The following is a 143,085-nucleotide window of genomic DNA, read 5'->3' as shown; positions in this document are numbered from 1 at the left end:
CTCCCGGCTCCTCTCTCCTATCCTCTCATCTCTCTCCTCTCCTATTCTCTCACAACTGTATCCTCTCCTCTCTTCTCCACTCTACTCTCCTCCACTATTGTTATGGTGAAACTTGTCTTTGTCTTTGTATGTTTCAGACATTATTGTTATGGTCAAACATGTCTTTGTCTACGTATGTGACTCTGCTGTAGCTGCTCCTGTGGTCCTATCGTCTCTCCTCTCTCCTCTCTCTCACCGTTCTCCTCTTTCTCACCATTCTCATCTCTCTCCTCTCTCCTCTCTCCTATCCTCTCTCTCCTCTCCTCTCCTTTATCTCACCGTTCTCCTATCTCTCACTGTTTTCCTCTCTCTCTTACCATTCTCCTCTCTCTCCTCTCTCCTATCCTCTCTCCTCTCTCTCACCGTTCTCCTCTCTCTCTCACCGTTCTCCTCTCTTTCACCATTCTCCTCTCTCTCCTCTCTCTCCTCTCTCCTATTCTCTCGTCTCTCTCCTCTCTCCTCTCTCTCACCGCTCTCTTATCCTTTCTCTCCTCTCTCCTATTCTCTCATCTCTCCCCTCACCTATTCTCTCACCTCTCACCTCTATCCTTTCCTCTCTCCTATCCTCTCATCTCTCTCTCCTCTCATATCCTCTCACCTCTCACCTCTCCTCTCTCCTATCCTCTCATCTCTCTCCTCTCCTATTCTCTAACCTCTATCCTCTCCTATCATCTCTCCTCTCCTCTCTCCCCTCTCCTCTCTCCTATCCTCTCATCTCTCTCCTCTCCTATTCTCTCACCTCTCATCTCTCTCCTCTCTCCTATCCTCTCTCCTCTCTCTCACCGTTCTCCTCTTTCTCACCATTCTCATCTCTCTCCTCTCTCCAATCCTCTCTCTCCTCTCCTCTACATCCTCTCACTGTTCTCCTTTCTCCTTTCCTCTCATCTCTCTCCTCTCCTATTCTCTCACCTCTACCCTCTCCTATCATCTCTCCTCTCCTCTCTCCCCTCTCCTCTCTCCTATCCTCTCTCTCCTCTCCTCTACATCCTCTCACTGTTCTCCTTTCTCCTTTCCTCTCATCTCTCTCCTCTCCTATTCTCTCACCTCTACCCTCTCCTATCATCTCTCCTCTCCTCTCTCCCCTCTCCTCTCTCCTATCCTCTCATCTCTCTCCTCTCTCAATCCTCTCGTCTCTCTCCTCTCTCCTATCCTCTCTCCTCTCTCTCACCGCTCTCTTATCCTTTCTCTCCTCTCTCCTCTCCTCTTCTCTCTCCTCTCTCTCACCGTTCTCCGCTCTCTTACCATTCTCCTCTCTCTCCTCTCTCCTCTCTCCTATCCTCTCTCCTCTCTCTCACCGTTCTCCGCTCTCTTACCATTCTCCTCTCTCTCCTCTCTCCTCTCTCTCACCGTTCTCCTCTCTCTCACCGTTCTCCTCTATCTTAGCATTCTCCTCTCTCCTCTCCTCTCTCCTCTCTCTCACCGTTCTCCTCTCTCTCCCCTCTCCTCTCTCCTATCCTCTCATCTCTCTCCTCTCTCCTATTCTCTCATCTCTCTCCTCTCCTATTCTCTCACCTCTCATCTCTCCTATTCTCTCACCTCTCATCTCTCTCCTCTCTCCTATCCTCTCTCCTCTCTCACCGTTCTCCTCTTTCTCACCATTCTCATCTCTCTCCTCTCTCCAATCCTCTCTCTCCTCTCCTCTACATCCTCTCACCGTTCTCCTTTCTCCTTTCCTCTCATCTCTCTCCTCTCCTATTCTCTTACCTCTATCCTCTCCTATCATCTCTCCTCTCCTCTCTCTCCTATCCTCTCATCTCTCTCCTCTCTCGATCCTCTCGTCTCTCTCCTCTCTCCTATCCTCTCTCCTCTCTCTCACCGCTCTCTTATCCTTTCTCTCCTCTCTCCTATTCTCTCATCTCTCTCCTCTCCTATTCTCTCACCTCTCACCTCTATCCTTTCCTCTCTCCTATCCTCTCATCTCTCTCTCCTCTTATATTCTCTCACCTCTCCTCTCTCCTATCCTCTCATCTCTCTCCTCTCCTATTCTCTCACCTCTATCCTCTCCTCTCGTCTCTCTCCTCTCTCCTATCCTCTCTCCTCTCTCTCAGCTCTCTCCTCTCTCTCCTCTCTCCTATCCTCTCTCTCACCTCTCTCTGACCTCTCTCCTCTCTCCTATCCTCTCTCTCCTCTCTCCTATCCTCTCTCTCACCGTTCTCTTCTCTCTCACCGTTCTCCTCTTTCTCACCATTCTCATCTCTCTCCTCTCTCCTATCCTCTCTCTCCTCTCTCTCCTCTCTCCTATCCTCTCTCCTCTCTCTCCTCTCTCCTATTCTCTCATCTCTCCTATCCTCTCTCCTCTCTCTCACCTCTCTCCTCTCTCTCCTCTCTCCTATCCTCTCTCTCACCTCTCCTCTCTCCTATCCTGTCATATCTCTCCTCTCATATTCTCTCACCTCTCACCTCTATCCTCTCCTATCTTCTCTCCACTCCTCTCTCCCCTCTCCTCTCATCTCTCTCCTCTCCTATTCTCTCACCTCTCCTCTCTCCTATCCTCTCATATCTCTCCTCTCCTATTCTCTCATCTCTCACCTGTATCCTCTCCTCTCTTCTCTACTCTCTTCTCTCCTCTCCTCCACAATCTCTCTCCTCTCCTCCAAAATCTCTCTCCTCTCCTCCTCTATTGTTATGGTGAAACATGTCTTTGTCTACGTATGTTTCAGAGAGTATGGTGAAACACGTCTTTCCATCCCAGTATATTAAGTGTCAATACAATGCAGGTAGGAGCAGCTAATGAACTACAGTCCACAGTCCTCTATCTAAGCTCTGAGAATAGCTTGATCATTGGATGATACTATAATGGCAAGTCTTCCATGCTCAGTGGTTTTAGTACATTTTAAAGACAAGCCATTATTAGTTGATGAACCTCAGTTAGCTGGTACTAACCTCCATCAGGGCCTCAGCTTGATGGAGATGAATACAGTGGTCTGTTAAACACTGCTGTGAGACAGCCTGTATCACTGGGCCTGTTCCTCTCTGAGCTGCGCTGGGATTGGCTGCCTCAGTCTGCTGCATCCAGACTGTCTGTCTCAGTCATTCCATCACTTACTGAGGAGAGGCCTTTCACAGTCAATGATGAAGAACTGTCCCTCTCCATCACTCTGTAGCAGGGAAATGAGTTCTCTCACATGGCGTCTATGATGGGGCTGAAAAGAGTTTCTCAAACAAAACCTGTCTTCAGAAACAAATTATGTTCAACCTGTTTCATTCTCTCAGCTCTCCGCCATTTTACGTTTCCTTACTGTTGACAAAGCTATCAATCATTGTCACTTTTGGCAAAAGGGTTGGAGCCTATGTGCACATTTTATGTATATATACACTACTGTTCAAAAGTTTGGGGTCACTTAGAAATGTTCTTGTTTTTGAAAGATTTTTTTTTTTTTTGTCCATTAAAATAACATCAAATTGGTCAGAAATACAGTGTAGACATTGTTAATGCTGTAAATTGCTATTGTAGCTGGAAATGGCTGAATTTTTAAGGGAATATATACATAGCTGTACAGAGGCCCATTATCAGCAACAATCAGTCCTGTGTTCAAATGGCATGTTGTGTTAGCTAATCCAAGTTTATCATTTTAAAAGGATAATTGATCATTAGAAAACCCTTTTGCAATTATGTTAGCACAGCTGAAAACTCTTGTTCTGATTAAAGAACCAATAAAACTGGCCTTCTTTAGACTAGTTGAGTATCAGGAGCATCAGCATTTGTGGGTTCGATTACATGCTCAAAATGGCTAGAAACAAAGACCTTTCTTCTGAAACTCGTCAGTCTATTTGTGTTCTGAGAAACGATGACTATTCCAAGCGAGATATTGCCAAGAAACTGAAGAGCTGTCATGTATTGTATACTCCCTCTCCGGCCTTTAGGTCATCAGGCTGCTGATGATCGCGCACACCTGTCACCATCGTCTCACGCACCTGCACCTCATGACACACACCTGGACTCCATCACCTCCTTGATTATCTTCCATATATCTGTCACTCCCCTTGGTTCTTTCCTCAGGTGTTATTGACTGTTTTCATGTCGGTGGGTTGTTTGTGTTTCGTGTTTATTGTTTATTTTATTTATTAAAACGCTCACTCCCTGAACTTGCTACCCAACTCTCAGCACACTCGTTACAATCTCGCCGTGTACTAGTCCATTCACAGAACAGGGCAAACTGGCTCTAACCAGAATAGAAAGAGGAGTGGGAGGCCCCGGTGCACAATTGAGCAAGAGGACAAGTACATTAGAGTGTCTAGTTTGAGAAAGAGACGCTTCATAAGTCCTCAACTGGCAGCTTCATTAAATAGTACCCGCAAAACACCAGTCTCAACGTCAACAGTGAAGAGGCAACTCCGGGATGCTGGCCTTCTAGGCAGAGTTGCTATGAATAAGCCATATCTCAGACTGGCCAATAAAAGTAAAGATTAAGATGGGCAAAAGAACACAGACACTGGACAGAGGAAGATTGGAAAAAGTGTTATGGACAGACAAATCTAAGTTTGAGGTGTCCGGATCACAAAGAAGAACATTCGTGAGACGCAGAAAAAAATGAAAAGATGCTGGAGGAAAGCTTGACACCATCTGTCAAGCATGGTGGAGGCAATGTGATGGTCTGGAGGTGCTTTGGTGGTGGTAAAGTGGGAGATTTGTACAGGGTAAAAGGGATCTTGAAGAAGGAAGGCCATCACTCCATTTTGCAACGCCATGCCATACCCTGTGGACAGAGCTTAAAATTGGAGCCAATTTCCTCCTACAACAGGACAATGACCCAAAGCACAGCTCCAAACTATGCAAGAACTACCAGATCTCAACCCTATTGAGTTGTTGTGTGAGCAGCTTGACAGTATGATACGTAAGAAGTGCCCATCAAGACAATCCAACTTGTGGGAGGTGCTTCAGGAAGAATGGGGTGAAATCTCTTCAGATTACCTCAACAAATTGAAAACTAGAATGCCAAAGGTCTGCAAGGCTGTAATTGCTGTAAATGGAGGATTCTTTGACGAAAGCAAAGTTTGAAGGACATAATTATTATTTCAATTAAAAATAATTATTTATAACCTTGTCAACGTCTTGACTATATTTCCTATTCATCTTGCAACTCATTTCATAAATGCTTTCATGGAAAACAAGAACATTTCTAAGTGACCCCAAACTTTTGAACGGTAGTATATAAACATATACATATAGGAATATATGTATTTATATATGCAGTACCAGTCAAAAGTTTGGACACAACGACTCATTCAAGGGTTTTTCTTTATTTTTTACTATTCTCTACATTGTAGAATAATAGTGAATACATCAAAACTATGAAATAACACATATGGAATAAAGTAGTAACTAAAAAAGTATATTTTATTTTTGAGATTCTTCAAAGTAGCCACCCTTTGCCTTGATGACAGCTTTGCACAATCTTGGCATTCTCTCAACCAGCTTCACCTGGAATGCTTTTCCAACAGTCTTGAAGGAATTCCCACATATGCTGAGCACTTGTTTGCAGCTTTTCCTGCAGTCTGCGGTCCAACTCATCCCAAACCATTTCAATTGGGTTGAGGTCGGGTGATTGGGGAGGCCAGGTCATCTGATGCAGCAGTCCATCTATCTCTTTCTTGGTCAAATAGCCCTTTCACAGCCTGGAGGTGTGTTTGGGGTCCTTGTCATGTTGAAAAACGAATGATAGTGTAAGAACCAATGCTGGAGATGAGAAGCAGGTACAGAGAGTGATCATTTAATATTGCACAGACATGGAACAGGCCAGGAACAGCGTCAGAACCGGGTTACACAACGACATATGACAATTAATGCTGAAGCGGGAAACAGAGCTGGGGAACAGACAGATATTGTGGAGGTAATGACACAGGTGATTGAGTCCAGGTGAGTGCAATGAGTCGCTGATGTGCGTGACGAGGGAAGCAGGGATGCGTAATGTCACCAAAGCCCCATACACTACCCACCATTGCGACCTGTACGCTCTCGTTGGCTGGCCCTCGCTTCATACCCGTCGCCAAACCCACTGGCTCCATGTCATCTACAAGACCCTGCTAGGTAAAGTCCCCCCTTATCTCAGCTCGCTGGTCACCATAGCATCTCCCACCTGTAGCACACGCTCCAGCAGGTATATCTCTCTAGTCACCCCCAAAACCAATTCTTTCTTTGGCCGCCTCTCTTTCCAGTTCTCTGCTGCCAATGACTGGAACGAACTACAAAAATCTCTGAAACTGGAAACACTTATCTCCCTCACTAGCTTTAAGCACCAACTGTCAGAGCAGCTCACAGATTACTGCACCTGTACATAGCCCACATATAATTTAGCCCTATCAACTACCTCTTTCCCAACTGTATTTAATTAATTTATTTATTTTGCTCCTTTGCACCCCATTATTTTTATTTCTACTTTGCACATTCTTCCATTGCAAATCTACCATTCCAGTGTTTTACTTGCTATATTGTATTTACCTTGCCACCAAGGCCTTTTTTTGCCTTTACCTCCCTTCTCACCTCATTTGCTCACATTGTATATAGACTTGTTTATACTTTATTATTGACTGTATATTTGTTTTACTCCATGTGTAACTCTGTGTTGTTGTATCTGTCGAACTGCTTTGCTTTATCTTGGCCAGGTCGCAATTGTAAATGAGAACTTGTTCTCAACTTGCCTACCTGGTTAAATAAAGGTAAAATAAAATAAATAAATAAATAAATGATGGTGGCAGGAGTGAGTAGTGTTGGGCAGCCTGGCGACTTTGTGCGCCAGGGAGTGAGAGCGGGAGCAGATAGTCCTACTAAGCACAAACCAGATGGGAGGGCGTATCGCTGCAGAATGCTGTGGTAACCATGCTGGTTAAGTGTGCCTTGAATTCTAAATAAATCACTGAGAGTGTCACCAGCAAAGCACCCCCACATCATCACACCTCCTCGTCCATGCTTCGCAGTGGGCAGCACACAAGTGGAAATTATCCATTCACTTACTCTGTGTCTCCCAAAGACACAGTGGTTAGAACCAAAGGACAGATTTCCACCGGTCTAAAGTCCATCGCTGGTGTGTTTCTTGGCCGGTTGAGAGAATGCAAAGACTGTGCAAAGCTGTCCACAAGGCAAACGGGTAGCTACTTTGAAGAATCTCAAATCTCAAATATATTTGATTTTTTAACACTTTTTGGGTTACTACATGATTATATATATTCATCAAAACTAATTTTTCAACCACTCCACAGATGTCATGTTAACAAAATATAGTTTTGGCAAGTCAGTTAGGACATCTACTTCGTGCATGACACAAGTCATTTATCCAGCAATTGTTTACAGACAGATTATTTCACTTATAATTCACTGTATCACAATTCCAGTGGGTCAGAAGTTTACATACACTAAGTTGACTGTGCCTTTAAACAGCTTGGAAAATTCCAGAAAATTATGTCATGGCTTTGGAAGCTTCTGGTTGGCTAATTGACATCATTTGAGTCAATTGGAGGTGTACCCGTGGATGTATTTCAAGGCCTGCCTTCAAACTCAGTGCCTCTTTGCTTGACATTGTGAGAAAATCAAAAGAAATCAGCCCTCAGTCCTCAGAAAAAAAATTGTAGACCTCCACAAGTCTGGTTCATTCTTGGGAGCAATTTCCAAACGCCTGAAGGTACCACGTTCATCTGTACAAACAATAGTAAGCACCATGGGACCACGCAGCCGTCATACCGCTCAGGAAGGAGACGCGTTCTGTCTCCTAGAAATGAGCGTACTTTGGCGTGAAAAGTGCAAATCAATCCCAGAACAACAGTAAAGGACTTGTGAAGATGCTGGAGGAAACAGGTACAAAAGTATCTATAGCCACAGTAAAACGAGTCCTATATCGACATAACCTGAAAGGCCGCTCAGCAAGGAAGAAGCCACTGCTCCAAAACCACCATAAAAAAATCCAGACTACGGTTTGCAACTGCACATGGGGACAAAGATCGTACTTTTTGGAGAAATGTCCTCTGGTCTGATGAAACAAAAATAGAACTGTTTGGCCATAATGACCATCATTATGTTTAGAGAAAAAAGGGGGAGGCTTGCAAGCCTGAAGAACACCATCCCAACAGTGAAGCACGGGGGTGGCAGCATTATGTTGTGGGGGTGCTTTATTAGGATTAAATGTCAGGAATTGTGAAAATTTTTGTTTTATTCTACCATTGAATGAGTAAGTGTGTCCAAACTTTTGACTGGTGCTGTACATAATCCCGATTCAAGTGATAGTGTGAACTGCAATAATACCTTTGTTGCTGACGCAGCTGAATCATGGACACAAGATTCATAAAAGACGACACCAACTTCCCTCAAGTTGACCATAATGTAAGTTAAAACTTTTTACATGAGACAGGAGAACTTTCTCCCCACCATTAGTATCCCAATCCTGTTTGGAACACAACATTCTATCCCTTCCATATGCCACTGGTGTCCAGTGGTTGGTAATTACAGTCGTTATCCATTCCACTGCCTTTGACGCCAGCTGGCCGGTAGAAAGCAAACCCTGTTTCTTTCCCAGAAAAGATCTTATCAGGAAACGGTCAATGAGATGAAGCCATTTCTGGCTTCACCACTGACACGCAAACAAGATTACCTAGCTACTAATTCTGCAGCTGCTCCTCTCCCTGCTGATGATGATCAACAAGCTGGTTAACAATACTTGTGGACACAAGTGGATGGTGTTTACTAAGTTGTGTCTGACCGCTGTTTGTCTAGCACAAGCTGATCGTCTAGCACCTTGAAGAAAGAGCGATGGAACGAGGAGGTGAGACGCTGCTGAAAAGGAAAGTACACAATTAGCTCTGCGATCAATTTGCCAGGGTGATGGGCTAAACATCAATGGTCTGATTATGCACGTCATCTGCTTGAAATGAGATCAAATAATCGATGAGCTCAGCTAAGGCATGAGAGATCCATGGATGGGTGATCCATACCGCCTGTTGGCCAGGAGTGAGAGGTTCGCGGGGCAAGAAATGTATACAGCATTATACAGCATACATGTTTGACTCCGTACCATTAATTCCATTCCAGCCATTATAATGAGCCCATCCTCCTATATCTCCTCCCACCAGCCTCCTCTGATATACAGATGGACGTGTACAGAGGGGTAACTTAAAGAAGAGAGTGAAAATGAAAAACATAATGTCTGTAAAACCAAAATTATATATTTTATATTACTTGACAAGTCAGTTAAGAACAAAATCTTATTTACAATGACTGCCTACCGCAGACAACGCTGGGCCAATTGTGTACTGCCCTATGGAACTTCCCATCACAGCCAGATGTGATACAGCCTGGATTCGAACTAGGGACTGCAGTGATGCCTCTTGCACTGAGACGCAGTGCCTTAAACTGCTGCGCCACACGGGAGCCCAAAGAATAGAGAATCCCTGGAATTCAAATCCCAGCTTCCTTGCATTCCACGTCACCCAGATGAGAGGTAGGGTGAGAAAGTATTGAACCAGAACACAGACATTTATACAAAGTGGAGTATAATATGCCACCATGTAAATGGAGACAAATCATCTTTCCCCAGGAGTCCATTAGATTATTTTCACTTTCATGATCTAATTAGTAATCAATACAGTTGAAACCCTCTGTGGATGCACTTACAGGTCTCTGTGGATGCACTTACAGGTCTCTGTGGATGCACTTACAGGTCTCTGTGGATGCACTTACAGGTCTCTGTGGATGCACTTAGAAGTCTCTGTGGATGCACTTACAGGTCTCTGTAGATGCACATACAGGTCTCTGTGGATACACTTACAGGTCTCTGTGGATGCACTTACAGGTCTCTGTGGATGCACTTACAGGTCTCTGTGGATGCACTTACAGGTCTCTGTGGATGCACTTACAGGTCTCTGTGGATGCACTGACAGGTCTCTGTGGATGCACTTACAGTTCTCTGTGGGGAGTTGGATAAATGTTTAAAAAGAGGATGGAGAATGAAGAGAAAGGTCTGGATATTCAACATCATACTTTACTATTTTCCAAAGACATTCATTAATTAGGACCCTGACATAAACACAACTAAAAGATAAATCAGGAGAAAATGTGACAAACTTGACACAGAAATATAGATGCTTGGTTCATACTGACATACAGTATCAGACAGTGTTTGTCTTTGAGTGACAGAAGGTTGGTTCATACTGATATATCAGACAGTGTTTGTCTTTGAGTGACATAGGGTTGACTCATACTGACATATCAGACAGTGTTTGTCTTTGAGTGACAGAGGGTTGGTTCATACTGATATATCAGACAGTGTTTGTCTTTGAGTGACAGAAGGTTGGTTCATACTGATATATCAGACCGTGTTTGTCTTTGAGTGACAGAGGTTTGACTCATACTGATATATCAGACAGTGTTTGTCTTTGAGTGACAGAAGATTGGTTCATACTGATATATCAGACTGTGTTTGTCTTTGAGTGACAGAGGGGACTCTAATTTAATACAGGAAACCCTGGCCCTCACACTTGATGTTAGAAAAGAGTCTAGGATACGAGCAAAGAAAAGGAACCACAGATTTGATATTGATGACATTTCAGGGGCCATATTCTTTTTTCTCTCCACACAGGTCAAAAGGTTATGACCTTCACTTTGTTCTCTGTGTAGGATTCAACATCAGATGACTCTTTGTATCTACTGACTTGCAGGTTGCCTCTGCCACTCACACGTGGTTAATGATGATTCAGCAACTGAACTATATCCAGTGATCCTAAAACTGATGGTGACATTTCTATTCCCATTATCGTATATACAGTTGAAGTCAGAAGTTTACATACATCTTAGCCAAATACATTTAAACTCAGATTTTCACAATTCCTGACATTTAATCCTAATAAAATCCCCTGTTTTAGGTCAGTTAGGATCACCACTTTATTTTAAGAATGTGAAATGTCAGAATAATAGATATAATGATATATTTCAGCTTTTATTTCTTTCATCACATTCCCAGTGGGTCAGAAGTTCACATACACACAATTAGTATTTGGTAGCATTGCCTTTAAATTGTTTAACTTGGGTCAAACATTTCAGGTAGCCATCCACAAGCTTCCCACAATAAGTTGGGTGAATTTTGGCCCATTCCTCCTGGCAGAGCTGGTCTACTGAGTCAGGTTTGTAGGCCTCCTTGCTCGCACACACTTTTTCAGTTCTGCCCACAAATGTTCTATAGGATTGAGGTCAGGGCTTTGTGAAGGCCCATCCAATACCTTGACTTTGTTGTCCTTCAAGCCATTTTGCCACAACTTCGGAAGAATGCTTGGGGTCATTGTCCATTTGGTAGACCCATTTGCGACCAAGCTTTAACTTCCTGACTGGTGTATTAAGATGTTGCTTCAATATATCCACATAATTCTCCTTTCTCATGATGCCATCTATTTTGTGAAGTTCACCAGTCCCTCCTGCAGCAAAGCAACCCCACAACATGATGCTGCCACCCCCGTGCTTCACGGTTGGGATGGTGTTCTTCAGCTTGCAAGCCACCCCCTTTTTCCTCCACACATAACGATGGTCATTATGGCCAAACAGTTCTATTTTTGTTTCTCCAAAAGGTACTATCTTTGTCCCCATGTGCAGTTGCAAACCCTAGTCTGGATTTTTTATGGCGGTTTTGGAGCATCGGCTTCTTCCTTGCTGAGCAGCCTTTCAGGTTATGTCGATATAGGACTCATTTTACTGTGGATATAGATACTTTTGTACTTGTTTCCTCCAGCATCTTCACAAGGTCCTTTTCTGTTGTTCTGGGATTGATTTGCACTTTTTGCACCAAAGCACGTTCATCTCTAGGAGACAGAATGCGTCGCTTTCCTGAGCGGTATGACGGCTGTGTGGTCCCATGGTGTTTATGCTTGCGTACTATTGTTTGTACAGATGAACCTTTAGGCGTTTGGAAATTGCTCCCAAGGATGAACCAGACTTGTGGAGGTCTATCATTTTTTCTGAGGTCTTGGTTGATTTCTTTTGATTTTCCCATGATGTCAAGCAAAGAGGCACTGAGATTGAAGGTAAGCCTTGAAATACATCCACAGGTACACCTCCAATTGACTCAAATTATGTCAATTAGCCTATCAGATGCTTCCAAAGCCATGAAATCATTTTCTGGAATTTTCCAAGCTGATAAAAGGCACAGTCAACTTAGTGTATGTAAACGTCTGACCCACTGGACTTGTGATACAGTGAATTATAAGTGAAATAATCTGTCTGTAAACAATTGTTGGAAAAAATACTTGTGTCATGCACAAAGTAGATGTCCTAACTGACTTGCCTAAACTATATTTTGTGAACAAGAAATGTGTGAAGTGGTTGAAAAACGAGTTTAATGACTCCAACCTAAGTGTATGTATATGTCTGACTTCAACTGTACATCATCAGCTACATCAAGATGTCTTCCGTCCTGCAGGCTTGATCAACAAGGAGGTCCAGTCTTTTGAGGTTGGGATGGAAAGATCGACTGGGTTTGAAAGGATGAGTATAGCAGTGTTCTGGCCTCCTAAAGAGGGGGGCAACAAGGGACCACTAGTCAGGGTGTGCCAGATTCTTCAGAGATGAAAGCAGAGTGCACCTGGCAGAGTTGCGCTCGGTAACATCTTTGATCCACTGTGACGAACATCAAAGCCTCTGTTGGGGCTTTGTGAGGAGACCAGCCTGCAAAACACTTCTCCGCCAAGTGCCAATCTACAGTATAAAGAGTCCCACTCTACAAGGGGGTAAAGTAGACCTTGGATACAGTCCATAAAGGGAAATTATAGCAATTCTGCTGTCTCTAAAGGCAATGGAACTCTGAATTGATCCATCAATAATGATAGCAGGGAAATTCACTGCAATTACCCTGAGAGTTAGCTGTTATTTGTGGACATAGAAAAGACACTACAGGGTGTAGTGTGAGGGGTGTTTACAGGTTGCTAGGGCCATACAAACCAAGAGACTCTTGTATAGATTGTTATTACTGTGTACAACGGTCCTCTAAAAACACTCCACACCACTGCTTCTAAAACCCTACAATCACAAGCACTATCATTACTTCTTGCATGCATGTTTTTTCCTTGAATTGTACCGTACGTCAAATTCTGCTAGTTTCATTACATGTGCCTGTATAGTGGGAAGCATACAGACTATACACTCTTGCACTTGTCAATTAATTAGCTTCGTATGTGTCCTGTTCCTCTCATTGATAATGACTGGTATGGAGACTGGTGATGCACAGAACATACTGCATGGAACTTGTAACACTACCAGATCAAATCCTTTGAGAACAGCAGTAAAATTAAGAAAAAAATACCAGATTAGATCATTTCTAGTGTTTTTCTCCCTTTTTTGAAAGACCAGAGTTTTTTCTCCCTGCCTAGTAGGTACTGTTTGTCCCCGTTAGTAAAGATGCTTGTGATTTTCTCATGATAACGGTCCATATTCTTTTCTTTTGATGATAAGTAGCCAGCGGAGCCCTTTGTGATCAACACCCTCAGCTAGAGTAGAAGAGATTATACTGTAGAGCAGACCTGCTACAAACCCATTACTCCTCCATTCTACACTAAGCCATGTTTGGTAAAGTTATATTCTACATAACAAGATGAATAATGAGATGTAAAACACAGACCCAAGGCATAGATTGAGCTGTTGGTGAATAAAGAACAGGTAAATAATATATAATTATTGAACATGCCGTAAAAAATAAAGACATTTTAATTATATGAAGAGTAGTTTGGTCCACCCTGTTTTTTTATGGTAAATAATGTACTCTACAATCGTAGACCCTGGCCTAGCAGACTGTGATTTATATCATTTTGCTTGTAAAAGTAATTGGTCCCCTGGTAACTTGCAGGCCAGAGTGGATACTCCATTAAACAGTTTTATTTACATTATATAACCTTAACCAGGGGGAATCCAGAGGTCTTTCCAGCATGTTCCCTGCCCCTTGGGGAAATAATACATTAGTGTCTTCGGAGAGTATTCAGAGCCCTTGACTTTTTCCACATTTTGTTACGTTACAGCCTTATACTAAAATGGATGAAATAAAATAAAAACCTCATCAATCTACACACAATATCCCACAATGACAAAGTGCAAACAGGTTTGTTGAAATGTTTGCAAATTTCTTAAATATAAAAAACAGAAATACCTTATTTACATACTGTAAGTATTCAGCCTCTTTGCTATGAGACTCGAAATTGAGCTCAGGTGCATCCTGTTTCCATTGATCATCCTTGAGATGTTCTACAACTTGGAGTCCACCTGTGGTAAATTCAATTGATTAGACATGGTTTGGAAAGGCACACACCTGTCTATATAAGGTCAGTTGACAGTGCATGTCAAAGCAAAAACCAAGCCATGAGGTTGAAGGAATTGTCTGTAGAGCTCCGAGACAGGATTGTGTCGAGGCACAGATCTGAGGAAGGGTACTAAAAAATGTCTGCAGCTTTGCAGGTCCCCAAGAACACAGTGGCCTCCATCATTCTTAAATGTAAGAAGTTTGAATGATGGTCAACTGACAGAGCTCTAGAGTTCCTCTGTGGAGATGGGAGAACCTTCCAGAAGGACAACCACCTCTGCAGCACTCCACCAATCAGGCCTTTATGGTAGAGTGGCCAGGCAGAAGCCGCTCCTCAGTAAAAGCAATTGACAGCCTGCTTGGAGTTTGCCAAAAGGCATCTAAAGACTCTCAGACCATGAGAAACAAGATTCTCTGGTCTGATGAAACAAAGATTGAACTCTTTGGCCTGAATGCCAATCATCACGTCTGGAGGAAACCTGGCACCATCCCTACGGTAAAGCATGGTGGTGGCAGCATCATGTTTTTCAGTCGAAGGGACTGGGAGACTAGTCAAGATCGAGGGAAAGATGAACATAGAAAAGTACAGAGAGATCCTTGATGAAAACCTGCTCCAGCGCGCTCAGGACCTCAGACTGGGTCGAAGGTTCACCTTCCAACAGGACAACGACCATAAGCACACAACCAACACAACGCAGAGTGGCTCAGTCAGAGCCCGGACTTGAACCCGATCGAACATCTCTAGAGAGACCTGAAAATAGTTGTGCAGCGACTCTCCCCCTCCAACCTGACAGAGCTTGAGAGGATCTGCAGAGAACAATGGGAGAAACTCCCCAAATACAGGTGTGCCAAGCTTGTAGTGTCATACTCAAGAAGACTCAATGCTGTAATCACTGCCAACGGTGCTTCAACAAAGTATTGAGTAAATGGTCTTTAAATGGTTTTTATGTAAATGTGATATTTCCATATATTTTTTATTAGCAAAAACCTGTTATTGCTTTGTCGTTATGGGGTATTGTGTGTAGATTGATGAGGGAAAAAACTATTTAATACATTTTAGAATAAGGCCGTAGCGTAACAAAATGTGGAATAAGTCAAGGGGTCTGAATACTTTCTGAATGCAATGTATATTAGTTACACACAACTTGTATTTTTAGTTTAGCTTACGGGGGAGTGGGGGGTTGAATTATGTTATATCCTCGAGAAGTATCTTCAGTCTCTCCGGTAACCAACTGTACATCAACTGTACATGCATTTCCAATATCTACCATATAACTCAAGGGGGCATTATAATTAATGTTCCCGACCAAGATCAGAGAAATGAATGTGGAAAGTGGATTGTTCCTGAGACTCATCCTGTGGTGTGTCACATGTACAAAGGGGTGTCTACTGTCTAATTGGACTCATACAAATGAATCAATGACATCAATAGCAAATTACACCGTTTAAAATTGATCCTTGGAATAAGTGTAGCATGCAGTGCCTTGCGAAAGTATTCGGCCCCCTTGAACTTTGCGACCTTTTGCCACATTTCAGGCTTCAAACATAAAGATATAAAACTGTATTTTTTTGTGAAGAATCAACAACAAGTGGGACACAATCATGAAGTGGAACAACATTTATTGGATATTTCAAACTTTTTTAACAAATCAAAAACTGAAAAATTGGGCGTGCAAAATTATTCAGCCCCTTTACTTTCAGTGCAGCAAACTCTCTCCAGAAGTTCAGTGAGGATCTCTGAATGATCCAATGTTGACCTAAATGACTAATGATGATAAATACAATCCACCTGTGCGTAATCAAGTCTCTGTATAAATGCACCTGAACTGTGATAGTCTCAGAGGTCCGTTAAAAGCGCAGAGAGCATCATGAAGAACAAGGAACACACCAGGCAGGTCCGAGATACTGTTGTGAAGAAGTTTAAAGCCGGATTTGGATACAAAAAGATTTCCCAAGCTTTAAACATCCCAAGGAGCACTGTGCAAGCGATAATATTGAAATGGAAGGAGTATCAGACCACTGCAAATCTACCAAGACCTGGCCGTCCCTCTAAACTTTCAGCTCATACAAGGAGAAGACTGATCAGAGATGCAGCCAAGAGGCCCATGATCACTCTGGATGAACTGCAGAGATCTACAGCTGAGGTGGGAGACTCTGTGCATAGGACAACAATCAGTCGTATATTGCACAAATCTGGCCTTTATGGAAGAGTGGCAAGAAGAAAGAAAGTCTTCCAACAAGACAATGATCCAAAACATAAAGCAAAATCTACAATGGAATGGTTCAAAAATAAACATATCCAGGTGTTAGAATGGCCAAGTCAAAGTCCAGACCTGAATCCAATCAAGAATCTGTGGAAAGAACTGAAAACTGCTGTTTTGCAAGGAGGAATGGGAAAAAAATTCCGTCTCTCGATGTGCAAAACTGATAGAGACATACCCCAAGCGACTTACAGCTGTAATCGCAGCAAAAGGTGGCGCTACAAAGTATTAACTTAAGGGGGCTGAATAATTTTGCACGCCCAATTTTTCAGTTTTTGATTTGTTAAAAAAGTTTGAAATATCCAATAAATGTCGTTCCACTTCATGATTGAGTCCCACTTGTTGTTGATTCTTCACAAAAAAATACAGTTTTATATCTTTGTTTGAAGCCTGAAATGTGGCAAAAGGTTGCAAAGTTCAAGGGGGCCGAATACTTTCGCAAGGCACTGTAGATAATTTCAATCTTTGATGACTTTACCACAATATTTATGTTACACTGAGCATATTTAGGAACTAATTCAATTTCAATGGAGATAATCAATGTTTGAAGCTGAATGAGAACTCTATTGATCTTCAGTTACTAGTGGATGTCTGTCTGGTGAGAGTCAAGGCATGAGAGTCAATAAGGTCAATAAGGCCCACTTCAACATGTATTGTAGAACGCTGCGCTATCTGTTCAGCACCACAACAGCTTTTGACAAATCAGGACCATGGATAGTGCATATCTTGACAAAACCTTTCATAAGTACTTGCGTTGTGAAATTGTTTGTTTTAATAAGTGTCAGGATGATTTAGATTTTTCATAAAAGTGTCAGAAGTTACATTTGAAATATATCTACATAAAAAAATCCACGAGCATGAAAATTATTTTTATACAAATAGGTATTTTTAAAATACTGCCACTGCCTTCTAAATGTCATGGCCTATAACAACCAACAGAAGAGAATTCCCTTTCCTCTGCAGGCAAACAAAGCAGTAGCGGTCAGCAGTAGATTGTCTATTGCTAGCTGTCAGTTTCTGGCATTCAATCATCATCTAGAACTGGGCCTGTTTAGAGCAATGAGAAAAATAGTATGTTTATGAAAGAGCTTTAATAGTATTGATTTATTCATAGATTTTTAGCAAGTGATTGTGCATTAAGCGTTAATATAGAATAATATAGAAGCATTAATATAAACCACATCACCTGAATTAATTATATTAGCCATCTCTCCCAGTTACATCAACCTATAAGGGGAGAGAGGAGGATATAGAGGAGGGCGATAGAGGAGGGAGATAAAAGAGGGGAGAGAGGATGGAAGAAAGGAGGGGAGAGAAGAGGGAAATATAAGAGGGAAGAGAGGAGGAGATAGAGGAGGGTGATAGAAGAGGGAGAAGGGGAGAAAGGAGGGGAGAAAGGAAGGAGATAGGAGGGGAGAGGGGAGGGTGATAGAGGAGGGAAGAGAGGAGGAGGGAGATGGAGGAGTGGAGAAAGGAGGGGAGAGAGGAAGGAGATAGGAGGGGAGAGAGGAGTAGAGAGAGGAGGGGAGAGAGGAGGGGAAAGGGGAGGGAATAAAGGAGAGGAGAGAGAAGGGGAAAGAGGAGGGGAGAGAGGAGAGATGAGAGAGAAGGGCGTGAGGAGTAGAGAGAGGAGGGGAGAGGAGAGAGAAGGGGCGAGAGGAGTAGAGAGGGGAGGGGAGAGAGGAGAGGAGAGAGGAGATAGGAGGGGAGAGAGGAGGGGAGAGAGGAGGGGAGAGAGGAGAGGAGAGAAGGGGCGAGAGGAGGGTAACAAAGAGGCTGAGGCACCACTGTTCCATCAGGGGACCTGGATCAGTCTGAGGCTCCTGGGACACATACAGTATGTCTGCACTAATTAAAGACCTTTCACTTTCACTATTTTAAACATATACCGTTACATTCACACATTCACATGTCATTATTATATTAATATTTCCTTGGTAAGAGCAAACTATAGTCTACAATTACATGGCTGTTTGGTGTATCTGCTGTGTTTCCGTCTAGTCATATAGAGGCAGTAGAGAGATAATCTGATGAGAATGGGGTAGGAGAGTAGAATAATTGAAATTGGAGGTTTGGGATGGCTTGAGTGTAAAAGCCAAATGCAATTAAAAGTTAACGGGAACCCGGTGTGTAAACGGTAGCATGCGTTTCATTAGCAGGACAAGCTCTGCTCTCCCTGGATGCCCTGAGACCCTGCCAGCATGCATAATATCAGGCCCTTTGTGCCAAATGCTGGGGGGCACAGCCAAGACCCCCTCCCCTAATATAGACCACCCATTTCCTCCTTTCAACAACAGCAAACGCCAAGCACCAGTCCCAGTAGGAGCCGCCATCTCTCCTCCTCCATCTCCAAACCCCTTCTCCCTTCCCCTCTCCTGTCGTTTCTCCATCATCCCCTGGTTTCTCTGAGTCAGGAAGTGTTGTGTGTTATTGTAATCAGGCACACATCTACAAACAGGGAGAAAAGAGCTGGGGCTAAGGCGGGGCAGGGAATGGAGCTGGGGTTATCTAGAACCTAAAAGAGTTCCTTCCTTGTCCCCATAGGAAAACTCTTTGAAGGACCAGGTTGAACCCTTTTGGGTTCCATGTAGAACTCTTTCCTCAGTGGGTTATACATGGAACCCAAAATAGTTCTACCTGGAACCAAAAAGGGTTCTCCTATGGGGAAGCTGAAGAACCATTTTGGAACCCTTTTTTCTAAGTGTAGGGTTGGGGCCTGGGAGCTGGGAGTTGGGGGCTGGGGTCTGGGAGCTGGGGTCTGGGAGCTGGGGACTGGGAGCTGGAGGATGGGAACTGGAGGATGGGGGCTGGGCACTGGAAGCTGGAGGATGGGAGCTGGGGAGTGGGGGCTGGGAACTGGAGGATGGGGGCTGGGGACTGGGAGCTGGGAGCTGGAGGATGGGAGCTGGGAGCTAGAGGATGGGAGCTAGAAGATGGGAGCTGGGGGCTGGGAGCTGGGGGCTGGAGCTGGGAGCTGGATGATGAAGGCTGGATGATGGGGGCTAGGAGCTGGGGGCTGGAGGATGGGGGCTGGGAGCTGGGGTATGGAGGATGAGGGCTAGAGGATGGGGGCTGGGAGCTGGGGACTGGAGGAAGGGGCTGGAAAATGGGAGCTGGGGGCTGGAGGATGGTGGCTGGGAGCTGGAGACTGGAGGATGGGGCTGGAAGATGGGGGCTGGGAGCTGGGGACTGGAGGATGGGGGCTGGATGATGGGGGCTGGGAGCTGGGATCTGGAGACTGGAGGATGGGGCTGGAAGATAGGGGCTGGGAGCTGGGGACTGGAGGATGGGAGCTGGGGACTGGAGGATGGGGCTGGAACATAATGGCTGGGAGCTGGGATCTGGAGACTGGAGGATGGTGGCTGAGAGCTGGGATCTGGGGACTGGAGGATGGTGGCTGAGAGCTGGGATCTGGGGACTGGAGGATGGTGGCTGAGAGCTGGGATCTGGGGACTGGAGGATGGTGGCTGAGAGCTGGGATCTGGGGACTGGAGGATGGTGGCTGAGAGCTGGGATTTCGGGACTGGAGGATGGTGGCTGGAAGATGGGGGCTGGGAGCTGGGATCTGGAGACTGGAGGATGGGGCTGGAAGATGGGGGCTGGGAGCTGAGGACTGGAGGATGGGGGCTGGAGGATGGGAGCTGGGGACTGGACGATGGGGGCTGGGGAGTGGGGGTTGGGAGCTGGATGATGTGGGCTGGGAGCTGGAGGATGGGGGCTGGGGGCTGGAGCTGGGAGCTGGATGATGAGGGCTGGATGATGGGGGCTAGGAGCCGGGGGCTGGAGGATGGGGGCTGGGAGCTGGGGTATGGAGGATGGGGGCTAGAGGATGGGGGCTGGGGACTGGGAGCTGGGGACTGGAGGATGGGGCTGGAAGATGGTGGCTGGGAGCTGGGATCTGGAGACTGGAGGATGGTGAATGAGAGCTGGGATCTGGGGACTGGAGGATGGTGGCTGAGAGCTGGGATCTGGGGACTGGAGGATGAATGAGGGGGGGGGCTGGATGATGAGGGCTGGAGGATGGGGGCTGGTAGCTGGGGTATGGAGGATGGGGGCTAGAGGATGGGGGCTGGGGACTGGGAGCTGGGAGCTGGGAACTGGAGGATGGGGCTGGAAGATGGGAGCTGGGGGCTGGAGGATGGTGGCTGAGAGCTGGGAGCTGGAGACTGGAGGATGGGGCTGGAAGATGGGGGCTGGAGGATGGGGGCTGGAGGATGGGGGCTGGGGGCTGGGGACTGGAGGATGGGGCTGGAAGATGGGGGCTGGGGACTGGACGATGGGGGCTGGGGAGTGGGGGTTGGGAGCTGGATGATGGGGGCTGGGAGCTGGAGGATGGGGGCTGGGGGCTGGAGCTGGGAGCTGGATGATGAGGGCTGGATGATGGGGGCTAGAGGATGGGGGCTGGAAGATGGGGGCTAGAGGATGGGGGCAGGGGGCTGGGGGCTGGGAGCTGTAGCCTGGGGGTTTTGTTAACCATACAACCTGAAACCAAACAGCCAGGGCTGAGAGCCAGGGAAAGGCGGTGTAATCTCTCTGTCAATCATTTCAATGTATGCATGTTACTTAAATGACTTTAATTGTTTTAATGAAAGATAGGGAACAGGAGGAAGGTGGGGGATGTGTGTGGAATATATTAGAAGAGTATCTGAGCACAGCACAGGCATGAGTGAAGGCCACTATCTCCATATTCATAGGCCCCCCCCCCTCCTACGTGACCTTCCACTGTAAACAAAGAATATTAAACACTAGAACACAGAACTAGACTAATGAACACATATTACTATGCTGAGTAATGAATTGACAAAACATCTTCCTTCATCAAATATTTATTGAAGAAATATTTGAGCTGGCTAAATTAAAAGGGTATGTTGGACTGAGGTTATTGTGTGTGTGTGTGTGTGTGTGTGGCGCGGGGGGCTTGGGTGGTAAAAAGATCAGATGTTGTTCCTGATTGGTTCAATGTGTGTGTGTGTGTGTGTGTGTGTGTGTGTGTGTGTGTGTGTGTGTGTGTGTGTGTGTGTGTGTGTGTGTGTGTGTGTGTGTGTGTGTGTGTGTGTGTGTGACGGTGTGTGCGTGTGACGGGGTGTGTGTGACGGCTTGTCTGTGTCTGTGGCGGAATTCCACATAACACATGGCTTAACGCACAAAGCCAAGGACACCAGCGGAGAGTGACGGAATAGTGAGATAACTAACGCTGAGGCTGAGGTGGTTATGAGCACAGCCATAATAGAAGACCTCTGTGGTCCTCCGAGAGCTGTCCTGTGGGAGCCTCCACTACCCAGGACCCCTGCAGACAGCTGACAGCCTCAGACTAGGACCCTGCCTGCCTGTCTGTATGCCGAGGATTGGGGCTGTGACCCTCTGGAAGCTGAAAGTCCTTGAAGCAGGCATGTGGGTGAGCGACCACATCCCTGTGCCAAGCCAATGCCTCAGACTATCTCCCCCAGCATCGCTGGGCATCTGCTGGGACAGCTGTCTGCACAAGTCTCTCTTTCTCTCTCTCTTTTTTCTCTCTCTTCCTCTATCTGTCTGTCACGACTTCTGCCGAAGCCGAAGGAGGTGCAGCCGTTTCTAGGGTTTGCCAATTACTACTGGAGGTTTATCCTGGGTTTTGGTCACGTAGCGGTTCCCACTACCTCACTGCTGAAGGGGGGACCGTTACGTTTGCAGTGGTCGGCTAAGGCGGACAGGACCTTTGGTCACCTGAGGGCACCTGAGGGTTTACCTCGGCTCCCATGCTGGCATATACGGATTCCTCTTTGGCTTTCATAGTGGAGGTGGACGCATCCGAGGCTGGGGTTTTCACCCCGAGAGTAACGGGAGAGTAAGAGAGTAAACCAGGATGTGGGTAGGTTTCTGAGGTCTTATTGCCAGGACCGGCCGGGGGAGTGGGCAGCGTCCGTGCCCTGGGCAGAGATGGCCCACAACTCGTTCCGCCACTCCTCCACTAACCTCTCCCCCTTTCAGTGCGTACTGGGGTACCAGTCGTTCTGGCTCCTTGGTATCAGAATCAGACCAGGCTCCTGCGGTGGACGACTGGTTCCGGGGCACGGAGGAAACATGAGATGCCGCCCATGACGCCGTCTGCGCCAGAAAGCCAGTGCAGACCGTCACCGCAGTGAGGCCCCGGTGTTTGCACCGGGCTCTCAACCTGAAACCTGCCCCTCTGCCTGCCCAGCCGGGAGATGGGTCTGCGGTTTATGGGGCCATTTAAAGTCCTGAGCAGACTGAACGAGGTGAGTTACAGGTTACAGCTTCCCCCCAATTACCGACATGGTGGCTGGCCCGCTCCAGGAGTCTGAGGTGCGGGAGGTTCCTCCGCCCCCTCTGGACATCGAGGGGGCCCCGGCGTACTCCGTTCGTTCCATACTGGATTCGAGGCGTCGGGCGAGGGGCCTTCAGTACCTCGTGGACTGGGAGGGGTATGGTCCGGAGGAGAGATGCTGGGTTCCGGTGGAGGACATATTGAACCCTTCAATGCTGTGGGAGTTCCACCGTCTCCGTCCGGATCGCCCTGCGCCTCGCCCTCCGGGTCGTCCGCGAGGTTGGTGTCGGCGCGCTGCTGGAGCCACGCGTCAAGAGGGGGATACTGTCACGACTTCTGCCAAAGTCAGTTCCTCTCCTTGTTCGGGTTTTGTACCCAAGTTGTTATTTTCTTGATACCGTTGGTGTTGTGTTAAACTGCTCTGGCTATTACCCAGTTCTGCTCTCCTGCGTCTGACTTCCCTGCCACCAGTTACGCACCCCTTACACTGTCTCTATCTGTCTCTCTCTTTCTCTCTCTTTCTCTCTCTCATTATTTATCTTATTTTGAGTCTTTCCACTAAGAAACCTCACCGCCAACTAAATCCACCACAATGAGTGAATAACCGAAACAATCAAGACCACACATCTTCAGTGACCCTCTCATGGATGCCAGCCAGTCGTTTTCTACAGAAATATCCCCCATAGAAAGGAACACACCGGGTCCTTGAGTCATCTTCTGTAGAAACTAAATGGAAAACTTACTGCACAGAACTAAAATGATCACTGTGAATCATTGTTATGTTTGTTTATTAGTCTGTGTAGAGTCATTAGTCTGTGTAGAGTCATTAGCCTGTGTAAAGTCATTAGTCTGTGTAGAGTCATTAGTCTGTGTAGAGTCATTCTGCATATGAAGTGAGTGATGTTCTATAGTTGCCCTGTCTGTCTCTGGGTGAAGAAAGGTGGCTATTGGGCTCCCTCTGTTGGTTCTCAATCCCCCCATCTGTTTCCCCTTGTCCACTGGCTGGCTAATGTCTCAAGCGAAGGAGGCATGTGGGTAAAGGCTATGTCTCCATTATTGTATTATATACCATGTGGGTAAAGGCTATGTCTCCATTATTTTATTTTATACCATGTGGGTAAAGGCTATGTCTCCATTATTTTATTATATGTTATGTCTTATGTCTCCATTATTTTATTATATGTTATGTCTTATGTCTCCAGATGGCAAAACTATAAAAACAAATTAGTACAAAAAAGACTTGCTGAAATTTAAGATACTATCATTGTGTTTCTTTCCACGGGTGTCAATTGTCTTATTTTCACATCTCTCTCAGGCAGGTAACATTAACATTGTACTCAATTAATGTACAACATCAGTTCACCTCAAATGATTGTGGTGACCTGCTGTGATTAGATGGGACCAATCCTAACAATTCCCTAATCATGGTGCCAGTCCAACAGTCAACTTCTCAAACACATTTCCCTGTGATGAATAATACATGGCCCAAAGCAGCACAACCCGAGCTCATCCATCAGCATCACAAATGATTAAACATATAAACAACCAGGTTCAGAAATAGCTTAGCCTTGAATTCCAGTTAAATCACTCACTATCCATTGGAGAGTTAAAGAGAGGTCCAGCTTGTATTAAATCACCCATTATATTTCCCTCATTTATAGTATACCGTGGGTCTGCTGAGCTGAATTTGATCAATTTGGCCAAAGTCAACAACATGCGTATTATAACGTACACAAATTGAATGTCAACAGGCTAGATAATATGCTCAAATGTGCTGGATGAAGAATGATATGTTTCGCAACCTCACAACAATAATTAAAAGTGTCTTGCCTTCTTACCCTGTTGGTAAAGTCACTTAATTTTCTCTAAATTAAAGCAGTCCATCCTCAAAGGAGACTTCAAAGCTGTTGCTTTTTGCTTAAGCAGCAGGACCTCATGAAAGTTTCAATGGTGTAAAAGTCCTAAGCAATAGTTCTACAATCAACACTGCTTGAAATGTATACATTCAGTAGAGACCTATCCCAGAGAGAGAGGTCCTCACATTGAAACGTATACATTCAGTAGAGACCTATCCCAGAGAGAGAGGTCCTCACATTGAAACGTATACATTCAGTAGAGACCTATCCCAGAGAGAGAGGTCCTCACATTGAAACGTATACATTCAGTAGAGACCTATCCCAGGGAGAGAGGTCCTCACATTGAAATGTATACATTCAGTAGAGACCTATCCCAGAGAGAGAGGTCCTCACATTGAAACGTATACATTCAGTAGAGACCTATCCCAGAGAGAGAGGTCCTCACATTGAAACGTATACATTCAGTAGAGACCTATCCCAGGGAGAGAGGTCCTCACATTGAAATGTATACATTCAGTAGAGACCTATCCCAGAGAGAGAGGTCCTCACATTGAAACGCATACATTCAGTAGAGACCTATCCCAGAGAGAGAGGTCCTCACATTGAAACGCATACATTCAGTAGAGACCTATCCCAGAGAGAGAGGTCCTCACATTGCAGAAGTCTTGGATTTGTTCATATAGTGTGTAAATAAACCAACACAAAACATACTATCCTATCCCATAGTTCTGTTAAGTCACCTATTTTTCACACTGTCACTCTACAAGTATAGGATTACTACGATCCCCTCGGGGCCAACAGGTAACAGGAAACCAACGCTTTCTGAACATGACACAAAATCTGTAGCTAGGAGTTTGAAGTTTTATTTGTCATATGCAGAGTGAAAAGTACAGTGAAATGCTTAGTTTGCAAGCCCTACCCAACAGAATATCACATAGCATAACCAATAGAAAGACATGTTTAAACATGAGAAAATAGAAATAAGAGTGGGTGAATGGATGGTAAGACAGGGTTGGTAGTGGGGTCCTGTGGCATGTTGCAGCAGAACCTCAGATAACAGGGTTGGTAGTGGGGTACTGTGGCATGTTGCAGCACTACCTCAGACAACAGGGCTGGTAGTGGGGTCCTGTGGCGTGTTGCAGCAGAACCTCAGATAACAGGGTTGGTAGTGGGGTACTGTGGCATGTTGCAGCACTACCTCAGACAACAGGGCTGGTAGTGGGGTCCTGTGGCATGTTGCAGCAGAACCTCAGATAACAGGGTTGGTAGTGGGGTACTGTGGCATGTTGCAGCACTACCTCAGACAACAGGGCTGGTAGTGGGGTCCTGTGGTATGTTGCAGCAGAACCTCAGACAACAGGGTTGGTAGTGGGGTACTGTGGCATGTTGCAGCACTACCTCAGACAACAGGGTTGGTAGTGGGGTCCTGTGGCATGTTGCAGCACTACCTCAGACAACAGGGTTGGTAGTGGGGTCCTGTGGCATGTTGCAGCAGTACCTCAGACAACAGGGCTGGTAGTGGAGTCCTGTGGCATGTTGCAGCAGAACCTCAGACAACAGGGCTGGTAGTGGGGTACTGTGGCATGTTGCAGCACTACCTCAGACAACAGGGTTGGTAGTGGGGTCCTGTGGCAAGTTGCAGCAGTACCTCAGACAACAGGGTTGGTAGTGGGGTCCTGTGGCATGTTGCAGGAGTACCTCAGACAACAGGGTTGGTAGTGGAGTCCTGTGGCATGTTGCAGCACTACCTCAGACAACAGGGTTGGTAGTGGGGTCCTGTGGCATGTTGCAGCACTACCTCAGACAACAGGGTTGGTAGTGGGGTACTGTGGCATGTTGCAGCACTACCTCAGACAACAGGGTTGGTAGTGGAGTCCTGTGGCATGTTGCAGCAGTATCTCAGACAACAGGGTTGGTAGTGGGGTCCTGTGGCATGTTGCAGCACTACCTCAGACAACAGGGTTGGTAGTGGGGTACTGTGGCATGTTGCAGCACTACCTCAGATAACAGGGTTGGTAGTGGGGTCCTGTGGCATGTTGCAGCACTACCTCAGACAACAGGGCTGGTAGTGGAGTCCTGTGGCATGTTGCAGCACTACCTCAGACAACAGGGTTGGTAGTGGAGTCCTGTGGCATGTTGCAGCAGAACCTCAGACAACAGGGCTGGTAGTGGAGTCCTGTGGCATGTTGCAGCAGAACCGCAGACAACAGGGCTGGTAGTGGAGTCCTGTGGCATGTTGCAGCAGAACCTCAGACAACAGGGCTGGTAGTGGAGTCCTGTGGCATGTTGCAGCAGAACCTCAGATAACAGGGTTGGTAGTGGGGTCCTGTGGCATGTTGCAGCAGTACCTCAGACAACAGGGCTGGTAGTGGAGTCCTGTGGCATGTTGCAGCAGAACCTCAGACAACAGGGCTGGTAGTGGGGTCCTGTGGCATGTTGCAGCAGTACCTCAGACAACAGGGTTGGTAGTGGGGTCCTGTGGCATGTTGCAGCAGTACCTCAGACAACAGGGTTGGTAGTGGAGTCCTGTGGCATGTTGCAGCAGAACCTCAGACAACAGGGCTGGTAGTGGAGTCCTGTGGCATGTTGCAGCAGAACCTCAGACAACAGGGCTGGTAGTGGAGTCCTGTGGCATGTTGCAGCAGTATCTCAGACAACAGGGTTGGTAGTGGGGTCCTGTGGCATGTTGCAGCACTACCTCAGACAACAGGGTTGGTAGTGGAGTCCTGTGGCATGTTGCAGCACTACCTCAGACAACAGGGTTGGTAGTGGAGTCCTGTGGCATGTTGCAGCAGTATCTCAGACAACAGGGTTGGTAGTGGGGTCCTGTGGCATGTTGCAGCACTACCTCAGACAACAGGGTTGGCAGTGGGGTCCTGTGGCATGTTGCAGCAGAACCGCAGACAACAGGGCTGGTAGTGGAGTCCTGTGGCATGTTGCAGCAGAACCTCAGACAACAGGGCTGGTAGTGGGGTCCTGTGGCATGTTGCAGCAGTATCTCAGACAACAGGGTTGGTAGTGGGGTCCTGTGGCATGTTGCAGCACTACCTCAGACAACAGGGTTGGTAGTGGGGTACTGTGGCATGTTGCAGCACTACCTCAGATAACAGGGTTGGTAGTGGGGTCCTGTGGCATGTTGCAGCACTACCTCAGACAACAGGGCTGGTAGTGGAGTCCTGTGGCATGTTGCAGCACTACCTCAGACAACAGGGTTGGTAGTGGAGTCCTGTGGCATGTTGCAGCAGAACCTCAGACAACAGGGCTGGTAGTGGAGTCCTGTGGCATGTTGCAGCAGAACCGCAGACAACAGGGCTGGTAGTGGAGTCCTGTGGCATGTTGCAGCAGAACCTCAGACAACAGGGCTGGTAGTGGAGTCCTGTGGCATGTTGCAGCAGAACCTCAGATAACAGGGTTGGTAGTGGGGTCCTGTGGCATGTTGCAGCAGTACCTCAGACAACAGGGCTGGTAGTGGAGTCCTGTGGCATGTTGCAGCAGAACCTCAGACAACAGGGCTGGTAGTGGGGTCCTGTGGCATGTTGCAGCAGTACCTCAGACAACAGGGTTGGTAGTGGGGTCCTGTGGCATGTTGCAGCAGTACCTCAGACAACAGGGTTGGTAGTGGAGTCCTGTGGCATGTTGCAGCAGAACCTCAGACAACAGGGCTGGTAGTGGAGTCCTGTGGCATGTTGCAGCAGAACCTCAGACAACAGGGCTGGTAGTGGAGTCCTGTGGCATGTTGCAGCAGTATCTCAGACAACAGGGTTGGTAGTGGGGTCCTGTGGCATGTTGCAGCACTACCTCAGACAACAGGGTTGGTAGTGGAGTCCTGTGGCATGTTGCAGCACTACCTCAGACAACAGGGTTGGTAGTGGAGTCCTGTGGCATGTTGCAGCAGTATCTCAGACAACAGGGTTGGTAGTGGGGTCCTGTGGCATGTTGCAGCACTACCTCAGACAACAGGGTTGGCAGTGGGGTCCTGTGGCATGTTGCAGCACTACCTCAGACAACAGGGCTGGTAGTGGGGTCCTGTGGCATGTTGCAGCACTACCTCAGACAACAGGGTTGGTAGTGGGGTCCTGTGGCATGTTGCAGCACTACCTCAGACAACAGGGTTGGTAGTGGGGTACTGTGGCATGTTGCAGCACTACCTCAGACAACAGGGCTGGTAGTGGGGTCCTGTGGCATGTTGCAGCAGTACCTCAGACAACAGGGTTGGAAATGGGGTCCTGTCACATGTTGCAGCAGTACCTCAGACAACAGGGTTGGTAGTGGGGTCCTGTGGCATGTTGCAGCACTACCTCAGATAACAGGGTTGGTAGTGGGGTACTGTGGCATGTTGCAGCACTACCTCAGACAACAGGGTTGGTAGTGGGGTCCTGTGGCATGTTGCAGCAGTACCTCAGACAACAGGGTTGGAAGTGGGGTCCTGTCGCATGTTGCAGCAGTACCTCAGACAACAGGGTTGGTAGTGGAGTCCTGTGGCATGTTGCAGCAGAACCTCAGACAACAGGGTTGGTAGTGGGGTCCTGTGGCATGTTGCAGCAGTACCTCAGACAACAGGGTTGGTAGTGGGGTCCTGTGGCATGTTGCAGCAGTACCTCAGACAACAGGGTTGGTAGTGGGGTACTGTGGCATGTTGAAGGCAGAGTGGGTGAGTGGATGGGAAAACAATGTTGGTCATGGAGTCCTGTGGCACTTTGATAGCAAAGTCAATGAGTGGATGGGACATGGTTGGTGGTGGAGTCCTGTAGCATGTTGAAGGCACGGTGGGTGATTCGATGGGTCGAAAAGGGTTGGAGGTAGAGTTCTGTGCTATTTTGATAACAGAGAGTGTGAGTAGATGGGACAACAGGGTTGGTAGTGGAGTCCTGTGGCATGTTGAAGGCAGCACCTCACATCATAAAGCATCACAATCACATTCTTTATATCCAGTAGATACCCAGTACATATTCACTACATATCCAATTTACATCCACTACACATCCACTACATATCCAATTCACATCCACTACACATTCACTACACATCCACTACATATCCAACTCACTTCCACTACACATCCACTACATATCCAATTCACATCCACTACACATCCACTACATATCCAATTCACATCCACTACACATTCACTACACATCCACTACACATCCAATTCACATCCACTACACATCCACTGCACATCCACTACATATCCACTACACATCCACTACATAACTATGGCACCTGTGATCATGTAGGACTGGGAGATTAAGAAGGCAGATTTAATGGAGCCTGGCATCCCAGACATAGAGGTGGTGTTGGGCTCTCTGTTAACCAGGGGTAGACTGGGACCAGAAATCGGCCCTGGCATTTCTAACACAACAGCCCATTTTTTTCCCCCTCTAGGCCCCTATTATTAGCCAGATCTCCCATCATTTAAAACAAAAAAGTCAGACAGGCCCACTGGGCTAAAAATGGACCAGCCATCTGGCATTTTCCCAAAATGCTAGATGTCCAGTCTGCCCCTTCAAACTGTGTTAACCCCTTGTCTCTGACACAAAGCCATCCATCTGCTGAAATATTCATGATGTATGTGTGTGTGTGTGCGTCTGTGTGTGTGTCAGTGGAGGCTCCTCAGAGGAGGAAGGGGAGGACCATCCTCCTCAGTGAATTTCAGAAAAAAATACGAAACATGAACAAAGCAATCTTTTTTAGATAAAACTATACTAAATATGTTCATGTGACCAAATAATTGATTAAAACACACTGTTTTGCAAAGAAGATCTACAGTAGCCTCAACAGCACTCTGTAGGGTAGTACCATGGTGTAGCCGGAGGACAGCTAGTTTCCGTCCTCCTCTGGGTACATTGACTTCATTACAAAATCTAGAAGGCTTGCAGTTCTCACCCCCTTCCGTAGACTTACACAGTAATTATGACAATTATTACAACTTCCGGAGGACGTCTTCCAACCTATCAAAGCTCTTGCAGCATTAACTGACATGTTGTCCACCCAATCAAAAGATAAGAAAATTAATCTAGTACTGAAAGTAAAGCTAAAGATGTGGTGAGTAGTTGAAAGACAGAGAACATCAATAGTTGAACTGTTTTGAGTAAATTAATTTATTCAAAAATTAAGGAGAAGCGAGAGAGAGAAAGCTATATTTAGCATTTGTTTGACATACTTAGGTAGCTAGCTCGCCTACTCAAACAGACGTAAACTGTTCAAATCAAATCAAATGTATTAATATAGCCCTTCTTACATCAGCTGATATCTCAAAGTGCTGTAAAGAAATTCTAGCAGCCGTATTAAGCACTAACTGAAGTTAATTTAGTGCTTTATCCGGGTAGCCGGAAAGTAGAGCATTGCAGTAGTCTAACCTAGAAGTAACAAAAGCATGGATACATTTTTCTGCATAATGTTTGGACAGAAAGTTTCTGATTTTTGCAATGTTACATATATGTTCTTCAAAAGAGAGATCAGGGTCCAGAGTAACGCCAAAGTCCTTCACAGTTCTATTTGAGACGACTGTACAACCATCAAGATTAATTGTCAGATTCAACAGAAGATCTCTTTGTTTCTTGTGACCTAGAACAAGTATCTCTGTGTTGTCCGAGTTTAAAAGTAGAACGTTTGCAGCCATCCACTTCCTTTTGTCTGAAAAACAGGCTTCTAGCGAGGGCAATTTTGGGGCTTCACCATGTTTCATTGAAATGTCCAGCTGTGTGTCATCCGCATAGCAGTAAAAGTTAATATTATGTTTTCAAATGACATCCCCAAGAGGTAAAATATATAGTGAAAAAAATAGTGGTCCTAAAACGGAACCTTGAGGAACACAGAAATTTACAGTTGATTTGATAAGAAGAAAAACCATTCACAGAGACAAACTGATATCCTTCCGACAGATAAGATCTAAACCAGGCCAGAACTTGTCCGTGTAGACCAATTTGGGTTTCCAATCTCTTCAAAAGAATCTGGTGATCGATGGTATCAAAAGCAGCACTAAGGTCTAGGAGCACGAGGACAGATGCAGAGCCTCGGTCTGACGCCATTAAAAGGTCATTTACCACCTTCACAAGTGCAGTGATGGGGTCTGAAAACAGACTGAAGTATTTCGTATACATTGCTAGCTTTGCGACAGTATTAAAAATACATTTTGGATTGTTCTTATTTTCCTCAATTAAGTTGGAAAAATAGGATGATTGAGCAGCAGTGAGGGCTCTTCAATATTGCACGGTACTGTCTTTCCAAGCTAGTCGGAAGACTTCCAGTTTGGTGTGGCGCCATTTCCGTTCCAATTTTCTGGAAGCTTGCTTCAGAGCTCGGGTATTTTCTGTATACCAGGGAGCTAGTTCTTTATGACAAATGTTTTTAGTTTTTAGGGGTGCAACTGCATCTAGGGTATTGCGCAAGGTTAAATTGAGTTCCTCAGTTACGTGGTTAACTGATTTTTGTCCTCTGACGTCTTTGGGTAGGCAGCAGGAGTCTGGAAGGGCATCAAGGAATCTTTGGGTTGTCTGAGAATTTATAGCACGACTTTTGATGCTCCTTGGTTGGGGTCTGAGCAGATTATTTGTTGTGATTGCAAACGTAATAAAATGGTGGTCCGATAGTCCAGGATTATGAGGAAAAACATTAAGATGCCACAGGGACACGCCAGTGTAACTGCTAAACTGCTTGCAAACTGTACACTGTACTGCATGATTGTAGCGGGTTTACTAAAGCATTAGTTTTAGTAGATACAATTGAAGTCGGAAGTTTACATACACCTAGGTTGGAGTCATTTAAACTTGTTTTTCAACCACTTCACAAATTTCTTGTTAACAAAATATAGTTTTGGCAATCTACTTTGTGCAGGACACAAGTAATTTTTCCAACAATTGTTTACAGACAGATTATTTCACTTATAATTCACTGTATCACAATTCCAGTGGGTCAGAAGTTTACATGCACTAAGTTGACTGTGCCTTAAACAGCTTGTAAAATTCCAGAAAATTATGTCATGGCTTTGGAAGCTTCTGATAGGCTAATTGACATCATTTGAGTCATTCAGTGGTGTACCTGTGGATGTATTTCAAGGCTTACCTTCAAACTCAGTGCCTTTTTGCTTGACATCATGGGAAAATCAAAAGAAATCAGCCAAGACCTCAGACAACAAAATTGTAGACCTCCACAAGTCTGGTTCATCCTTGGGAGCAATTTCCAAATGCCTGAAGGTACCACGTTCATCTGTACAAACAATAGTATGCAAGTATAAACACCATGGGACCATGTAGCCGTCATACCGCTCAGGAAGGAGACACGTTCGGTCTCCTAGAGATGAACGTGCTTTGGTTCGAAAAGTGCAAATCAATCCTAAAACAACAGCAAAGGACCTTGTGAAGATGCTGGAGGAAACAGGTACAAAAGTATCTACATCCACAGTAAAATGAGTCCTATATCAGCATAACCTGAAAGGCTTCTTAGCAAGGAAGAAGCCACTGCTCCAAAACCGCCATAAAAAAATCCAGACTACGGTTTGCAAGTGCACATGGGGACAAAGAAGGTACTTTTTGAAGAAATGTCCTCTGGTCTGATGAAAGAAAAATAGAACTGTTTGGCCATAATGACCATCGTTAGGTTTGGAGGAAAAAGTGGGACGGTTGCAAGACAAAGAACACCATCCCAACCGTGAAGCACGGGGGTGGCAGCATCATGTTGTGGGGGTGCTTTGCTGCAGGAGGGACTAGTGCACATCACAAAATAGATGGCATAATGAGGTAAGAAAATGATGTGGATATGTTGAAGCAACATCTCAAGACATCAGTCAGGAAGTTAAAGCTTGGTGCAAATGGGTCTTCCAAATGGACAATGACCCCAAGCATTCTTCCAAAGTTGTGGCAAAATTGCTTAAGGACAACAAAGTCAAGGTATTGGAGTGGCCATCACAAAGCCCTGACCTCAAGCCAATAGAAAAGTTGTGGGCAGAACTGAAAAAGTGTCTGCGAGCAAGGAGGCCTACACACCTGACTTAGTTACACCAACTTTTTACTAGGATTAAATGTCAGAGATTGTGAAAAACTGAATTTAAATCTATTTGGCTAAGGTGTATGTAAACTTCAGACTTCAACTGTATGTTGTTACCATTAGCTAATATGGTGACAACGATGTAGGCTGTGTGTGGCGTTTAGCGTTTATGAAATGCAGCTGATGTGTTGTGCACTGAAGTCTGACGGAAAAAGGTGAGAGAGTGCGTAGATGCGAGAAGGAATAACACAACAGTCTTGCTGTTATGAAAGTGAACTGTGTTTACGTGCATTCAGGGGTGTATTCATTCGAGCAATTCTGTTGAAAAACGTTTCTTAAACGAAAGCAAACGGGGACAAACATACCTGAATTTGTCCAATAGAAATGATTGTTTGCAACTGTTGGACTAATGATTACACCCTAGATCAGCTAGATGCAAGTGTGTGCAAGGTAGTATTGAATGTGTCTTTCACCGTGATTACTCAAATGTCTCCTGACCTGTAAACTTTTATTCATAGGGTAGGTTGTAGCAACCTCATTAATAAAGGGAACATTTTAGTATCTGTGTGGTAAGTAGCCTAAGTAGCCAAACCTATCCATGATACATTGAGCTGGGTGAATCAATTATGAATGACAGTCATCCAATATTCTGTAATAGAAATAAGGCCATAGTCATAAAAATAAAAAAAATCCTTAAACGGCACCAACTGCCGTGTGTGTGTGTGTGTGTGTGTGTGTGTGTGTGTGTGTGTGTGTGTGTGTGTGTGTGTACGCGTCCGTGTGTGTAGACGGGAGAAGAGAGGCGGTGGGAAGAGGTGTATGTGTTCCCCATAAATAACTTGACTTTGAAAGGTCAAGCAGAATCAATCAGCGGAGGCTATCAGACAGAATTGTGATGTTTAGATGCACTGTGGCTGTAGGTGACGTCCTACAATATCTGCACTGAAGGAATCTTCAGGAGACTAGGCCTTTCAGTTTCTGTTCCTTCTCAAATAAACAGACAACTGAGATACTATACTGCTTATAATCACCATGGCGACATGGAAAGTGACTCCAACACTGCCAAGGACATGTTAGTAAGCCACTGGGAGAATCAGCAGCTGCACCTTCAGTCTGTGTTTGACCTTTCCTGCCAGGATGGGGGGAGTCTTTTAGAGGAGGCTGCCCTGTGTGGCAGGAGCTGATGGAGCGCTGTCTTTAATGAAGTACGCTGGGAATGGGGCCGCAGTCTCTCTCTCCACTTAATTAGACAATTATGCACCCTCCTGGGGGAGCGGGCCATCTGGGGTCACCAGGGAGGGAGCAGGCGCTGGCTGCCATGGTGCCACCCCGCCTGTCACATAGGTAACGAGATTAAATCACAGGTGAGTCCCTCTGGAGAGGGGAGAGGAGGCCCATCTACTCCCTGTCCTATTGGGAGCCATTATGAGATCATCCCATTGCTATACAGGTTTAACTGCCTTTGTCTGTCTGGTGGCAGTATAAATGTAATGAGATGGGTATAAAACTAATCTGAAGGTACAATAACACCGGTAGAATTATGTTGTTCTATGGATTTTATTTACCCTTCAGCGACTGACAATAAAGGACATTTCTCCATAGAAGATACAGTATCTTATTGGTCAACCTTTGGCCAGATAAACAAAGACTTTTGAGCGGGTGCCATTTGACGAGGAGACAAGACTGCATTCCACCAGTCCTCTATTTTCTCACCAGATAATTGTGATTACAGATTCATTGTCATCTGCGCAGCAACTCACTGCCTTCCTGAAGACAAACAATGTATACGAAAAGCATCAGTCTGGTTTTAGACCCCATCATAGCACTGAGACTGCTCTTGTGAAGATGGTAAAGAGGCTCTGCACTCCTCGTGCTCGTAGACCTTAGTGCTGCTTTTGATACCATCGATCACCATTCTTTTTGAGAGATTGGAAACCCTACTTGGTTTACACGGACAAGTTCTGGCCTGGTTTAGATCTTATCTGTCGGAAAGATATCAGTTTGTCTCTGTGGATGTTTTGTCCTCTGACAAATCAATTGTATATTTCGATGTTCCTCAAGGTTCCGTTTTAGGACCACTATTGTTTTCACTATATATTTTACCTCTTGGTGATATCATTCGGAAACATAATGTTAACTTTCACTGCTATGCGGATGACACACAGTCGTACATTTTGATGAAACATGGTGAAGCCCCAAAATTGCCCTCGCTGGAAGCCTGTGTTTCAGACATAAGGAAGTGGATGGCTGCAAATGTTCTACATTTAAACTTGGATAAAACAGAGACGCTTGTTTTAGGTCCCAAGAAACAAAGAGATCTTCTGTTGAATCTGACAATTAATCTTGATGGTTGTACAGTCGTCTCAAATAAAACTGTGAAGGACCTTGGCGTTACTCTGGACCCTTTTGACGAACATATCAAGACTGTTTCAAGGACAGATTTTTTCCATCTACGTAACATTTCAAAAATCAGAAACTTTCTGTCCAAAAATGATGCAGAAAAATGTATTCATGCTTTTGTCAATTCTAGGTTAGACTACTGCAATTATTCTGCCCTTGAGTTGCGTTCTCATGCAAAACTAGACAGATAGCTAACAACTAAGTCTTCAATAAAACTCCCAAGGCGTGACTTTTCTTGAATTAATATATTGAAAACGTTTATGTTGTGAAACTGCAAAATACAGAAAAGAATATACTTTAGTATTCAATTCAAATCGACCTTGTAGCTGAACATTATACCTTTCAAGTTGAAGTTGCATGAAAATACAAAGCACGTGCCAAGGTACCATGCATCTGGCATGATGCCAAACCATGTAGCTAATTGTTACTCATATGGTAATTGGCTAACTCCTTTCATTACTCTAATAATGTACAACCATCTATGTAGAATAACAAAGCATATTGCACTAGAAACAGTAACAAAACTACAGTATGGTATATTTTACAATTTGTTTGCATGACGCACGAGCAAAGTAATACAGCTAATGACATACATGAAAGGCATTGCAATTTGTGTGAGTAAATGCAACCAACCAACGTTGATTTGTAAGCAACTCTATCAATAACAAGATTATCATCATTAGCTAAATGCTTGAATCGAACTTACAAACAAATATTTTCCAAGGCTGAAGCGTGACAAGAAATAACTACACTGAAAGACCTGCACCGTAGCGTTGTTTGTAGCTGCTTCTATGCGTGCAGAATGAATTCTCTACTTCCTGTTTGCGTAGTCTTTCAAAGTACCAGAAAGCTCCACTAGGGGGCGAATAACACCATGGAACACAATGAAAATACATTTTAACCATTGTAATAAAATAATATGTTACCTTCTAACAGGATGGCAGCACAGCAATGCTCTACTTTCCAGATATCCAGATAAAGCACTAAATAAACTTCAGTTAGTGCTCAACACGGCTGCTAGAATCTTGACGAGAACCAAAAAATTTGATAATATTACTCCAGTGCTAGCTTCCCTACACTGGCTTCCTGTTAAGGCAAGGGCTGATTTCAAGGTTTTACTGCTAAACTACAAAGCATTACATAGGCTTGCTCCTACCTATCTTTCCGATTTGGTCCTGCCGTACATACCTACACGTACGCAATGGTCACAAGACGCAGGCCTCCTAATTGTCCCTAGAATTTCTAAGCAAACAGCTGGAGGCAGGGCTCTCTCCTATAGAGCTCCATGTTTATGGAATGGTCTGCCTACCCATGTGAGAGACACAGACCCGGTCTCAACCTTTAAGTCTTTACTGAAGACTCATCTCTTCAGTAGGTCCTATGATTGAGTGTAGTCTGGCCCAGGAGTGTGAAGGTGAACGGAAAGGCTGGGTTTCTGTACAGCACTTTGAGATATCAGCTGATGTAAGAAGGGCTTTATCAATAAATTTGATTTGAAATGTGACTTGATAGACTACACATGCTTGTCTCTGCCCATTTCTCACTGGTCCCAAAGCAGGGGACAAATTCTTCCACACTGCATTACTTTGACCTCGTGCCTGGTTTCCCTATGGGTGTGTACAGTACATGTTCACTAAGCAAGCCGAGAAGAACAGTACGTAAGAGATGTGCAATTATACTGAGGCTGGAGGCTGAGACAATACAGGTAGATAACACAGCTGGCATGATTCTCTTCTTAAGAGCAACCATAACTCAAATAGATGAATTGACTGAAATCTAAAGCAACTGATGAAACCAAATTCATTTCAGTGATATATAGAACCTCCCTCTAAACAACATTGTGTGTGTGTCAGAACGATTGGATGCCCTCCATTTCCTTAGTCTGTATTTTCTTTAGCCTTCAGGTGATGTGGTAAGGCAGGAGACTAGGTCCGTGTCCAACACAGATGCAGTGTGTGTCACATAGCCTGATCACAAACAGCTAAGAGTAATGGACAGTGTCCAGCTACAAGACACAATGTAAAATGCCATTTTTGGACCAGTGATGACACAGTAATGACCACTTAACTTTACATTTGTGAAATTACCCACATCTGAGTGGAGATCATGAAAAAACGTGTATGCCTTCAATATTTCATTTTTTTTGTTACAAGACCAGATTCACAGGTAAGGTCGAAATAAGTCCACCATGAAATCCTGTAGGAGTAGGTGACTGTAGCGATGCAATCCGTCATTCTCTCCCTACCTTTTATGTGGAGATCACTATATTGGCTCTTGTTGGTTATCACTATAATGTTTAACAGCCGTTATGGGAATGTGAGTGAAATGTCCTCTTCTCCACACATCACCATGCAGCATCCTCCTAGTGAACCATAAATCATCATCAGACTCCAATCTTTCCTGCACATATTCAAATGCAATCCTGAAAATGAGCAACATGTCCCAGGGAAGCGGTTGCCCAGCAGAGAGCTGTGTATAATCTCTCACCCTTGTCTGCCTGCCAGTGAGTGGTTATAGCTAGGGAGAGACACACAGGGCCAAGAGCACTGAATCACTCAATCCCCGTGCATGAAAACATACTTGTCCCCATGACTGAGGGAGGGACACATCCTGGTATATAGAACCCATCTATCCTTACTCCTCTTCCATTCTTAAGACTGACATCAGGGTGAAATGGGGACAGATCCACTCCAAGACTGAACATACATGTGGGAGAAAACAGGGGAATCCTCAGCATTTGATAGAGTCAGCTGCCGGGAAAGATACATATTTAAATAGATCCATCAGTGGGGCATGATGGGGGCTGTGGAGAGAAAGAGGAGTCTTCAGTAGGCTGCCCTTCTTCTCCACAACACCACAGAGATACAACAATATAAATCCAATCACATTTTATTGGTCACATACACGTGTTTAGCAGATGTTATTGCAGGTGTAGTGAAATTCACCTGCAGTACTGCTCTCTGACTCACACACTAACATGCTGTTCACAGTTTACAGAGGCCAACCTGGTATAGCTCTCTCTGTTAGCATGCAGGAGAGATAGAGAGGAGAGGTAGAGGGATGGTAGAGGTACTGAATTGCAAACTATATATATTGTCTAAAACTACATGTTTGTAAGTTCAATACAGTTGCACTTCCTTCTGTATAAGGGGGAAAGGTAGCCCAGTGGTTAAAAGCATTGGGCCAGTAACCGAAAGGTCTCTGGTTTGAATCCCTGAGCCGACTAGGTGAAAATTCTGTTGATGTGCCCTTGAGCAAGGCACTTAACCCTCATTGCTCCTGTAAGTCGCTCCGGAGAAGAGCTTCTGCTAAATGGCTTTAATGTAAAATAATGGTTAGGACACTATTGTGCAGCTACAGTATACTCTCTTACCTCAGTTAGCTCAGGGGGTAATGTAAACATCCCAAACAACCTCAGCTGCTTTGGAGCAGAACATCTGGACAGAAACCCTTTAATAAAACAAAGCTGAAAGCTCCTTTTTGCACAAAAGCCTCATCCATGAACGGTCCGTAAACAAATATACCATGAAACTCATATAATGAATGATGCCTCTCTCTCTCTCTGATCCTGTCGAGTACGGAGTTAAACACAGCCCTGAGAGAAATGTGTCATGTCTGCAGACATAAAGGCAGAGGTTTTTTTGTGGGCAGATGGTTGAAATAAACAAACACAACAGGGAGAGAACCTCGTCCCGCGTCCCTACAGAGAGCTTTCTAATCCCGGTGTCTGGGAGCACCCCTGTGCTATGTGTTTTACATATAAAAGCCCCACAGACAAACCACCACTGGTCCCATTGATAGGGAGGGCTGCAGGGCAAAATAATTCATGTTGATCCTAATTCAGTCAAATGGGCCCAACCAAACATTTATTTAAATACACACACCACAGGAGGCTGGTGAGGGGAAGACGGCTCATAATCATTTCTGGAATGGAACACCATTCCATTTATTCCCTTCCATCCATTACTATGAGCCGTCCTTCCCAAATAAGGTGCCACCGGCCGGCCGCCTGTGGCACACACACGCACACACACACGCACACACACACGCACTCACACACAGACACACTCACAGACACACTCACACCCACCCTCACACAGACAGACAGACACACTGAGCAGTCAGTCGCCCATTGATTAACAATCTAAATCTAAATCTTTTCACTGCACAACACCCTTTGTGGCATATAAGTTACTGCATTCATGAATATCAATTAGGGAAGGATATGAAAAAAATCACTAATTTGTTTATCGCTTCTCTCAATGCTGCAGCACAATATCCTGGGCATTCACAATAATTCATGAGGGGCTGAATTTAATCCAGTTTGAGCAAAACACCATATGCCATTCAGTGAACACGTACCCTGGGCAGACGGGCCTGGGAGCCCACCTCCACAGTGGGATATGTATTTGAAATGCATTTCTTCTGCTCACGGCTCAAGGTCGTGGTTCTCTCTGTCCTCAGTATTGGTGCTGCACTCTGTTCTGTTCCTGTCTGGCCTCGTTATTAGTGCTGCACACTGTTCTGTTCCTGTCTGTCCTCGGTATTGGTGCTGCACACTCTGTTCTGCTCTGTCTGTCCTCAGTATTGGTGCTGCACACTGTTCTGTTCCTGTCTGGCCTCGTTATTGGTGCTGCACACTGTTCTGTTCCTGTCTGGCCTCGGTATTGGTGCTGCACACTCTTCTGTTCCTGTCTGGCCTCGGTATTGGTGCTGCACACTGGTCTGTTCCTGTCTGGCCTCGGTAATATTGCTGCACACTGTTCTGTTCCTGTCTGGGCTTGGTATTGGTGCTGCACACAGTGGTCTCAGACAGGGCCTTGCTGTCTCAGCTTTCTGTCTCCAAGTCTGCATACGCTGCCCTTACGACCTCCCAGAGCTCAGCCTGTCAACACACACACCTCAGTGACCCAACACTCTGCAGCACTGGGGAATGGAGGGAGAGAGAGGAGGAATAAAAAAAGAAAGGATAAGGAGAAAGGAGGCGGTAGAGAGAGAGATTGAAAGGTCTGCTCCTCTCATTTTCTCCATATACATCAGCTCAGAGGGCAGCCGGCCTCCCATCCCTTTCCATTCACTTCTTCACCATTGGCTGCAGGTGAAAGGAAAAAGGCAATTTCCCCTCAGCCACCTGAACACGCTGCTCCATTCCCCATTGATAAAGTGTACTTTTAAAAGGTGTGGAAGCTACGGCATTCATCACCAAGGACTCTGGGCTCGTCTGCCTCTCCCCTCTCTGCAGACCAGTACAAGCTGGGAGATGCAAGCACCTCTGATGAATGGTTTTCTCCTTGTGCAGTTAAAGTGTGTGTGGCAGGGCTACTGTACGTCAGAAAGAGCCAGTGTTGGGCACAGTGCCCACCTAATTTGCTTACTGAGCACCGGGCAGTGTGCCCACCACCCACGGAAGACACAGAGCAGACTGTCTCAGCCTGTCTGACTTTTATCTCTGAGATCCTCCATGCTGGGAATGTTAATGAAGACACCAGGGGTCTGTTCTAAGTCCAACCCACTCCCACTCCCACTCCCACTCTCTCTCTCAGAAGTTTAGCCAGAGATGCTGAGGTAAGAGATGGAGTGTGGGAGTCATAGGATGTGAAAGAACGAAAACAAAGTAAGCTGAGGTGTTAGGGTAGTTGTCGATCCAGAAGTGGATGCCTGGATTTAGAATGAAAGGCCAAACTAGCGTAGCTTCATTATTGTATCAATAATACCTAGAAGCTGGAACAGGAATAACTACATGATCCCCGTCAAGGTAGTAATACCAAGCCTGCCAACATGCACAGACAAAATATGCATGCTCACACACACGTACACACATTTATTTCTCTCTCTCTCCCTCTACTTCTCTCACACACATATTTCCTCTTTCAAACAACACTTCCACTTTAGAGAGATGGAGAGTAGAGAAGGGTCTGGAAGTACAGATGGAGAATTATTCAGGTCCTCTCTCTTCTTCCCATTGATCCCATCAGAGGAGTTATAAATATTCATACCAGGGCTTTGTTTTAGAACCCTGTGTGAAGATCAGACAGCAGAACGATAGAAATATCTGGACATGTATTTTCTGTTGGAGAACCTGCAGAGGATCACTGGGGGAGGGGAGCATTGAGGGGGCCCATCCCCAGCCCCCCGTCTCAGGCTCAGTGTGTTAGAGTGAAGGACACCTCAAGGAGACCAGATTCAAATGAGTCACTCACTGGGCTAGCAGACAGACGTGTAGTGAATATACCCCCGCATCACACCATGCACCAAACAACACAAGCTTACGCAAACATTACACATAGGTGAGTGCACACACAGTACACACTGTATGAATACACACTTGTACCAAAACAAACACACAGATAGGCAAACATTTGCTCTCTGAACCTTGCACAATAACAAAAAGGGAGAAAAAGGAGAGAAAAATCAGCACTCAAATTAAAATTGCAATTCTTAGAATAATTGCAATGTGGGTAATAAACCTACATGCACCTTGAGACCAAACTCAATAAGAAGCTAAACACAGCGAGCTGGAAGAGGTCAGAGGTGAGTCCCAGTGGACCTAACCTCCCATTCATCCTGGTGTCATTTAGTCCACAAGCGGTAAAGTGTGTGGCCTCCATTTTCTCCTCATGACCCGGCAAATAAAGTCCTGGGTCAAGGTCTGAGGGTGAGGAGCCCTCGGGTCGGCTAAATGATTGAATTCAGCATCTCGCCAGAGATCACACACTAACCACCCTGCCTAGGGTGGAGCCTCTTCACACCACTGAACCAGACCATAATGATAGAGGGTCTGGCCCACTGAGGTTAGGGACAACCAAAGAGAATAGCCTACTAAGACAAAGGCTTTCCAAAGCAGCCATTCTATCAAAACACACATGATTTACTGCAGGAGTTTCCTCAACCCCTTCTACACTCTAAGAAATAAGGGTGCCAAACGGGTTGTTCGGCTGTCCCAATAGGCTAACCCTTTTCGATTCCAGGTAGAACCCTTTTTGGTTCCCTTTTGGATTCCAAGAGTTAAACCTGGAACCAAAAAGTTGTTCTTCAAAGGATTCTCAAATGGAGACAGCCGAAGGATCCATTTAGGTTCTAGATAGCACCTTTTTCCAAGAGTGTAGAAACAATAAGTATGACATGGGGGTGGTTTCTAGAATGGAACAGATCGATGATACAGTAGGGTCCGTGGGATGTTATGCTTGCTCAGCTGTAGAGCATGATTGTTAGGAGTCACATCCACAGGAGCACAGAACCTGTCTGTATGATGTATAGGGGCAGTGGGGGGGGACGGGCGATAGGGAGAGGAGAACAGCTCACAGGAAGGCAATGCTACAGTCAGACAACCTTCTCTGACTTCGACTCTCTGACTGAATGACACACTGCAGTGCTCCACATCCCTGTGGATATCTGGCCAATGCAAGGTGTGGCTGAGGGTCCTAAAATAGACAAATGTACTGTATGTGTTGTCTATAAGTTTGTTGTAACATTCAGCAGTAATTGTACAGTGACACCATGATTTAGAAATATGCATCAGTCATCATAAATCTGTCATTATAAAGTGCACCTCCTTTGATTTTAAACATGCAATTACTGAATGAAATATGTATAAGAGATTGATGATATTGTAAGAGAAAATCATCACATTTCACATTTAAAGAGCAAGAGAATAGAACTCCTAAACAGGAATGCATATGGCCTCCCCTCTACTCCACTGTACAGACTGGCAGGTCACGACAAACTGTGATGATTGCCAGAAGGAGATTGACTATGTGGCGATGCATATACACTCCACTGCTCTGACTATATGAGAGGGCTTTTTGGCTGGCTCTGGCTTAAAGGATCAACCCCATTGGGAGAGCCAGGCAGGGTGTGCCACTTGAGAACCCCCAGATAGACCTAAAAACAAGGTTCCCCGCTCCACATCCAGCCCAGGAGTGGGCCAGGCCAACCATGGCAGCTTGTGACAGTGCCGCGCGGAGCAGAGTGTCACCCATGTCATGCTCCGATAGCTCAATTTAAATGGAAATTGGATGAACTGTTGGAAGTGATCCAGCCATCCAGAACAATTAACCCATATTACTGGCAGAGCCAGTTCTATTTAACACTGGAGGAAACACAATAGCCTGCAGTGCAGAGATTATCTTATTTTCTACTGTCTGCTACAGTTTGCTAAACGCATGCTAACTTTGTTTCTACATACTCTAAACCTCTCTTTTCAAATTATTTTATCATTTAGTCCATGTATTGCTACATACCCAACAATATGTATACATGCAGGTACTATTTGTAATGGACTATGTAATGGATGTACACATTCAATCATCCACTTTGAACCAGACCCAGTACACACATAAACAAACTTGGTATATTAAGTACACATATGTGTTTCTACACCTGCAGGTGCTTCTACACCTGCATTGCTTGCTGTTTGGGGTTTTAGGCTGGGTTTCTGTACAGCACTTTGAGATATCAGCTGATGTACGAAGGGCTATTTAAATACATTTGATTTGATTTTGATTTGATTTGCTATATATCAAGCTCCATCTCAATTTCAGAATCGATAGACATGGTGTAATACGCTCGACAGGCGGCAATTCAGAGAGAAGCCTAATATCACAGAGGTTACAGTGGAGGGCACCCAGACAGACACTGGTCATGTTTTAGAGATGTGAGGAATGAAACATGACATGGAGTCTCACATCAACTCTCTCCATAACAAGAAAAGAACTGATAGTTGGTGGCTTGGTGCTCAACCTCTGAACAAAGGAGGCATTTCAAGAACCAAAGACATAAGGGGCCAAATAAAAACAGGATGGACATTGTTCCATCAAAATTGAGTTCGGTGACATTTGTAAAGATCTACAGTAAACATTAAAGATACAAGCACCAACCAAAACAGACACTACACTGTAACTTGCATAAACCACAAACTTGCCAGAAATTAAAGATTGGGGAACTTGGTTAGTGCACTAATAGTGTATTCTTTATAGGAAAACTATAAGGGTTTAACATAAGCAACAAAATAATGATTAAATAATCAACAAATGAATAATCCTGTCAGAGCCAACAGTCCAAAGAGAAAATCCAGGGAAGAAATCAAAGGCTTAGACCTACAAGAACCTCTGGTTTGAGTCCTTACATCCAAATCCAAGGAAGTGTATTGTTTATAATCCAAGGGAATAGATACAATCCAATGATGGCTCTGAACTATTCAATGTCACATTTTTACAGAGTTAGTTAGAGGACTCATCATGGATATAACCAATTTTTGCATGGACATTGCCATTGAAGGCTTCCACCATTTTAAAGTAGTCAACTGGGTGGCTTGTTTGCCATCAGCCAATCGCCGTTCTCAATGAGTTCAAAGCAAGCGAATGCACTGATCTCATTGGTCCCCGTTTATAAAGTATTATGTTCAAGTTTTTACACTTCTGAACGCAGCATACTGTTAAGGCCCACTGCTCATTACTTCACAAACAATGTTCACTGACCAAGTACATACACTAGCATATTATTTTCATAGTCTCATCATTATATTTATTTTGGGGAATATTTTCTGTTTATGCTTTCATGGTAACGCATGTTACTACACTATCACACACACCCCAATACATAATCTCTATTATTTCTGAAAGAGAATCAACACTGTGCTCACAGTCTGTTAAGTCAAAAATTTCAAATCAGAGCAGGACTGGATCTGCAGGGAGGAGATTGTCATTCTGTGGTGTGGACGAGGGAGAAGAAGGGAGGATAGTGGGAAAGAGTGAGAAAGGGAAACGGGAAGAGAGGGTCGGAGAGTCTGTCTGCAGTGGACTCTGTGTAGACCTGTGGGCCTTGTGAACCCAGTCAGGTAATGGGTAAATTCTGTCCGCTGCACAGCTTATAAATCACAGTGCTGGCAGTATTTATCTCTGTCTCAGACATCCTTACTGGGACATGAGGACAGGTGGTGAAATGAGAATCAACAGCCTGGGCCCCCTCCTCTCCAACTTCCCATCAGGTCATTTCATATCCATCTGCTACGCCTGACTCTGTAGTCCAAAGCCCTTCCTCAGGTAAATGTAATGTATTTGGTTTAAACCCAAATAGACCCGGGCTAATGCAGTCTGTTGGTGCATTTACATGGAAAGACTTGATTTAAAGGTTTTAGTGGATCTTTAGAAAAGTCCCCGCCATGCTCCGACCGCAGCCACACGCTCCACCCGCTCCGTCCTCAGCCACACTCCATCCAATCCATCCACAGACACACGCTCCGTCCGCAGCCACACGCTCCGTCCGCGCTCCGTCCTCAGCCACACTCCATCCAATCCATCCACAGACACACGCTCCGTCCGCAGCCACACGCTCCGTCCGCAGCCACGCCTTCCATCCGCTCCGTCCGCAGCCACACGCTCCGTCCGCAGCCACGCCTTCCATCCGCTCCGTCCGCAGCCACACGCTCCGTCCGCAGCCACGCAGCCATCCGCTCCGTCCGCAGCCACGCGCTCCGTCCGCAGCCACGCAGCCATCCGCTCCGTCCGCAGCCACGCGGCCATCCGCTCCGTCCGCAGCCACGCGCTCCGTCCGCAGCCACGCAGCCATCCGCTCCGTCCGCAGCCACGCGCTCCGCCCGCAGCCACGCAGCCATCCGCTCCGTCCGCAGCCACACGCTCCGTCCGCGCTCCGTCCACAGCCACGCCTTCCATCCGCTCCGTCCGCAGCCACGCAGCCACACGCTCCGTCCGCAGCCACGCACTCCATCCGCAGCCACGCTCTCCGTCCGCAGCCACGCAGCCACACGCTCCGTCCGCAGCCACGCACTCCATCCGCAGCCACGCGCTCCGTCCGCAGCCACACGCTCCGTCCGCAGCCACGCGCTCCGTCCGCAGCCACGCAGCCACACGCTCCGTCCGCAGCCACGCACTCCATCCGCAGCCACGCAGCCACACGCTCCGTCCGCAGCCACGCAGCCATCCGCTCCGTCCGCAGCCACACGCTCTGTCCGCAGCCACGCAGCCACGCGCTCCGTCCGCAGCCACACGCTCCGTCCGCAGCCACGCGCTCCGTCCGCAGCCACGCAGCCACACGCTCCGTCCGCAGCCACACACTCCATCCGCAGCCACGCAGCCACACGCTCCGTCCGCAGCCACGCAGCCATCCGCTCCGTCCGCAGCCACACGCTCTGTCCGCAGCCACGCAGCCACGCGCTCCGTCCGCAGCCACACGCTCCGTCCGCAGCCACACGCTCCGTCCGCAGCCACGCAGCCACACGCTCCGTCCGCAGCCACGCACTCCATCCGCAGCCACACTAAGGGGCACTCGTCATCAGTTCTAATCCATAGCCACTGTTTTGACTCAGACTTTGCATAGGCCTTATCCTCATTCCCAAACATCACAGATGTCCCTTTCTGCCCATGGCAGGTCTTTACTTGAACAGACCACTGCTATGCTCAGTCCCCCAGATCAAAAAAGATTACATGCAAGACTGCTTTACTAACACAAAGACCCGATCACAGTAGTGCCTGTCAAAATGGTGGTAGTTTGGCTGTGCTAAGACATTGAAATGGAGCAGCATTGGTCTGGTCCTGGGCTGAGGAAGGATGGAGAAAATAGGGAAAGGTGGAAATATAATAAACAATTTCAAGCTTCATTGTCATTCTCCTGTCATTCCTCTCCCCGGAGACAGCCAGTGAGCCGCCCAGGATTATAATCATGCCTGTTGTCAGATTGGTACCCCAAGCGAGATTGAGTTGATTGCTTGAACAAATTTGCAAAGTAACGATGCAATTTGCTGCTGTGTGCCACGAGAGGATTGGGGTCTATGAAACTAGGAGTATCTCTGGAGCAAGATACACCAGAGAATGGGATTGAGAAGTCATCTCTTTCTCAAAGAGCCTCATGTTTTACTAGATTAATCTCACTCTTAATGAGTACACCTGTAAACCAATCAACAAGTTAATTTAGGGATGAGCTGAGCTTCACTAGGACTGGAAAGAGATGTGAGGAATCCTGATTTAAATGAAGTATGTGATCTGCAGTTCGTCAGTTCTTTGAGCTCACAGACAAGGGGTGTTCCCAGGATCCTGTTGTATTTAGAAACATTTCAGATACCGTTTTGAGTGTTTCCTTCAAACTAATTAGATGTGTAATTTCTATGAATATAATCCCTGACCATAACAGACTGACAGTGCTCTCGGAACAGGTTTGATATGGGAATAGGAATTGGTCTGTCATCTTAGTTTAACGATGGAACATTCCAGGGACACAGTGGAGCACTAAAGAATGAACCACCACTCACTCATGAACATAAATTCCTGTTCTCTAAAGTAATTACTCTGCAATAGATTTGGACCCGTTTTAATACAGAAGAGGGGCAGGAGGGGAGGACCAAGGTGAGGAAGAGAAGAATATATTAGTCTAGAAACAAAAGGGCAATGTCTGTTGTGAAAGACTTGCCAAAGGTTCAGAGGCTGTGTGCGCATACTGGTAGTGGAAAGTAAATGACTATTCATGCATTCTACAGTCGCTGTCGTTCACAGCTCATATATATAGGCTGTCTGAGGCAATACAAGCTGGGTTTTAAGGTAAGTGGTATAGAAATCTACATCAGAGGGCACATGTCAATTTGTGGTGTGTTTTTCAAAATGCATCTTGATTTTCTTCCCTGTCTCCACCCTTTTCCTCTGACAAAGGATTCAAGGATACATTCAATAAGGAGAATTACAGTGCATGCTGGAGAGATATTTTACGTGTCCAGAAAGCATATGCTGCCATTTTGATTAATTCATGTCCATAATGAACACTCTGTGATTGAAGAAAACATTCAGCCTCCCTATTACCGACAACAAATTAAAGTCAGCTTCCTGCAAAGCAGAAGAAAACCAAGGGGGATGTTGATAGTAGGGAAATAATATATCTACTTAATGGTATGTCACACCCACTAAAGTGAATACCAGAGAGGGTTCAGGAATATGCCCTTTGAACCTTTCACTCAATGCACATGGGACAGGAAACAAAAGACTAAAACCACCGGAGGAACCTTCCACTAATAGAACCAGACACATGCATTTGCATATATTCCCCACAAACATCCCCAAAATCAAACTGAATCAATCAACCATTTTCAGTCACATTGCATTTTATGTGCTCTGAATATTTGTGACAAAAAAAAAAATTCAACCAATGTTATGGGACACATGAGAAAGGAAACGTTGACATAAACCCATCAGCCCTGAAGAGAGCATTTGATAGAAACTCTGCCATTATATGTAGCCTACATTTATCTTGATTATGTATAGTGCTACCTCAAAATACTAAAAAGCTTTTGACACATAGAACGTCATAAGATAGAAATAACATTTTCATTTTGTCATGAAAGGGTAGAAATGTAAACAAAACATCTGAAAGCCAACATCAATACGCCCACATGATGAATTCCTACAACGCAACAGCTTCTTATCCCTTTTTCCATCTCTCTCACTGCCTGGCGCAGTCCATCCTTTGTTACCTTCCCTCTCTTTCTCTCTCTCCCTCCTGACTCTGTGAAGTTGATCCACCTCTGTGTTGTGCAAATTCCTCTCCTGTGGTTGTGATTGATTCACTGTGACCTGACTGACACTCAGAGCCCAACAGCGTCTTTCCTGACTACCACAAACTCAAAAAAAGAGGAAAAACAAAAGTAACCTTCTTAATAAACGCACATTTCCACCGGAAAGCTTCTCAGGGATTTGAGAATCCTCATTCAGTGAAGTGGATCTATTCACACCATGAGAACCAAGAGGAGGATGTATCCTACAGGGACTTCAATCATCTCTGTCAGACCTTGATACCAGGTTTAAGATGAAGCTGCTGTTCACTTCCTTTATTCACAATGTTCTACTGTAGATGTGTGATTAAAATGCCCAGCAGTGAAGATATGAGCCCACTCCATAACTCTGAGAGGAGAAGCAATGTTCCACAAGACTACACATTCATTACTCAAAATTAATCTCCATTACACAAATACTGCATGCATAATTATAAAAAATAATTATAATTGTGATTATTTCTCCGTGAGCCGAACTTCTTTAAATTGTGATTGACACAGTGTAAAAGACTACCACAGGCACATGTGTAAGTAAATGAAGTCAGACACTCACACACATTGAAATAGTCATCAGAAATGTGTTTCAGCGTGATGGCAAACAGAATAAAGACACAGAACAATGGGATTTAGGCAAGGACGGTGAAAAACATACCACCACACATTCATAATCATATGGAACAATATGATTACATTTGGGAATATAGGAAAATCAAAAGAGACAGAAATAATTATATTTTGTTGCTTTCGAAGAGCACATTTTCAGGTAAGGACTAAATAAATATTATTTTCTAACACAGTACTTAATAATAACCTAGATCAAATCTATAGCATGTTGTTTGAGCATACAGATGTATAGGCTAAAATAACCTCCGTTCTGAGTGGAGGTAGCAAAGGGTAGAAGGTCTTTGATATGGGTCACCTCCATCAACAAGACACTGAACTCAGACACCCACCCACTGTCAGCCAGCACGCCACAAATTAATTAAACCACACCGGAAACTTGTGGGACGAGGGAACACAAGCAAAACCCCAAACACACAACCAATCCTCAGCGTAGATGGGGCGGGGAGCTGGCCAATCCCTTAAAAAGGACCCGATTACCACCAAGCCCTTGATGTGTCCCACAGCAGTGCAGTCCAGCTGGCAGGGAATAGGAGAAATATCCTCGTATCGACAAAGAGTCCATTACCCGTCTGGGCCTGAACCACTTGACGTGCACCTTTCATCCCCCAAATCATCTCCTGCGGAAACAATAACCAGCCTATATCTAGCCTCTGTCCCTGGGCATTTTGAACACACCAGTAGGGGGCAGCATACAGTCATGAATAAACAGATGACATGGGGTGACCTCTGCATGGTATTCATGCATGGTAATTGCACCCACAGAGAATGATAGAGGCCTTTATTGGCCAAAAAGTCCGTATTAGCATAGGCAGCGCCATTGAGGGCTTCCGTAATTTTAATGTAGTCAACTGGGTGGGACTTCCAACTTCATTAACCAAACCATCCTGGTGACCCGTTGGAGTCATGTCCAACTGAGTCATCAGTAGGGATCAGCCAATCGTGAAGAAAATGGACTACCTCAAAATGGAGATCGCATGGTCAGCGCCCTTGAGGCTGTCACAGAAGCTATAATGGCACAGATACAATGAGTCCTCAATCTATCTCTATTCTTGCGCCTCTCACAATACATATGGTAAAACCAATGTCAGCAGGTTTCATACATATGAAAAGGACTTGACAGCCTGCCTGGCTTCTCTTCCATTTTAATGGGATTGCCAGGAATTGTCAGATAAAATCCATTGATTGAAAAATGAGGATTTCTGTGGTTCTGCCACCAGTTACGAAAGGAGACATAATTTACAGACAGATCTAATCTAATAACTGCTCTTTGGAATACAATCTCTCCAATCCACATGGCTTCACTCAGTCACATCACACCAAAACCATGCAAATTGTGCAAAAAAATATGCAACACCAAAAATAAGATATGTTCACATTTATTTATTGTGCAGGGACTTTTATATACAGATACATTTTATACACCTAATTTACATAAATTGTGAAATAAATTAATAAGCTAGTGTTCCAACACTCATCTTGTTTTTAATGTTGACCTTGGAAGTACTAACGTAACTGAATTAGAAAAAGGAGCACAATGATAAGTGAGCGGTGACAAAAGATGCACTATAGTATTATACAATCTATAGTATTATACAATACAATCTATAGTATTATACAATACAATCTATAGTATTATACAATACACTCTATAGTATTATACAATACACTATATAGTATTATACAATACACTATAGTATTATACAATACACTATAGTATTAATCTAGTCTATTAATCTAGACAATCTAGTCTAATTTCAGATAGTGTTTCTATATTTTACAAGTTTTACTTTGTTATAGGTCAAATAACTATTGCACTAAATACTTCTGACAAACACAATTCATTTGTTTTTTTAAACATAAAAACCACAACTATTCTCGGACTTGTGTTCTCAAATACAATCAATAATCAAAAATGCGCAACTGCTCCTCAGTAGTGTCCATGATAGTGTATACAAACAATACTTAAGAGTGTCCAGGGCCAAACAGAGCAAAAAGTGGAAGAACAGAATCCTAAAACACTGGAGTCATCCTCTCAATGTTATCCCTGTCCCAGGGCGGTGACTAAGGGAGACAGATACTGACCTGCTCTCGGCTACTCAGTGGAAAGGACCTGACAGTGACAACTAATCTACTACTAGCTAGCATATATATTGATAGACACGGATACAGGCTAGTGACATGCCTTACAAACACTTAACAGGTACAGAATTCAGCCCTCTTTACCATGAAGTAGCACACATCTAGTATGTTACAATAACTAAGAGTTCAGCACTAAACCGCTGCAGGCAGATATGATCCTGGTTATTCCTCTGAGCTATTAAAACATGCAGTGTGTGGTGAGGTCCTACACTACTATTCAGTGGAGGTGGTTAAAAACTGTGGTTGACTAACAGATGGAAAACCGAGGCCTTGAGATGCTGTATTTTATAGGTCACTTTTCCATGACCAGAAGTCTATTTTCACCATTGGCTCTTTTTGTTGGCCAAGCACTAGTCAGATATAGCCAGGCCCCTACATTAAAGAAAACACAGCACATTGTGTGCTGCTATATAAGCCTATGGAAGCCATTCTACCAATACCACATACAGGAAAGTTTGATTATTGCACACAAGCACTGAACTTGCAAATGTTCATGAAAATGTATGGGAAACAACTCCAGCATACCCTGAAATCAGTGGTTGTTCACTACGACGTGGCACATGATCCTAACCTTATTTAGCGGAAGACTACAACTCACTCTACCTGGGCTCTAAGATGGCTAGTGTCAAGAAGCTCATTTGGGCAGGAGTAGAAAGGCTGAGGAGTGTACAGGGTATTGACATGGTAGAAAACAAACATCAGGAGACTACTATACTAGGTTCCCGACCGTGATTGCAAGACCTTCTTTAGACACCAGTAGAAAGAGGTGTTACTGTTCGGAGAAGCATGGCCCCATGACTCAACCATAATTGCACTGAGGAAGAAATGAGATGTATTTCTGTGTGGAATCGTCCTAAATACGTCCTAACCTCCTACTGTGAAGAAACATGTACTTACATCCCGTCATACGAACACTTCCTGCCAGACATGGTTTCTGCTAAAACACAAAAATAGTGACAAACAGATGACATCCCAGCAACAGAACAAACAACGGGTAGTTGTCAGGGCTCATTCGGTTTGAGTACAAAGCTAAAGGAGAGTTATACAGTAGATGTATAGAAAAACGTACTTTGCAATCACTAGTAAGTAAGCCTTTCCTCAGTTACATATAACGCCATACACTAATGACAAGACATTCTCTAAGGAAGGCCAAAAAGAGTGCAAGTCCGATAGGAAAGGGAGAATGAGAGTTAGAGAGAGTAAGCTGGAGCTGCTGTGATGGGTTAGTGTTACTGGGGGGGAGATCTTCTCTCTTCTGCTCAGGGGGACTGGGACCCTGACCTGTACTGCTTGAAGCTTCCCAGCAGACTCTGGACCCCGATCTTGACCCGGCGGGCCACGGAGTCAGCAGGGGGAGTGGGCAGGCAGGAGCCCAGGCTGGGAGGCCTCGCGTCCAGACACTTCTGGTAGCGCAGCTGAGGACAGAACACAGACATACAACAGGACTCCATCAGTAAAGACACTAAAACTCATCAATGCTATTCAAGGAAACATTGACAGGCATTCATGAAATGTTCTATATTATAGACAACATATCATCCAGTCTCTCTAGACCACTTAATAATCCATAATGGAGTCTACTGTTCAGTCTGGTGACCCACCATGCAGGCGGCCTGCACCGCCTCACTCAGGCTGGCAGCGTTGGGCTCACACCAGAACATGTGACAGATGAAGTCCCCGGGGCCCTCGGCCATGATGAAGGCAAAGGTGTGGACGTCCTTCCCCACACCCATGAAAGACAGGAACCGCACCCGGCACTCTGACATCACCTCCTCAGTCTGGGGAGGACAGAGGACACAGCATGGTCAGGAGAGAGCCATTCTGACATGACCCCTACTAATACTCTGTGTAACGGAGATGGCGGTGTGGATGGGTTAATTAGTAACTACCTCTCTGGTGAGGATGGTGAGAGTGGCAGGGGCCACGTTGACAGAGACGGGGGTCCAATCCTGCTTCCTTGTGCTGTTCATTGCAGACGCCAAAGCATCATTGATTGTGTCCACACCTAGGAGACGAGAACATTCTACTGTTAACAGTATCCTCAAGGTAAACTGCATGGGAGGAGCCATGTATGCAGTGCAGCAAAACACAGTCCCACACAGAGCACTGCCAGATGTTTTACTGCACAGATAGAAATGACCAAAAGTATGTGGACACCTGCTCATCGAACATCTTATTCCAAAATCATGGACATTAATATGGAATTGGTCCTCCCCTTTGATGCTATAACAGCCTCCATTCTTCTGGGAAGGCTTTCCACTAGACTGTGGAACATTGCTGCTATAACAGCCTCCACTCTTCTGGGAAGGCTTTCCACTAGATGTTGGAAAATTGCTGCAGGGACTTGCTTCTATTCAGCCTCAAGAGCATTAGTGAGGTCGGGCACTGATGTTGGGCGATTAGGCCTGGCTTAGAGAGTCTGCGTTCCAATTCATCCCAAAGGTGTTTGATGGGGTTGAGGTCAGGGCTCTGTGCAGGTCAGCCAAGTTCTTCCACAATGATCTCGACTTGTGGTCGAGATCATTGTGCACAGGGCATTGTCATGTTGAAACAGGTAAGGGCCTTCCCCAAACTGTTGCCACAAAGTTGGAAGCACAGAATTGTTTAGAATGTCATTGTATGCTGTAGCATTAAGATTTATCTTCACTGGAACTAAGGAGCCTGAACCATGAAAAACATTATTCCTCCTCCACCAAACTTTACAGGTGGCACTATGCATTTGGAGCAGGTAGCGTTCCCCTGGCATTCGCCAAACCCAGATTCGCCTGTCAGACCGCCAGATGGTGAAGCGTGATTCATCACTCAAGAAAATGCGATTCCACTGCTCCAGAGTCCAATGGCGGCGAGCTTTACACCACTCCAGCCGACGTTTGGCATTGAGTATGGTGATCATAGGATGGTGTGCGGCTGCTCGGTCATGAAAACCCATTTCATGAAGCTCCCGACTGACAGTTATTGTGCTGACATTGCTTCCAGAGGCAGTTTGGAACTCAGTGGTGAGTGTTGCAACAAAGGACAGATGATTTATATGCGCTTTCAGCACTTGGCAGCCATGTTCTGTGAGCTTGTGTGGCCTACCACGTCGCGACTGAGCCGTTGTTGCTCCTAGACGTTTCCACTTCAAAATAAAAGCACTTACAGTTGACCGGGGCAGCTGTAACAGGGCAGAAATTTGACAAATTCTATGTTGGTGCTACGTTGAAAGTCACGGAGCTCTTCAGTAAGGCCATTCTACTGCCAATGTTTGAGTATGGAGATTGCATGGCTGTGTGCTCGATTTTATACACCTATCAGCAACGGGTGTGGCTGGAATCCACTAATTTGAAGCAGTGTCCACATACTTTTGTATATATAGTGTATTTACCTAACAACGAAGTAAATAAAATATTTTCTTACCCATGCGTCCCTTACCTACAGGCTTGGACACAGGTACGTTACCAAGGTAATACACAAGGAAACGTTGGAAATTCTCATTTTTTGGAACGGGAAACTCTGCAGAGGAAGAAAATGTGAAGGGAGTTAGTGTCTAGTGTTGTACGTCTGTTATAAAATTAACTCTATAACCCTATCACAGGGGTTACCTTGAGCAGGAATCTCCATGGGTTTGCACTGGTCATAATTGTACCTGCTCAGAAATGGCTTGGATAGCTTCCTCTCTGTCATTATCTGAATGTACAGAGAAAGAAAGAAAGACATATTTGTACTATTTTCTACATTGTAGAATAGTAATGAAGACATCAAAACTATGAAATAACACATATGGAATCATATAGTAACCAAAAATGTTAAATCAAAATATATTTTATATTTCAGATTCTTCGAATGGCCACCCTTTGCCTTGATGACAGCTTTGCACACTCTTGGCATTCTCTAAACCAGCTTCATAAGGTAGTCACCTGGAATGCATTTCAATTAAAAGGTGTGCCTTGTTCAAAGTTCATTTGTAGAATTTCTTTCCTTCTTAATGCGTTTGAGACAATCAGTTGTGTTGTGGTTAGGTAGAGCTTTCTTCCATATACCACCCCTATTTGGTAAAAGACCAAGCCCATATTATGGCAAGAAAACCTCAAATAAGCAAAGAGAAACAACAGGCCATTACTTTAAGACATGAAGGTCAGTCAATCTGGAATATTTCAAGAACTTTGAAAAAGTTTCTTCAAGTGTAGTCGCAAAAACCATCACGCGCTATGACCCAGAGTTACCTCTGCTGCAGAGGATAAGTTCAGTAGAGTTACCTGTCTCTCATAAGGACCGCCACAGGAATGGAAGACCCAGAGTTACCTCTGCTGCAGAGGATGCCATTAGAGTTACCTGTCTCTCATAAGGACCGCCACAGGAATGGAAGACCCAGAGATACCTCTGCTGCAGAGGATAAGTTTGTTAGAGTTACCAGCCTCAGAAATTGCAGCCCAAATAAATGCTTCAGAGTTCAAGTAACAGACACATCTCAACATCAACTGTTCAGAGGAGACTGCGTGAATCAGGCCTTCATGGTCAAATTGCTGCAAAGAAACCACTACTAAAGGACACTAATAAGAGGAAGATACATTAGACCGGTGGAAATCTGTCCTTTGTTCTGGAATCCAAATTGGAGATTTTTGGTTCCAACCGTTGTGTCTTTGTGAGATGCAGAGTGGGTGAAAAGATCATCTCTGCATGTGTATTTCACACTGTGAAGCATGGAGGAGGTGGTGTTATGGTGTGACTTATTTAGAATTCAAGGCACACTTAACCAGCATGGCTGCCACAGCAGCGATACACCATCTCATCTGGTTTGGCCTTAGTGGGACTATCTTTTGTTTTTCAACAGGACAATGACACAACATACCTCCAGGCTGTGTAAGGGCTATTTTACCAAGGAGAGTGATGGAGTGCTGCATCAGATGATCTGGCCTCCACAATCACCCAACCTCAACCCAATTGAGATAGTTTGGGATGAGTCGGACCGCAGAGTGAAGGGAAAGCAGCCAACAAGTGCTCAGCATATGTGGGAACTCCTTCAAGACTGTTGAAAAAGCATTCCAGGTGAAGCTGGTTGAGAGAAAGCCAAGAGTGTGCAAAGCTGTCATCAAGGCAAAGGGTGGCTATTTGAAGAATCTCAAATATATTTTATATACACTTTTTTAGTTATTACATGATTCCATGTGTTATTTCATAGTTTTGATGTCTTCACTATTATTCTACAATGTAGAAAACAGTAAAAATATAGAAAAACCCTTGAATGAGTAGCTGTTCTAAAACTTTGGACCAGTAGTGTATGTGACATAGGAGACATAGAAGAATCACCCTGGAACACATCTCATGCAGACTGGTGGCGATGTTCTTGGCAGGTGAGTCACAGCGGAACACGTGACACTTGAGTACCTGGGTCAGGTTGTCTCGCGCAACATAAGCAAAGTCTCTGTTGTAACAAATACAGAAAAGTACACCATTTATATACTGGTACATGAACCAAATGCATTTCTCTAAATTGAATGATAGCAACAGACAAGAAAAACTGAAAACACAAAAATTATTGCAATGAATCATGTTAGATATGACAATACAATCAATTAAACTATATGTAGGAAAAACACCATGGGACATGAGAGCATAAAGACCAAAGAGAAATGTGTACAATACCTTTCCCTGTATAGGGCAGCAAAATGCAGCATGAAAATAAATAATGAACAGTTAAATCACAGTTATTACAAAAACACTAGTCGAAAATGGAAATCTGATATTAAGTGAATGCCAATGCCTTGAAAGTAAATGTAATTGCAATACGATGGACAACCCACCAGAGGGCAGTGGTGTCTCAGGGTTGCAGTATTTGAGCATGCCATTGGACTCATAGGCTGCATTTACAAAAGCAGCGCAATTCAGACCTGTTTTCAACTAATTGGTCTTTTTACTAATCAGTTCAGCTCTAAAAAGATCTGATGACCAATTAGATGAAAAAAGATCAGAACTGGGCTGTCTGTGTACATGCAGCCTTAAATGACTCAGTTTTTAAAATGGGCAAATAAGTGGAAAACAGACCCACATTCAGAGGTCTAGGATGGGAAAACTCGACCCTAAGGCATGAAAACGAATATGTTTTAGTAATACCTAAAGTTGCAATATGTAACTTATTTGGTAGATTCGACCAAATTAACATAGAAAAGAGTTATACATCTCATTCGGATTGAAAGCAAGTATATTGTATTTTCTCCATTTCTATGCTTCCCGTGCTTCGTTTTTTCATCTTTTACTTTCGGTTTTGTACGCCTATTTCAAACAGCTGAAAACACAATACTTTTAGTTATGAAAAATATATTTCACTGAGGTTTAGATGGTACAATGATTCTCTACACCAGTGGTTCCCAAACGTTTTATAGTCCCGTACCCCTTCAAACATTCAACCTCCAGCTGTGTACCCCCTCTAGCACCAGGGTCAGCGCACTCTCAAATGTTGTTTTTTTACATCATTGAAAGCCTGCCACACACACACACTACATTTAGTAAACATAATAATGAGTGTGAGTTTGTCACAACCTGGACCGTGGGAAGTGACAAAGAGCTCTTATAGGACCAGGGCACAAACAAAATAATAATCAATCATTTTGCTCTTTATTTAGCCATCTTACATATAAAACCTTATTTGTTCATCAAAAATTGTGAATAACTCACCACAGGTTAATGAGAAGGGTGTGCTTGAAAGGATGCTCATAACTCTGCAATGTTGGGTTGTATTGCAGATAGTCTCAGTCTTAAAAATAATTTCCCACACACAGCCTGTATTTAGTTTTCATGCTAGTGAGGATCGAGAATCCACTCTCACATAGGTACGTGGTTGCAAAGGGCATCAGTGCCTTAACGGCGCGATTTTCAAAGGCAGGATACTCTGAGTACAGCCCTATCCAGAAATCTGGCAGTGGCTTCTGATTCAATTCAATTGTCACAGAACCGCTTGTTTCAATGAGGCTCTCTTGTTCAGATATCGGTAAGTGGACTGGAGGCAGGGCATGAGAGGGATAACGAATCCAGTTGTTTGTGTCGTCCGTTTCGGGAAAGTACCTGCATAATTGCACACCCAGTTCACTCAGGTGCTTCGCTATATCACATTTGACATTGTCCATAAGCTTGAGTTCATATGATTTTTTGTGTGCAAATAATGATGGAAAGACCTGTGTGCTGTCCTTGTTAATGCAGACAGAGAAGAGCTTCAACTTCTTAATCAAAGCCTCAATTTTGTCCCTCACATTGAATATAGTTGTGGAGAGTCCCTGTAATCCTAGATTCAGATCATTCAGGTGGGAAAAAACATCACCCAGATAGGCCAGTCGTGTGAGAAACTCATCATCATGCAACCGGTCAGACAAGTGAAAATTATGGTCAGTAAAGACAACTTTAAGCTCGTCTCTCAATTAAAAAAAACTGTTCTTTGCCCCTTGATAACCAGCACACTTCTGTATGTTGTAAAGGCGTTACATGGTCGCTGTCCATATCATTGCATAATGCAGAAAATACACAAGAGTTCAGGGGCCTTGTTTTAACAAAGTTAACCATTTTCACTGTAGTGTCCAAAACGTCTTTCAAGCCGTCAGGCATTCCCTTGGCAGCAAGAACCTCTCGACGAGACGGCCTACAGGGAGGAGGTGAGGGCCCTCGGAGTGTGGTGTCAGGCATTCCCTTGGCAGCAAGAACCTCGACGAGACGGCCTACAGGGAGGAGGTGAGGGCCCTCGGAGTGTGGTGTCAGGCATTCCCTTGGCAGCAAGAACCTCGACGAGACGGCCTACAGGGAGGAGGTGAGGGCCCTCGGAGTGTGGTGTCAGGCATTCCCTTGGCAGCAAGAACCTCGACGAGACGGCCTACAGGGAGGAGGTGAGGGCCCTCGGAGTGTGGTGTCAGGAAAATAACCTCACACTCAACGTCAACAAAACAAAGGAGATGATCGTGGACTTCAGGAAACAGCAGAGCGAGCACCCCCCTATCCACATTGACGGGACAGTCGTGGAGAGGGTAGAACGTTTTAAGTTCCTCGGCGTACACATCACAGACAAACTGAAATGGTCCAACCACACAAACAGCGTGGTGAAGAAGGCGCAGCAGGACAAACTTCTACAGATGCACAATCGAGAGCATCATGTCGGGCTTTATCACCGCCTGGTACGGCAACTGCTACGCCCACAACCGTAAGGCTCTCCAGAGGGTAGTGAGGTCTGCACAACGCATCACCGGGGGCAAACTACCTGCCTTCCAGGACACCTACACCTCCCGATGTCACAGGAAGGCCATAAAGATCATCAAGGACAACAACCACCCGAGCCACTGCCTGTTCACCCCGCTATCATCCAGAAGGCGAGGTCAGTACAGGTGCATCAAAGCTGGGACCGAGAGACTGAAAAACAGCTTCTATCTCAAGGCCATCAGACTGTTAAACAGCCACCACTAACATTGAGTGGCTGCTGCGACTTTTACTGACTCAACTCCAGCCACTTTAATAATGGAAAAATGGATGTAATAAATGTATCACTAGCCACTTTAACAACGCCACTTTTATATGTTTAAATACCCTACATAACTCATCTCATATGTATATACTATACTCTATACCATCCACTCTATACCATCACTCAATCATATTTTTTTTTTTATGTACATATTCTTATTCATTCCTTTACACTTGTGTGTATAAGGTAGTTGTTGTGAAATTGTTAGGTTAGATTACTCGTTGGATATTACTGCATTGTCGCAACTAGAAGCACAAGCATTTCGCTACACTCACATTAACATCTGCTAACCATGTGTATGTGACAAATAAAATTTGATTTGCATGGTACCCAAGTGGTGTCGGGAGCAACTGCTTGCAAGCACATTACCACTCCACTATGTCTCCCTGTCATGGCTTTTGCACCATCAGTACAGATACCAACATGAGCAGCAGCTACGTTTGGCTACATACAGACCATTAGTGGAAATCCTGCGAGAGATTTAACAGTTAATGTGAATGGATGTGAATTATTTGACTAGGCTGCTTGTATTTGACATTGTGTTATTTCGCTCAACACTAGATGGTTAAAAACATTTTTACAGTGAAATGAGGCAACTCAGGCAAAAAAATAAAAAATCATCCAAATGTATAGCCCTGTTGGAAAATAGAAATGGACCGTTTGAAAATGTGTAGAAAAAAGTTTTTTAAATGTGAATCACATTTTTATTTCTGAACCTTTAAGAAAATGGAACAAATGACCAGCTATTGTGTAGTTCCCAGTGCCATCTTAATTAGGTGTGGATGGTCATGAAGTAATAGTAAGGTGACTGCTGAGACTAGATAGACAATTAACTAACAAAAAGCACTAAATAAAAACTATATAAAATAGTACAATTTCTAAAGAGTTAAAACAGCATTTTCTGTTCCTGTAAAAGTAGCTACACCACTTAACTGACTGCCACAGTAGTGCAGATGTGGTGCCAAACAGCGTCTGGTTGTTCTGATGGACACTGACCTGCCATTGTCTCGGCCCACGCCCCACACGCGGATGCTGGCGATGGGCTGCGAGTGCAGCAGAGTCTGTCCCAGTGGGTCGATCAGATTCATAGTGTCATTCTGCAGGACCATCAGCATGTCCTTACCCTGGTAACACAACATATCACGATCCTCCTGAAGCACCACCATGCACAGCAAATTGAATGACATGGCAATCTATCAAATGACATTTCAATGTGCCCATCTGTGCTACAACTAATAATACTCTAGCAAACAACTGTTAGACTTGATCCTGGTTTAGATGAAGAGACATTCCCAAGCAGTGGTCCATAAGGACGATTATAATTATTCTGATATTCAACATTATTCAACACAGAGCAGTTGCAGGGAATAGCAGTCAATGTGAGAGGTAATTGCTTCAGTTGCTGGGTAAAAAAAAAGACAAAGCAAGGTAAACAGAGGGTCTTCGCCCAAACATCAACCCCATCACTAGGCTCTTCCCCCAGACAGTCCCTTCCTGTGGCCCTGCTCCTCAGACTCACCTCTCCCCAGATGCCAGCAGTGTCGTGGAGGTTGTGTTTATGGTAGGACAGCTGTCTAATGCAGTTGTTGACAGCCACGCTGCTCTTTCCCGGTGCCATGTCCTCTTCAGACATCTCCACCCAGCCCAGAGAGCGCACAGCAAAATACTGCCATAGCAAATAGAGGCCGGAGAGAACACAGGACGGGCCAGAGAGAGGGAGAGAGATAAACCGACAAACGCAGTCCAATTAGGAAAGGGAAGAGTAGTTGTACGTTAACAGGGAAGGGACAGACAGATGACTAGTCTTCCTGCCTCAACGTTTTAGTGAGAGTAAATGTGATTTTCAAATTTACCTTAGCCTCCAGGTCAGTGCCATGGGGATCAAGTTTCTCCTCTTCCTCGTATTGGGAACAGCTATAAGACAGTTATCAGTCCATTATCATTTGAGAAATAACAAGAGAGAGAGGAGGGTTTAAAAGTGTTTTGGCTGAGAATGAGATGGCTTATCACATAACGCACTAGCACATGACTTACTTAAGGTTGATGGATGCATAGCGCAGGGTTGCCCCTTCAAACTCCTTCAGGCTCTGGTCAGATGCCACCTCTCCCTCCTGCAATCACCAAGAAGACAATGAATTAGTCAATTCATCAACACCAAGTTGATCAAAATCCTAATGTGCTGCTTTCTAAACTCTGTTTCTAAAACTGAAATATTGACAATTGAAGCGATGAAATGTCAAGTGCTTTTGCTTCCATGTCTACTATTTCCCACATAACAATGATTTATCTGTTGGGAGGGTTTACATTGAGGATGTTTCAAATGATGTTTTCCAATGAATAATCGGAGACATAAAAAACACTTTCCATACACATGAAAATAATTATTCTCTTTTTACTGTGTTGTCAGTGTTAAAGGACATCCTGAATGTGAGGTCTTGGCCATGTCCTGATTCTCATTCGTATTTATTAATATTCATGCTGTCCCTTACCTTCCACAGCTCTCCATCACTAGTCCCTTCATCTGGGTTAGAGAGGTCCCCCCATGTTTCCTAGTAGTCAGACAAAAACATGACATTTTTCTCCAAATAGTCTTAATTGGGAGAGCATAGATCAAGTCTTCTCAGAACATATACAATACATTCGGAAAGGATTTAGACCCCTCCACTTTTCCACATTTTGTTACGTTACAGCCTTATTCTAAAATTGATTAAATGTTTCTTTATCGATCTACACACAATACCCCATAAGACATTTTAGCTAATTTATACAAAATAGAAAACAGAAATACCTTATTTACATAAGTATTCAGGCCCTTCGCTATGATACTCGAAATTGAGCTCAGATCTATCCTGTTTTCATCGATCATCCTTGAGATGTTTCTACAACTTGATTGGAGTCCACCTGTGGTAAATTCAATTGATTTGACATGATTTGGAAAGGCACACACCTGACAATATAAGGTCCTACAGTTGACAGTGCATGTCAGAGCAAAAACCAAGCCATGAGGTTGAAGGAATTGTCCATATAGCTCCGAGACAGGATTGTGACGAGGCACAGATCTGGGGAAGGGTACCAAAAAATGTCTGCAGCATTGAAAGTCCCCAAAAGCACAGTGGCCTCCATCATTCTTAAAACAGAAAAAGTCTGGAACCACCAAGAATCTTTCTAGAGCTGGCCGCCCAGCAAAACTTAGCAATAGGGGGAGAAGGGCCTTGGTCAGGGAGGTGACCGAAGAAACCGATGGTCACTGACAGAGCTCCAGAGTTCCTCTGTGGAGATGGGATACCTTCCAGAAGGACAACCATCTCTGCAGCACTCCACTTCATGGTAGAGTGGCCAGACGGAAGCCACTCCTCAGTAAAAGGCACGTCACAGCCCACTTGGAGTTTGCCAAAAGGCACCTAAAGGACCCTCAGACCATGAGAAACAAGATTCTCCTGTCTGACGAAACCAAGATTGAACTCTTTGGCTTGAATACCAAGCATCACATCTGGAGGAAACCTGGCAACATCCCTACGGTGAAGCATGATGGTAGCAGCATCATGCTGTGGGGATGTTATTCAGCACCAGAGACTAGTCAGGATTGAGGGAAAGATGAACTGAGTAAAGTACTGAGAGATCCTTGATGAAAACCTGCTTCAGAGTGCTCAGGACCTCAGACTGTGGGGGAAGGTTCACCTTCCGACAGGACAACAACCCTAAGCACACAACCAAGACAACGCAGCAGTTGCTTCCTGGACAAGTCTCTGAATGTCCTTGCGTGGCCCAGCCAGAGCCCGGACTTAAACCCAATCGAACATCTCTGGAGAGACCTGAAAATAGCTGTGTAGCGACTCTCCCCATCCAACCTGACAGAGCTTGAGAGGATCTGCAGAGATGAATGGGAGAAACTCCCCAAATACAGGTGTGCCAAGCTTGGAGCGGCATACTCAAGACTCAAGACTCAAGGCTGTAATCGCTGCCAAAGGTGCTTCAACAAAGTACTGAGTAAAAGGTCTGAATACTTATGTAAATGTGATATCAGTTTATGTATACATTTGCAAAATAAACACATCATCCCTAAGGCCTATGGGTTAGATCTCACCTCTGGCTCTTCCTCACAGGGTGTTGTCTCCAGGGACATACTGGAGGACATCATGGAGTCTCCCACCTTGTCCAGAGGGGAGGGAGGCTCCCACTGAGTAGTGCCAGTAGGGATGTGCCAATAATAGGTACCTGAAGTGTCTCGAACCCGCATCCACCCAGAGGGCAGGTCTGTGTCCGCCTCAAAGGCCTCCGAGTCCCAGAAGGACTCTGTGTTGAGAGAAGGGGAGGGTTAGAATGAGGTGTCTTAACGTTGCTTGCAACCTGAGAAGCACTTGTTATGTTAGACTAGACAATAATCATTATTGTTGTTCCAACAAAACAGTCACACAGCTGATTTCAACAAACACGCCCATACCTTTGTTTTCATTTGGAGAACTTTCAACAGTGCTTTCCTGAGACAGTGCTGACCAGTTGGTTTCTTCATCACTTGGTGTTCCATTCACATTAGAGAACAGCAGACAGGGATTTCTAGCCACCCCACTTCCCTCTCTTTCAGCCTCTGCATCCCTCTGCTCGGACTCCCTCTCTTCCTCTATAAGACTGCCGGCCTCTTCATCTGCCTCAGATGAATCTTCCTTCTCTTTGTCGTCTTCTTCATCTTCATCATCTTTATCCTCTGCAGACACCAGGGTGTTGATGAGTAGTGGCTCTTTCGGGATGGTATTGGGCTCTTCTTCCTTCAGGCCCAGGGTCTTGGCGGTCTTGGGAGATTTGGTCTGCTCCTCGTTCCTCTGCTGCTCCTCCTTCTCCTCGTTGGTGTTATGAGGAGAGAAGTCCTCCTGGTTCCCATTCTGGTCCTGGTCCTGATGTTTCTCGGCTACTTTCCTCAGTTGGTTCTTGCCCTCCTTGACCCACTTAGCATTGTTGCCGTCTGTGGATTCTTGGTCACTCCAAAGGCCGCTGTCATTCAATTTGTTTTTCAGCACTTCATCTTGATGTTGGTTGTTGGCTACATGATAAGATACGTCATCATCATCATGGCCACCCATGGTACTATACAGCAGCTCTAAAGGGAATCGAGGAGGGTATGGTTAGAGAGAAAATAGATAGCTAAGATATGCCTTTGCCCATCTGATCACTCGAATGTTTAGTTACGAGTCAGTTTGAGACAAGTGACCTGGCTGGCTAGCCATCTGTTTGACATTGTAACGTTAACGTTAGTAAGTTAGCAAGGTAAATGTAATGTTAGCAAGCTAGCTCGCTACACGGCCTAACTAGCGTTGACTCATTAAATCGAAATGAGAAAATAGCTAGCTAGTAAGCTAGGTAGCTAACGTTAGCTAATGTTAACTGCGCCATTAGCTAGCTACATTGAGATATGACACATAGCTACGCTAGACAGCTGGCTAACTTACTAGCTAATATTAGTTGGCTAGGCCTCTCTAGCTGTCTCACTAGTTACTAATTTAGCAAGCAATCAATAACAATGTAAATGACATGACCATGTCAAGAGTTAGATACTGCATTGTTGCTAATTTAACATACCAGCTGTGGTTCAAGCTAACGTTAAATAAACTAAAAGGCAAGCTAGGAGGCTTCGTTAGCCTCCTTGCTAGCTAGGTGACAATCTGAAATAACATGCATCATCCGCCATCAACCCATAATAATATGGCCATAATTGGTACACGAGCACAAAGAACAGCAATTCAACATGTGCACCATTAGCTACCAAATCTACTTACTTCTGCTGTATGTGTCCTTCGATCAAATATATTCTCGTTATTGTTACATATTTACACAATCATTTATGAAGGCGGAGATGGGTCGTTTATCTGGATTCCCAGCAGATGCTGATGCTGCGGTGTTGTGCAGAGTTGTGACAGACGGTTTGGTGTTGGGGGGCGTACATCACGAATTTGTCAATGTGTTGCCTCGTACGGATGGATCTCTGACTCAACCATCTTATGATTATTATGATTTTTTTTTTTAAAAGTTGTAACCTTTATTTTACTAGCCAAGTCAGTTAAGAACAAAAATCTTATTTACAATGACTTCCAAGCCCGAACCACGCTGGGCCAATTGTGCGCCGCCCTAATAAGACTCCCAATCACGGTCGGATGTGAAACAGCCTGGATTCGAGCCAGGGACTGTAGTGACGCCTCTTGCACTGAGATGCAGTTCCTTAGACCGCTTCGCCACTCGGGAGCTATGATCGCTGATCGGAGTCTACAGAATGCATTATCAAAAGAGATTTAAATAGGTATTTTAGTACTAAATCAATGACATAGTAGACCTAATAAAAAGTCGGCCAATTGAGAACATGTTGGACAGAACACTCAAGTAAATGTTGGTAATTATGCAATAAACACTTTGCTCATCTGCACCAAGCTGCTTGAATGAAACTCAATACAAGATCTTTCAGACTATATCAATTATTTTTTATTTGTTTTTAATATACTTATATATAAATTACATAGTTTTGTATAAGACATGCTCGTTCTTGGCTTTTACCCTGGTGATTCAGCACAAATAAGCAAGCTGGTGGACAGACAAAGAATGCATATTAAAAAAACAAATAAGTATTACATAGGTCAATAAAGGAGGAAATAACTCATATGGGGCTACAACAATGCAGAATGTTAATGTTATCCCCTTATTGTCCACTCTCCTGTGAAATGTTGGGAATCGCCTCAGGCATAAACATAGCCACAGAATTCAACAAAGCTGGGAGTTGAAGAAAACACATCCCAATGATCTGAGGGCAGAATATAGTGGATGAAATGTTAAAAATTATCAATATAATAAGCATGTCAGATTTTTTTTCCATTTTGGTGTTCGGCAATATCCTGTGTTTTTCCCGGCTGTTCGGCACACATTTTTGTCGAGGCAAGTTTGGTCTACGTCCTTTCATTGGTGATTGGTCAACAGTAGGGATTCTTCAATGACTTGTTGTCGTTCAACGAGATGACACGTTTTCAGGCAAAAATATTTTACTTGAGAAATACTGCACAAAACATCTTAGATGTAAAATTGAGCGACTAAGACCTCTGAAAAAAGGTCAACATTAATTCAGAATATTTTGAGGAAGTGTTATGGATATGTTGTTGTACGGCTTCTGAAGAGGGACAAATAGTAATATTGCCGCTTTTTTCTTGTTTTTCAAGCAAATATCTTAAGGGTGTATGAGGCACAGATGGTCGCCTAGCCGAGTCCTGCTAGGAGCAACAAGAACCTAGTGTGCGGACACCTAAGCACATGTAAAAAGTGGTTCTGCTCATTCCCCTGCACTTCCTGAAGAATACTGGACATTGAAATGCTTGGTCGGATAAATAGTCTAAGCAGGAGCAGTCCTATAATCCTGTTTGCATACATACAATTTGCCCTTGAAACAAAGTAAACCAGCCATACAGTACACACTCCATTCCACAAGACAGGCTTCAGGCTAATATAGCAACATCATGTTTTCGTAAGAGCTTTCATTAATCAGTAATAACAGGTTACAGGTCACTTTACAGTGTCTGACCCCTAGATAGTGAGACCCCCTCCAGAGGTAAAGAAAGGAAGCAGTGCAACAGACAGATTGTCATCCTGACCTCCACAGGTTATTCAGTCAAAGACAGAGGCTTGTACTCAGTCCACATGATTAGAGCACAACAGTCAGAACAGTCAACTCTTAGCTCCTGCATGGACACGATGAGACAGTGACGTAGATGAAAGTACTGATAACTCATCTTGATAAGTAAATAAAAGAAAATCATAATCAAGAGTAAAACAAGTGACTGTCGCCATTTTAGTTTTCAGAGGCTTAAGTTACAGTGGCATTGGGGGCAGCAATAAGGAGTGAGAGTAGGTCTAAGGCAATACTGGTAAGCACCACATATTTGGATGATATCTGGGGCAAGATATCTAGGGGTTTAGGAGGGTAATTCAAGGCAGAGCAAAAAAGCAGTTTTCACTTGTCCTGCATTTTCTCCAGGATGGGCACGATCATGTCGAATTTAGGCCTCTTGGCTGGATCTTCGTTCATACAGATCTTCATGAGCTTGCAGATGTGGGGTGAGATGCCGGGAGGGATGGTGGGTCGTAGGCCTTCCAGGGCCACCTGAGGGCAGAACAGAGAGAGGGAACTATGTCAGAGACACTCTGGGAAGGACAAGACTAAACTGAGACTTGTGTTTTGAGATTCCCATGTTGTAATGAATCGTATAACTTCTAGCACCCTGAACTCAAGCGGTCTCACCTTCATGCCTATCTCCATGTTGGAGAGGTCAGCGAAGGGCACCTCCCTGGTCACCAGCTCCCATAGCAAAACAGCGAAGCTCCACATGTCTGCTGACCGCCGGTTGATCTCCTCAGGCTTCTTCTGCAGGGCTGCATGGGCACAGGACAGAGAGGCAGAGAGGGAGAATCACACACATAGCTATAGGAGTTCCATACATTATAGTTAGATAAAGCAATTATTTACATTCTCAAAAAGGTGAAATGCGGTCAGCAACAGAGAGAAAATGGCTGTGCGTGTGATGTACCTTCAGGGGCTACCCATGCTGGGGAGTACATCCTGCCTGGACACTGGAAGGAGAACTTGACGTCTGACATGCTGATCCTGGCTGTCATGTCCTCGTCAATCTGTCAAGGAATATCAGGTCATTATAACAGTGGGTTTCAAACACAATGAAGTCATCCACCAAGGCATAAGAAGCATGAGTGAAACACATGACAACTACATCACTGTTGTGAATATGTACTGTTAATGTGAGTCCTTCTCTCACCATGACGCTCTTGCTGTTGAGAGAGTGTCGAGAGATCATGGGCTCGAGCGTGTGGAGGAAGGCCATCCCACAGGCAATGTCCAAAGCAAACTTCACCGCCTGTGTCTGGTCAACCACAAAGTCTGATAAGACAACAGATCCGTGTCAGTCATTTTCACACATTAGCAACAGCTGTAACATTGTACTCCTTCTCTAGTAGCTAGTACAGTAATATGATTAGCTAGATCTTTCCCAATTCTTAAGCCTGAACTCTAAAACAGACAGCCAGGCATATTCGATGAATCAAATCAAAATAAACTTTATTTGTCACATATGCTGAATACAACATGTAGACCTTAACGTGAAATGCTTACTTACAAGCCATTTAACCAACAGTGCAGTTCAAGAAAGAGTTCAGAAAACATTTAGCAAATAAACTAAAGTAAAAAAATAAATAAAAGCAACACAATAACGAGGCTACATACAGGGGGTACCGGTACCGAGTCAATGTGTTGGGATACAGCTTAGTCGAGGTAATTTGTACATGTAGGTAGGGGTGAAGTGACCATGCATAGATAATAAACAGTGAGTAGCAACACTGGTCAAAACAAATGGGGGGGGGGGGGGGGGGGGGGTCAATGTAAATAGTCCGGTGGCCATTTGATGATTTGTTCAGCAGTCTTATGGCTAGGGGGTAGAAGCGTTGGTCCGCGCCAGTTGGTCCACGTATGCTTTGAGTACACGTCCTGGTAATGAATCTGGCCCCGCGGCTTTGTGAATGTTGACCTGTTTAAAGGTCTTGCTCACATCGGCTACCGAGAACGTTATCACACAGTCGTCCAGAACAGCCGGTGCTCTCATGCATGCTTTTTACCTCAAATCGAGCATTAAAAAAAACATTTAGCTCGTCTGGTAGGCTCCTGTTACTGGGAAACTCGTGTCTGGGTTTCCCTTTTAGTCTGTAATAGTTTTCAAGCCCTGCCTCATCCTACGAGCGTCAGAGCCGGTGTAGTAGGATTCAATCTTAATCCTGTATTGATGCTTTGCTTGTTTGATGGTTCGTCAGAGGGCATAGCGGGATTTCTTATACGCATCAGGATTAGTGTCCCGCTCCTTGAAAACGGCAGCTCTAGCCTTTAGCTCGATGCAGATATTGCCTGTAATCCATGGCTTCTGATTGAGATATGTACGTACGGTCACTGTGGGGACGATGTTGTCGATGCATTTATTGCTGAAGCTGATGACTGAGGTAGTATACTCCTCAATGGCATTGGATGAATCCCCGAACATATTCCAGTCTGTGCTAGCAAAACAGTCCTGTAGCGTAGCATCCGCGTCATCTGACCATTTGCCAAATGGAGGGCGGGGGAGAGCTTTGTATGCATATCTGTGTGTGGAGTAAAGGTGGTCTAGAGTTTTTTCCATCTGGTTGCACATGTGTCATGCTGGTAGAAATTAGGTTAAATGGATTTAAGTTTGCCTGCATTAAAGTCCCCGGCCACTAGGAGAGCCACTTCTGGGTGAGCATTTTCTTCTTTGCTTCTGGCCTTAGAGTTAGTTGAGTGTGGTCTTAGTGCCAGCATCGGTTTGTGGTGGTAAATAGACGGCTATGAATAATATAGATGAGAACTGGTAGATAGTGTGGTCTACAGCTTATCATAAGGTACTCTACCTCAGGCGAGCAAAACCTCAAGACATGTTTAATACTAGACATCGCGCACCAGCTGTTATTGACAAATAGACACACCCCCACCCCTCGTCTTACTAGACATAGCTTCTCTGTCCTGCCGGTGCATGGAAAATCCCGCCAGCTATATCCGTGTCGTCGTTCCAACATAAGATATTACAGTTAATGTCCCATTGCTAGGATAAGCTTGACCATAGGTCATCATTTTTATTTTCCAATGATTGCACATTGGCCAATAGAACAGATGGCAGCGGGGGTTTAACTCACTCGACGTACAAATTCTCAGAAGTCAGTACGACCTCACCCCATTTTTCTCCATCTTTTCTTCACGCAAATGACGGGGATTAGGGCTTGTTCCCAAGAAAGCAGTATATCCTTCATGTCGGACTCGTTAAAGGAAAAATCTTCCAGTTCGAGTAGTCGCTGTTCTGATGTCCAGAAGTTATTTTCAGTCATAAAAGACGGTAGCAGCAACATTATGTACAAAATAAGTAAAAAAATAATAAGATACAAACAATGCAAAGAAACAAACAAAATAGCACAATTGGCATTTAAAACATCAGCCATCCCCTCCGGCGCCCTTCTCGTCTTTCCATGACCTTAACTCAACGTACTGTCCCACATTGGAAGTCTTTAGTACAATGCAGGTTAGTGTGGTACTCACCAGTACCCTGGTGAAGCACGTTGTAGAGGGAGCCATAGGGCATCCAGTGTGTGATGATGATGGGGTGAGGGGCAGGAGGAGACTGACACGCTCCCAACATTGGCAACACATTGGGGTGGGAGAATATCCTGGGATGGGCCCGAGGAAGAGGGACACGGGGAAAGAGACGCATAGGATGGGACATATGCAGGACAATCCAAACCAAAATAACTTCCATACAGATCAACAGGTCAGTAAATAAAAACGTGTAAGAGGCTGACAGACATTATATCCACAGAACAGGAGAAAATACACCTACAATGAACAATAAGAGGGTAAAAAGTTATTACCTGAGTTTGGGATATTCCTCATTGAAGTCTCTGCTCTTTCTGGTGGACCAGTCGCGAACCTTCAACACTTTCACCACAACCTCATTCCCCTGCCAGCGTCCGTGCCACAACTAAAGAAAAAATTATTGAGACAAAGTTCCAGCATAACCTCCACAATATACAGTATAACTTGATGCAAAACATATGCTGATGTGTGTCAGTGTTTCAGAGATGAATCACTTTGTAACATGAGTTGCGGACATCAGTAACAGATAAAACAGCAGTCATGTAGAAACAACAGCTCCATACCTCTCCAGACTGGTTCTCATTGATCTTAGCCAGGAGGGAGAGCTGTTTGAAGTCAATGCCCGCTGCTTTGTTCAACGTGCCGTTACCTGTAGGCATTGACACACAGAGGACAGAGTTGAAGAGCATAGCTAAAGCCCTATGTCTGGCAAAAAGCCTTACTATTTCTGCACAATTTAGCACACTGAAAGGCAGTGGAAATGTCATCAGGCACCTTGGGGACTACCAGAGACCTCAGTGGGACATTTACTGGATGTTCATTCCTTCCTATAAACTGTGCCTGATATTCACTTCTTGTTTTCTCCAAGCTTAGTAATGAAAAGCAGGCAGCTAGTAAATGGCTTTGTGGCTGTGGGACTTACGGGGTCGAGTTCTGGTGGTGCCTTTCCAGAACGTGTCCTTGAAGGGGACCTTGGTCAAACTCTGGCCCAACTTCTCTGCTTTCTCTGAGAGGTGGGCGAACACAAAGCACGCATTGATTAGGTAACAGTGCTAACACATAATAAATCACAGTTTTCTTGCCAACAATGGATGATGCAGAGGAATGGGATGTTGAAAACCTTGGAGGGCTTCACGTAGGTGAGGTTTGGCTTTGTCCAGAGGAGTTTCTCCATACTTATTACAGATGTTCACTTGAGCTCCGTTAGTCACCAGGTCCTGAGGAAGACAGACATCAATGTAACTCCAGTGATACATAAACTGTTCACATAGAACTAGACAGCACCCACAGTAGACCACCAGGGGGCATACTGACCTCAGCCACTGGGTCCTGACCCCAGAAGCAGGCGTAATGCAGCGGTGTGTTGCCGTGCTCGTTGGCAGTGTTGACGTCTGCTTTGCACTGGATCAGCTAGGAGACCAAACCACAAGATTAGATTAGACACAACACAAGGCTGTCCAGATCCTGTTTGGATTATATATAGTGATGCTAGTAATCCACCTATGGCAGGCCTGGAAAAGGATTTCTCCTGTCTGCTCATACATTCCAGAGGTATTGTGACATGTCTAATATTAAACCAAATCAGAACTGTGGTCTGCAGCACTACGAAACCAGAAACCTGTCATAGCAGACTAACACTACTGCATTGAATGATATAAGATTTGAGAGTTGCTCGAAGGACCAGAAAGAAAGATGCAATTATTTTAACGAAAATAACTGACTTGATTACCTAAGGAAAATCACTGTGTGTGTCAGTGTTTCATTTAGACTTGCTTAGGCTTGAGTTGAAGACGCTATGTTGCAACTGGGTACAGTTTAAAAACAATATCCATCCAACACTATTTGGGAAATGGTGCCAGTGTCTCACCCCGTGAAATGACTGATGTCAGCACTGCAACAAGAGTAGACAAGTCTTAACCATGCAGTGAGTTTGGGTGTTGAACAGCCATCAACTCTGGTTTCATAAGTTCCTTCCTGGGCTTTTATAGGGGAAGCAAAATCAACCTAAAGAGACCTTAATTGAACTCAAGTGTTTGTTTCTGTGTGTAGGTGTGTTTAAGTAGTGTGTGTGTGTGCAGTGTGTGTCCACTCAGCCCCACCTTGCCCACGATGTCTCTGTGGCCGTGGCTGGAGGCCAGGTGCAGGGGCGTGTCATCTCCTCTGTTCATGACGTTGATGCGAGCCCCTCTCATGATGAGCATGTCCACCACGCTGGAGCGGCCTTCCCTGCAGGCCCAGTGGAGAGGACTGAAGCCATGGTCATCCCTGAGGACAGAATACAGCACCACATTAACATCACACCGTACTGCTTTCACACCACAGACTGCTTACTACTAGCAATGAGGAAAGGGAAGTGATATGAAAACATATTTATTTGTAAAATGACCAGAGGCTAAATATGACACCACACAACCCTGTAATATAACAGCAGCATAGAACTGAAACTTCCTAGCAGGACTATTTATTGCTAAGTAATGGTGTAGGACTATCTGGATTCTCAGTGCTAAAGGATGTGAGATACTGCTACTTACAGCATAGGCCTGTTAGTAAATGTGAGGTAGGCAAACACTCCCTGTGCCTGCTAGGCCTAATGGCTATGTGTCGATGCCTAATGGCATATAGAAACAATAAAATGCCTTTAAGTAAGCCTTCAAAGTGTTTATATCTATTGAAAACAGCAGAGTGGAATTAGGAAGTAGACAGGGGAATGCAGTGCAGCAAACTAGTGGGCAAAAACAGCTGATCCTGATTGATACTGAAATTCGGTCAACATCCAGCCAGGAAACAGGAACTAAATGTGAACTCAGCCTGCCCTGCAGTCAGTCACAGCGACAGAGAAGATGTGCTGCTGGCAGTGGTAACCCATCCCACTCTGCCTTAGTCACAGTGACAGAAACACATGTTAGGACAGTGGCCTGACTGGCCTCAGTGACAGGACAGGAGTGATGCCTCCTTACTCCAGCATCCCAGCAATGACCTTGAGAACCTAACAGTAACAACAACAGTCAACCAGACAGTGGCAAGAGAGAGCTTGGTTAGTGCGTTCAGTTCGATTGAACGTCTGGTACGTCGTGTAACGCTTTGTACTGAACGACACCTTTCTCCAAAACGTTCTTGAACAGACTGACGTACGTTCGCTCCGTTTGGTGGGTGTGGCTTAAAGAATTGAGTGATGTAATTAAAAAGGGCAGAGGCGGTGTGCTGACAGCGGTTCCCAACCTCAGCATCTCCAACCCTTCCCAATTTTTCAACTGGTCGTTCAGAACAGCACAATAAATGTTTAATTGAACATTTCATTACATTTGTTCATACTGAATGCAGCCCAGGCAGAGAATGTGTGCATGAAAAGGAAAGCTAAACAGAAAGAGGGACAGTGAGAGGGAGAGCTGGCCAGAGTATAGTAGTGAGGCAGTCAGGAAAGGGGGACTAAAACAACAGGCCAATCTTTCTCTGCATGCCTTATAAGGGTCGGGGAGACTTCCTTCACCAGGGGCACACACGCACACACAACTCCCCAGCTGCTATGTCATCCTACATTTCTCTGGCTACTACTGCGTTCTCCTGTCACTGGCCTTCATCACCTCAGCCCCTCCCCACAAATCCCTCTCTCCCACAGTCAACTCACAGAGCAACAGTGGGAGAGGAATTTGACGATGAAATTTCCATTCCCCACTCATTCCAGAATTTCAGAAGAATTTCATAGGGCTCTGATGAGCTTGTGATTTGTGCCAAGGTGTATGAACCTCTGCGTATAAATGAAATCATGCTGCACTTGCTAGAAAGACAGTGAGAGAGAAAAGTGCTGAATGCTTATATCTGGTGGTTGAGAACTGAGGGGGTATTGTGACTTTCCTGGAGTCCTAACCCTCCACTTCCACAACAACATACACACAGGAGACTGTGTTCCAGGGAAAACAGCCTCAATGAGGCCCACAGAGACCCTGCCTCCCCAGACACACACCATACGGAAATATGGGTGGATGACGTTGTATAGATGGGCTAAATCTGTTCTTACAGAGGCCTTCTCCAACAGACAATGGCTCTCAAGCAGAGTTCATTCAACAGCTGCACGATATAGGCCCCAAAAAATCTAATTGCAATTATAATTTTACCCCTTTTTCTCCCCAATTTCATGGTATCCAATTGTTTAGTAGTTACTATCTTGTCTCATTGCTACAACTCCCATACGGACTCGGGAGAGACGAAGGTTGAAAGTAATGTGTCCTCCGATACACAACCCAACCAAGAGGCACTGCTTCTTAACACAGCGCCATCCAACCCGGAAGCCAGCCGCACCAACGTGTCGGAGGAAACACCGTGCACCTGGCAACCTTGGTTAGCGCACACTGCGCCCGGCCCGCCACAGGAGTCGCTGGTGCGCGATAAGACAAGGATTTCCCTACCGGCCTAACCCGGACGACGCTAGGCCAATTGTGCATCGTCCTACGGACCTGCCGGTCGCGGCCGGTTACGACAGAGCCTGGGCGCGAACCCAGAGTCTCTGGTGGCGCAGCAGTACATAATTGCAATTATTTCAACCAAACGATCAAAACACAAGTCAGTATAAATGTATGTACATATGTGTGAGTGAGTGTTTTGTGTGTGTTGTAGTATCAGTGTGTCTGTGTGTGTAGAGCCCTGTGAGTGGGCATAGAGACAAAAATAAAACGGTCAATGAGGATACAAGGTCAACTCAGATAGTCTGTGTAGCTATTTTGTTAGCTATTTATCAATCGTATTGCTTGGGGATAGAAGCTGTTTAAAGAGCCTGTTGGTGCCAGACTTGACGCACCGGTACCGCTTGCCGTGCAGAAGCAGAGAGAATAATCTATGGCTTGGGTGGTTGGAGTCTAATGAATTTCTGGGCCTTCCTACCACACCTCCTGATATAGATGTCCTGGATGGCAGGAAGTTTGTTTAATTACCCTTTAAAATCAAATGCACAGGCACCTAGACCATTTGTTTGGTTAACCTGGACATTTTACTTCATATGAGGAATGTCTTACCTTGCTTTAAAGTAGCGTATAACCAAAATCCCACCATAGAAACACGGAGGCAATTATTTGAGGCTTCCTCATATGCGTTCTCCTGTTCAATTGGTTCTTTCCACTTATTTTATTGTCTTGCAGCCAAAGGCAGCATTCCTAGTCATATTAGCAACCCATGATAAATTGTTGCATCTTTAGATCTCTCCTCTCAAAATGTCTAACAGATATTTCCATCTCTGTCCATGAAACTGCGGTGCACATTTTAGAAGTGTTTCTCCACCAAGTGCATTTCGGAACATTCACACAGACCTACCGCCATGTGTACATTGCTGCGCCTAGTGTGAAGAAATACTAGTTCATCAAAGTGGCGTACGTCCACGACTTAGATACCCATCGTGGGGACTAAGTGAGTATACGCAATACACACTAAACAATATGTGGGTGGGGCCTCCTGAGTGGCGCAGCGATCTAAGGCACTACACCGCAGTCACTATAGCCGGCCACGACCGAGAGACCCAAGAGGTGGCGCACAATAGGTCCAGCATCGTCCGGGTTAGGGGAGGGTCTGGCCGGCCCAGGATGACCTTGTCTCATCGCGCAATAGCGACTCCTGTGACAGAGGAATGTATTTCTGATTGCGTGCAGGGCCTTAAATTTGGCAGAAGCAATCAGGCCTGAGTAGTGTAGAGCCTGAATATTGTGGGCATGGGTAGGGCTCAAGCTTAAAATGAATGCCTGTGCAGGGCTCTTACCCAGGCCAATGAGTCAGTCAGTGTCGCCGACCTTTCCCAGCCGGTTGCCCAGGCCAGGGGGCTTCAGAAGGGCTTTCTCCTGCCGTCCTGGCTGCCCCCCCCCACCCGGTGGGGTTACCTCATGCAGTTCCACCTGCCAACAGGGCTCAGATCGGCAGATGGAAGAACTCCGTCTACACTCTGTCTCTACGCTGAGCTCACAGTGAGATCATATGACAAACATCAATGGCCTGATATGGATCTACTCAATCCTCTTTCACACTAGTCTATTTGAATACTGTATAAAAAAAAAACTAAAAAAAACTCACAAGTAACAAGCCATCCACAGAAATGAGAGTCAAGCTACCAATTAAAGAGGCATGACCGTGATTTGAGAAATCTCATACTGGTTTAGTGTGACTGTAGCCTACAGTAAGATTAGTTGCAGCTGGCTCCAGTGGGATCTGGGAAGGCCCAGAGGGTACAGCTGGCTCCAGTGGGAGCTGGGAAGGCCCAGAGGGTACAGCTGGCTCCAGTGGGATCTGGGAAGGCCCAGAGGGTACAGCTGGCTCCAGTGGGATCTGGGAAGGCCCAGAGGGTACAGCTGGCTCCAGTGGGATCTGGGAAGGCCCAGAGGGTACAGCTGGCTCCAGTGGGATCTGGGAAGGCCCAGAGGGTACAGCTGGCTCCAGTGGGATCTGGGAAGGCCCAGAGGGTACAGCTGGCTCCAGTGGGAGCTAGGAAGGCCCAGAGGGTAGATCTGGCTCCAGTGGGATCTGGAAAGGCCCAGGGGGTACAGCTGGCTCCAGTGGGAGCTGGGAAGGCCCAGAGGGTACAGCTGGCTCTACAGTTCACACACTAGTCCAGGGCCAGCCCCTCCAACACAGATATAACGTTATGTTAGTGACCCTCCCAGACTACCGTCTGCTCTGCCCAGTCAGGTGCTGGGCTATATGGGTTAACTACACTACCACCCTTCCCCCAGGGAATTAAATATAAACAGCATTCTCTGTGACCGTACACAATCCACCCTCCCTCTTCACCAAACAAGGAGCCTCTAACTCATTACCATGGTATATCACATCACTGATTTAAGGCCTAATGATGTTCACCCACAGCAGAACTGTACAGAAGTGAAACTATAATTCATGTTAAGGATGATTTATTCTTGAATGTGCTTTTATTATAGCTACAGATAGTAGGCCTACAGCCATGGTTGACACTCCTTTACCACCCAGCAGACTGGCAGAACAGTCCACACACACGACATTATGAAGAGTGGGGGTTGGGCAGAGCCAGGGAGTCATTTTTGTAATGTTCTGGTGTCAGCTATTTTTTTAATGCTAAGTGGACCAAATACACCGACTGTCTAAACCACCTGCATTTACACAGGCAGCCCAATTCATATCTTTTGACCAATTTATCAGCTTTTTTTTGCCAATAAATTGGCCTGTGTAGACACAGCCAATGTTATCTTTAAGAGTTTTGATCTTCAGTGCAGGAATAAAAACTCGGAGATAGGTGTAAGACATAAAATAAGAACTACGGTAGAGTAGGCCTAAATGGAAAATCAGACTTCACGACATACCCAACCAGACTGCACTTCAAAAAAATACGGCACTCATTAGCATACGTTTGAAATTAGCTGGTCCATGAGGAAATGTTGAGAGGAAATGAGTGGCACTATCTAATACCACTGGGAGAGGAGTACAGGAAACAGAAGAATGCACGAGAGGAAGGTGTTATGGCTCTGCCACTGCCTCTGCATTCTTTCTGCAAAAACTGAAGACACACAAGCATGTTTCCATCTACGGTAAAGTCACTCCGGTGACTAACTCATAAAGCTGGTTGAGAGAATGCCAAGCATGTGCAAAGCTGTCAGAGGCAAAGGGTGACTACTTAGAAGAAACTCAAATATATTTTGATTTGTTTAACACTTTTTTTGGTTACTACATGATTCCATATGTGTTCTTCACTATTATTGTACAATGTGGAAAATTGTAAAGATAAAGAAAAACCCTTGAATGAGTAGGTGTCCAAACTTGACTGGTACAGTATATCTACAGAAATAAGACAGGTCTTGCTTCTGTCGCCTGATTGAGTGTTTGTTAATTAGCCTACTGATTCCGTGAGCACCAAGCCTCATGCAACAGCAAAATGTTGGATAAAGCAATTTCACAGACTCAGCTGTTTTTAGTCTTTACTATGCTGTAAAGACTATACTTTTTCTCTCTCATTAGTACAGACGAATGTATTTAGTGCTGTTTACAGTGTACCAAACAGGCAGAAAGATATTGTAATCTAACAGCTCCACACATACAGTGCCTTGCGAAAGTATTCGGCCCCCTTGAACTTATCGACCTTTTGCCACATTTCAGGCTTCAAACATAAAGATATAAAATTTTATTTTTTTGTGAAGAATCAACAACAAGTGGGACACAATCATGAAGTGGAACGACATTTATTGGATATTTCAAACTTTTTTAACAAATCAAAAACTGAAAAATTGCGCGTGCAAAATTATTCAGCCCCTTTACTTTCAGTGCAGCAAACTCTCTCCAGAAGTTCAGTGAGGATCTCTGAATGATCCAATGTTGACCTAAATGACTAATGATGATAAATGCAATCCACCTGTGTGTAATCAAGTCTCTGTATAAATGCACCTGCACTGTGATAGTCTCAGAGGTCCGTTAAAAGCGCAGAGAGCATCATGAAGAACAAGGAACACACCAGGCAGGTCCGAGATACTGTTGTGAAGAAGTTTAAAGCCGGATTGGGATACAAAAAGATTTCCCAAGCTTTAAACATCCCAAGGAGCACTGTGCAAGCGATAATATTGAAATGGAAGGAGTATCAGACCACTGCAAATCTACCAAGACCTGGCCGTCCCTCTAAACTTTCAGCTCATACAAGGAGAAGACTGATCAGAGATGCAGCCAAGAGGCCCATGATCACTCTGGATGAACTGCAGAGATCTACAGCTGAGGTGGGAGACTCTGTCCATAGGACAACAATCAGTTGTATATTGCACAAATCTGGCCTTTATGGAAGAGTGGCAAGAAGAAAGCCATTTCTTAAAGATATCCATAAAAAGTGTCATTTAAAGTTTGCCACAAGCCACCTGGGAGACACACCAAACATGTGGAAGAAGGTGCTCTGGTCAGATGAAACCAAAATTGAACTTTTTGGCAACAATGCAAAACGTTATGTTTGGCGTAAAAGCAACACAGCTGAACACACCATCCCCACTGTCAAACATGGTGGTGGCAGCATCATGGTTTGGGCCTGCTTTTCTTCAGCAGGGACAGGGAAGATGGTTAAAATTGATGGGAAGATGGATGGAGCCAAATACAGGACCATTCTGGAAGAAAACCTGATGGAGTCTGCAAAAGACCTGAGACTGGGATGGAGATTTGTCTTCCAACAAGACAATGATCCAAAACATAAAGCAAAATCTACAATGGAATGGTTCAAAAATAAACATATCCAGGTGTTAGAATGGCCAAGTCAAAGTCCAGACCTGAATCCAATCGAGAATCTGTGGAAAGAACTGAAAACTGCTGTTCACAAATGCTCTCCATCCAACCTCACTGAGCTCGAGCTGTTTTGCAAGGAGGAATGGGAAAAAATGTCAGTCTCTCGATGTGCAAAACTGATAGAGACATACCCCAAGCGACTTACAGCTGTAATCGCAGCAAAAGGTGGCGCTACAAAGTATTAACTTAAGGGGGCTGAATAATTTTGCACACCCAATTTTTCAGTTTTTGATTTGTTAAAAAAAGTTTGAAATATCCAATAAATGTCGTTCCACTTCATGATTGTGTCCCACTTGTTGTTGATTCTTCACAAAAAAATAAAATTTTATATCTTTATGTTTGAAGCCTGAAATGTGGCAAAAGGTCGCAAAGTTCAAGGGGGCCGAATACTTTCGCAAGGCACTGTATGCATGCAGCTCTTGCTCCTATGCTCCCATTTTTCTTGATCTCCTTATTGTTATTACAATTATGATCATTATTATAATAATAATATTATTAAGTAATGTCGTTATCATTAGTAGGCTTGGTATAGCATCCTTGTATAACCACCATCGAGCTGTAGGCCTAAGAGCGCAACCTGTTTAGTCCAAAGCCTATACTTGAATATATAGACTACTGTATCAATCATTCATGCATCACACAGCATACAGAGACATTCATGCATTGAAATGCAATCAAGCATTCTAGTTTTAAAATGTAATAACAAAGGGAGCTTTGAATAATTAGCCTAAACAATAAACCACAATTCACAAATGCATGCAACTGTTTTTTATGCTGTAATAAAGGCCATATATATATTTATTGTTAAAACAGACTCTGGTAGACTTATTTACTGTTGCTTACACAGTTGGTCAGTGTGAGGGACAGCCAGAGGGAGATGGTCAGAAAGTTATATTTTAATCTAACAACAACTGTTTGGCACACATAATACTCACAAAAGGCTTGATCCTATACCCTCCCCTTTCTTGATCTCCAGTCATTTCCACGACTAAGTCATATGTTTTCCACAGATCTGACTTCCCCTTTCCGTCCTGCGCAACCAGTAAACATTTGCCCGTTTCTAATGTATTTTTCACGTCACACTGTGTTCACAGTATAAAACCAATTTATTGGTGTGATTATGTTAGGCTATAGTTCAGGCCGTATTGGTCAGATGCATGTGATGCTTACATGTTTCACATATAGAGAGCAAGGGTTGAGTGAATAGCAAATGTTTTTCATAAACAAATTAAGGATTTCATTAACAGAACTTTTCAGTCAGAAACAAGAAAGAAACTAAATGGCTGAAATTGAGACAGCTGTGGCATTGTGTTGTGTGACAAAACTGCACATTTTAGAGTGGCCTTTTATTGTCCCCAGCCCAAGGTGCATCTGTATAATGATCATGCTGTTGCATCAGCTTCTTGATAAAACACCTGTCAAGTGGATGGATTATCTTGACAAAGGAGAAATGCTCACTAACAGGGATGTAAACAACTTTTTTTTTTGCATATGGGACATTTTTTGGATGTCTTTTGCTCATGAAACCAACACTTTACATGTTGAGTTTATATTTTTGTTCAGTATGTATGCATGCATGCAGGTACAAGTCAAAAGTTATAAAATAACACATGAAATGAAGTGTGCCTTGAATTCTAAACAAATCACTGAGTGTCACCAGCAAAGCACCCCCACACCATAACACCACCTCCTCCATGCCTCACGGTGGGAACTACACATAGAGATCGGTTCACCAAAAATCTCCAATTTGGACTCATCAGATTAAAAGACAGATTACCACTGGTCTAATGTCCATTGCTTGCGTTTCTTGGTCCAAGCAAGTCTCTTCTTATTATTGGTGTCCTTCAGTAGTGGTTTCTTTGCAGCAATTCGACCATGAAAGCCTGATTCACAGTCTCATCTGAACAGTTGATGTTGAGATGTGTCTGTTACTTGAACTCTGAAGCATTTATTTGGGCTGCCATTTTTGAGGCTGGTAACTCTAATGAACTCATCCTCTGCAGCAGAGTTAACTGCGTATTCCATTCCTGTGGCGGTCCTCATGAGAGCCAGTTTCATCATAGCGCTTGATAGTTTTTGCAACTGCACTGGAAGAAACTGTGCAGTAAAACATCTGGCAGTGCTCTGTGTGGGACTGTGTTTTGCTGCACTGCATACATGGCTCCTCCCATGCAGTTTACCTTGAGGATACTGTTAACAGTAGAATGTTCTCGTCTCCTAGGTGTGGACACAATGACGCTTTGGTAGCTGCAATGAACAGCACAAGAAAGCAGGATTGGACCCCCGTCTCTGTCAACGTGGCCCCTGCCACTCTCACCAGAGAGGAAGTTACTAACTAACCCATCCACACCGTCATCTCTGTTACACAGAGTATTAGTAGGGGTCATGTCAGAATGGCTCTCTCCTGACTGATGTGTCCCCTTGTCCTCCCCAGACTGAGGAGGTTTTGTCAGAGTGTCGGGTGTGGTTCCTGTCTTTCATGGGTGTGGTCAAAAGACCAACTAGTGAAAACCAAAAAAATGGTCATAACTGGGCTGCCTGTCTTAAAGCTGCCCCACACAGACACACAGGAGAATTCTCTCTGCCTGTCTTAAAGCTGCCCCAACACAGACACACAGGAGAATTCTCTCTCCGCCTGTCTTAAAGCTGCCCCACACAGACACACAGGAGAATTCTCTCTGCCTGTCTTAAAGCTGCCCAACACAGACACACAGGAGAATTCTCTCTCTGCCTGTCTTAAAGCTGCCCCACACAGACACACAGGAGAATTCTCTCTGCCTGTCTTAAAGCTGCCCCACACAGACACACAGGATAATTCTCTCTCTGCCTGTCTTAAAGCTGCCCCACACAGACACACAGGAGAATTCTCTCTGCCTGTCTTAAAGCTGCCCCAACACAGACACACAGGAGAATTCTCTCTCCGCCTGTCTTAAAGCTGCCCCACACAGACACACAGGAGAATTCTCTCTGCCTGTCTTAAAGCTGCCCAACACAGACACACAGGAGAATTCTCTCTCTGCCTGTCTTAAAGCTGCCCCACACAGACACACAGGAGAATTCTCTCTGCCTGTCTTAAAGCTGCCCCACACAGACACACAGGATAATTCTCTCTCTGCCTGTCTTAAAGCTGCCCCACACAGACACAGAGGAGAATTCTCTCTCTGCCTGTCTTAAAGCTGCCCCACACAGACACACAGGAGAATTCTCTCTCTGCCTGTCTTAAAGCTGCCCCACACAGACACACAGGAGAATTCTCTTTCTGCCTGTCTTAAAGCTGCCCCACACAGACACACAGGAGAATTCTCTCTCTGCCTGTCTTAAAGCTGCCCCAACACAGACACACAGGAGAATTCTCTCTCTGCCTGTCTTAAAGCTGCCCCAACACAGACACACAGGAGAATTCTCTCTCCGCCTGTCTTAAAGCTGCCCCAACACAGACACACAGGAGAATTCTCTCTGCCTGTCTTAAAGCTGCCCCAACACAGACACACAGGAGAATTCTCTCTCTGCCTGTCTTAAAGCTGCCCAACACAGACACACAGGAGAATTCTCTCTCTGCCTGTCTTAAAGCTGCCCCACACAGACACACAGGAGAATTCTCTCTCTGCCTGTCACACACACATTTGTTTCCTATGTCCAGCCCACAACAATTCCCTGGCTTACACTACTCCCCTTTTCACATGCTCATTTTTGGAGGGTTGTAGACCGTTCCCCAGAGGCTTGCGTGTTATTCCTTGTAAGGACATTTAGCATTCCACTACACTGCATCTTTCATTTACATTTTTGCACCCACACGGACACAGAAAGGAGCTCACAATCACCTTTACTTTAACTAGCAGTAACTGAGAAAGTGTGGAATAGGGATATATAGGACATGGTGGGATTCAACAGGGAAGATGTGGATGTTTGTACAGTCGGCTATAAAAACCCATGCAATCAGTTATAGCAGGGGCTAAAAGGCCCAGTATGGAAGTGTCTTCCCCACGGGGAAAAATATACATCACCCTGACCAATAAGGAGGACTTAACAGGCAATCAGCTAATGGAGAAGGGCCACGTGTTCGAGTGGCCGTGTACACTCACACAAATACAATCCATGCATCTGTATACCATAGGCTACTTACAACAGTATGAACACAAATAAAAAAACAATGAAAGCTGGTCAAAATATCTCAGCATAATGCTCTGTAATGTCTAAGCAAGGTAGTCAACAATCAAGCCTCCGCATGAGAGTGAGATAAACAGCTTCAGACAGCATTCCCTGGGGGCAACAATTATATGTCTCTATAGTTCTATCTGGATGCAGAGATAGGCATGAATATAGAACTCATGTCACCCTCCTCCAGAAATGTCTGAGTTCCATCAGTGGGGACAAGCCCAGCCAAGTTTCCCTTTACTGAGTCACCCGAGGATATTTACAGTAGAAGAGGCCAGGATGCATGATGAAGCCTGCTTTCTAATGGACCTCCAAATGCAACCATTAGAGCTAGGCTATAGGTTAGCAGTCTATAATAGAGTCAAATGAAAACAGCCACACAAAAATAGCTAAGTCAGGAAGCACCAATTATTTTTGTAGTTGTAGCATCTTTGCTCGTTCTTTGCCCAGTAACCTAATACAAATAGGTAGTCAACAAACAGATTTCAGGGCAGTGGTAATGAGAAAACATATCCAAGACATCTGCCATCCTTTAGCTTCATTTAAAGTTCCCATACCAGGCCAAGTCATGTGTTCGGAAAGCAGTGGGTTCCAATCTCAGGTCAAGTTCACACAGAGTTGGGGAGTCGGGCTGGCTGGGAGCCCAGCAACAAACAACCCTCACAGTCCTCGACGACAACATCAAAAGAAAGACGATGACTGTGCAATTAATTACCCAGCAATATTTGCCATCAGCTTTTTATGTACTAGTAAACCAAAACAGATCCATGTCCTCTCGTTGTACATGGGAGGATGTGGTGGGTCTCTGTACATTTCTGGAAGCTTTCCCGTTTCAGCTGTGTGGAACTAATTATCGGCACACAACTCAAGGCTCATAACATCACAGGGGATTGGCGAAGAACAGACGTAAAAGTATTTATTGCCTAAATCTGAATCCCTTGAATGACTCCTCCAAGCAACTGTGTCATTTGTGTATTTTGCTATGGAATAATGACTGAGCAGGCCAACATTTGGGTGTGACAACCTATTTTGACATCTACGGGTGAGTCCAATTGATAGCTGGTCACAAGTTGCTGTGATGCCTATATACATGCATGATTCTGAGACTTGATACTGAGACTTGATAGCAGGTGACATAACATCCTTTTACAATGCAATTCAACATCTGAAAGTTGTTTTTGAGACGCTCTGAGCACAATAAAAATGTATTTTAAAAAGTACTGATAAGTTAGACTTACCCCTGATTCAGGTCATTCTCTGTGTTGTCCAACCACAGGCGAACAGCTACTGCGTTGCCTTCCCGGCACTGGGTAAAAATATCATCCATGGTGGCTCACTCGGCTTCTTCTGTTAACTTACACTGAGAGGCGGTGATGGGACTGGAGTGTGAGAACTGGAATACACAAGGGAGGCAGCCAAAGGAATTCAGGGGTGGCCTGGAGTGCATTCGTCCCTCAAAGGAGAGAACAGCTACAGTCAGGGACAAGACAGGAGACGTACAGCTACACTACAGCGAACCAGTGGCACATATCTGAAAAGACAAACATGAGAAGGATGATAATCACCGGATATAACTACATGCTTTTAAATACATTCTAAGCATGATAGGGAACACTGTTTCAACTTCCAACCAATGCATAGACTAATAGATGTTGTGATTGACCCAACACCTGGTCGTGACTCAAACCATCTGTTCTGGGACAGATGACAAGCTGTGCTGTAACCCAGTACATTTTGAAACCCTGTTTGAACAATTTCCTTAAGGCTTCTCAGGACTAGAAGAATAAAAACTGTAAAATAAAAGAAAGTCAATGCATATGCCTTGTGGTGTACTGTGGGTTACATAGCTAGGCTACATACAATTGATCATTTTTGTTTTAGTGAAGACTGATTCTAACTTCATAGATTAATGAATGTATTGGTAAAGCCAAGGTCACATATTAATGCTAAACACGTTTCCTGGATATTAGCTTACATGCATACAGATAAATAAACCATGAGACCCATGGCATGAGCTGTGGCTGTTAGGGAGCGTTCCAAATGCCATTTGACTAACGTTAGCTAATACCATAAAGCTAGCTAATTTACCTGACAGAGTATGCAATTACTAGTTGGCAATTACTAGTTGGCTATAGCCATATAACTAGCTTGGGATTAATCCAAATGTTACTCTGTGTAAGTTACAGTGTTCAAAGAACGTGTATTCTTGTGTGAACCACAATCAGGAATTACTAGCTAAAGACAGACCAACATGAACTTGTCATAGCTAGCCACTAAGCTAGCTGGCCCGCTGCTCTTACCCGGCTTTCCAGATAGCTTGCTGGCTAGTAACGTTAGCAGTAGTTTAAACGTTTTGGATACCCGTGTAAGAGAATAGGCTGCTGAAAAAGTCCAATGCTATACTGTGGCTAGTTACTGTCCTAAGTACCTAACAACTTTGTTTCACAACAAGTTATACACAGTTTCATTATAAAGGCCCCGTAAGGAGGGAGACCGTTGAAGAAGTTTCAATCAGTTTGTTACTAGTTGACGCTTCTTTGGCCAGTCCCTTTTTCCTCGCCTTCTTCTTTGACTTCAGACCAGATGCCTGAATCTAGCAATCTCGACAGCAAACAAACCCGAGAAATAGGACGATTTAAGTGTGAATACATCAATGTAAAAAATACACTTAGTTTTACTTACCCGATGGATTCAAACAGCATAGATAATTCGACTGAGAAATAGTTAGTTATACTGGGATTGAAGCAGACTGTCTACGTCCCCAGTGTCCACACCCTCGTCGTCGTTTTACGTGGGAGAGAAAAACGATTTGGCCTCGTCCACTACCAAATGCCCCATACTAGCGCCCTCTACCGGAAAACATACTATTCTTTCTTGCGTGAAGATACACCTCCGTTCCTCCAAGGCACGTTTTTCCCTCAGGTTTTAATGACACCTTTAATCTAGGGCTAGCTTTTTATATGAATTTCACCGAACCCAACATGACAACAAACATGTCCGTTAAGAAGGCTCTGCTGGGGAGGGGGGGGGTCCTCCTGTGGGGGAAGACGAGAGTTTGAGGAGAGAACAGTGAAAGTGCCTTCCAGACTTAATGATGAAAAGCTTGTTTTGTCTGTGGCCATGGATCTTGGATGGTAATTCAAAATATAGGGGAAACTCCAAGATAGTAAGGAGTTTTACGCTTTGAGAATTATTAATGAGGTATGTCATAAATAACGTCACTGTAAATGCAATGCCTCATCATTTCCACTAGGGAGCTGTATAAACCAGCTCTTCTCTACAGTGATAGGCAGATGAGTTGAAGAGGCATAGCCCCCAAGCTGCCTGCAGATATAGGTTCACTCAAAGAATTTAAAGAGACAAAAATATGAAATTTAATTCTGCTTGTCTCCTTTGTTCCAGCGGTTTAGGGGTGTTCCACTGTGTTACATTAGAATATGTTATGCCTCAAAAATCAAGGCTACTCTCAGTCTTAACCCTTGTTGTCTTAAGGGTCATGTTAAACAGCAGAGAAAATCCCCTAAATGATATTTTTTAAACTTGAAATTTGATGACTTTTCCTAGAGCCTAAATGCTGCAATTGTGGTGGTGAGCATGCACCTGAATTTCTGAAGTGCCCTGTTAGGCTGAAGGAGACAGAAGTGGTAAGAGTAAGGGCTGTCTCCTATCTGGAGGCAGTGAGAAGAGTGAAGTTGAATAAGTAATGGTATTAGGAGTAGAGACACAAGATGTTCCTTGTCAACAGAGGGATCCTGATATGTCGCATGTTAAGAAGATGGACTTTGTAGCGTTTATTACTTTGGTTATCAACTGCACAGTGCAAAGATAGAAAAATCAGAGAAAATAGCCATCATTGTAAGCGCGGCTCAGCGTTTTTGGGACTCAGGGTTTTTTTACAGAGCCATTAACAAGGAAGCCTGTTGATTAATGCCCCGTCCTCATAGGGATGTGATTTGAATGTGACTGAAAGAGTGGGATAGTTGTTTGATTCATTTTTGTATTATCTCAGGCCCCCCGCAATGGAATATATTATTTTTTATTTGTTTCAATACCCCATACAGTAGGTGGCGTACAACTTTAAAGAAGAAGGGGGGAAGGTGGTCTAAAACAGACCAATGTTTGGAAAGTCTGTTTAATAATACGTTCCTTTTAGATCTTTTGTCTTAAATTTCCCCTTCATAATGACCAACCGTCTTGCCCACCAGCGCAATACGTTTAAATGGAATTGTATTTAACTTTTGGCTTCCCACGGACTGTTTTTGTGGAACTCAATACATTTGAAAGCGACGCTAGGGAATCTAAACGCACCTACCCGTTTTCTCGATTTTCGTCAACAGTCGATTGCTTGCCTTACTACTCAAATGCTATGTTTGAGTGTCAGTGATCACTTTCGGGCGCTAATGGTGCAACTGGGAACTCTTTCTTTTGTTTAATCAACTGGGAATTCGGAAAAGGGATGAGGTGAAGTCATGACGGAAAAGTCGGAGCCCGAGTTTCCGACATTGAATATGAAATTGGATGACCATTCAAAAGATTTTTCAGTCAGAGATCGTTTTTTCCCAATTGTTTCATGTAGGGAGGCCTCTCAATACGTCATATCCTGTTTGTGCGCGTGTGGAGGGTTGCTGTTCTGTCTGGTTTGGACAGGGCCTGCTGATATAACCAAAGATATTTTATAAATAAACCAAGATAGACCACATCTTGTCGTTTCCAATGTGAACAAATTAGTCTTAGTGGGCAGAACAAGCAAGGAGAAGGGCAGAGCCAAGCATGCGCAAGCGACATCTTATTGGCGCGTTCTCGTAAACATCTGCGTATTCCGTTAGGGAACGCCTACTATGTAGTGCGCGTGTGAAATAACTAAATTCTTCTTTGCACTCCTTCTAAACAGCGCGATTTTTAAAAACTTTTGCAAATGTTGAAGTCTACAAAGCTTAGTCCGTTCTGTTCATAACATATTCTAGTTTTGGGAACAGAACTATATTGAGATTAAATGTTTAATTGATGCTTTATGTCGGCCAAAACCCATCTCGTTCCATATTCTCCCATTGCCCGCCAGTAGGCTTCCTTTCACTACCATATTTGGTAGTGAGTGGAAACGTCAACCGGATGCTTCACATATATACATCCAGTGAAATATCTGTCTCCTTGTTCTATCTGTGATATAACTGAAGCACCAGCAATAACAAGGGACTGAAGGTAAAAGCAAATATTTTTTTATAACGTAAACGGGAGATCAATAATACTTAAAATGAATAGATATAAACTGTAACTCAATCATAAAGATTTGTAATGATTTAAAAGTTGACTAGTCGCAACTAACATACAATTTCGCGAGTTCACCCGACCCATCCGTTTTACTATCTTGTTAGTAGGTAACTAACCTGCGACAACATGCCGCCGTTGTTGGAAGAAAAACAAGCTCAGCGGACATTCGTTGGTTGTTTTTTGGAGGCAGTGTGATCACTGGTAGAGGTCAATTAATTTTGTAAACATCAGTCATTGGTAGCTAGGTACGCTTGCTAACAGTACTACAGTAGATGGCTAGCTAACCGGCCATTGTTCAACAGCAGGGTCTGACCGAGACAAACTCAGTTCGAAGAGTGTGTTAACGAACCATTATCCAGGTGTCATTGCTGTTCATTCACCCACACCTCCATGCAGTTGTCTCGTTTTATCTGTCAACAACATTATGACTGGGCCAGGTGTAGATATCGACCTAGCCGATTAAACTGAACTCCACGATTTATGATGAGTTGAGTCGGCTAATATCGACCCAGGGTCACTGCTCGACATAACGTTACTCTAAAAAGGCCCGGCATTTGAGGCTTGTCCGCTTCAGTGGAAGTAGCCCAATTTCTGTTTCATTCAGTAACGTTATTTAGCTAAGTTGTATCACCCAAAACAAAGTTTTGCTTTTAAAAGTAGAAACTCACCTAGTCGATGCTGTTTCAAGTGTAACGGTTTTTGAATTTGTATCAATTCGAGTGGCTTACTAGTACCGAATTCCATTATCAAAATCAAGCCATTAAATAGCCAACAGATTTACACTTGATTAGTTTAATAATAGATTAGGAATTGACTGAGTGGAAGGGACCCATTGGATTTTATCTCTGCTAACAATACAGTTCAAACAGACACATCAGTCACTTCTGTGTAATGCCTGGCCCCTCCCACTGTTAGTAGTTTTATTGTGCTAACAGATAAACATTGAACATTTGACGACTCTCCCATCACCCAATAGTAGTATATGGTTAGATTGATGTAGCCTAGCCTGAAGCAGAACATGTTGTCCTTCGTATGTTTCTAGGCACTGATAATGCTGGTTCCCCCAAAAACTATCACTTATTTTAAATTAGTCTCTATTTTGAAAGTTGAGAACTTGATTGCTGACAAGCAAAACATTTTGGGACTATATCAACAATGGACTAATAGGTTTTGGTTGGAGTTTTCCTTTAAGAGATTTGGGACAGTAACCAAAGGTCGCTGGTTTGAATCCCCAAGGTAAAAAATCTGCCGATGTACCCTTGAGCAAGGCACTTAACCCTAATTGTTTCTGTAAGTTGCTCTGGATCAGCGCTGCCCAACTGGCAAGTGTGTTCACTGACATTTTCAACCTGTAACTGACTGAGTCTGTAATACCGACATGTTTCAAGCATACCATCCTAGTCCCTATGCCCAAGAACACTAATGTAACCTGCCTAAATGACTATGACTATGACACTCACGTTTGTAGCCATGAAGTGTTTTGAAAGGCTGGTCATTGCTCACATCAACACCATTATCCCAGAAACACTAGCCTCACTTCAATTTGCATACCGCCCCAACAGATACACAGATGACGTGATCTCTTTTGCACTCCACACTGCCCTTTCCCACTTGGGCAAAAGGAACACCTATGTGAGAATCCCGTGGCCTCCAACTGCTCTTAAACGCTAGTAAAACCAAATGCATGCTTATCAACCGTTCGCTGCCCGCACCCGCCCGCCCGACTAGTATCACTACTCTGGACGGTTCTGACTGTGGACAACTACAAATACCTAGGTGTCTGGCTAGACTGTAAACTCTCCTTCCAGACTCATATTAAACATCTCCAATCCAAATTTAAATCTGGAATCTGCTTCCTATTTCGCAACAAAGCATCCTTCACTCACGCCGCCAAACATACCCTCGTAAAACTGACTATCCTACCAATCCTCGACTTCGGCATTGTCATTTACCAAATAGCTTCCAATACTCTACTCAGCAAACTGGATGCAGTCTATCACAGTGCCATCCGTTCTGTCACAAGTCCCTTATACCACCCACCACTGCGACCTGTATGCTCTAGTCGGCTGGCCCTCGCTACATATTCGTCGCCAGACCCACTGGCTCCAGGTCATCTATAAGTCTATGCTAGGTAAAGCTCCGCCTTATCTCAGCTCACTGGTCACGATAACACCCACCCGTAGCACGCGCTCCAGCAGGTCTATCTCACTGGTCATCCCCAAAGCCAACACGTCCTTTGGCCGCCTTTCCTTCCCGTTCTCTGCTGCCAATGACTGGAACAAATTGCAAAAATCGCTGGAGACTTATATTTCCCTCACTAACTTTAAACATCAGCTAACCGATCGCTGCAGCTGTACGTAGCCCATCTGTAAATAGCCCACCCAATCTACTTACCTCATCCCCATATTGTTTTTATTTACTGGTGTGCAAAAGAGCAGAAAAGTATCTCTACTTGCACATCATCATCTGCTCATCTATCACTGCAGTGTTAATCTGCTAAATTGTAATTACTTTGCTACTATGGCCTATTTATTGCCGTACCTCCTCATGCCATTTGCACACACTGTATATAGACTTTATTATTTTTCTATTGTGTTATTAACTGTATGCTAGTTTATTCCATGTGTATCTGTGCTGTTTGTGTCGCACTGCTTTGCTTTATCTTGGCCAGGTCGCAGTTGTAAATGAGAACTTGTTCTCAACTAGCTTACCTGGTTAAATAAAGGTGAAATAAAAACTAAAAACATCATGGTACTACCATGATGGTAGCAGTAATTCTGTTTGTCTTGCTCCTCTAGTGCAGTGGTTCCCAAACTGTGGGGGGCTTGAGGGGTCGGCAGGGGGGACTCTGTTCGGCTATTAACTTACTCTTTAAAGTTTTAATAGTAGAATGAACCAGGTGTAATTTCGAAATTGGGTGGTGTATCGTCAGTTCCTCTTGTCATGTCAGTCATTGCATACTTTAGTTATAAATAACTTGTCAGAAATGTCCAGATCAACTTGCCCATGTCAGCTAATGTTTGAGAGGTAGCTGAGCGGTAACTGGCAGTTATTTGGTTGTGTAACTAAGTGATGCACTGCCCATCCGGCTGTTACACTACAAGTTGGGGATTAATTGATAGTGGGGTGACCGGGAGTGCTGCCAGCCTGTGCCAGGGCAAGCTGCGACAGGTGTCTGCTGGGTTCTAACTGGGCAGAGCTGGCTGCAGAACAGACACAGACCTAACACTGTCTGGTGATGAGGATCCACATACACACGGGCAGGGGGTGGTCAAAAAGAGGAGTCCGTCAACACAGACTTGTCGGTTAATTGAAAAACATGTCAACCTTGATGATCACATTTTTTGCACTCCTCACTTTACACCTGCATACCTGTGAAGGTGTCCGCGTGCTTCCCATCCAAAAGGAACAGACAGTGACGTAGTGATGTAAGGCACTACATCTAAGTGTGTCACTACAGTCCCTGGTTCGAATCCAGACTGTATCACATCCGACCGTGATTGGGAGTCCCATAGGGCGGCACATAATTGGCCCAGCGTCGTTAGGGTTTGGCCGGGGTAGGCCGTCATTGTAAATAATAATTTGTTCTTAATTAACTGACTTGCCTAGTCATGTCAGTCATTGCATACTTTAGTTATAAATAACTTGTCAGAAATGTCCAGATCAACTTGCCCATGTCAGCTAATGTTTGAGAGGTAGCTGAGCGGTAACTGGCAGTTATTTGGTTGTGTAACTAAGTGATGCACTGCCCATCCGGCTGTTACACTACAAGTTGGGGATTAATTGATAGTGGGGTGACCGGGAGTGCTGCCAGCCTGTGCCAGGGCAAGCTGCGACAGGTGTCTGCTGGGTTCTAACTGGGCAGAGCTGGCTGCAGAACAGACACAGACCTAACACTGTCTGGTGATGAGGATCCACATACACACGGGCAGGGGGTGGTCAAAAAGAGGAGTCCGTCAACACAGACTTGTCGGTTAATTGAAAAACATGTCAACCTTGATGATCACATTTTTTGCACTCCTCACTTTACACCTGCATACCTGTGAAGGTGTCCGCGTGCTTCCCATCCAAAAGGAACAGACAGTGACGTAGTGATGTAAGGCACTACATCTAAGTGTGTCACTACAGTCCCTGGTTCGAATCCAGACTGTATCACATCCGACCGTGATTGGGAGTCCCATAGGGCGGCACATAATTGGCCCAGCGTCGTTAGGGTTTGGCCGGGGTAGGCCGTCATTGTAAATAATAATTTGTTCTTAATTAACTGACTTGCCTAGTTAAATAAAAATATATTATGACAAAATTTGGTTTTGGCCTTTGGCAAAGGTTTTTTTCTGGAGGCAAGCTGAAGTTCGGAAGCCGAAGTCTAAACGCAGTAGGGATGCTTCAATGTAGTGTTTGTCATTCAACGATACACAAATAATTTTCATGCACATTTTTTTTACTTGAAATACTCTACCAAACATCCTATTTAGGTGTAAAATTGTGAGCCTAACATCTACTCGGCAAAAACTTCTAAATTAATTACAGATTTCTTGAGTTATCTTACATTCATTCTGATGAGTTTGAGGAAGCCTTAAGAGGCTGCATTTCTGTTTACAACCTTCAGCAGTTCTTCAGTGGAAGTAGGGCAATTCCATGGTAACAGAAATACGTGGACTTCATTTTTCACTTTAAAATGTATACCTAAATTAATGTTTTTTGTTAGAAGTTTAACAAACAATAGAACAATGCACTGCTTTTAACAATTTCCATAAAACATGTTATAAAAACATATTTACAGGTAGAACTGTGCAGATACAAAGTTGGGTAACCATATAAAACTGAGGGAGATTTTACTGTAATTCTGTTACCAAACAGTTTTTCCAGTAAGTTTGTTTTAGAGCGTATGTACCAAGCCTTACTTTACCATTGTACAGGTGAGGGGATCAGCACCAAGTAGCCTACAGGGATTTTTATGCCGTTGAAGCTTTTGGGTGGGCTGCCTAAGTGTTTCTTTTTCGGGTCGCCTAAATGGAAAAGGGAACACTAGGTGTGAACTTAAACGACTATAACCAGATATAAAGTATGTCGAATAGATTGTGTGTGTGTACACACACACACACAATCACAGCAAAAAAATAACCGTCCTCTCACTGTCAACTGCGTTTATTTGTATGAACATAACAAGATTCAACAACTGAGGCATAAACTGAACAAGTTCCACAGACATGTGACCAACAGAAATTGAATAATGTGTCCCTGAACAAAGGGGGATTCAAAATCAAAAGTAACAGTCAGTATCTGGTGTGGCCACCAGCTGCATTAAGTACTGCAGGGCATCTTCTCCTCATGGACTGCACCAGATTTGCCAGTTATTGCTGTGAGATGTTACCCCATTTTTCCACCAAGGCACCTGCAAGTTCCCAGACATTTATGGTGGGAATGGCCCTAGCCCTCACCCTCTGATCTAACAATCCCATTGAGCACGTCTGGGACCTGTGATCCGGGCTCTTCGCTGGCTATGGCAGAACACTGACATTCCTATCTTGCAGGAAATCAGGCACATAACGAGCAGTATGGCTGGTGGCATTGTCATGCTGGAGGGTCATGTCAGGATGAGCCTGCAGGAAGGGTACCACATGAGGGAGGAGGATGTCTTCTCTGTAACGTACAGTGTTGAGATTGCCTGCAATGACAACAAGCTCAGTCCGATGATGCTGTGACACACCGCCCCAGACCATGACGGACCCTCCACCTCCAAATCAATCCCGCTCCAGAGTACAGGCCTTGGTGTAACGCTCATTCCTTTGACGATAAACACGAATCCGACCATCACCCCTGGTGAGACAAAACCACGACTCGTCAGTGAAGAGCACTTTTTGCCAGTCCTGTCTGGTCCAGCGATGGTGGGTTTGTGCCCATAGACAACGTTGTTGCCGGTGATATCTGGTGGAGACCTGCCTAACAGGCCTGCAAGCCCTCAGTCCAGCTTCTCTCAGCCTATTGCGGACAGTCTGAGCACTGATGGAGGGACGGTGCGTTCCTGGTGTAACTCGGGCAGTTGTTGTTGCCATCCTGTACCTGTCCCCCAGGTGTGATGTTCAAATGTACCGATCCTGTGCAGGTGTTGTTACATGTGGTCTGCCACTGCGAGGATGATCAGCTGTCCGTCCTGTCTCCCTGTAGCGCTGTCTTAGGCCTGCCTACTGTCTGTAAGCTGTTAGTGTCTTAACGACCCTTCCACAGGTGCATGCTCATGAATGCTTGTTCAATGAAACAAACAATGGGAAACTGTGTTTAAACCTGTTACACACACACAGTTGAAGTCGGAAGTTTACATATACACTGCTCAAAAAAATAAAGGGAACACTAAAATAACACATCCTAGATCTGAATGAATGAAATATTCTTATTAAATACTTTTTTCTTTACATAGTTGAATGTGCTGACAACAAAATCACACAAAAATTATCAATGGAAATCAAATTTATCAACCCATGGAGGTCTGGATTTGGAGTCACACTCAAAATTAAAGTTGAAAACCACACTACAGGCTGATCCAACTTTGTGTCCTTTTAAAACAAGTCAAAATGAGGCTCAGTAGTGTGTGTGTGTGGCCTCCACGTGCCTGTATGACCTACCTTCTCTCAGCTCCATGGCTGAGTATGTAAAATCGCATGAAATCAGTTTTTTTTTTATATATATAATTTTAAAAAATCTCTGCTCCTTGGAGAAATTTGTAGAATTGCATGAAATTGCCTCAAAAATGTAAAAAATTCTCTGCAGCGCCAAGATGGGGGGCCTCAAATTTTTTCAAAAATGTTGTTTATTATGAAAATGTATCCTCTTTCAATTGTGGTTAATATCTTGGTATCTTTGATCTTTCTGTCCCCTAGGCACTGTGAGACATTTTCGTCAGAGACACATCTGACTCCCTTCCCCAGCAGTCACAGCTCCCCTTCCCTGTATTTCCCCTGTGACCCCCACCCTGAGCCCCAGCAGTCCTCCGCCCCAGCATGAATGACATCAGTGTGGTCAGAGAGGGCTGGCTCCATAAGAGGGGTGAGCTGAGATGAGCTTCACTCATCGCTGTCTCACAGTGTCTCCTGTTTCTAGGACACTGTGAGTCCACTCAGAATTAGTTAAACCCTAATATGAATGGCTTATGTGCCTCTCTCTCTCACTCTGCCCCTCTCCCCCCCCCCCCCCCCCCCTTTCACTCATGCCCTTCTCCCTCCCTCCCTGCAGGAGAGTACATTAAGACGTGGAGGCCGCGGTACTTCATCCTGAAGAGTGATGGCTCCTTCATCGGCTACAAGGAGAAGCCAGAGATGTCGTCCGACCACAGCCTCCCACCCCTCAACAACTTCTCTGTGGCAGGTTGGTGTCTGTCATTTCTGGGCCAACTTCTAGAGCCTGGTGGTACTTGGATGATGATGATGATGAGAGTTTCCTAGTCATGTTCACACAGATTGGCTCTCCTTTGATTCCTTGTGTCCGTCAGCAGGAAGAACAGTTTCCTCTCCTTGAATCGTCTTCTCACTTCATGAGCTACTGTTTTGAGGAGGTGTAGAGAGAATGGGAGGAGAGGAATCGAGGGAAGACTGTTGAGATTCACCCAGTGTCTACAGTAGCACACTCAAACCTCTCTATTACTCACTGTCTGCAGAGTGCCAGCTGATGAAGACAGAACGGCCCAGGCCCAACACGTTTGTCATCCGCTGCCTACAGTGGACCACAGTCATAGAGCGCACCTTCCACGTGGAGAGTAACGAGGAAAGGTGAGAACGGAAAGTTCCAGAGGCAGGGACAATGTGGAAGAGTTGAATGGGTATTTGTTTATCTGTAAACTGGGCAATGCCCTCCTTCTACAAGTTATTTTTACTTCACCAACTTTCAGGATTAGAGGTCTGCTATTGACCTCACTAGTTAATCACCCTCATACCCACCGTATCCACACACACACTCAGTCAGTGTAGATTCATGTCTTTTGGGCTTGAAGTGGTCTACATTGAACTCCCTCTCCCCTTCCAGGGAGGAATGGATGCGGGCAATCCAAGCGGTGGCCAACGGCCTGAAGACGCGAGTGGAAGAGGCTCCCATGGACATAACGTTTGGCTCCCCCAGCGACTGCAGCGGCATGGAGGAGATGGAGGTGGCCATGTCCAAGTCCCGAAACAAAGTGGTCAGTGTTCTCCTGTCCCCCTACCAACCTGGCAGACCTGTCAATGTTCTCCTGTCCCCCTACCAACCTAGCAGACCTGTCAGTGTCCCCCTACCAACCTAGCAGACCTGTCAGTGTCCCCCTACCAACCTAGCAGACCTGTCAGTGGCCCCCTACCAACCTGGCAGACCTGTCAGTGTCCCCCTACCAACCTGGCAGACCTGTCAGTGTTCTCCTGTCCCCCTACCAACCTAGCAGACCTGTCAGTGTTCTCCTGTCCCCCTACCAACCTGGCAGACCTGTCAGTGTTCTCCTGTCCCCCTACCAACCTAGCAGACCTGTCGGTGTTCTCCTGTCCCCCTACCAACCTGGGAGACCTGTCAGTGTTCTCCTGTCCCCCTACCAACCTAGCAGACCTGTCAGTGTTCTCCTGTCCCCCTACCAACCTAGCAGACCTGTCAGTGTTCTCCTGTCCCCCTACCAACCTAGCAGACCTGTCAGTGTCCCCCTACCAACCTAGCAGACCTGTCAGTGGCCCCCTACCAACCTGGCAGACCTGTCAGTGTCCCCCTACCAACCTGACAGACCTGTCAGTGTTCTCCTGTCCCCCTACCAACCTAGCAGACCTGTCGGTGTTCTCCTGTCCCCCTACCAACCTGGCAGACCTGTCAGTGTTCTCCTGTCCCCCTACCAACCTGGCAGACCTGTCAGTGTTCTCCTGTCCCCCTACCAACCTAGCAGACCTGTCGGTGTTCTCCTGTCCCCCTACCAACCTGGCAGACCTGTCAGTGTTCTCCTGTCCCCCTACCAACCTAGCAGACCTGTCAGTGTTCTCCTGTCCCCCTACCAACCTGGCAGACCTGTCAGTGTTCTCCTGTCCCCCTACCAACCTAGCAGACCTGTCTGTGTTCTCCTGTCCCCCTACCAACCTGGCAGACCTGTCGGTTTTCTCCTGTCCCCCTACCAACCTGGCAGACCTGTCGGTGTTCTCCTGTCCCCCTACCAACCTAGCAGACCTGTCGGTGTTCTCCTGACCCCCTACCAACCTGGCAGACCTGTCGGTGTTCTCCTGTCCCCCTACCAACCTGGCAGACCTGTCAGTGTTCTCCTGTCCCCCTACCAACCTGGCAGACCTGTCGGTGTTCTCCTGTCCCCCTACCAACCTGGCAGACCTGTCAGTGTTCTCCTGTCCCCCTACCAACCTGGCAGACCTGTCGGTGTTCTCCTGTCCCCCTACCAACCTAGCAGACCTGTCAGTGTCCCCCTACCAACCTAGCAGACCTGTCAGTGTCCCCCTACCAACCTAGCAGACCTGTCAGTGTTCTCCTGTCCCCCTACCAACCTGGCAGACCTGTCAGTGTTCTCCTGTCCCCCTACCAACCTGGCAGACCTGTCAGTGTTCTCCTGTCCCCCTACCAACCTGGCAGACCTGTCAGTGTTCTCCTGTCCCCCTACCAACCTAGCAGACCTGTCGGTGTTCTCCTGTCCCCCTACCAACCTGGCAGACCTGTCGGTTTTCTCCTGTCCCCCTACCAACCTAGCAGACCTGTCGGTGTTCTCCTGTCCCCCTACCAACCTAGCAGACCTGTCAGTGTTCTCCTGTCCCCCTACCAACCTAGCAGACCTGTCAGTGTCCCCCTACCAACCTGGCAGACCTGTCAGTGTTCTCCTGTCCCCCTACCAACCTGGCAGACCTGTCAGTGTCCCCCTACCAACCTAGCAGACCTGTCGGTGTTCTCCTGTCCCCCTACCAACCTAGCAGACCTGTCGGTGTTCTCCTGACCCCCTACCAACCTGGCAGACCTGTCGGTGTTCTCCTGTCCCCCTACCAACCTGGCAGACCTGTCAGTGTTCTCCTGTCCCCCTACCAACCTGGCAGACCTGTCGGTGTTCTCCTGTCCCCCTACCAACCTGGCAGACCTGTCAGTGTTCTCCTGTCCCCCTACCAACCTGGCAGACCTGTCAGTGTTCTCCTGTCCCCCTACCAACCTGGCAGACCTGTCGGTGTTCTCCTGTCCCCTACCAACCTAGCAGACCTGTCAGTGTCCCCCTACCAACCTAGCAGACCTGTCAGTGTCCCCCTACCAACCTAGCAGACCTGTCAGTGTTCTCCTGTCCCCCTACCAACCTGGCAGACCTGTCAGTGTTCTCCTGTCCCCCTTCCAACCTGGCAGACCTGTCGGTGTTCTCCTGTCCCCCTACCAACCTAGCAGACCTGTCAGTGTCCCCCTACCAACCTAGCAGACCTGTCAGTGTCCCCCTACCAACCTAGCAGACCTGTCAGTGTCCCCCTACCAACCTGGCAGACGGGTCAGTGTCCCCCTAGCAGACGGGTCAGTATCCCCCTAGCAGACGGGTCAGTGTCCCCCCAGCAGACCTGTCAGTGTCCCCCCAGCAGACCTGTCAGTGTCCCCCCAGCAGACCTGTCAGTGTCCCCCCAGCAGACCTGTCAGTGTCCCCCCAGCAGACCTGTCAGTGTCCTCCCAGCAGACCTGTCAGTGTCCCCCCAGCAGACCTGTCAGTGTCCCCCCAGCAGACCTGTCAGTGTCCCCCCAGCAGACCTGTCAGTGTCCTCCCAGCAGACCTGTCAGTGTCCTACTGTCCCTCTACCAACCTTGCAGACCTCTCAGTGCTCTTTGTGTTTGTCCAACAGCCCTCCTCTAGATGTGGCTGCTTTTGTCCATTGGAACCTCTGCATCCTAGTTCAGAGTATCTACTACTCCTTAGTAACAGTACCTCATCACAGCGGGTTTACCATCTCCCTATGTGACCTGGTCCATAGTGTGTGTTGGTGCGTTTTCTGCTCCATTCTCTGCTCGTTCTTCATCTAAAACCGTTGTGCAGGTCTATGTAAACTCTTTATTACTCATAAGCTGTAATTGTCATGGTCAAATAAATCCTGTTATCCAAACTGTCTTGAAGAAGACTGAGATTTGAACCCTCAAGGTGTTTGTGTCCCCCACACCCCCCACAGACCATGAGTGACTTTGACTACCTGAAGCTGCTGGGGAAGGGGACGTTTGGTAAGGTGATCCTGGTGAAGGAGAAGGCCACAGGGATGTACTACGCCATGAAGATCCTGAGGAAAGAAGTCATAATCGCTAAGGTAACAATTTGGCATCAAAGAGACTGGCAGTTGCTCAGACAGATGCGTCCAAAGTGGTTCCTTATATAGGGCATTACCAGGACCCATAGGGCGCTGGTCAAAAGTAGTATTGCACCACGTAGGGAAAAGACTACTGGGCCCAGATTCACAAAACCTTAAATTACTTTTTCCCCCTTAACTATAGACGTAAGAAGAAAGTTAAGCAAAGTTTCCATTCCTCAAAAAGATTCTTGGAAATTTGCTTTAGCTGTTTCTAATGTTTCTCCTCAAGCAAAAAGTTAAGAAGAAATAATGTCCTTGGAAATTAATTCCAAGATGGTTAACCGTTGTGGCCATGTCCAAGGCAGTGAGAGAATAAGCTCATGAAAGCAATTGAACATGTTTATTTACTCACAAACTTAATCTGAAAGTTTCAGTATTGATTATTTTAAACCCAAGAACGTGTTTTAGAACAGTGATCTCAGTACGAAATATGCTAACATGATTGCCATTGCTAGCTAGACAGCTAGTTAAACTGGTTGCCTAGCAACAAACATTGTCATTAATATTACTTTTTTTTTTTCTCTCTCTTAAGAAGCTTCTTAAGATTTTGCGTTAGAGGTGTTTTGTGAATCTGAGCCGTGCACCATATCCCTGGAAGTCTTGATTTTGATGACATTTTCCTTTTTCATTTGAGTCATTTAGCAGACGCTCTTATCCAGAGTGATTTACAGTAGTGAGTGCATACATTTTCATATTTGTTCATACTGGTCCCCTGTGGGAATCGAACCCACATCCCTTGCATTACCAAGTGAGCCACAGCACTAATTATGCACAGTTACTTCAAGGTTCTATTTTGGGTTCTTGAGTAGCCCAGAAGTCCAAATCCAGTTGTCCACTGCTGAGTGTATCTGTCCATCATGGTGTGTTTTTGTGTGATGTGTTCCATAAGGATGAGGTAGCACACACGGTAACAGAAAGCAGAGTCCTTCAGAATACGAGGCATCCCTTCTTAACGGTGAGTTCCTAACTGACGACATCTGACCCTACTGAACACTGATTGCATTTAACCAAGTAGCCATCTGATTCAAAAGTGGTCTCTAATTCTGACTGTCTTGTCTCCCCCCCCCCCCCCACACACACACACACACAGACACTGAAATACGCGTTCCAAACACATGACCGGCTATGCTTTGTGATGGAATATGCAAATGGAGGAGAGCTGTTCTTTCACTTGTCACGGGACCGCGTGTTCACAGAAGACCGGGCACGGTTCTACGGTGCGGAGATTGTGTCTGCGCTGGAGTACCTCCACTCACGGGACGTTGTCTACAGAGACCTGAAGGTAATGGCCGCTTCCCTGACTGGATGTCTGGCTGATGTTTCCCTGACTCGCCCATACCTTTACACGTACCGCCTCATATTGAAAGTATATTCTCAAGACTAACATTTCGCACAATAGGAAATACGGGCTGATTTTAAGATTAAGCCCAGTCTTGGATTTAAAGTGTTTCTGAATTGGTCTAGGCTCAATCCTACCATAGACTGCACTAGAAGAGCACCAGTCTCTTGGTGAAAAGCCTGTAAGTCTGTGGCACTTATTACAGTCAGCTGTCATGTTAGCAGTGGTATTTTCTGCTGCTGACTCTCTCCTGTGGTCACTCACTCACTCTTGTTCTCATCTCTTTCTCTTCTAGCTGGAGAACTTAATGCTGGATAAAGATGGACACATAAAGATCACAGATTTTGGACTGTGTAAAGAGGGAATCACAGACGGGGCTACCATGAAGACCTTTTGTGGGACTCCAGAATACCTTGCACCTGAGGTAACTACAGCACAGTGAACAAAATCATACATTCTAGTTGTGCTTTGAACAGTACATTGCAGTGTGTCCAGTTAACAATTCCAGATGCATTCCTTGCTGGTTTCTTGTCTTGGACTGGTTTACAGTCAATAATTGTCTATCCAGCAAAGAATGCTTAACATACAAGTTAATAACTCGACTTTGCCATTGGAAAGTAAATTATTATCAACAGGAATAGACAGCGGGACTGCAAATACACTATATACAATACCAGTCAAAAGTTTGGACACCCACTCATTCAAGGGTTTTTCTTTATTTTAGCTATTTTCTACATTGTAGAATAATAGTGAAAACATCAACACAATTAAATAAAACACATGGAATCATGTAGTAACCAAAAAAGTGTTAAACAGATCAAAATATTTGTAATTCTTCAAAGCACACACACACGAAAGTATGTGGAAACCCCTTCAAAATTAGTGGATTTTGCTATTCCAGCCACACCCGTTGCTAACCGGTGTATAAAATCGAGCACACAGCTATGAAATCTCCATAGACAAACATTGGAAGTAGAATGGCCTTACTGAAGAGCTCAATGACTTTCAACGTAGCATCGTCAAAGGATGCCACCTTTCCAACAAGTCAGTTTGTAAAATTTCTGCCCTGCTAGAGCTGCTCCGGTCAACTGTAAGGGCTGTTATTGTGAAGTGGAAATATCTCGGAGCAATAACGGCTCAGCCGTGAAGTGGTAGGCCACACAAGCTCACAGAATGGGACCACCAAGTACTGAAGCGTGTAGCGCCTAAAAAATTGTTTGTCCTCGGTTGCACCCCACTGAGTTTCAAACTGCCTCTGGAAGAAATGCCAGCACAAGAACTGTTCAATGGGTTTCCATGACCGAGTAGCCGCACACAAGCCTAAGATCACCATGCGTAATACCAAGTGTCAGCTGGAGTGGTGTAAAGCTTGCCGCCATTGGACTCCTGGAGCAGTGGAAACATGTTCTCTGGAGTGATGAATCACTCTTCACCATATGGCATTCAGTCGGATTAATCTGGGTTTGGCGGATGCCAGGAGAACGCTACCTGCCTGAATGTATAGTGTCAACTGTAAAGTTTGGTGGAGGAGGAATAAAGGTATGGGGCTGTTTTTCATGGTTCGGATGTCCACATACTTTTGGTCATGTCGTGTAGGTAATCGTTTACATTGCAACTGAGGTAGAAAGAGACACCGTGCCTTGGCTTCCACATAATTGTATTTGCTATTTCTCTTTTTGTTCTCTTTCTCGCTCTCTCCCCCCCCTCTTTCTCTCGCTCTTTCTCCCTCTCCTGCAGGTATTAGAGGACAATGACTACGGCCGAGCGGTGGACTGGTGGGGTCTAGGTGTGGTCATGTACGAGATGATGTGCGGTCGACTGCCCTTCTACAACCAGGACCATGAGCGGTTGTTTGAGCTCATTCTCATGGAGGAGATCCGCTTCCCCAAGAACCTGGCCCCCGAAGCCAAGGCCCTGCTTGCTGGCCTGCTCAAAAAGGACCCCAAGCAGAGGTAGGTGTTGGTGTCTTTAAAGAAAAAAAATATATATATATATAAAGCCGGACAAAAATGTGAATGCAACATGCTACAATTTCAAAGATTTTACTGAGTTACAGTTCATATAAAGAAATCAGTCAATTTAAATAAATTCAATAAGCTTTATCTATGACTTTCACATGACTGGAATATAGATGTAGATCTGTCGGTCACAAATACCTTAAAAATAATTAAATAGGGTTGTGGATCAGAAAACCAGTCAGTATCTGGTGTGACCACCATTTGCCTCATGCAGCGCGACACATCTCCTTCACATAGAGTTGATTAGACTGTTGATTGTGGCCTGTGGAATGTCATCCCACTCTTCAATGGCTATGTGAAGTTGCTGGATATTGGCGGGAACTGGAACACGCTGTCGTACATGTCGACCCAGATCATCCCAAACATTCTCAATGGGTGACAAGTCTGGTGAGTATGCAGGCCATGGAAGAACTGGGACATTTTACACAATTCCTGGAAGCTGACAGGTCCTTGTTACATGGGGTCGTGCATTATCATGCTGAAACATGAGGTGATGGCTGCAGATGAATGACACAACAATGGGCCTCAAGATCTCGTCACGGCATATCTGCATTCAAATTGCAATCGATAAAATGCAATTGTGTTCGTTGTCCGTAGCTTATACCTGCCCTTACATAACCCCACTGCCACCATAGGGCACACTGTTCACAACATTGACATCAGCAAACCACTCGCCCTCACAAAACCGAGATTCAACAATGAAGAGTACACTTCTCCAGTGTGCCAGTGGCCATCGAAGGTGAGCATTTGCCAACTGAAGTTGGTTACGACGCCAAACTGAAGTCAAAACCCTGGTGAGGACGACAACCGTGCAGATAAGCTTCCCTGAGACGATTCCTGACAGTTTGTGCAGAAATCCATCGGTTGTGCAAACCCACGGTTTCATCAGCTGTCTGGGTGGCTGGTCTCAGATGATGCCGCAGGTGGAGATTCTGAACTGGCGTGGTTAGACGTGGTCTGCGGTTGTGAGGCTGGCTGGACGTACTGCCAAATTCTGTGAAATGACATTGGAGGTGGCTTATGGTAGAGAAATGAATCTTCAATTCTCTGACAGCGGTCATGCAGTCAGCATGCCAGTTGCACGCTCCTTCAAAACTTGATACATCTGTGCATTGTGCTGCGTAACAAAACTGTACTTTTTAGAGTGGCCTTTTATTGTTCCCAGCACAAGGTGCACCTGTGCAATGATCATGCTGTTTAATCCGCTTATTGACATGCCACAACTGTCAGGTGGATGAATTATCTTGGCAAAGGAGGAAATCTCACTAACAGGGATGTAAACAAATTTGTGCACAAAGTTTGAGAGAAATACATTTTTGTGCGTATGGAACATTTCTGAGATCTTTTATTTCAGCGCATGAAACATGGGACTAACACTGCAAGTTGCGTTTTGTATTATTTTTCAGTATACATTGAGTGAAGAATATAATGGTGATGCTGATCATTCTGTAGGCTTGGAGGTGGACAAGAAGATGCCAAAGACGTGATGACACAGAAGTTCTTCACCAGCATCAACTGGCAGGATGTGGTAGAAAGGAAGCTCTTGCCTCCCTTCAAGCCCCAGGTGACGTCAGAGACGGACACCCGCTACTTTGACGACGAGTTCACAGCACAAACCATCACCGTAACTCCCCCGGACAAGTGTAAGTTGAGGAGTGTTTGTGTGTCTCACTGTTAAAAATGTCTTCAAATCTGGATGGTGATTTATTTTTGATTTATTGTAAAACAGGTTTTGGAAAAAAAAAGTAGTTTGTAGTAAATCTCCTGTTTTTTGTTGTTTTTTTGTTGTTTTTTTCTCTCTCGTGTTATCTCCAGATGACAGCTTAGACTCAGAAGACCAGAACCAGCGCACACACTTCCCTCAGTTCTCTTACTCTGCCAGCATACGGGAGTGACCTCTCTCACATGCGTGCACACACTCACATGAGCAAGCAGGCTAACACACGTTCACACACACTCGCACTGCTGGGGAATTGGGATGACACAAACTGACACTCTCTCAAACAAACAAACACACTTGCACAACACACACACTCTGACACCGAGAAGCGGTGGAAACATGGATCCAAGAGCATGACGTGATGACTGACCTCAGCAGGCCTGTGTGGATAGACTGGCGGCCTTGTCTCTCATTCTGACGGGACCAGGTGGAACCGGACAGGGCTGCCCTTGGCCATGCCTGCAGGACCCTGCCTGTCTACCCACCACACTACCACTACACTGGGCACATCAAAGCATCAACAGCACTTCACCATCCCTGGGTTATGCCAGCAGATACCACATCACCAGCCGTACGCATGCTTCACCGATCCAACACACACACACACTTTGACAAGCAACACCTAAAACCTCCCATACACTGCAGATTTTGTTTTTACTACTGGATAAAAAATAAATCCAAACAATTGTAGAAACACATGAAAGGAGAAAAATATTTTTAAACTCATTTTTCTTTTGATTGTTACGGTTTTAAAAGCCATATTTCTGCAGTTTTTTTTTTACGAGTGCTCTTGCTGAAAACTTGCTGTTACAAATCGTGTGGACTGTTCCTACAGAGAGAAAGCGGGTCAGGGAGAGAATGAGGGGTGTGTGTACCTCGGAGGGTAGCCATTTCCCTGCTTGCACTGTGCATGTGTGAATGAATGTGTTTGTATGTTTGAGTGTGTGGAAGGAGAATGTATGAACAACCATTTGAATCTCAACATCTGTTTTACGTTTATGCATTTGCATGTATCTGTTTTGGATTCTGTATGACGGCTAAACAAGGAGAGTTTTAAAGGGAAAGAAGAGAGGTGGTGGAGCTTCCCTGTGGATTGTCTTGTTCCTCTGGTGGTTAGAATGCTCAGGATGAAATAAGAGAAGGGGGAAGAGTAGAAGTGACCACAGCAATTAACATTGTTCTAGTAGCTGTCACGTTCTGAGTAGAAATATCATTTGTTCCAAACTTTTCACTTTATTTTGAATTATCGATGTAAAGATCTTTTTTATTTGTTTTGTAGATCATTTGGATGTTCCCATATTTAAGAATGCAAACTATTAAATCATGGATCACTGATTATTTGTGATGAGGCTAGACTGACTGATAGAAAATTGACACTTCAGTTATTTAACGGTCGATATTGAAGGTTGTGGTTCGTATTTTCAAGGTAATGTAAGTGACAGGTTAAGTCCTTTGTCGGGACGTCAGAGTAGGACCATTGAACTAGGGTTGGGGTTAGTTCAATTCAGTTAACGTAGGAAGTCAACTGAGTTAACGTCATGGACCCTAACCCCTAACCCTGGTGTGAAACAGATGCTGTATATAATGACAAGATGGTCTTGTCTCTGCCCTAACAATGGGAGTTGTTGTCTCGAAGGCAGTCGTTCTGCTTATCGCTGTATTCCCTTGTGGACAGATTTTTATATTTTTCTCTCTTACCTCACTCTTCCTCTCTGTGTGAACTTCCCACAATTCACCTGTCCTGAATGCATGTGTACACCCCCTGTCTGACCTATAGAGGAGTGGTTTGGGTGAAACAACCATTGTGTTTCACAGTCAAGTGGTGTGATGTATTTCATTTTTGTTGCCCTTTTCAAAGATTCCTTCACTCAAGGATCATTAAGACCATGTTTCTTTTCTTTGATTTGTGGTCCAACTATTCCTTACTTTGGGAGACATTGTCTCATTTAAATTTATATTATATCAAAAAATATATAAAATAAGTTTAAACATGTTTTTCCTTTTGGTTGTTTGTCATTTTGATCATTCATGTGTTTGTTTTTTAAAGTGTGTGCGTGCTCATGCACAGCAGCAGGTTGATGGGGCATTGTAGAACAGCTCTCTAGTCTGTGCTCAATGCCGGTTTCCTTTAGCCTCTGTACCTCCTGTAGGGTAGTCCAGTCTGACTGCTGTTTGCAAGGGCTGAGGCCATGGGAGACATCCCGGTCTTCACCAACCCATAATCAGGCCTTGTAAAGGCAGGACTGGATATCAGGAACAACCTCCCTCTGATGAATCTCTTTCACGCTGCCTTCAATGTTAGGATGGCCACTAGGAGGTGGTGTAGACTTTTTCTAAAATTGACAGTGGCAGTAAAGCCACACAGGCGGCAACAACGTGCAGAGTGTGTACATCTAACATGCAAGCCAACACCACTGACCTCTCCTGTAGGCATTGCACACAGACAATCGATATGGAACTCTTCACTGGCTATGTAAATACCAAAAAGGCTTGATGTGTAGGATGATCTGTAGGCTAGAAGGAGAATTGGCAGCTTTGTAGATGGAATTTGAGTTGGAGCTTAACAGTGATTACCTTGCTTCCCTGTATTTTGAATGTGATCAGTAGTCACGAATGTCATATCTCAATGCTGATGTACCAAGAATTCTTTGCTCCTCCCCACCTATTCTTTACCTCCTCCCCAGCTAAACCTCAACTTAAAAACAAGCAATCTTTTAGGGAGAAGACTATGTCCTGGTAGACAGTTTCAGCCCCCATGTTGCAAGATTTTACATTGTAACAGGTGTGACCTGCTACAGTATATGGTAATGTATAATATTTGCAATTATGTGCCAGTAAAGACTTTTACTGAATGAAGTGTCTCATTCTTCATTAGGGTTACCGGGTTCAATATCCCATATGCTATCTTCTGCCGTTGTGCCCCATCTGCAAGGCACTTTACCCCTAATTCTCTAGGGGTGCTGCTCTCCCATGCTCCCAGCCTGTGATGTGTATGTTGTGTGTCTATTTGGGTACCATGACAGCAAAAAAAAAGTAAGAATTTCCATGCAAATAAACCAATAAAGCAAGCATAGTATTGTAAATGTTTTGAATTTCAAGTTGATTGATGTAGGCTAATTGACTCTGCCCAGTTTACCATACACCTAATTGACCAACCTTATTCGTCAACTGATCAGGCATCAGTCACGCACATGCAAGTCGTGATATCTACGTGCCCACCCCCAATTAGTCAATCACGTGTGTTTTAGGACCCTAAAATAATGTTGACTGTTTTTATCTCTCGTTTCTCATCCGCCGTCCCTCGTCGTTTCAAGTAGCTGCAGGGCCTCTGAATGAATGTACAGTCTCCGGTTCGAAGCATCATGGCCAAAACCGCATTCTGCGATTCCATGCCACTGCTGTACTTGCACACAAAGGTGAGTTAAAAGTTTAAATAGGATGCGTAAAGTTTAGTATGTTTAACGTCCCATAAAGTGTCCAAACATTTAAATACGCGCAGGCGACCCACAGCTGCGTGTTTGTTGATCCCTTTCCAAGTAAAAAAAAAAATTGAATATTAATTTTCTGGGGTTGGGACTGGTTTCCTAGAAAATGTGTAGCCCCTTGATCATGACGCCCAGTTCCATTACACGAAGGCATCTTCTGTATGGGGGGAGTTTTGTTAAGGGTGTTTTCACATAGTCCTCTTTAATATAACCGATTTTAGTCCTCCATTCCACCGATCTCTATTCCACCAGAACATGTTATAAACACTAACCACTTACATTTTGGAAGAATTTACTACATATAATGCTGTAATGAAAGGTGTTCACCCAATGTAGACTAATGCCCCTTTTGTCTTCTCACTCTATTCAAACCACACAATCGAATAGTCAGTTTAAGAAGCTGTGTTGGCCTCTGTCACATATTGCAAACAAATAATCTGAACTAAACACATTTGACAATCACTAATCAACATCCAAAAACGGCACACTTTTTTAAAGCTTTCGAACCTGCACATCGTCATCCAACACAATCTCACACTCAATTCGTGCGAATATTTACAAAAAGTATTTCAGCAGATTGTGTTTTTGTGCGGCTTGTTTCGTGTGAAAATTCATAGGAAAAGGCCATTTTTTGTGCGACTGGATTCATAGGAAAATACATTTTGGGGGGCCAAACTTTGCAACAATTTTCGGGAAGTTACTTTTTTTGTGTCCTACATTCATTTTATTTTTGATTAATGCCAATGCTGTTTTCTATGCTTGTTTTCACAATATCACAATAGTTTGGGATACTGGTGCTATATTGGATTTTATGACGGTTGTCATGTTGGAGTAAAAAGCTGTATTTGTGTTATTACATTTTGGGGGGTATTGATGAATGTATATGAATGGGGATACATGTTCATGATGGGAAATTAATTCAACAAGAAATGTAGGGAAACAGAAGACCTGCAAAAAAAAAAATGCAACTATAACAATGCTGGACTATCTATGATCAATTAAGCCATATCAATGCGATTAAACAGGTTCATGTAAAATAATGAATTATGTTGGCTTACACTTATGGCACTTCCAAAGTCGTTTCATGATGATTATTATGGTCATGTGAATCATGTTATATACTTAGGCTATTGTAACAAGGCATATTCCAGCATTGTAGGTCTACTGCCTCTACACAGAGAAGTACTAGGCTTTCGTGACAACGGCCATTAGAGTTCACTTTACCACGTATGAGCCCTGGTTATAGTCCCTGTTGCAGCTCACTTTGCCAAGTATGAGCTCTGGTTAGAGTTCCTGTTGCAGCTGTCAATTTCCTCTGCTACATTGGTGCCAGCTTTGGGATCACATCCAGCTCACGTCTAGTTATGTGATCTAGTGGTTGGATGCGTTCTGTTTTTCACATTGTGTTGGGTGTAATTACATTCATCTATCTAGTGAACAATGGGTGTGACAGAAGTACCGTAGTCACCACAGGTGTACATCCAAGTTGCCTGAAACTGAATGGAAAGTGCTATGCCCTGACCAGTTATTCAGAAGAAAGTATTCTGTGACTATCTAATTTACATAAGTAAAATGACCAGTGTGGACTCAAAACAAACACACAGTACACATTTTAAAAACGACCTGTTTAAAGTGTTATTACAACCACGGTGTTCTGTTACTGAAGCTTGTATATCAGATAATCTGACAATGATCCACATTATATGGGTAGACAAAGTGTGTCATGCAGCAGAACACAACTATCTATCCTTGTTTTAGGATGAAAACCAGTAATGTGAATCACTGTTGATCCATCCTGTTCTGATCTAATGAGATGGATGTGGGATTTCCTATGTCCTAGAATCAAGGCCTTTCCCAGTCATGAAGGACGAAGTTAGGCCCCTCTTGGTTCTCATTGGCAGACTGAACTCATGTTAGGGGTTATATCACTTGTATTTCTGCTGACTTTGAACATAGCTTAGGGTTAGGGTATTGAATCAATTTCAAACTCCTACACCACTATTCCCAACATATTATAACCTTGTAGATTGTAAATAAAAATACAAAATTAAGCTGATATAACTTATATTTTTTATTATAGCCGAATGGCTTCAGGCTGAGCATTTCTGACCATTTATTTACGGAGAGCAATTTTCATTTTTATAACATGTAGTGTCCATTTACATTTGATTAATTATTATGATTAAGTATTGCTTTCTTCAGTGGAAATACAGAATGTGTGTAAAAATGCCAAATATAAATCCCTGCATGATTTAACTTTTGTTATGACTATTTAAGCGTGTTAATCATTATTGAAACATGCAAACTACAAACATTTAACCAGTTAAAGATAATGAATACGTACAAATAGATACAAATATTTGATAAAAAGTAATTCATACAAAAGTCGAGAGTTGGCTATAACATGAGTACAAACAAAGTGAGTGTGTGTGTGTGTGTGTGTGTGTGTATGTGTGTGTAAATAAGTGTTTGGAAATTATAATACACAGTCATAAAATGTATCCCCATTCCCCAAATACCTTCATTGATACCACAAAAAAATAAAAATAAAATGTCTCCCAATCTGTCAACCCTCATAAAAATTTGACATAGCCTTGTATAAAATGCACTATGAAAAATGGTGTAATGTTTAAGAAAAAGTGGAGCCTTGTGTAATGTAGGCTCCACAAATAATAAATGCGTAATGAATAAAATCATGTAGGCCTACTGTTGCCTTCACAAGATAAGGGCCTTTCTGACTACTAGTGCACCTGTATCCCAAAGAATTAAGCAAGAACAAGCATAGAAAACAGTATTGGCATTAATAAAATGTAAGGCTACTATTATAATTATTTCGGTGATAACCTGGTTGTTTAACAATATTGTCTTGTTAACACTGTACATAGCCCATCTATAAATAGCCCAAACCACTACCTCTTCCCCTACTGTATTTATTTTGCTCCTTTGCACCCCAGTATTTCTACTTTGCACAATCATCTACTGTCAAATCTACCATTCCAGTGTTTAATTGGTATATTGTATTTACTTCGCCACCATGACCTATTTATTGCCTTTACCTCCCTTCTCACCTCATTTGCTCACATTGTATATAGACTTATTTTTCTACTGTATTATTGACTGTATATTTGTTTTACTCCATGTGGAACTCTGTGTTGTTATGTGTCGAACTGCTTAGCTTTATCTTGGACAGGTCACAGTTGTAAATGAGAACTTGTTCTCAACTTGCCTACCTGGTTAAATAAAGGGGAAATTAAAAAAACACGTTTATATAAATGATGTGGGACACAAAGGCAGTGTAGAACACCATTACCAACCATGTATCGCTCTAATAACTTTTAAAAAATTGTTCTGAAGAATTTATTTTCACATGAATTAATCCACACAAAAATGCACAAAACCTGCTGATATGCAGCACAACCAACATATTTTCTCTTTTGTAGTGTTATGGCAGGGAAAACTGTTATACAGTAGTCTCGCATGTGGTGTGGGAATAATGACAAGCGAACCTGGGGAGCTTTGTGTTCTCATTGACCTAAAAAAGGGAATTGGACCAAGGATTTCAAGCGAGGTGGTCTCAGTTTGTTTGGCTTCGGTGTCTCTTGACCGGTCTGAGTTCCTTTGGCGTGTTCACACTGGGAAAAAAATTAAGCGAACCGCACTGAGTTCACAAAAATTGGATTAAAGGGACCAAGTGTGAACACTAACACACATGGCGGTATGGTTTATGAAGCATAAAGACCGTACCTTTTCATATCAGCAATAAATAATTTTCAAAAAACAAAGTAAAATTGATACGCACCTATATAGGGTTCCCATATGGCCATGTCACATTGCTTGTTAACAGAAGACTGAGTGTGCTACCTTGTGCTAATTATACTGAACAAAAATATTAACGCAACACTTTCAATTTTACTGATTTACAGTTCATGAATGTGAATCCATTAGGCCTAATCTATGGATTTCACATGATTGGGCACAGGCGCAGCCATGGGTGGGTCTGGAAGTCACTTGGGAGCCAGGCCCAGCCAATCAGAATTGTTTTTTTCCCCACAAAAGTGCTATATTACAAAAATAAATACTCCTTAGCACCCACAGTCCCTCAAAACATCTGTGACACATTGTGTTGTGTGACAAAACTACACATTTTAGAGAGGCCTTTTATTGTTTCCAGCACAAGGGGCACCTGTGTAATGATCATGCTGTTTATTCAGCATCTTGATATGCCACACCAGTCAGGTGGATGGATTATCATGGCAAAAGAGAAATGCTCAGTAACAGGGATGTAAACAAATGTGTGCCTAAAATTGGAGAGAAATATGCTTTTTGTGGATATGGAACATTTCTGGGATCTTTGTTACATGAAAGAAATAAAAGCTGAAATAAATCATTCTCTCTACTATTATTCTGACATTTCACATTCTTAAAATAAAGTGGTGATCCTAACTGACCTCAAACAGAGAATGTTTACAAGGACTAAATGTCAAGGATTGTGAAAAACTGAGTTTAAATGTATTTGGCTAAGGTGTATGTAAACTTCTGACTTCAACTGTAGGTAGAGTTATTAAAGTGACTATGCATAGATGATAACAACAGAGAGTATCAGCAGTGTAAAAGAGGGGGTTGGGGCATTGCAAATAGTCTGGGTAGCCATTTGATTAGAAACCGCTTCTTCACCAAGGAGTCTTATGGCTTGGGGGTAGAAGCTGTTTAGAAGCCTCTTGGACCTAGACTTGGCCCCACCGGTACCGCTTGCCATGCAGTAGCAGAGAGAACAGTCTATGACTAGGGTGGCTGGAGTCTTTGACAATTTTGATGGCCTTCCTCTGACACCGCCTGGTATAGAGATCCTGGGTGGCAGGAAGCTTGACCCCAGTGATATACTGGGCCTTTCACACTACACTTTGTAGTGCCTTGCGGTCGGAGGCCGAGCAGTTGCCATACCAGGCAGTGATGCAACCAGTCCTAAATCTAGGAAAAACATGCCAAAATTCTAACGAAATTAGCCCTGAGGCATTTAATAGTGCTATGAAACCAAAACGTTTGGAGATTTCTATTACATATTTTAATAATCTAACGTTAGAATTAAATAAGGGCCTTAACACTTGTTGGACAATAATTGTAATGGAGTTGACATAAATCCAATCGCATTTTATGAAAAAAACGTGGTGTGATAGCTCAGCTGTTCCCAAATGTAGCTATTTGTAACTTGTCAGAAATGTCCAGATCAACTAGCTCATGTCAGTTGTTTTTTAAGCTAGGTTTATTAGCTCATGGGTTATTTTGTCATATTTGAGTCACTCATATCACATGAATACACATAATGGAAGCATGTAAAGAATTGCAAGAAAATTAGCGTTAATAGCGCTAAAGTTCCGCTTGTCTTCTGCGGTGACTTTACCCACACACGGCTACCGCTTGTGGAACTGTGCTACACCACTTGTTCGGGTTTCTATCGTCTCTCTGGCTGAACCATCAGTGCTCTGTCTGCTAGCAGCATGTGCTCGTTTGCCTAACCCCGCCTTCTTAGGCTCTGCTCACGTGCTCGAGCAGATCCGTGGCAGTCATTGGCTGAGAAGCTTTAAATACGTCATTCTGCCGTACGAGAGCCATGTGGATGTGTTCTGGACCAGCTGACTGATGAACTATGGCACATTTCACATCTGAGAGACACGTGAAATGTAGCAACAATGTAGCATTTCTATTTCACCCTGTAGGGAAGGCAAAACATGTATGCATGTATGTATCTATTTTTACATATATCTATTTTTAAATCACACCATGCTTCCCTGTCGTTCTTTTCTCAATAGTCCAGTTGACAAAGGCTGTTAATTTAGTGTAGCCTATGGTATAACAATACAAGTCCAGTAACCCAAAGAAACATGGTATAGACATAACAGAATAGGTAGAGCTTTGTCCCCATATAATTAGGTAATTTAATAGGATCTCTGTCCCTATGATATTCTGCCCAAACCTCACCACTGTAGTCACACCTCTCTTAATAATCAAACGACATTCTCATCCAGTCACTTCAGCTCAAAACTCATGCGGTCCCCACCCCTACACGTGCCCAGAAAACGAAGTAGTCTTTATTATGCTACATCCTCCCAGATTGCTTGTGCTTACGCCCCAATCTCTTGATATCGACGGAAACCGTTTGTCATTCTAGCAAGGGAAGGGTCGTCACTAGTCAGCCACAAAGTCATAAACCTTGAATATTTATTCAATGTATCTTATTAAAATTCGATTATAAACCTAACTTTAACCTAAACCATATACTTATACTTACATTTAAATTACGATCAAAAAGCACATTCTTTTTTTTCATGAATGTTTACAATAGGCCTGTAGCCAATTCTGACTTTGTGGCTGTGGCAACTAGTGGAAACCCGCAGGGAGGTCTAGGAGGCGGGGACATTTTCAGGTTGGGTACCGATTATCAATTTTGGAACTGGGACTCGTTTCGTAGGATCTAACCGTTAGGCAACAGGCAGTCTTCACATCCCGTTAGCTAGTTTATACATTGAATTAGATAGATGTAATAGAAACGCAGCGATAGACACGCATAGATGACATGACATAAGGGAAACGTTGAAAGATAGAGCTAGAAGTTAGGTGCTCTAGCCAACAATACGGCGAGACGGAGCGCTATACAAGTGAAGTGAACCAACAGTGGCAAAGAGTCCAACTTGATATTGGAGGTAAGATGTTGGTGATTTTTTTTAAAATATATATATATATATATACTTTGAGACGGAGACTTTTGAAACAATAATTTAATGTAAAAGGTGCACTGACCACAGTTGCTTTATATGTGGACTTTTTGACCTGATTTAAACTTGCTGACCATACTTAAGCAAGTATTTAAACATTTGACAAATATAGTTGTCATGTTATTTCTTTGATTTATTTATTAGGCCTAATTATTTCTGACTTATTTCGTGCGTTTGGTATATCGCGTTTGTTAATGTGTAAAGCAATAGAGCAAGTTTGTCTGCTCTCCCGAAGTTGTGACGTTACATAAGGGAAAGGGGAGGAGCCCCAAGTTGTGACAGCGCACGTTTGATACCCATCATACACGTTTGTCCTAGTGGCCTATTGTTTACAAAATAACACCACAGAAAGTTACCTATAAACAATTGCTTAGTCGGAACGTCATAAAACCTGCCATTGGGTATCATCATGTACAAGAAAGTGTCAGTTCTCAGGGGGCTATATAGTCGCACAACGTTACTTTGTGCCCCTCTAAAAAGCTTGAGGTGCAAATGTATTTCATTTTGTCAGCTATTGTTTATTACATCGATTTTTAACCAATATTTCTGCTTACAAGTCCCATGACTGACTTAAAGCTCTTCTCCACGAGATAAATGGGTTTTCCTCGACAGTTGAAATTCAGCTGACAGTGTGGGTAGTCTAATGGTTAGAACCATCAGGCTTTTTTCTCTCTCTCTCTTATGCTGGACATAAGATACTCTCACTCAAACAGAGAAAATTCAAAGATTTGGGGAAAGAGAAATGGAGGGAGGAAATACCAAATTGTGTAAACATGTCTGTCAGAACAGGGTTGACCTATAGGGTGACAGTGTTACATAAAGAACCACATTTGCATCCACATACAGTATACCGCTCTAAAGACTAATCCCACTCATGTGCTAAATCACTTCTGAAGCTCTCATGACCATGTCCATGGTAACCGCCATGATTTAACGTCTCCCATCATGCCTGGTCAATACTTGCAAAAACGGTGTATTTTGTCATGGTGATGTTTAATTAGTGGGTGGATGTGATATTACCAAACACACATAGCACCCCCCCCCCCCCTCCCACTATTCTCGCGGCATGCACATACAGTTCACACACACGGGACCCTGATGTATCTAGGAGTGAAGAGGAGGAGCCAGGCAAAGGGAACAGGCTGTGGAGGGAGAAGTGACTAAGGAGGAGGAGCTAAATCAGAGATTATATATCCAGCAGCATAATGTCATTTCAACACGTAAAAATATTCAGTGAGGAGTTTTTATTTTTTTCTGCTACTTGGAACCAAGGTCTTTCTATTTTTATGAGAGTAGCTTTTTTGAAGTACCATAGGCCGATGCATTTTAAAACATATTACAGGGAAATGTTACTCAGTGGTGTATTTGGTTCTCCAGCAGGACGCAGTATGCCTCTGGAACAGGCTTGTCTAAGTGGGCGAGAGCCACGTGCATCCAGTAAGAATGCAGAGGACAGGAGCAACACTGCCACCCTGCTGGCCTCAAGGAGTACTGCAGACACAGAGTCCAACAGAAGAGGCTCTCGCTGCGGATCTGAAAAAGATTCTGGATATTCGGGTGAGGGAGAACGTTCCGGACACTCACCCACCCCCTCGCTCTTTCTCACTCCAATGTGTTTCCTGTAAACTCTCACACTGCCAGACAGTGTGACCATCATTTTTTTAAATTGGATTTATTTCACCTTTATTTAACCAGGTAGGCTAGTTGAGAACACCTTTATTTAACCAGGTAGGCCAGTTGAGAACACCTTTATTTAACCAGGTAGGCTAGTTGAGAACACCTTTATTTAACCAGGTAGGCAAGTTGAGAACAAGTTCTCATTTACAACTGTGACCTGGCCAAGATAAAGCAAAGCAGTTCGACACATACAACGACACAGTGTTATACATAGAGTAAAACAAACATACAGTCAATAATACAGTATAAACAAGTCTATATACGATGTGAGCAAATGAGGTGAGATAAGGGAGGTAAAGGCAAAAAAAAGGCCATGGTGGCGAAGTAAATACAATATAGCAAGTAAAACACTGGAATGGTAGATTTGCAGTGGAAGAATGTGCAAAGTATAAATAAAAAAATGGGGTCATGAGTCATGACACATAGGGTGACACTGTGTTACACAGGCCAGGCAGTGCAAGTCACAGCTTCCAATAGGATGAATTACTGACTACAGTATGACAAGTATGTGACGTGCAACCAACCAGTCTGAGGTGTTGTATTCCTAGTTAGAGAAGGACACACGTATAGTCTACATGCTCACTGGCCCTCTATTCAGTAGTATTGCTGATAGAATTCCGTGAATTCCTTCATGAGGACTACTAGATTACTGTCCTTGATGACTTGTGAGTATGACCCCACAGGTACACATGACTCACTCAGTAACCAGTGGGAAACGGTATAAAAATAATTGTCAAATTTCTTGTGAGGACAGCTCCCATCCCCCCTGTATTCCCCTTCAATCCTTCTGTATTTCTTCAATTCTTTACACTCATCTCTTCCCTTAACTTGCCTCTCTCTCTCTCTCTCTCTCTCTCTCTCCCCTTCTTCCTCTCCTCCAGACAACAACAGCTGCACAGACTGGCTCCATGCGGATAGAGAGGACCAGGGCAGCAGCGTGAGTGAGCCCAGGGGAAGGGAGGGTCTACAGAGCCAAGTCAAGCCCGAACAGGCCCCTCTCCAGGGGAATCACTTCCTGGTCCCCAGCCCCGGAAGCCCCGACCTCACCCCCATCTTCATCATCAGGAACGTGGTGCTCAAACAGGTGAGAGAGGTGGGAGGCAGGCTTGAGGTCAGTTCCATTTCAGTAGTCAATTGATAAAGTAAACCAAATTTCCAATTAAAAAATGTTCCTAATTGAAAAGCATTGAAGAGGTGGCTTGACTAGAGCATGAAACTGTGAAGAAAGACATGGCAGGAGGTGGCCAATCATAGGACAGCAAAACTAAACAGAGTAACAAATAAAAAGGAGAAATGGATACAGATATAGAGGAGAGGGAGAGGAGGAGGAGGAGAGAGGAGGGGACAGGAAGAGGAGGAAGAGGAGGGGAGAGGCGGAGGAGGAAGAGGAGGGGAGAGGCGGAGGAGGGGAGAGGCGGAGGAAGAGGAGGGGAGAGGAGGAGGAGGAAGAGGAGGGGAGAGGCGGAGGAAGAGGAGGGGAGAGGCGGAGGAGGGAACAGGCGGAGGAGGAAGAGGAGGGGAGAGGCGGAGGAGGGGAGAGGAGGGGACAGGGAGGGGAGAGGAAGAGGAGGGGAGAGGCGGAGGAGGAAGAGGCGGAGGAGGGGAGAGGCGGAGGAGGAAGAGGAGGGGAGAGGCGGAGGAGGGAAGAGGAGGGGAGAGGCGGAGGAGGGGAGAGGCGGATTAGGGGAGAGGAGGGGAGAGGCGGAGGAGGAAGAGGAGGGGAGAGGCGGAGGAGGGGAGAGGCGGAGGAGGAAGAGGAGGGGACAGGTGGAGGAGGTAGAGGAGGGGAGAGGAAGAGGAGGGGACAGGCGGAGGAGGAAGAGGAGGGGACAGGCGGCGGAAGAGGAGGGGAGAGGAAGAGGAGGGGACAGGCGGAGGAGGAAGAGGAGGGGAGGAAGAGGAGGGGAGAGGCGGAGGAGGGCGAGGAGGGGACAGGCGGAAGAGGAGGGGACAGGCGGAGGAGGGCGAGGAGGGGACAGGCGGAGGAGGGCGAGGAGGGGACAGGCGGAGGAGGAAGAGGAGGGGAGAGGCGGAGGAGGAAGAGGAGGGGACAGGCGGAGGAGGGCGAGGAGGGGAGAGGCGGAGGAGGAAGAGGAGGGGAGAGGCGGAGGAGGAAGAGGAGGGGACAGGAAGAGGAGGGGACAGGCGGAGGAGGAAGAGGAGGGGACAGGCGGAGGAGGAAGAGGAGGGGACAGGTGGAGGAGGAAGAGGAGGGGACAGGTGGAGGAGGGCGAGGAGGGGAGAGGCGGAGGAGGAAGAGGGGAGAGGCGGAGGAGGAAGAGGTGGGGACAGGCGGAGGAGGAAGAGCAGGGGACGGGCGGAGGAGGAAGAGGAGGGGACGGGCGGAGGAGGAAGAGGAGGGGACGGGCGGAGGAGGAAGAGGAGGGGACGGGCGGAGGAGGGCGAGGAGGGGACCGGCGGAGGAGGAAGAGGAGAAGACAGGCGGAGGAGGGCGAGGAGGGGACAAGGATAGGTGGAGGAGGAAGACAAGGTGATAGGGACAGGTGTATGAGGAAGAGGAGGGGACAGGTAGAGGAGGAGTAGACAGATGGAGGAGGTGACAGGGACATGAGGAAGTGGAGAGGGGGTGACAGGGACAGGTGAATGAGGAGGTGACAGGAAGAGGAGGTGACAAGTGGAAGAGGAGGTGACAGGTACAGGTGGAGGAGATGATGGGACAGGTGGAGGAGGAAGAGGTGAAAAGTGGAAGAGGAGGTGACAGGTACAGGTGGAGGAGATGATGGGACAGGTGGAGGAGGAAGAGGTGACAAGTGGAAGAGGAGGTGACAGGTACAGGTGGAGGAGATGATGGGGCAGGTGGAGGAGGAAGAGGTGACAGGTACAGGTGGTTGAGGTGACAGGTACAGGTGGTTGAGGTGACAGGTACAGGTGGAGGAGGAAGAGGAGGTGATTGGTAGATGAGGAGGAGTAGGCAGATGGAGGAGCTGACAGGTACAGGTGGAGGAGGAAGAGGAGGTGGCAGGTACAGGAGGGGGAGGAAGAGGAGTTGACAGGAGGAGGAGGAAGAGAAGTTGACAGAAGAAGAAGGAAGAGGAGTGGACAGGTACAGGTGGAAGAGGAAGAGAAGGTGACAGGGACAGGTGAAGGATAAAGAGAAAGAGGAGGTGACGGGAACAGATGGAGTAGGAAGAGAAGGTGACAGGGACAGGTAGAAGAGGTGACAGGTGGAGGAGGAAGAGGAGGTGATGGGGACAGGTGGAGGAGGAAGAGGAGGTGATGGGGACAGGTGCAGGAGGAAGAGGGGGTTACAGGTGGAGGAGGAAGAGGATGTGATGGGGACAGGTGAAGGGGGAAGAGGAGGTTACAGGTGGAGGAGGAGGAGGGGGTTACAGGTGGAGGAGGAAGAGGAGGTGATGGGGACAGGTACTGGAGGAAGAGGAGGTGATGGGGACAGGTGCAGGAGGAAGAGGAGGAGGAGGGGGTTACAGGTGGAGGAGGAAAAGGGGGTTACAGGTGGAGGAGGAAGAGGGGGTAACAGGTGGAGGAGGAAGAGGAGGTGATGGGGACAGGTGGAGGAGGTGATGGGGACAGGTGGAGGAGGTAGAGGGGGTTACAGGTGGAGGAGGAAGAGGAGGTGACGGGGACAGTGTGAGGAAGAAAGCACCTGGAAATGAGTTGTCTAATAAATGTCACTGTGAACCAGAATGACCAAATGGTTTTAGGGATGTATTTGATGGCACCAAACTCATCCTTGTTCACAATCCTCTTACAGCAAGTCCGCTCAAATAAGTTGCCCTTTTTTTTTACAGTATGTGTTAGCATGAGGAGTTGCCTCTCTTTCTCTCATCTTCCCTTCATACCCCCCCCCCCCCCCTAGAATGGCTCAGACCATCACCTCCAGAACCAGCTAAACTGGGAGAACAGAGGAGGAAGCTCCAATGACTCTGGCCCCTGTCATGTGATCCTGGTCCAGCAGCCCAGTGAAACCTCGGCCGCATCCCCAAAGCCCAACAGAACACAGTCCTGGAGATCTGACAGCACAGCTATGAAAACAAAAAGCAGAACCTACCTGCCCATTCTTAAGTCCTACCCTCGTATCGCTCCCCATCCCAGTAAGAAGCCATCAGACATAACCCCAGTGGACCCCCATGGTAAGGGTACTGGCAGGGAGGACCAGAGCCTGGACAAGAGGATGTGTACAGAGGACAAGAGGGATGAGGTGTCCACTACTACTCACTTACTGACTCCATCCAGAAAACATGTCCGCAAGCAGCCAGACCCCAAGAGAAGCCTGTCCCACTGGAGGAGCCCTGCCTCCTCCCGCTCCCCCAGCCCCCGCTCTCCCTCCACACTTTCCAGCTTTGTCTCCCGCTCTATGTCCAGCTCCGACACCACCACTGCCTCCTCCTACTCCTCTTCCGGTGGCTCCTCTCCCCTCTCGGCCAGGAGGTGGCCTAGCAGGCACGGTCCAGGCCTGTCCCTGTTCAGTGCGGCGCGCGACAGGCGCTTCCTGAACACGGTGGGCATCCTAAGCCAGTCAGGCCTGCTTGACATCACGCTGCGCACCCAGGACCTCCTCCGCCAGAGCAACGCCACAGACCGAGACATCGCTCAGCTCCGCCAGCACACACAGCTGCTGTACCAGGCCGCCAACCACCAAAACAACAACCCCTATAACAATGACCCTGATATTAACGACCCCAATGCCAACACAGCCAACGCGGGCTGGGAGAGGATACACCAGGCTATGGCTCAGTCAGGCTGCTACCCCAGCCTCAAGAACCTGGGGAGGGAAGAGGATCACAACACTTATAGTCCAGAGCCAGGAGTGGGAGGGGACGCCAGTTTCAAGAGAGACTCAGTTGACCCTAATATTGTCACTCATACCCACAATGGGGTGGAGGCCCCGGTCCCACCCTCGTCCCTCCTGGCCCCCATGTCAGATATTCTCCCACAGTACAGCTCTGTTTCCCTGTCACAGCATTCTCCAGTCAGCGTCACCACGTCCCGCTCTCACTCTGGGCAGGCCAGTGCCAAACCCCCTGAGACAGTCACCATCATGCCCCCTGACAGTTCCACCCATGGTGGTCTTCTCTAGCACCTGCCCAAGGAAAGGCAGGGCACCCGGCCAGTTTGTAACCCTCTAACATTCACTTCACTTCAGCTCCAACGAAATTCCTATAGTGGCTGAGGGGAAGAGGTTGAAGGTTTAATGACGTGTGAGACAATGTCGACAGAACGGCACTATGCTACACTGTATAGTTCTGCACAGCGTCTGAATACTATACATTGCCTGCCATAAGAACTCAGCTTCAGCTTACCTTTTAGTGAGCTGAATATCAAGACGTGCATTTTGATGAACTTCACTACGTATAGAGAAATTATACTGACAATGTACATTCTTTTTGTATTTGCCATATATAAAACAGACTGACCAGGTAAATTCAGGTGAAAGTTATGATCCCTTATTTATGTCATCTGTTAAATACACCTCAATCAGTTAGTGTAGATGAGGGGGAGAACACCGGTTAAAGAAGGATGTTTAAGTGCCTTTGAATATTTAAGTGCCTTTGAACAACAGGCTGTGGTAGTAGGTGCCAGACGCACTGGTTTGAGTCAAGAACTGCAACGCTGCTGGGTTTTTCACGCTCAACAGTTTCCCATGTGTATCAAGAATGGTTCACCAGCCAACTTGACACAACTGTGTGATACATTGGAGTCAACATGGGCCAGCATCCCTGTGGAACACTTTCCACTCCTTGTAGAGTCCATGCCCTGATGCATTGAGGCTGTTCTGAAGGCACAAGGGGGTGGAACTCAATATTCCTAATGTGTTGTACACTCTGTATAACCATATCGAATGGTTAAAGATGTCATTGAAACATAAAAGGCTATCTCATTCAGGATCTTGGAGATCCTACCAGGGAATTATGTATTAACATTGGTCTTTGATTGTTTTAGTATTGACAACAGCAGGTGTGTATGTGTTTGCTTCTTGAGTCTCATCCAAGGGAATGCCAGTACACACATATCTGTGACATAAAGACTGTTTATTTTTTAATCTACTTTAATTTGTGTTTTTAGATAAGCATCATTTTGTGGGGAATTCACCAATGTTTCTGATGTCTAATAAGTATTATTAAAATGTAATTGAGGTAACGCACTAATTGACGTAAACAAAAATGCTATTAGTTAAAGAGTTGCTTTATATTGGCCAAAAATGGTCTTTCATATTAAGAAACTGACAGAATGAGATGACCTTTTAATAGTGACTACAGCTGCTACCATGTAAACTGGAGTGACTTCAGGAAGTACGTCGTGAGCTGCCAGTAACCCATGTTAAGCCTTGAGCCGGGACAGTTGAAAGAACATTGTGTTTTGTTTAGTACAATGACAATCTGCATTGTCTCTAGGTTGCTCTCTCTGTGCTTGGGCTATGTTCTTTCAAATGTATTGTGGTGACACACTGTTCAAATATGGAACATGATGACACTGTATTGAAAAATGTGCCATTGTTCATTGTCAATGGTATTCTCTCAACATGTTGGTAAGGATACAAGAGTTCAGCTAGGTGTTGTGTTAAGACAAATGATCAGTATACAAAGAACTTTGACACAGAAGCTTTTCTAGGTGTGTGTCAGTTAATTTGTCTGTGGTCTCCCCTGCTGCTGTCATGAGTACCGGTCATGTGCTCCGGCTTAGTCTTTCTATTCCCGGGTCAACCAGAGGTCATGGTCCAGCCGACACAGGTGGAGGAAATGCTGGTGAGTTGAGGGGAAAGTCAGCACATCAATATGTCAAAACTTTAATGGTTAATGATTTAAGTGAGTTAGTTGGTTTCTTCAATACTTTGTGGTCATTTTGCAGTGAATAAATTATACCTACCCACTCAGTTTACAAAAATAATTTCAGATCTATAAGTCCTCCAATTTGATCCTTTAAACATAATTATCCTATGACCAATCCATGAAGAAAACCGTTTTTAAACACCAGTCACAGGTCAGTCACACTCTCACCTCTAAGACGGCCTGTCCCGGTGCAGATCTGTAGCAGGGCCCCCACGGGGACCAGGACGATGGAGGAGAGGGCCAAGAGCCACCCCAGAACATACACCCATCCTGGGTACACATACCAGCGGTTGAAGGTCAGGTGCTGGTACTCCATCAGAGAGCAGATAAATGACACCTGGGAGAGACGAGAGGAAATGAGGATTTCTTCAACATCAAGATATACTTTTAACATTTAAAGTAACTCCAAATCAGTTGTTTTTGTTGCTGTTGAGAACACTACCATCATTTCATACCTCGAAGACGTGAGCATGTGAATAGTTGCTTGTGTAAAGCAAGTGTATGTTTGTAAATGTAAGTTTTATATATATTTTATTGGACATGAAAGAGGGCATACAATCATTGACAGAAATATATTCCAAGTTAGTTCACAAGCGTTTCGCTACACTCGCAATAACATCTGCTAAACACGTGTATGTGACCAATATACACTGCTCAAAAAAATAAAGGGAACACTAAAATAACACATCCTAGATCTGAATGAATGAAATATTCTTATTAAATACTTTTTTCTTTACCTAGTTGAATGTGCTGACAACAAAATCACACAAAAATGATCAATGGAAATCAAATTTATCAACCCATGGAGGTCTGGATTTGGAGTCACACTCAAAATTAAAGTGGAAAACCACACTACAGGCTGATCCAACTTTGATGTAATGTCCTTAAAACAAGTCAAAATGAGGCTCAGTAGTGTGTGTGTCCTCCACGTGCCTGTATGACCTCCCTACAACACCTGGGCATGCTCCTGATGTGGTGGCGTATGGTCTCCTGAGGGATCTCCTCCCAGACCTAGACTAAAGCATCCGCCAACTCCTGGACAGTCTGTGGTGCAACGTGGCGTTGGTGGATGGAGCGAGACATGATGTCCCAGATGTGCTCAATTGGATTCAGGTCTGGGGAACGGGCGGGCCAGTCCATAGCATCAATGTCTTCCTCTTGCAGGAACTGCTGACACACTCCAGCCACATGAGGTCTAGCATTGTCTTGCATTAGGAGGAACCCAGGGCCAACCGCACCAGCACATGGTCTCACAAGGGGTCTGAGGATCTCATCTCGGTACCTAATGGCAGTCAGGCTACCTTTGGCGAGCACATGGAGGGCTGTGCGGCACCCCAAAGAAATGCCACTCCACACCATGACTGACCCACCGCCAAACCGGTCATGCTGGAGGATGTTGCAGGCAGCAGAATGTTTTCCACGGCGTCTCCAGACTGTCACGTGCTCAGTGTGAACCTGCTTTCATCTGTGAAGAGCACAGAGCACCAGTGGCGAATTTGCCGATCTTGGTGTTCTCTGGCAAATGCCAAACGTCCTGCACGGTGTTGGGCTGTAAGCACAACCCCCACCTGTGGACGTCGGGCCCTCATACCACCCTCATGGAGTCTGTTTCTGACCGTTTGAGCAGACACATGCACATTTGTGGCCTGCTGGAGGTCATTTTGCAGGGCTCTGGCAGTGCTCCTCCTGCTCCTCCTTGCACAAAGGCGGAGGTAGCGGTCCTGCTGCTGGGTTGTTGCCCTCCTACGGCCTCCTCCACGTCTCCTGATGTACTGGCCTGTGTCCTGGTAGCGCCTCCATGCTCTGGACACTACGCTGACAGACACAGCAAACCTTCTTGCCACAACTCGCATTGATGTGCCATCCTGGATGAGCTGCACTACCTGAGCCACTTGTGTGGGTTGTAGACTCCGTCTCATGCTACCACTAGAGTGAAAGCACCGCCAGCATTCAAAAGTGACCAAAACATCAGCCAGGAAGCATAGGAACTGAGAAGTGGTCTGTGGTTATCACCTGCAGAACCACTCCTTTATTGGGGGTGTCTTGCTAATTGCCTATAATTTCCACCTGTTGTCTATTCCATTTGCACAACAGCATGTGCAATTTATTGTCAATCAGTGTTGCTTCCTATGTGGACAGTTTGATTTCACAGAAGTGTGGTTGACATTGTGTTGTTTAAGTGTTCCCTTTATTTTTTTGAGCCGGGTATTTTGATCAGCCTCACCAAATATCCATTCCATGACCTCAAACACAGAGAGGAAGAGCAGACAGGGTTCCGTTACAGGCATAGTAGTCAAACAACTGGAACACATACATCCCACTCTGGGGACAGGAGAAGAGCGGTTTGAGTAGATATCAGCTACACAGACACACACAGTGAGAGAGAGACACAGCGAGAGGGGTGAGACACAGCAGCCCCCCCTCTTTGATCCCTTGCTGAGTTTGACCACGTTTGCCCATGAAAGAACTGATCAGTCTATAATTTTAATGGTAGGTTTATTTGAACAGTGAGAGACAGCATAACAACAAAAAAATCCAGAAAAACGCATGTCAAAAATGTTAGAAATTGATTTGCATTTTAATGAGGGAAATAAGTATTTGACCCCTCTGTAAAACATGACTTAGTACTTGGTGGCAAAACCCTTGTTGGCAATCACAGAGGTCAGAATTTTCTTGTAGTTGGCCACCAGGTTTGCACACATCTCAGGAGGGATTTTGTCCCACTCCTCTTTGCAGATCTTCTCCAAGTCATTAAGGTGTTGTGGCTGACGTTTGGCAACTCAAACCTTCAGCTCCCTACACAGATTTTCTATGGGATTAAGGTCAGGAGACTGGCTAGGCCACTCCAGGACCTTAATGTGCTTCTTCTTGAGCCACTCCTTTGTTGCCTTGGCCGTGTGTTTTGGGTCATACTGGAATATCCATCCACGACCCATTTTCAATGCCCTGGCTGAGGGAAGGAGGTTCTCACCCAAGTTATTCTGTCTCTCACTGTTCAAATAAACCTACCATTAAAATTATAGACAAATAATTTCTTTGTCAGTGAGCAAACATACAAACTCAGCAGGGGATCAAATACTTTTTTTCCTCACTGTATGTTGCATCCGTAAACTTACTCCCAGAATTCAGTGGCTGCAAAGGTTGAGTTCATCTGTCTGGTTTGAGAGTGGAAGTCAACACAGGCCTCTAATCAGGTAGAGAGAACATAATGTATGATACTGTATGATACATGCATTTAAATGGTCTAAGTTCCTCATTTGTTCAGCTGATCATCATTTGAATAACCAGTGCACCTTCTCCTTCATGGACTCACCTCCACCATTTTTGTAGCAGAGGTAGGGGAACTTCCACGCGTTACCTAGGCCCATCACGTTCCCTGCTACGGCCAGGAGAAAGTCTTTCTCGCTGCCCCAGTGACCTCTCTTTTCCATCCTCACCTTCGCTAATCCCTCCTCCCCTGCACATCCCTGCTTGACCATCACCAACATTTCCTTCTGGCCCAGGTCGTCATCCTTTCTTTTTCTTTCGTCCCGTCTCTCCCATATGTCTGTCCGTCCATTGTGTTCTGAAGGCTGGTATCTTTTCCAAGTTCAGCCAGCGTGACTGAAGCAGCAGGAGTCTGAAATGTACTCATTGACTCAGACAGACACATTCCAACTGCTACCGTTGAGTTTGGACGACTACAATCCTTCAATAAGTTACTGAGGCCTGAAAGGACCCTATTTAAAGACATGGGTTCTAGAGTACATCAATAAGTTACTGAGGCCTGAAAGGACCCTACTCAAATACATGGGTTCTAGAGTACATCAATAAGTTACTGAGGCCTGAAAGGACCCTACTCAAAGACATGGGTTCTAGAGTACATCAATAAGTTACTGAGGCCTGAAAGGACCCTACTCAAATACATGGGCTCTAGAGTTCATCAATAAGTTACTGAGGCCTGAAAGGACCCTACTCAAATACATGGGCTCTAGAGTTCATCAATAAGTTACTGAGGCCTGAAAGGACCCTACTCAAAGACATGGGCTCTAGAGTTCATCAATAAGTTACTGAGGCCTGAAAGGACCCTACTCAAAGACATGGGCTCTAGAGTTCATCAATAAGTTACTGAGGCCTGAAAGGACCCTACTCAAATACATGGGCTCTAGAGTTCATCAATAAGTTACTGAGGCCTGAAAGGACCCTACTCAAAGACATGGGCTCTAGAGTTCATCAATAAGTTACTGAGGCCTGAAAGGACCCTACTCAAAGACATGGGCTCTAGAGTTCATCAATAAGTTACTGAGGCCTGAAAGGACCCTACTCAAAGACATGGGCTCTGGAGTACATCAATAAATTAGCATAATGACAATTTACAAACAGGGAGGAATTGTATTCCATCTCCTTGCACTCATAAAGTTGTTTATTTCATTGAAATCAAAGGGGCTTTTGCTTTGTCTCAACCATTAACACTATGCCGTTCATTATGTTTAACAGTGCGAGCATGATTCCTGACAGAAATTAAGGGTAAATTCCTAACTTGCCAAACCTGTCTGCTGTACGTGTAGAGTAAAACTGTGATGCCATCTTTGCAAGGGACCAACCAGGTAATGAGGCTGTGTCAACAAACTCACAGAAACAGAAGTGTGAATGGAATCTCGTCTCTTCACAGACAAGGTGCATACATCCATCTTTAGATGAAGCGTATCTTGATTTGGGCTCTGCTTTGCAGCCATACTATTCTATATCAGGTGAGTATACTTAAGGACATTTACATGACATATATTCTTTACCTATTTACTGTATATTAACCATATCTTTGTACAACATATTTCAAATAAAATATTCTCTCTGTATGTTCTCGTTACAAATCAGCCGGGCTAGACAATCTGGAACCTCTCTTTCTAAAATTATCTGCCGAAATTGTTGAAACCCCTATTACTAGCCTGTTCAACCTCTCTTTCGTATCGTCTGAGATTCCCAAAGATTGGAAAGCTGCCGCGGTCATCCCCCTCTTCAACGGGGGTGACACTCTAGACCCAAACTGTTACAGACCTGTATCTATCCTACCCTGTCTTTCTAAGGTCTTCGAAAGCCAAGTCAACAAACAGATTACTGACCATTTCGAATCCCACCATACCTTCTCCGCTATGCAATCTGGTTTCAGAGCTGGTCATGGGTGCACCTCAGCCACGCTCAAGGTTCTAAACGACATCATAACCGCCATCGATAAGAGACATTACTGTGCAGCCGTATTCATCGACCTGGCCAAGGCTTTCGACTCTGTCAATCACAACATTCTTATTGGCAGACTCGACAGCCTTGGTTTCTCAAATGATTGCCTCGCCTGGTTTACCAACTACTTCTCTGATAGAGTTCAGTGTGTCAAATCGGAGGGCCTGTTGTCCGGACCTCTGACAGTCTCTATGGGTGTGCCACAGTGTTCAATTCTCGGGCCGACTCTCTATTCTGTATACATCAATGATGTTGCTCTTGCTGCTGGTGATTCTCTGATCCACCTCTACGCAGACGACACCATTCTGTATACTTCTGGCCCCTCCTTGGACACTGTGTTAACTAACCAACAGCTCCAACAGCTCTTAAACGCAAGTAAAACTAAATGCATGCTATTCAACCGATCACTACCCGCACCTGCTCGCCCGTCCAGCATCACTACTCTGGACGGCTCTGACTTAGAATACGTGGACAACTACAAATACCTGGGTGTCTGGTTAGACTGTAAACTCTCCTTCCAGACTCACATTAAGCATCTCCAATCCAAAATTAAATCTAGAATCGGCTTCCTATATCGCAACAAAGCATCCTTCACTCATGCTGCCAAACATACCCTCGTAAAACTGACCATCCTACCGATCCTCGACTTTCGTGATGTCATCTATGAAAATTGCCTCCAACACTATACTCAACAAACTGGATGCAGTCTATCACAGTGCCATCCGTTTTGTCACCAAAGCCTCATATACTACCCACCATTGCGACCTGTATGCTCTCGTTGGTTGCCCTTGCTTCATACTCGTCGCCAAACCCACTGGCTACAGGTTATCTACAAGTCTCTGCTAGGTAAAGCCCCGCCTTATCTCAGCTCACTGGTCACCACAGCAGCACCCACTCGTAGTACGCGCTCCAGTAGGTATATCTCACTGGTCACCCCCAAAGCCAATTCCTCCTTTGGTCGTCTTTCCTTCCAGTTCTCTGCTGCCCATGACTGGAACGAATTGCAAAAATCTCTGAAGCTGGAGACTCACATCTCCCTCACTAGCTTTAAGCACCAGCTGTCAGAGAAGTTTACAGATCACTGCACCTGTACATAGCCCATCTGTAAACAGCCCATCTATCTACCTACCTCATCCCCATACTGGTATTTATTTATTTTGCTCCTTTGCACCCCAGTATCTCTACCTGCACATTAATCTTCTGCCGATCTACCATTCCAGTGTTTAATTGCTAAATTGTAATTACTTCGCCACCATGGCCTATTTATTTCCTTAACTTACCTCATTTGCACTCACTGTATATAGACTTTTTGTTTTATTTTGTTCTACTGTATTATTGACTGTATGTTTTGTTTATTCCATGTGTAACTCTGTGTTGTTGTATGTGTCGAATTGCTACACTTTATCTTGGCCAGGTCGCAGTTGCAAATGAGAACTTGTTCTCAACTAGCCTACCTGGTTAAATAAAGGTGTTCTCAACTAGCCTACTTGGTTAAATAAAGGTGAAATAAAATAAAATAAAATGTTCTGTTGTTTTGCAGATGCTCAGATCCTCCACCTATATCACATAGGGTCAGAGGGTGTGTCAGGTCTGCCAGTGTTCATGGGGTCGTGGAGTGTAGATGACAAAACCATCCTCCAGTATGACAGTACACTTGTGAAGGTGGTAAATTACCTTTTAATGGCGTCAGACCGAGACTCTGCATCTGTCCTCGTGCTACTAGACCTTAGTGCTGCTTTTGACACCATCGTTCACCACATTCTTTTGGAGAGATTGGAAACCCAAATTGGTCTACACGGACAAGTTCTGGCCTGGTTTAGATCTTATCTGTCGGAAAGATATCAGTTTGTCTCTGTGAATGGTTTGTCCTCTGACAAATCAACTGTACATTTCGGTGTTCCTCAAGGTTCCGTTTTAGGACCACTATTGTTTTCACTATATATTTTACCTCTTGGGGATGTCATTCGAAAACATGTTAACTTTCACTGCTATGCGGATGACACACAGAGTACATTTCAATGAAATGAGGAAGTGGATGGCTAACAAACTTTCTACTTTTGGAACAGAACAGAGATGCTTGTTCTAGGTTCCAAGAAACAAAGAGATCTTCTGTTGAATCTGACAATTAATCTTGATGTACAGTCATCTCAAATAGAACTGTGAAGGACTTTGGCATTACTCTGGACCCTGATCTCTCTTTTGACAAACATATCAAGACTGTTTCAAGGACAGCTTTTTTCCATCTACGTAACATTACAAAAAAAGAAACCTTCTGGGCAGACTGTTTCCTTCTGTTGGCTGTACTATTCTGAGGGCAGACTGTTTCCTTCTGTTGGCTGTACTATTCTGAGGGCAGACTGTTTCCTTCTGTTGGCTGTACTATCCTGAGGGCAGACTGTTTCCTTCTGTTGGCTGTACTATTCTGAGGGCAGACTGTTTCCTTCTGTTGGCTGTACTATTCTGAGGGCAGACTGTTTCCTTCTGTTGGCTGTACTATCCTGAGGGCAGACTGTTTCCTTCTGTTGGCTGTACTATTCTGAGGGCAGACTGTTTCCTTCTGTTGGCTGTACTATTCTGAGGGCAGACTGTTTCCTTCTGTTGGCTGTACTATCCTGAGGGCAGACTGTTTCCTTCTGTTGGCTGTACTATTCTGAGGGCAGACTGTTTCCTTCTGTTGGCTGTACTATCCTGAGGGCAGACTGTTTCCTTCTGTTGGCTGTACTATTCTGAGGGCAGACTGTTTCCTTCTGTTGGCTGTACTATTCTGAGGGCAGACTGTTTCCTTCTGTTGGCTGTACTATCCTGAGGGCAGACTGTTTCCTTCTGTTGGCTGTACTATCCTGAGGGCAGACTGTTTCCTTCTGTTGGCTGTACTCTCCTGAGGGCAGACTGTTTCCTTCTGTTGGCTGTACTCTCCTGAGGGCAGACTGTTTCCTTCTGTTGGCTGTACTCTCCTGAGGGCAGACTGTTTCCTTCTGTTGGCTGTACTATCCTGAGGGCAGATTGTTTCCTTCTGTTGGCTGTACTCTCCTGAGGGCAGACTGTTTCCTTCTGTTGGCTGTACTCTCCTGAGGGCAGACTGTTCAGTGTGAAGCAGCCTCCAGCGCTGGTGTTTGTTATGGACTCCACAGGCAGCATGTTTGAGGAGATCACTACTGCTCGCCTCCGTGCCCACTTCATTATCCAGACCCGCGCCAACACCCCCGAGCAGTCTGGCACCTTCCTGCTGGGGCCCTTCTATGACCCAGGTGAGGGGAGAGGGAGAGGGCATGACCGGGCCAGGGGGTTAGGGGTCAGGGTTAGGGTCAGGGCCAAACCCCTGTGCCGAAAGTGTGTTACAGGCAAAACTCCTTTCTTCAGTTTATTTAATGTGCACATACTAATCACCTTGCCCATCCCTCTATATGTCATCATTTCCCGTGTAGTATCCCTGGTATCACATCCTATCCCCTTCTCCCCCAGGATCCTGACATGTCTCCCCCATCTTGCTCCACCATGCGAGTAGAGCACACCTGCCCAGGCCAGATGGACTGTCTCTCTGGCTGTCTCTCGGGCCTGGCTTCCCTCCAGCTTTCCCTGGGTCAGGGCGTTCTTACCCTGCTCCACGGCCCCACAGACCCCCCCAGGGGACATCCTAGAGGAGAACCAGCCCACCCCCAACCACAACCAGAGAGACAGGGAGCAGACAAGCCTAGCACAGGGGGAGAATGGCCATGCTGAACTGAGTGAGACCCAGGTAACCCTCCTCTGAACGTGGCCCAGTGGACAGGTGGATTGCCCTGTGGGTGAGGTACGCCTCCCCCTGCTGCGAGACGGGACTGGCAATGTGCGGCGCTGCCATCTGACCTCCAGCCAGCAGACGGGTATGTGGGAGAGGAGTGGAGTGTTAAACAGGGCTGTAGAGAACCCACTGCAAAGTTACTTCCTGTTTCCATTGTTGTTGAGTTTGATTTGGACTGTTCCACTGTAGGTTGATGTGGGAACATTTCTCTATGTCAAATAAGCTTTAAGATGTTCTGTAACCAAAAAATCTTCTGTTTTTATGGGCCACTTGAAGAATACTTTAGACTTCAATTCCTCACTTGAAAACACACTGTAACTGGAAACCCTACACTGGAAAACAGACAATGATTAATTAAGTTGTGTTTTTTAAATTGTATTTAAATAAATGATGTGTTTTTTTAATTGTATTTCAATAAATGATGTGTTTTTTTAATTGTATTTAAATGAATGTGTTTTTTTTAACTAGAATTTTCCATGAATGTAGTTCCTTCAGTCCAAACCATGTTAAAATCAAATCACAACATATTTAAAGTACATTTCACAGTCAAAACACACTTCACAGAAGGAAAAACAAGACAGTTGAAATATATCTCCTTCTCCATGGAGTTACTTCCTGATGTTAGCCACTCCTTCAATGACATACTAAAATGTTTATTTGTTGTTTAGATTACATCTTGCAGCTCGTAAAATAAGAACAGGAAAAGAAAAAAAGAAAATGTAACATCAACCACAACAAAAGCAGCAATTTTAACATGTATACATATCTTTAGGGTTGTATAGAGAGCATCAACAACAAAAGCAGCAAGTCTAACATTATGTAAATTACTTTAGGGTTGTATAGAGCATCAAATGCATACAGACTTTTCTCATTCATCGTTGGTCATCCTCTTACTCATCCTCTTGGGTTTTGTGCTGAATAAACAGGAAAGGGAAAAATCTTTAAAATGTGTGTGAGGGGTCATTAAGCTCTTGTTTACTTTACTCTGATCAGAAATAACACCTAGTGCAGCAAGAATTAAGATTGACTCTTACCTACTGCTCTCCTCCATACTAAATACTTGAATAGGACAGTGAGTATCAAGACTACAGATACAATGATGACTATAGCCATGAGCACATTGGCCAGGTTCTTCTTTGGAGCTAGAAAAAATACATACATATGAGCATATTACATGCTGTAGTATATCTTCAGCTGATTCAATTGTAAATTATATTGGGAAATGTACCCTACCCCAGGTTACTGTGATGTTCCCAGCTATACTGCTGTGGAGCACCAGGCAGCTGTAGCTCTGGGTGTCCTGGGCTTCCTGTGGGACAGTCAGGCTCTTCCTTAGCTGGTATGAACCGTCTCCGTTGGGCAGCACCTCGCCACTGTTCACCCCGTCTACCATGGGAAGCCCCTCTGCCCCCAGCCACTCCACCTGCACCGCCCGAGGGTAGAACCCTGTCACATGACATGTGACCTCCACCTCGGAGTTGCCATGAGGCGGTCTCTCAAACAGACTCACCGCAGGGACTTAAGAGGAACATTTTTGATGAACACATTTGGTCTGCCTTTCCAATGCAAGTGACATCTTGACATTACAGACGTGTTGTTTGTTAACTACAAAATGTCACATCTCAAAGAACATATACAGTGCCTTCGGAAAGTATTCAGACCCCTTGACATTTTGCACATTTTGTTATGTTACAACCTTATTCTAAAATGTATTCAATTGTTTTTTCCCCTCATCAAACCTACGCACAATACCCCACAATGACAAAGCAAAAACAGTTTTTTAGAAGTTTTTGCTAATAAAAAAAAACAACTGATATCACATTTACATAAGTATTCAGACCCTTTACTCAGCAATTTGTTGAAGCACCTTTGGCAGCGATTACAGCCTTGAATCTTCTTGGCTATGACGCTACAAGCTTGGCACACCTGTATATGGGGAGTTTCTCTTATTATTCTCTGCAGATCCGCTCAAGCTCTGTCAGGTTGGATGGGGACTGTTTCTGCACAGCTATTTTCAGGTCTCTCCAGAGATGTTTGATCAGGTTCAAGTTCAGGCTCTGGTTGGACCACTCAAGGACGTTAAAAGACTTGTCCCGAAGCCACTCCTGCATTGTCTGGGCTGTGTGCTTAGGGTCGTTGTCCTGTTGAAAGATGAACCGTTGCCCCAGTCTGAGAACCTGCTACAGAGCGCTCAATTTTGAGTCTCATAGCAAAGGGTCTGAATACTTATGTAAATAAGTTATTTCTGTTTTAGTTTTTTTTAACACATTTGCAGCAATTTCTAAAAACCTGTTTTCGCATTGTCATTGTGGGGTATTGTGTGTAGATTGCTGAGGATTTCTTTTTCATTCACCCATTTTAGTATAAGGCTGTAACGTAAACAAAGTGTGGAAAAAGTCAAGGGGTATGAATACTTTCCGAAGGCACTGTATAGCTTGTGCTCTGGGGCAATGATTATGTTTAATGGAAAGGAGAACATAGGTATGGTAAGTGCAATACCTTGGTTTTACAAAATGTATCGGTTAATAAAGGGGTGTTGTTACCTTTGGGTTCTCGAACTGTAACGCTAAACTCTAACAGTTTCTCCAGCCAACGGATGCATCCAGATTCGTAATGAATGACCAGCCTAACAAGATCTTCTAAATCTGTTTCCCTTTTTCTTTTGTAAAAAACAGCATGGGAAACTGCAGCTGTCCATGTTCTGGTCGATACATCGAAGCTGACAAAGTCTTTGCCGTCATATGCATGGCTCATAAAGGCCTCTGTGGTTCCGTCTGACTTCCATCCACAGCGTCCATGAGCTTGGTAAAAGTGATCTGTATGACACATAAAATGACCATAATAAATCAGCACCATTTACTTCAAATATAGACTGCTGGTTAAAAGTATCAGCTCACAAAGGTAGGCTAATGGCTGCAACTAAGAAAATATGTTTTTTGGGTTATTGAACCTCTGTATAGCCATGCAATTCTCCTTAAGGCCTTCAGCTCTGTTGCACTGTCTCGGCACACATATTTTGTCTTACCATGTGAATGATTGTAATGTTCACTTGTTACTCTCACAGCAGTATCCATTACATATCGATTAAATTTCAGATTTCGATGAACCTCCTGCCAAAATTCAATTCCCTCAGGGTGGTTCAACCATTCCGGCACTACGGCCTCTTGTTCAGCACTGCTGTTGTAGTAATAGACAATGACATCATCTATCATTACCAACTGGATATTTTTCGGATACAAGGTCCCTTGGGTTGCGATGCAATGACGATGAAGAGAATGAGGGGCTGGAAGACAACACTTCAAGTTATCGTTTCTGTAGCCTATTTCAATAGACAACGTGAAGACAATATTGTGTAGGGGTTGTGTTTGCTGGGTTTAGCCTATTGAAGCCTTTAAAAAATGTATACACAGTAAAACTGCATTCAGTTTGTTATACAATGACACAACTTGGTGAGACAAGAATGCCAAAAACACAATTCAAATAATGAACTCACCTACGATGGAAAACTGCATGAATGAAATTAAAATTGTGGTTATCATATTTGCAATAACATGTCCTCGTTGGTGTATTCATGAACACAGAAGTGAAAGTGAAAGTGAAATGTGTTCTTCTTCTTCTTCTGTGGATTTTAGGTGTATTACCGCCACCAACTGCACTGGAGTGTGGACCAGAGGGGAAGGTCTAAATCCTACCCAATAATCTCGTCTCTCTAAGGAAACGATATACATAATTAAATACTACATCTCCTGAAGATTTCCCCGAAAGTTGACTTAATCCTGGCTCTTCAACCCCATTACTCCTCAAATCGAATAACAAATCGCTCCATTTCTCTCACATATTTCTGGCACTGAAAAATAACATGTTCCACTGTCTCCATCTCCTCCTGACAATGATCACACGTCCCAGTCGGATGTTTCCCCACCACTTTCAATGTACTATTGAGCCTTATGTGTCCCAGTCTCAGCCTTGTGACTACACTTTCCTCCCTCCTCTCTCAGCCTGAGGACCTCCCCGACCCCACCTTTTCCTGGATCTTATACGTCTTCCCTTACTCTCCCTGTTCCACAACTCTTATACGTCTTCCCTTACTCTCCCTGTTCCACAACTCTTATACGTCTTCCCTTACTCTCCCTGTTCCACAACTCTTATACGTCTTCCCTTACTCTCCCTGTTCCACAACTCTTACACGTCTTCCCTTACTCTCCCTGTTCCACAACTCTTATACGTCTTCCCTTACTCTCCCTGTTCCACAACTCTTATACGTCTTCCCTTACTCTCCCTGTTCCACAACTCTTATACGTCTTCCCTTACTCTCCCTGTTCCACAACTCTTATACGTCTTCCCTTACTCTCCCTGTTCCACAACTCTTATACGTCTTCCCTTACTCTCCCTGTTCCACAACTCTTATACGTCTTCCCTTACTCTCCCTGTTCCACAACTCTTATACGTCTTCCCTTACTCTCCCTGTTCCACAACTCTTATACGTCTTCCCTTACTCTCCCTGTTCCACAACTCTTATACGTCTTCCCTTACTCTCCCTGTTCCACAACTCTTACACGTCTTCCCTTACTCTCCCTGTTCCACAACTCTTACACGTCTTCCCTTACTCTCCCTGTTCCACAACTCTTACACGTCTTCCCTTACTCTCCCTGTTCCACAACTCTTACACGTCTTCCCTTACTCTCCCTGTTCCACAACTCTTATACGTCTTCCCTTACTCTCCCTGTTCCACAACTCTTACACGTCTTCCCTTACTCTCCCTGTTCCACAACTCTTATACGTCTTCCCTTACTCTCCCTGTTCCACAACTCTTATACGTCTTCCCTTACTCTCCCTGTTCCACAACTCTTATACGTCTTCCCTTACTCTCCCTGTTCCACAACTCTTATACGTCTTCCCTTACTCTCCCTGTTCCACAACTCTTATACGTCTTCCCTTACTCTCCCTGTTCCACAACTCTTATACGTCTTCCCTTACTCTCCCTGTTACACAACTCTTATAGGTCTTCCCTTACTCTCCCTGTTCCACAACTCTTATACGTCTTCCCTTACTCTCCCTGTTCCACAACTCTTGCCACTTATTTTTACCCACTGTTCTTATTAACCCCTTGGCTTCTGCTCCTGTTTGGAAATAATATCCACTTCCTCGTTCCCCTCTACTCCCACATGAGCTGGTACCCAGAGGAACATCACAAATACCCCCATCTCTTTCACCCTAAACAAACACTGCTACACCTCATACAATACATCCTGTCTGCTCTGAGATACACATGCATTTAAGCTCATCAGTGCTGTACAGGATTCAGAGCAGATGAGTACCCTGTCTGGCCTCACCACCTCCACCTACTCTGCAGCCAATAGTATGGCCAACAACTCCATTGTGTAAACAGATAAATGTTCTATTGCTCTTTTTGTCACTGCCACCTTAAACTCAGGAACACTAAAAGCTGCTCCTCTCCTCCGTGGTTTAGGGTCCTTAGATCAATCTGTTAATATAGTGAGAAAGCATAGTATTGTGTTTATAAATGTTCACTTACAACTGAATCTACTCCTTCCTCAACAGCTCTTACCCTCTCAAGCAACCATAGATATATCCCTGGCTGAGGGAGAAACCAAGATGGGATAGCAGGAAGAACCACAGAGGGGCTAAACTCCCTCCCAAACAACCCCATCTCTCTCGCCATGCAATTGCAAATCCACCCAAAGCTTGTATTCAGATTTTGTTCATGTTCCTAGCACTGAAGGAGTACCTTTTTTGTAGGATGTTTAATCTTATGTCCTTGTAGATTTACCCAATATGTCATGGCTAGCTGTTGTCTTCTTAACTTCTTAACGGCATCTCTCCCAACTCTACCTGCATTGCTGCCACCGGAGAGGTCCTAAGTGTTCCACAACATATTCTTCGGGCTTGGGCCTGGATAACATCAGGCTGTTTTAAAGATGTCTGAGCGGCTGATCCATATGCTATACTTCCATAATCCATTACTGACCTTAACAGCGCTATATATAGCATTTTCACCTCCATTCTATATGCCCCCCCCCCCCCCTCCCCCACTCCATTCCTGACAGGCAACGCATCACATTCAATATTTTCTTTCTGTTGACAACTACTCTCAATATGCTTCACCCATGTCATTTGAGTGTCAAACCAGAACCTCAGGAATCTAAACACTCCCACACTCTCCAGATTCCTTCCATACAACTTCAAGTGTATTTCCTTCCCAACCTTCCTTCTAGAAAAAAACACAGTCTGTGTTTTCTCAACTGAAAACTTGAAGCTCCACCTGAGGGACCACCGCTCTACTTCACAAATCACTTCTTGAACTCTTCTGGCTGTCTGGGTAATATTTCTCCCTCTCTTCCACAGAGCCCCATCATCCGCAAAACAATGACCTCCCAATATCAGCTGTCACCTGAGAGAATACATTGTCAATCATTATGGAGAACAACAAAGGACCAATGACACTTCCCTGGGGGGTATCATTATCCACCTCATAGCTTGCTGATATAGAGCTCCCCACCCTCACTTGTATTGATCGCCCAAAAAGGAAAATCCTTTATCCAGTTAAACACCCTTCCTCCAACTCCCATTTTAGCCAGCTTGATAAGTAGGCCTTCCTTCCACATCATATCATAAGCCTTCTCTACATAAAAGCTACTACCACCTCCTTATTTGCTTGTGTCTTCCGTATGACTGACTCAAGGCACAGTACAGGATCCATCGTTCCCCTGCCTTTCCTGAACCCACTTTTATCTGGTGACATTAGTCCTCTACTCTCCAGTCAGCCTTTCCGTTATCATCCTTTCCATAAGTTTACGTACATGAGATGTCAACGCTATCGGCCTATAGCTTGAAGGACTGGTAGGGTCTTTACCTGGTCTCCTTATTGGCACCACTACCGCCTGCTTCCAACTTCCAGGCAGTTTCTCTTCCTGCCACACCTTATTATAAAGGCCCAATACTTTCCAAATTGCAGTGTCACTGAGAGGAGCCATCATGATGTATGTGTTGACAAGTTTGTGTCAGTGGCTGTGGGACGGGAGTGGAGTGTCAAAAGGGGCTGGAGCATAGAATTAGTTAAAGGACTCATCTTGGTATCATCTTTGTGTTTGATAAAAAGATGAAGCTAATATTGATGATTTACTGCCACTTGCAGGGATGGAGTCCTGAACCAAATCTTGTGTAATTGTTTATTGTGGCCACTAGATGGCGGTGATATACAAAAGCATCCATGCAAATCAAATCAAATGTTATTGGTCACATACACATGGTTAGCAGATGTTAATGTGAGTGTAGCGAAATGCTTGTGGTTCTAGTTCCGACTATGCCGTAAAATCTAACAAGTAATCTAACAAATTCACAACAACTACCTTATACACACAAAGATAAAGGGAAATAATACATAACAAAAACAAATAACTGCATAGTTTACTAAGGACCTGAAACGAGGCGACCATCTCTATTGGCGCCATCTTGGAGGACCCAGCATCTGCCCCGAGAGGTATGGGGAGATGAACACACACAGCTAAATTAATATAGCTGCAAGCAGCAATGCCGGGGTTCAGCCGTTGACCCACTGTGCCACTATCATGACAAATTAGACACATCGCCCCATGCAATGAGAAACTACTCAAATTAAAACATGTCATTTAATTGTCACATGCTTTGTAAACAACAGGTGTAGACTTACAGTGAAAAGCTTACTTACTGTACTGTTTACCATATCACTGGTTATATCCATAATGAGCCCTCTAACTAACTCTATGGGCTGGAGAGACTAGGCTGCCAAGCTACATCCGGTTTTTGTTGTTGCAGAGTTTGATTTGGACTGTTCTACTGTAGGTCAGTGTGAGGGGTGTATGGACACAGCTTAAGTTCGGGGGTCTGAACCTCGCTCTGTGCAACAGGGTTCTGGACTTCCTGACGGCCGCACCCAGGTGGTGAAGGTAGGAAACAACACCTCCACTTCACTGATTCTCAACACACCTGTACTCCCTGTTGACCCATGACTGCGTGGTCCCACATGCCTCCAACTCAATCATCAAGTTTGCAAACTACACAACAGTAGTAGGCCTGATTACCAACAATGACGAGATAGCCTACAGGGAAGAGGTGAGGGCCCTGGCAGAGTGGTGCCAGGAAAATAACATCTTCAACGTCAACAAAACGAAGGAGCTGGTCATGGACGCCCCTATCCACATCGACAGGACCAGTGGAGAGGGTGAAAAGCTTGAAAATCTGAAATGGTCAACCCACACAGACAGTGTGGTGA

At 44.9% G+C, this 143,085-nt stretch overlaps 6 protein-coding genes across 14 annotated transcripts; 2 read left to right on the top strand and 4 right to left on the bottom strand.

The window, feature by feature from the left end:
- Positions 1 to 19,252: 19,252 nt before the first annotated feature.
- On the bottom strand, positions 19,253 to 22,325 carry LOC118944034 (extensin-like). The gene is made up of 3 exons (XM_036961554.1): positions 22,281 to 22,325; positions 20,462 to 21,037; positions 19,253 to 20,356 (listed from the first exon to the last, which is right to left on the bottom strand). The coding sequence occupies exons 1-3, from the start codon at positions 22,323 to 22,325 to the stop codon at positions 19,253 to 19,255; spliced, it is 1,725 nt and encodes a 574-aa protein (XP_036817449.1).
- Positions 22,326 to 51,594: 29,269 nt separating this feature from the next.
- LOC110503161 (amyloid-beta A4 precursor protein-binding family B member 1) lies at positions 51,595 to 66,789 on the bottom strand. 4 transcript variants are annotated; one of them, XM_021581512.2, is made up of 15 exons: positions 66,618 to 66,789; positions 65,291 to 65,941; positions 64,934 to 65,142; positions 63,339 to 63,398; positions 62,884 to 62,960; positions 62,703 to 62,763; positions 62,369 to 62,515; positions 61,846 to 61,973; positions 57,996 to 58,001; positions 57,660 to 57,774; positions 55,955 to 56,039; positions 55,785 to 55,865; positions 54,263 to 54,378; positions 53,975 to 54,151; positions 51,595 to 53,788 (listed from the first exon to the last, which is right to left on the bottom strand). In XM_021581512.2, the coding sequence occupies exons 2-15, from the start codon at positions 65,922 to 65,924 to the stop codon at positions 53,633 to 53,635; spliced, it is 2,052 nt and encodes a 683-aa protein (XP_021437187.2). In that variant the 5' UTR covers positions 65,925 to 65,941; positions 66,618 to 66,789; the 3' UTR covers positions 51,595 to 53,632. The 4 variants fall into 4 exon arrangements, with proteins under 4 accessions (XP_021437187.2, XP_021437184.2, XP_021437186.2 ...); XM_021581509.2 differs by having other exon boundaries at positions 55,770 to 55,865; positions 66,618 to 66,788; XM_021581511.2 differs by lacking the exon at positions 57,996 to 58,001 and having other exon boundaries at positions 55,770 to 55,865.
- A 500-nt stretch (positions 66,790 to 67,289) lies between these two features.
- On the bottom strand, positions 67,290 to 88,428 carry LOC110503160 (integrin-linked protein kinase). Of its 3 annotated transcripts, none has more exons than XM_021581507.2 (13): positions 88,121 to 88,428; positions 86,677 to 86,969; positions 74,128 to 74,293; positions 73,343 to 73,438; positions 73,149 to 73,245; positions 72,951 to 73,034; positions 72,592 to 72,677; positions 72,304 to 72,413; positions 71,975 to 72,102; positions 69,645 to 69,766; positions 69,402 to 69,501; positions 69,116 to 69,246; positions 67,290 to 68,977 (listed from the first exon to the last, which is right to left on the bottom strand). In XM_021581507.2, the coding sequence occupies exons 2-13, from the start codon at positions 86,763 to 86,765 to the stop codon at positions 68,828 to 68,830; spliced, it is 1,359 nt and encodes a 452-aa protein (XP_021437182.1). In that variant the 5' UTR covers positions 86,766 to 86,969; positions 88,121 to 88,428; the 3' UTR covers positions 67,290 to 68,827. The 3 variants fall into 3 exon arrangements, with proteins under 3 accessions (XP_021437182.1, XP_021437183.1, XP_036817942.1); XM_021581508.2 differs by having other exon boundaries at positions 86,677 to 86,831; positions 88,121 to 88,308; XM_036962047.1 differs by lacking the exon at positions 88,121 to 88,428 and adding an exon at positions 87,739 to 87,969.
- A 2,118-nt stretch (positions 88,429 to 90,546) lies between these two features.
- LOC110503159 (RAC-beta serine/threonine-protein kinase) lies at positions 90,547 to 110,160 on the top strand. Its single transcript, XM_021581506.2, has 12 exons — positions 90,547 to 90,637; positions 97,585 to 97,750; positions 97,937 to 98,068; positions 98,358 to 98,469; positions 98,723 to 98,873; positions 101,827 to 101,958; positions 102,890 to 102,955; positions 103,091 to 103,282; positions 103,635 to 103,763; positions 105,077 to 105,291; positions 106,810 to 107,000; positions 107,173 to 110,160. Exons 2-12 carry the CDS (start codon positions 97,705 to 97,707, stop codon positions 107,250 to 107,252), a joined length of 1,446 nt encoding a protein of 481 aa, XP_021437181.1. The 5' UTR covers positions 90,547 to 90,637; positions 97,585 to 97,704; the 3' UTR covers positions 107,253 to 110,160.
- A 6,532-nt stretch (positions 110,161 to 116,692) lies between these two features.
- On the top strand, positions 116,693 to 125,595 carry si:ch211-132b12.7 (uncharacterized protein LOC564531 homolog). Of its 2 annotated transcripts, none has more exons than XM_036961840.1 (4): positions 116,693 to 117,260; positions 118,713 to 118,889; positions 119,891 to 120,093; positions 122,848 to 125,595. In XM_036961840.1, exons 2-4 carry the CDS (start codon positions 118,721 to 118,723, stop codon positions 124,066 to 124,068), a joined length of 1,593 nt encoding a protein of 530 aa, XP_036817735.1. In that variant the 5' UTR covers positions 116,693 to 117,260; positions 118,713 to 118,720; the 3' UTR covers positions 124,069 to 125,595. The 2 variants fall into 2 exon arrangements, with proteins under 2 accessions (XP_036817735.1, XP_036817734.1); XM_036961839.1 differs by having other exon boundaries at positions 118,710 to 118,889.
- Positions 125,596 to 135,409: 9,814 nt separating this feature from the next.
- LOC110503157 (major histocompatibility complex class I-related gene protein) lies at positions 135,410 to 139,385 on the bottom strand. Of its 3 annotated transcripts, none has more exons than XM_021581503.2 (6): positions 138,307 to 139,385; positions 137,839 to 138,096; positions 137,357 to 137,629; positions 136,047 to 136,331; positions 135,848 to 135,955; positions 135,410 to 135,727 (listed from the first exon to the last, which is right to left on the bottom strand). In XM_021581503.2, exons 1-6 carry the CDS (start codon positions 138,350 to 138,352, stop codon positions 135,708 to 135,710), a joined length of 990 nt encoding a protein of 329 aa, XP_021437178.1. In that variant the 5' UTR covers positions 138,353 to 139,385; the 3' UTR covers positions 135,410 to 135,707. The 3 variants fall into 3 exon arrangements, with proteins under 3 accessions (XP_021437178.1, XP_021437179.1, XP_036817838.1); XM_021581504.2 differs by having other exon boundaries at positions 136,047 to 136,236; XM_036961943.1 differs by having other exon boundaries at positions 138,029 to 138,096.
- Positions 139,386 to 143,085: the final 3,700 nt, after the last annotated feature.

This window comes from Oncorhynchus mykiss, chromosome 24 (assembly GCF_013265735.2).
Source record: "Oncorhynchus mykiss isolate Arlee chromosome 24, USDA_OmykA_1.1, whole genome shotgun sequence".
In the NCBI taxonomy this organism is placed as follows: Eukaryota; Metazoa; Chordata; class Actinopteri; order Salmoniformes; family Salmonidae; genus Oncorhynchus; species Oncorhynchus mykiss.
The sequence above is the reverse complement of the archived record's forward strand: the minus strand, read 5'-3'. Positions and strand labels throughout refer to the sequence as shown.

What these genes read in the sequence shown, in the direction of transcription:
- LOC110503160 (XM_021581507.2), bottom strand. Translation starts at nt 86,765, where the DNA reads ATGGATGATATTTTTACCCAGTGCCGGGAAGGCAACGCAGTAGCTGTT. An exon ending in ACAGAGACATCGTGGGCAAG is followed by an intron (nt 73,439 to 74,127) that starts GTGGGGCTGAGT and finishes TTGGTCTCCTAG; the next exon opens with CTGATCCAGTGCAAAGCAGA. An exon ending in ATGAGAACCAGTCTGGAGAG is followed by an intron (nt 72,414 to 72,591) that starts GTATGGAGCTGT and finishes TTTTTTCTTTAG; the next exon opens with TTGTGGCACGGACGCTGGCA.
- LOC110503157 (XM_021581503.2), bottom strand. Translation starts at nt 138,352, where the DNA reads ATGATAACCACAATTTTAATTTCATTCATGCAGTTTTCCATCGTAG. An exon ending in TACAGTTCGAGAACCCAAAG is followed by an intron (nt 136,332 to 137,356) that starts GTAACAACACCC and finishes GTTCCTCTTAAG; the next exon opens with TCCCTGCGGTGAGTCTGTTT. An exon ending in AGTATGGAGGAGAGCAGTAG is followed by an intron (nt 135,728 to 135,847) that starts GTAAGAGTCAAT and finishes CTGTTTATTCAG; the next exon opens with CACAAAACCCAAGAGGATGA.
- LOC110503161 (XM_021581509.2), bottom strand. Translation starts at nt 65,924, where the DNA reads ATGGGTGGCCATGATGATGATGACGTATCTTATCATGTAGCCAACAAC. An exon ending in TATGCATCCATCAACCTTAA is followed by an intron (nt 62,764 to 62,883) that starts GTAAGTCATGTG and finishes ACTGTCTTATAG; the next exon opens with CTGTTCCCAATACGAGGAAG. An exon ending in TGCATGAGATGTGTTCCAGG is followed by an intron (nt 56,040 to 57,659) that starts GTGATTCTTCTA and finishes CTGTACATTCAG; the next exon opens with ATAATGACAGAGAGGAAGCT.
- LOC118944034 (XM_036961554.1), bottom strand. Translation starts at nt 22,325, where the DNA reads ATGAAAGCCAAAGAGGAATCCGTATATGCCAGCATGGGAGCCGAG. An exon ending in ATGCCAGCATGGGAGCCGAG is followed by an intron (nt 21,038 to 22,280) that starts GTAAACCCTCAG and finishes GTTTGGTTTCAG; the next exon opens with GTTGTATGGTTAACAAAACC. An exon ending in CTCTCATTCACCATCCTCCA is followed by an intron (nt 20,357 to 20,461) that starts GTCTCCAGATCC and finishes TCCATACCCCAG; the next exon opens with CTCCCAGCCCCCATCCTCCA.
- si:ch211-132b12.7 (XM_036961840.1), top strand. Translation starts at nt 118,721, where the DNA reads ATGCCTCTGGAACAGGCTTGTCTAAGTGGGCGAGAGCCACGTGCATCC. An exon ending in AAAAGATTCTGGATATTCGG is followed by an intron (nt 118,890 to 119,890) that starts GTGAGGGAGAAC and finishes CCTCTCCTCCAG; the next exon opens with ACAACAACAGCTGCACAGAC. An exon ending in GGAACGTGGTGCTCAAACAG is followed by an intron (nt 120,094 to 122,847) that starts GTGAGAGAGGTG and finishes CCCCCCCCCTAG; the next exon opens with AATGGCTCAGACCATCACCT.
- LOC110503159 (XM_021581506.2), top strand. Translation starts at nt 97,705, where the DNA reads ATGAATGACATCAGTGTGGTCAGAGAGGGCTGGCTCCATAAGAGGG. An exon ending in CGAGGCATCCCTTCTTAACG is followed by an intron (nt 102,956 to 103,090) that starts GTGAGTTCCTAA and finishes ACACACACACAG; the next exon opens with ACACTGAAATACGCGTTCCA. An exon ending in CAGAATACCTTGCACCTGAG is followed by an intron (nt 103,764 to 105,076) that starts GTAACTACAGCA and finishes CCTCTCCTGCAG; the next exon opens with GTATTAGAGGACAATGACTA.